This window comes from Euleptes europaea, chromosome 3, assembly GCF_029931775.1.
Source record: "Euleptes europaea isolate rEulEur1 chromosome 3, rEulEur1.hap1, whole genome shotgun sequence".
Classification (NCBI taxonomy): domain Eukaryota; kingdom Metazoa; phylum Chordata; class Lepidosauria; order Squamata; family Sphaerodactylidae; genus Euleptes; species Euleptes europaea.
Window position 1 is genome coordinate 117,312,646 of NC_079314.1, and position 143,053 is coordinate 117,455,698.

At 46.4% G+C, this 143,053-nt stretch overlaps 5 protein-coding genes and 1 non-coding gene across 6 annotated transcripts in view; 1 reads left to right on the forward strand and 5 right to left on the reverse strand.

The window, feature by feature from the left end:
* Positions 1 to 11,075: 11,075 nt before the first annotated feature.
* Positions 11,076 to 23,166, reverse strand: MTPN (myotrophin). Its single transcript, XM_056847272.1, has 4 exons — positions 23,019 to 23,166; positions 16,077 to 16,190; positions 15,134 to 15,217; positions 11,076 to 11,250 (listed from the first exon to the last, which is right to left on the reverse strand). The coding sequence occupies exons 1-4, from the start codon at positions 23,088 to 23,090 to the stop codon at positions 11,164 to 11,166; spliced, it is 357 nt and encodes a 118-aa protein (XP_056703250.1). The 5' UTR covers positions 23,091 to 23,166; the 3' UTR covers positions 11,076 to 11,163.
* A 13,155-nt stretch (positions 23,167 to 36,321) lies between these two features.
* LOC130474928 (transcription intermediary factor 1-alpha-like) lies at positions 36,322 to 72,823 on the reverse strand. Its single transcript, XM_056846620.1, has 19 exons — positions 72,517 to 72,823; positions 67,873 to 67,991; positions 63,876 to 64,023; positions 63,066 to 63,198; positions 59,942 to 60,058; positions 59,091 to 59,205; positions 58,009 to 58,155; positions 56,148 to 56,265; positions 55,145 to 55,419; positions 54,620 to 54,787; positions 53,596 to 53,769; positions 51,103 to 51,238; positions 49,240 to 49,300; positions 47,232 to 47,400; positions 46,586 to 46,878; positions 45,945 to 46,080; positions 45,011 to 45,085; positions 36,951 to 37,100; positions 36,322 to 36,531 (listed from the first exon to the last, which is right to left on the reverse strand). Exons 1-19 carry the CDS (start codon positions 72,821 to 72,823, stop codon positions 36,322 to 36,324), a joined length of 3,051 nt encoding a protein of 1,016 aa, XP_056702598.1.
* Positions 72,824 to 76,427: 3,604 nt separating this feature from the next.
* Positions 76,428 to 76,521, reverse strand: TRNAI-UAU (transfer RNA isoleucine (anticodon UAU)). Its single transcript has 2 exons — positions 76,484 to 76,521; positions 76,428 to 76,463 (listed from the first exon to the last, which is right to left on the reverse strand). It is a non-coding gene; the product is annotated as a tRNA-Ile (tRNA).
* A 13,930-nt stretch (positions 76,522 to 90,451) lies between these two features.
* On the reverse strand, positions 90,452 to 92,223 carry GALNT4 (polypeptide N-acetylgalactosaminyltransferase 4). Its single transcript, XM_056846257.1, has one exon. It carries the CDS (start codon positions 92,221 to 92,223, stop codon positions 90,472 to 90,474), a length of 1,752 nt encoding a protein of 583 aa, XP_056702235.1. The 3' UTR covers positions 90,452 to 90,471.
* A 5,398-nt stretch (positions 92,224 to 97,621) lies between these two features.
* LOC130474929 (uncharacterized) lies at positions 97,622 to 136,560 on the forward strand. The gene is made up of 3 exons (XM_056846621.1): positions 97,622 to 98,164; positions 133,731 to 134,030; positions 136,015 to 136,560. The coding sequence occupies exons 1-3, from the start codon at positions 97,622 to 97,624 to the stop codon at positions 136,558 to 136,560; spliced, it is 1,389 nt and encodes a 462-aa protein (XP_056702599.1).
* A 4,145-nt stretch (positions 136,561 to 140,705) lies between these two features.
* Positions 140,706 to 143,053, reverse strand: part of LOC130474930 (endonuclease domain-containing 1 protein-like) — a 3,678-nt gene continuing 1,330 nt past the window's right edge. Inside the window, exon 2 of the mRNA XM_056846622.1 lies at positions 140,706 to 141,251. Within this exon, the coding sequence (XP_056702600.1) occupies positions 140,706 to 141,251 (546 nt within the window). The remainder of the gene's footprint in view (positions 141,252 to 143,053) is intronic.

Below are 143,053 nucleotides of genomic sequence, written 5' to 3' on the forward strand. Positions count from 1 at the left end.
AGGTTTGGCTTGTTTGGAGTTGGCAGTAGAAACAGCACTTTTGGATACTCCAAACAGTGGATCAAGTTTGGGCCATGGAAGCCTTCCCAGTAAGAGTTGTCCTGGCTTCTCATCAAGATCTGTGGTAGCCTCCAAAGTACATGCTGTCAGGTATTACATATGCATTTATAGAACTGAGTGTTCCTTTTCCCATGTTTAAAACATTGGCTTTCAATGAAAAACCAAGCAATTGATTCACTGTTCCAAAAAGGAGTGAGAATATTATTTGAAGAGAGTCTGTGTGTAATCCATGTGGGACTGGAACCAGTGCCACAACTCAAATTGTCCTTCATTTCTCCCTTATAGCCGCTGAGAACCACTCATAACATTCGCGCAAAGGTGCATCTATGAGGGGGACAAACAATTCTCTAAAAAAAAGTCTTAGACAGAGCCCTCTAATCTCTCTGCCACTGGTGCAGGACTTCAGTGGAGCAAGCTGATATGAACAGTCCACGTACACTTGTCTTCATCTTGATCTTTCTGTGTTACAGGAAAGGTGTCGATGAAGATGCTGGGCAGTAAACAGAATTGTCAGATGGGTTGATGCAACTCTACAATTCTGGATTGTCAGATTCTGTAGCCTGTTTGAAAGGCCTCCTGACCTGGAATGAAAGGAAGCCATTCTGCTTGATCTAGCAGGTGGGAAATTATCCGAATGCTTCACAGCCCTGCTGGTTCCATCAGTGGTCCTCCTGATGTAATCTTAGGCTGCTTGGATCTTTCTAGTATTCCTGGGTCCGACACGTTAGGCTCTGCGTCTTTTGTTGTTATGTAGACATCTCAGTTTCTCCTTCCACATCTGCATTTCAGAAATGGTTGATGAGTTTCCACCACTTTCATCTGCCCAGCACATGACCAGACTAATCACAATAGACTTCCTCTTTAGGAAAGAAATATTATTGGTTTTGCCACTGTGAAAGATCCAGCCATTGAATTCTGTCCTAAACATTGCAAAGTCTAGTTCATTTTAGAGCCTGCTGCTTAGGGTGTGAGAAGCATGTGATCTCCACTTATGGGAAGGTGAATGGGGGTGCTTTCCCCCCCCTATGGACTTTTAGCTAGTGCAGACTCTTGATATAAATACCTCTTCCGGGTAGGAGACTTTGCATTGGCTGGTGGAAGCTAAAGATCCAAAGACCAAGCCTCTGGCAACCTTAAATGGTCATTTCAGATTCCAGTTTGAACTAACGTCTTATTGTCTCAAAGCTCTCTGCACCCCTTTGTACAGGCGTTGCTTCCCCAACTTAGTTTTCATTCTTAACTGCAAGTCCTAAATGAGTGGACAGATGGATAGAAGACGTTAGTCCTCAGTCCAGCAGTTGCCACATCACATGCAAAACCCCACACGAAAGAAACTTGTTTGAGAAATGGAAAGACGGTCATATCTTCTACCCAGCGCTGGAAGCAAAACAGGGCTTTGTGCATTTTGATATTTGATCTTTTTCCAAGATGGTAACTATTTTTTCCACAGTTGGTCTTATCATTATCATGGTTCATACACATCTGACTGCTAAACGATGCCGTGTTTCAGTTTGTGTTGCAAGAATGAATGGAATAAACTTGAACTGTGTTCTAGAGAGAAGTGAAGCTTTGGTTGTTGTTTTTCCTGATCATTCCTGCGACTGTCAACATTGGGCCCTTAAAGCTTTGCATCTGCCAATTGTGCAGCAACCCAAAACGTTGGTAGAATGGCAGCTGGTCAGCTGCTATTTTAACTGCCTTAAGATCGCATCGTGATCATCATAGAGGGGAATCCCCAGACGACACAGTTTGTGACCAGGTGACCACTGAACCTAATAGAAACTTGACTCAGTTCTGCAGGGCCTGTAAGATTGAGATGTTCCACCAGGCCTATGGTTGAGGGCAGCAACAGTTTTACAACATAGTTGGCCTCCTTTCCTGTTCCACTTGCTGCTGCTTTTATCAGAATTTCAGTAGGGGACCCTGACTGCTTCCCCGGCCGGCCTTTGCCCCTGTGTGCTGGTAAATAAGCACCATCTGCTTTTAGTTTAGAGATAGTTCAGTTTTAAGTGGGGTAATTTTATATGTGTTTGCTATGTTTTCTGCTGTTTTTACCTGATGTTAGCAACCCTGAGGCCAGCTTTGGCCAGGAGAAGGGCGGGATGATAGACTAAAAATAAAATAAATGAAACACCTTCAGCTTCTGAAGGGAACGGGTACTGTCTTCGATGAATATAGTGTCTAGGGTGTTCTGCTTCCCTCTGCCTTCTGCAGACCAGCCCTGTCAAGGTTTCTCATAAGAACAAAGATTTCTAGGGCAAGAGGGGGATCTTGCAGCATCCTGCGCTATGTCCCATGCTGCCCCAGAGGCTCCTTTGCTCATGTGGAGTGAGGTAAAAGGGAAATAAAGATAACCTCTGTTTCTTTGGGTCATGCATGCATTAAGTCTTAGTCTTTCCAAAGAACTAACATTCCGAAAATATTTTAGATGTTGGAGAGGGTATTCCTACTGTTCCTCTGAACACTACACATGTTCAATGAGAGGGATCTCCGTATAGCTCCATCCCTTCCGTTACTATATTTAATCCTGCCATTGTACACTTAATTTTAATGCCCTTAGCATCCCTCCTCCTGGTCTGATCAAGCTGATTCTGTGTTGTACCTCTGCATCCTGACTCCCTTCTTGGCAAACCCACCTTCCGTCTGGGATGTAAGGGCTTAAGGATCTATGAGGTAAGGTTGAGGGAGCTGGGTATGTTAGCCTGAAGAGGAGAAGTCAGAGAGAGAATATGATAACCATCTTCAAGTTCTTGAAGGGCTGTCATATGGAGGAGGGTGCCGAGTTGTTTTCTGTTGCCTCAGAAGGTCGGACCAGAACCAATGGGCTGAAATTAAAAGAGTTTCCATCTTGACATTAGGAAGAACTTTCTAACAGAGTGGTTCCTCAGTGGAACAGACTTCCTCGAGAGGTGGTAAGTGCTCCTTCCCTGGAGGTTTTTAAGCAGAGGCTAGATGGCCATCTGTCAGCAATGCTGATTCTATGACCTTGGGCAATTCATGGGAGGGAGGGCATCTTGGCCATCTGGGCATGGAGTAGGGGTCAATGGGGTGTGTGGGGGAGGTAGTTGTGAGTTTCCTGCATTGTCCAGGGGGTGGAACTAGATGACCCTGGGGGTCCCTTCCGATTCTATGATTCTATGATCTCTGTTCCTATTTATGTCTGACAAAGGGACCTTGGACTCGAAATCTCATACCCCGGAAATCTTGTTGATCTCTAAGGTGCTACTGGACTCGAATGTAGCACTTAAAATTTTAAGCATCTCTGAACAGGAGGTTGGATTGTGACAAGCAGCAGTTTTTGGCTTGCGTTGGAGTTGATGTGATGGATATTTTACTGGTCATGGACTGTTCCAATAAACTGTACTGACTTGCGTTGAAGAAGATGGCAAGTTTATTCCATTGAAACAACGTGGGGGGGAGGGGGGTTGAGCTGCCTCTGATTTAAATTTCTTGATGCGGACACCAGAAAGCTGTCATGCATGTAGGTTCCCTTCGAAATGTTTTTAGTGGAACGTAGCCGTTTTCATCAAACGAGCATCGGAGTTGTGTGGCCACCATCTGGTTGAAATGAGCACTGCATCCCAGGGATTTTAGTGGCAGACAGATGTTGAACTATTCCATTAATGGCTGCTTCCACATTAAGATGATTCTGTGTGTAGCAGTTGAAACTGAGCATCCACATGGAAGTTTTCCGTGCACTTTCCTTCCGCAGTTAGTATTTCTCCTCTCCCCCCCTCCAAAAAAACACTAGAAGGGTTTTTCAGGCTTTTAAAGGATTGGTAATTGCAACTGATTGCTATAGCAACATAACCGTCTATCTAGTGATATTGCTATAGCACTGCAATCTATTGTAACCAGTTCCTGGCTTTCATTTTTAAAAGCCTCTAGCCTTGTGGTGGTGGTAGAAGAAGAAATGTGCAGCTAGTACATTTCCCCTTATAACGCCACCAGAAAAAGGTCTATAAACCTTTTTAAAATTAAAAAAGAATGAGTACATTATTGCAATAGACAGATGATAACTATGTTAGCGATTCACTTGGGTCGTGCAAAAAAAAAAATCCAGTAAATTTCAGGTTTATTGGGCCCAATTTTTTCTGGTAAACCTGGAATAAGCTGAATACCTATACCGGTAAAGGGGTATTTGGGCATTATTTCTAGGTTTACTGGGAAAAAAATTGGTCCATTATAGTCTATGGGGATTTTTTCGAAGCTCCTGTGGGGGCATTTGTGGAGGTAGAGTCACAAAATTTGCAGCGTAGCTGCAAGGGACTCTCTTTAGACTGTTACTGAAGTTTGGTGAACTTTAGGACACGGGGTCCAGTTTTATGGGCCAGCAAAGGGGTTGCCCCGTCCAGGCGTTTGTGAGCCGAGCTGTCCATCGGTTTTCAGGTTCAGAAGTTCAGCGCTGCCAAGGACTAACGGAAAGAGCCAATTGGCAGGTGGGGCTCCCTTCGTATCTGAGACGCATAGCATGATGCCCATGCAAATTAGCTTCCAAACCGAGGGCAAAGGCTTAAATGCAAGAAAAATAAAGCACGGAAAACATTTATTTTGGTGGCAAATGACATCCTGTGAACAGTCCTTTTATCACAGTCATCAAAAATCTGATTTCAAGAGATGTGAGGTAGGTGAGGCTGAGAGAGTTTGGAGAGAACTGTGACTAGCCCAAGGTCACCCAGCAGGCTTCCTGTGGAGGAGTGGGGAAACCAACCTGGCGCACCAGGTTAGACTCTGCTGCTCTTAACCACTACACCATACTGGCTAGCAGGATGCATGTCTCCAGAAGACACAAGCCTCTCTTTATCTTTGAATCACCCCAATCCTGAGAACGAGTGATGTGAATTTATGATGGAGGGTTGGTAATGTGTAACCCATGTGCCCCCACAGGTCTCTTATTCAGACACAGTTGTAACACTATTGGCTGTACATATGATGTTCATTTGGTCCCCCTTTTAGTAAATATTCAGCTGGACAGATAAGACACCAGTGAAGGCAAAACATGTTTTAGTCAACAGGGAAAATAAAGTTTTTAAAAGACTAAATGTTGTGTGTGGAATGTTTCGGCTACAATGGTTAAATGACTCTCAACATCAACCCAACGGTTGCAACCTTTTCCCCAAGGGATTGAATACTTTATAACTGGGCCAAATGACAGTAAATAAACACTGACGTGAGATTCTTACTTCCTTTCTGCAGAACATTTACTTCAGGGTAGGAGGTTTTCTGGACCTGGTTACCAAAATGTAGGTTCCCTGAAAGGTATAGGTTTAACCTTTCACCTCAGGTTTTCAGGAACTTCCTTGGTAGATTTGGTGCTGCTGGAAATTAGATGCTTATTTATCACCTAAAAAACTTTGGGCAAAGACGCACGGTCGCTTTAGCCGCCTTTATTCCCTGTTTCAGCCAGGATTGAATGCACGTTTGGTGAAACGCATGTGTTGGATCCTGGCTGAAACGGAATAAAGGAGGCAAGAGCGACCATGCGTTTTCGCCCTTTATCTCCTCTAAGCCCACCCTACCTAAAAAAATTTTTTAAAAGCCAAATAAAAATCCTGGCTAATCTGACGCTCTTAACCAGAGTGGTCAAGTTAGAGCTGATTTATGGCGACCCTTTAGGGCAGTGGTTCCCAACCTTTTTTTGACCAGGGACCACTAGGACTTTTTTGTTCGGTGCAGGGACCCCAAGGCTCAAAATAAAAATTCCGAGAATTTGAAAATAAACTTTAATCATAACTGTTAGTTAAACATTACTTAGAATAATGTTTGAATATATATATATTTATAATAGAGAACTTTTAATTGAAGATATTAATTTATTACGGGTTTATAACTTTGTTTCGCAGACCTTAATTTAGTTCTCGTGGACCCCTGGGGGTCCGTGGACCCCCGGTTGGGAACCAGTGCTTTAGGGTTTTCATGGCAAGAGATGTTTGGAGGTGGTTTGCAATTGCCTGTCCCCGCATCACACTCCTGGCATTCCTTGGAGGTCTCCCATCCAAATACTTGCCAGGGTCAGTCAGGGCTGAGAGTGTGGGACTGGCTCAAGGTCACCCAACACATTTCCATGGTGCGTGTGGGGATTCAAACCTGGGTTTCCCAGATCCTAGTCTGACACCTTAACCACTACACCACACTGCCTCTTGCCTATCAGTTACTAGGTTCAATTCAAGGTCCTTGACTGGCACATACAAAGCCATTCATGGTAAGGTTGCCAGGTGCTCTAGCCACTGGGGAGGGGGGATAGGTTTGCCAGATCCAGGCTGGGAAACTCCTGGAGATTTGGGGATGGAGCCTGGGGAGGACAGGGACCTCAGTGGGGTACAACGCCTTAAGGTCCACCCTCCAAAGCATCCATTTTCTCCAGGGCAACTGATCTCTGCAGTCTGTGGATAAGCTATAATTTTGGGTGATCTCCAGATCCCACCTGGAGGTTGGCATCCTTAGCACCTCTCCCCCTATGCTCCACGATGACAACTCACAAACAGGCGCTTTATAAAGGAAAAGAGACAACGCACTTTGGGATGTATTATCCTGCAATCTCTGCATTATATTCTATGGCTAAAATACTATTTTTCTGCATTGTATTCTGTAGTGTGTCTAATATTGTTTCATATTTCCATAATTCCACTGCGTTGCTTATTGGATGTCTTATTCTACTGAACGCATTGACTTACTGTGTAATTCCCCTTTGAGTCTCAGTGACCGACTATCACAGACTCTTTTGCATATCACACTTAATCCAATCAAGCCTGCTATTCACATTTACATACTGTTCCTCTACTTAAAGACCGATGGATTCACATTCTAGCTGTATCTGAAGAAGTGAGCTGTGGCTCACGAAAGCTCATACCCTACCAGAAAATATTTTTGTTAGTCTTTAAGGTGCTACTGGACTCTTGCCCTTTTTGACTACTGCAAACAGACTAACACGGCTACCCACTGTGAACAAGACAGACTATAAATACAGAAATAAAATGGGGGGGGGGGAGAAAGGGATTGAACGGTGTCCTCTTGTAATACCCAGTTCTTCACTTGAAATCAACCTAACAGTGCATTCCTAAGGAGAGTTTCCCCAGTCTAAGAGCATTCATTTCAATGGGGTTAGACTGGAGTAATTCTCCTTAGGAATGCACTGTAACTCACCCGCCAGTATACAATGACACGGATCTCTTCTCCCATAATGGCCCTTAATACTATGTGGCAGAAAGCTCATCTTTAACCCACTGAGGTCCATATTGCCCTCCCCTGTAAAATAAAGGGGGGGGGGGAGAATGAAATATAGATCTGTAGTTAGCATGCTAGGCTGAAATGTGTTGCTGTGCTCTCCTGGGTGCCACTGTCTTCCAATCATGGAGCAGCACACTGAAGATGCTCCCTTTCATCATATAGGAAATATGGTGGTGCCCGGAGACTGAACTCAGTGCAAAATAAGCAGTGCAATTCCAAAAGGTTCCTGACACATTTGGGGAAAATATTCTTCTTTATTTCAGCAGAGCCTTAGATTTTGTTCCACTTGCAGCTGGAATTCGGCGCCTCCCCAATGTCTTTTTATTGCCACCTGGCTACAGAGCTTGTGGTAACATAGGTGAATGTGTTTGTGAAACAGACTTCAATCCCTGCCTACATTTCCCAGGTGGAAAAGTTTCCATTTTTATCCTTCAAGCCAGCAAAAAGACTAGGGCTTTTTAGCTTGGAAAGAAGGCGGTTAAGGGGAGACACGATAGAGGTCTATAAAATTATGCATGGTATGGAGTGGACTTTTCATCCTCTCTTGTAATACCAGAATGTGGGGTCATTTGCTGAAGCTGGAAGGTGAGAGATTACAAACAGATAAAAGGAAGTATTTATTCACTGAACACATAGTTAAATTGTGGAACTCCCTGCCCCAGGATATGGTAATGGCTGCAACTTGAAAAGAGGGGAGTGGACATGTTCATGGATGAGACGGCTATCCATGGCTATGGAGAGGGACTGTCGCTCAGTGGTAGAGCATCTGCTTGGCATGCAGAAGGTCCCAGGTTCAATCCCCAGCATCTCCAGTTAAAGGGACCAGGCAAGTAGGTGATGGGAAAGACCCTTGCCTGAGACCCCGGAGAGCTGCTGCAGGTCTGAGTAGACAATACTGACTTTCATGGGCCAAGGGTCTGATTCAGTATAAGGCAGCTTCATGTGGTCATGTGCTACTATACATAATGCATTCCTATTCTCTCCAGGGTAAGAGAATAGTACCCTAACCCTGAATTTGGACTATCAATGGGCAATCTTAGTAAGACAGCAGTTGACTATCTGCAGTTTTACCAAAGCTCTGAGTTACTGCACACTAGGCAGATGCAAAGCTGTAAGGGGATTAACGCGGATGTTTGCAAGAACAAAAAGAGAAATCAACAAAAGCTTCACTTCTCTCTAGAACACAGTTCAAGTTTATTCCATTCATTCTTGTGACACAAACTGAAACACAGCATCATTTAGCAGTCAGAGGAGTATGAACCATGATAATGATAAGCCCAACTGTGGAAAAATAGTTACCATCCTGGAAAAAAGATCAAATATCAAAATGCACAATGCGCTATTTTGCTTCCAGTGTTGGGTAGAAAGATATGACGGTTTCTCCATTTATCAAACAGAAAATTTTCCCATTTGGGGTTTTGCATGCAACGTAGCAACTGCTGGACTGAGGACATTCCACTCTTACCAGCTTCTTCTATCCATCTGTCCACTCATTTAGGATTTGCAGTTAAGAATGAAAACTAAGGAAAGCAATGCCTGTACAAAGGGGTGCAGAGAGCTTTGAGACAATAAGACGTTAGTTCAAACTGGAATCTGAAAGGAAATGACCCTTTATGGTTGCCAGAGGGTTTGTCTTTGGATCGTTAGCTTCAACCACCCACTGCAAAGTCTCCTACCTGGAAGAGCTATTTACATCAAACGTTTCCACCAGCTAAAAGTCCGTACAGAAAAGAGCACCCCCATTCACCTTCCCATAGGTGGAGATAAAGTGGACTTTGCGATATTTAGACCGGAAATCAAGGGCTGGATCTTTCACACAGTAGCAAAACCAAAAGTATTTTGCTTTACTAAAGAGGAAGTCTACTGTGATTAGTCTGGCCATGTGCTGGGCAGATGAAAGTAGTGGGAACTCATCAGAATGCATCAACTGTTTCTGAAATGCAGATGTGGAAGGAGAAATTGAGATGTCTACATAACAACGAAAGATGCAGAGCCCAAAGTGTTGGACCCAGGAATGCTAGAAAGATCCAAGCAGCCTAAGATTACATCAGGAGGACCACTGATGAAAACAGCCGGCTGTGAAGCCTTCTGAGAATTTCCCACCTGCTAGATCAAGCAGATTGGCTTCCTTTCATGCCAGGTCAGGAGACATTTCAAACGGGCTACAGAATCTGACGATCCAAACCAGAATTGTAGAGTTGCATCAACCCATCTGACAATTCTGTTTACTGTCCAGCATCTTCATCGACACCTTTCCTGTAGCACAGAAAGATCAAAATGAAGATAGGTCTACGTAGACAGTTCATATCAGTTTGCTCAACTGAAGTCCTGCCCCAGTGGCAGAGAGAGGTTAGAGGGCTCTCTTTTTAAGACTTTTATTTTAGATAATTGTTTGTTCCCCTCATAGATGCACCTTTGCTTGAATGTTATGAGTGGTTCTCAGCGGCTATAAGGGAGAAATGAAGGACAATTTGAGTTGTGGCACTGGTTCCAGTCCCACATGGATTACAAATAGGCTCTCTTCAGATAATAGTTTCACTCCGTTTTGGAACAGTGAATCAATTGCTTGGTTTTTCATTGAAAGTCAATGTTTTAAACATGGGAAAAGGAACACTCAGTACTATAAATGCATATGTAATACCTGACAGCGCATACTTTGGAGGCTACCACAGATCTTGATGAGAAGCCAGGACAACTCTTACTGGGAAGGCTTCCATGGCCCAAACTTGATCCACTGTTTGGAGTATCCAAAAGTGCTGTTTCTACTGCCAACTCCAAACAAGCCAAACCTTAGCCTAACGCAAAGGTAAGTGACAGTCCCTAAGAAAGCTGCCGTGCAAAGTGTTGGGGGAAGGAGCCTGTATGAGCCAGCGTCCTTTCTGGGACAGGAACTGCAGCCCCCCCTATGAGCGCTGAGTCTGTGGTATGGAGCTTTTTGGTTTTTAAAGACAACACTAAAATCGTGGCTCTAATCTCATTCCAAAGGGGCATGCAGCAGTGGCAAGATCGATGTGGAGAGGAGGTAGCGAGAGCAAAGAACGCTCTGGCTTTCTCTACAAGAATGGGTAGGAACCCCGAAGATCAAGAGGCATTTCTGCTTTCTAATTAAGACGTTTCAGTCTCAATCACAAAGGGCCAAGCAAGCATCTTCTAGCACCAAGGAGCCTGGAGCCGTCTCTCCGTTCCTGCACATTTTATGATGCGCAGGCGAGGCATTCCCAATCAGAGGCCTGAACAGAGCACTGTTTTCCCCAGGAGGAGGCACCACGTGCCAATCTGGCTGGTTCTCGACTAGAAAGTCTTGGGCAGTGGAGCACGCACATGATTCTCTTTGTGGAAACAGTCCAGGACTAATGTGGCATCCGATTACTAAAGACTGGGGTATTAGGAACAAATTTCAGAAGCCCTGGTTGTTGCAAGGTCTGCCTGAGGCTCGAGGATGAAGCTCTAGGGAAACCACCCCATTCCCTTGCTTTGAAATGAAGCGCAGGGGTTCCACTGCCTTAACAAAATGAGAATAGTGCTACCTTTAAAAAAAAAAATTCCGCAAGTCTTAGAAGAATTAGAAAAGTGTAGAGGCCGCATTTCAGACCACGTTCTTCTCCCTTTTACTAGCAGATGTCCAGTTTCGCTGGAACAGGGAAAAGACTGTGCCTTGAAAAGGCAGTCCTAAGGAGAAACCAGCTGGAGGGAGTTCTACTCTCTCCAGGTGGGCGTTCTCTCTCTTTTAGAGGAACTCTAACAAATCGGGGTTACTGCGATGGCTTTCCCTCCCTCCCCACCCAATCTGTAGCGGAAGAAGCTGGAAGATACAAAGAGTGACAGACAGGCAGCAGTGTGAGGCCACTAGAGAAACGTGACATCTCAGTCCATCCGTCACTGGAGGAGCGCCTTGATCGCCTGATTGTCGGTGGCTTCCACAGCCGTTAGCCCGTCCGGTCCTCTCACTGTCTTATCGGCACCCTGAAAAGAGAGGACAAAAGTGGCTGTCACTCTGCGGACAAGGCCCAGTTGCACACACCATCAGCACTTTCTCACAAGGAGAACTACATTCACGGTTACTTCGCTTATATAAGTCCCATAATTCATAAGGATATCATCATCCTTTACACCCAAACAATCTTTTAGCTTTCTAGTATATGTTTCACTATAAGATCAGTTTGAAAGTACTGATTTTTGAGAAACCAATTTTGAGGAAGTCCACAATCCAATGCGCGTACTGAGCTGCAGGTGAAGCGATGACAAAGTTTCATTTTGTCTTTACAGCCAAGATGGAAATACTGGTTCATCTCAAACATGCTTGAATTCATAGTATTTTGCAATTGCCTCTAGATCAGGGGTGTCGAACTCCATCGTTAACGAGGGCTGGATACGACAATAATGTCACTTGGTTGGGCCGGACCACACCTCGCCAGCCCAAATCGAGAGGTGTGTGTGTGTGTGTGTGTGTGTGTGTGTGTGTGTGTGTGGCTGCCTCAGCTGGCTCACGGTCCAGATAAGAATTCTCAAGGAACCAGATCCGGCCCGCAGGCCTTATGTTTGACACCCCTGCTCTAGATAAAATGCCCATTCAAACCAAGCCTATCCCCCAGCCACTGAAACCCAGTGCACAGTTTTAAAGCTTCTGACCCCTTGACTCTTTTCCCGAGGCGCACAGCCTGTAGCCTACAATGGCCAGCGAACGAAGACTTGCCCAGATATGTTTGCTTGGCTTGCTTAAAAGCATTGTCTTCATTTTGGAAATTTCTGTAAGCTGCTTTGGTTCCCTTAGGGGAGAAGAGCAGCATAGAAACTCTGTAATAAGTAAATACATTTTACTCCAAGGATCTTGGGTCTGTTTCGGCAAGGATCTCTCTCAAAATCCACATGGTATCTGAAGGCCAACAGTGGAATTCAAACAACACTGGCCCCTCCACCTACACATGACCTTCTGAAGCACACTATAAAATCAGACTTGCATATAATTTTCTTCACTCCCACTTGCAGCTACATAAAATACTTAAAATGCTAAGCTACTTAGCAGTGAATAACTGCCACTTGCAGTCTCTGAAAAGGCAGTCAACTATGAGTAGCCACTCATCTTCGTAATGTGTTGAAATACACGCTAAGCACAAACAGAAGGTCAGAAAGTTATTTCAGGGATTTGTACCTCAAACCTGTATGAAATAATTCTTGCGATGACAAAACTGAACAACTGAAGCACAGTAAAACAGCAATAACCAAAACATGTGATCAACAAAACAAAAAGTTAGCAGCAGCATGAAAAGAACAAGACTACGCAATATTAAAAATGGGCAAACGTAACTTAAAACAAAGCAGATTGCTTATGAGCAGAGATATATACATACACAGGCAAACAAACCCCACCCCCAGCCAGAAGATCAATGCGATAACGTGTCCCAGTCCAGTTTCAAACAGAGGGAGTGGGAAACAGAATTGGGGATTGTAAGAGAGCCAACGTGTTGTGGTGGTTAAGAGCGGTGGTCTCTGATCTGGAGAGCCAGGTTTGATTCCCCACTCCTCCACATGAGCAGCGGAGGCTAATCTGGTAAACTGGATTTGTTTCTCCACTCCTCCACATGAAGCCAGCTGGGTGACCTTGGGCTAGTCACAGCTCTCTTAGAGCTCTCTCAGCCCCACCTACCTCACAGGGTGTCTGTTGTGGGGAGGGGAAGGGAAGGTGATTGTAAGCCAGTTTGATTCTTCCTTCAGTGGTAGAGAAAGTTGGCATATAAAAACCAACTCTTCTTCTTCTAAGATGGAGGTGTTCCGCCAGGCGTATGATTGAGGGCAGTGACTGCTTATACAACCTCTGGCCTTCCTCTCCCCCACCCCCGCTGATCTTGTTGGACCCTCCCTCAAACTCCCCCTACCCCTCTCCCTTTGGTCTTCACTTTACTATTTTTCCCCCATCAGTATCACTGCTTATTAGGATCTGCTCATCCCCCCCCCCTTATGGTAATACTGAAAATATTGGTTTCAAATCCACATTCGAGGAGAAACTTGGTTAGGGCACCACCTGTTTTAGTCTGGATTTTTCTAGGGTTTTAATGACGAGGAGAAAAATAGATTTTATTCTTTTATCAGTTGATGCTGTATATGATTTTGTCATTGTATTGAAGTATTGTAAGCCGCCCAGAGCCTGGCTCTGGCTGGGAAAGGGCAAGGTATAAACATAATAAAATAGATAAATAAATAAATTAGTAAAAAGGTATGTTCACCTGGTGCTGAAATATCCATGCAAGGCAGATGCCTGAGAGAAGGATGTTTCACACCTGGGCCAGCACTACTCAGAGGGCCCTGCCCTGAATCATGAGGGAAAGTAAGCAGGACCTCCAAGGATGACCTGAATGGCTAATGGGGAGGGGCTGTGGCTCAGTGGTTGCACACAGAAGGTCCCAGGTTCAATCCCCGGCATCTCTAGTTAGTGACTAGGCAAGTTTGTGATGTGAAAGACCTCAGCCTGAGACCCTGGAGAGCCGCTGCCGGTCTGAGTAGACAATACTGACTTTGAAGGACCAAAGGTCTGATTCAGTAGAAGGCAGCTTCATGTGTTCGAGTATGGGGGCAGGTGGTTCTCCAGGTATCTTGGTAGCAAGAGGTTTAGGGCTTGAAGGAAGCAAGTGTTTGAACTGGTCCTGGACTTAGCCAGGGAAATATATCAGGAAAATAAGCTTTGTAAAGTGTTCAGAAGAGACTGGAACCTTCCAGAATTCAGCAATTTTAAAAGTTAGAAGAATTCAGCAAGCAGTGGATTCAACATTTCACTTTCAATCACTAACCTTAAGCAAAACTAGAATCCTCCCTGTACCAGCAGGTTCAAAAGGGCAACGGGCAAAGGGGCAAGAAGTGAAGTGGCTGCGTGTGCAATGCTTTCCAAAGACCACACAACATACAGAGAACTGCCAGATTTACTGGAGCCCCTCCAAATTCATTGGGAGGCTCACACAAAAGTTTTCAGAAGGGAAAAGTATGGCATCTCTCATGCAGGCACCCAAGTATGTGGGCGAAACATTTAATACTAAGCCGAAATGGCATCTCGCTTGATACCTTTTGAAGAAAAGCAGCAGTAGGTGAAAGAAAGATATTTAGGCTTCAGCACAGAAAGCCGCATGGCCCAATCCTAGTCAGAGGTTTCTTTTGACACACTGACACGGGCTATAGAGATGTACGAAGAACTCCCTTTTAGCAGCTCCATCATCCTGGTATTTATGGGTACGGGCTGTTCCATCAACGACAATGGAGAGGTTTACTCTAGAACGGACAGCCTTTCCGCTGAAACTGCTGCTTGGGCCCCTGGGGAGCCCTGTCCGGCACAGTCTGACACTGGAAGTTAGAGCAGATGGACTGAGGGGGCCTGATCCAGCACAGCTGTCCTATGATGTGCCAGAGATTGGGTATGGGAAGTTCTACGTGCCAAGCACTCATTCAATCGCTGAGCTCCTCCCCATAACATTTCAGGGGGAGGGTGCTAGCCAGTTAGTACAGAGACAAACCCCACACAATTGAAAACAGCTACACCTAATGTAACGGGCTTTGGATGAGGCCACTCAGCACTGACTATAATGAAATGACTTTTCACTGTATAAAGCTATTGATTCCCACTTATCTAAAATGCAGCTGGTCATTCAAACTGGGCATGCTGGCTCATTATTGTTTTCCCTCGTCTGCTGTCACCAACAACCTGGTTGTTGCAACGGGTAAGGGGGTTCAAGTTCCGTCATTTCTGAGAGGGTCCCTTATTCCAGCCCTCCAAAACAATCACCAGGACGTCCTCATTGCGGGATGGAGGTCTTAAAGTGGTCATGCCAAAACCCTATTATTAGGCAGCCCCCCTGGTTCTCACCTTGGACAGGAGTAGCTTCACACAAGATAAGTGGTCTTCGTAGACTGCTGAAAGGAGTGGAGTGATACTGTGCTTGTCTGGAGCCTGGAAAGAGAAAGACCAGGCTGGATGTAAAACACTCAGATCGCTACCTGGAGTAGACTGCTTTTATAATACGCTAATAACGTCATAGGGGTTATTCTGAAAGGGCATATAAGAACTTAATCCAAATAAAACAGTGGCCTGTATCTAAGACACAACCTGAAGTTTTAAGGTTTGGGGAGAGGGGGAGGAAGTTTCCATTAATTTCCCCCTCCTGCTACTGTAGCTCACTGAATCTCTGTTTTTGGGGGTCAGAGGACCCACCCGCACAAACAGCCATGGGGACAAAGTGAGGGTTTGCAGCGGAAGGGGAATTGGTGGAAATCATCCTCTCCCCACACATTGAAAAATTAAGTGCCCTCAAGGCTCAGAATGTATGGCTGCATGCAGGCCACTGGTATCCTACAAACAAGATGGGCACACTGATATCCTAATGACGAAGCAGATCGGCTTATTCTGTACTTGGTCCGACATGAGCCATTCTCGCAAGGCATTCGTTATGTAAAACCACAGGAGAGGGGAATGAGCATTCATGGAGCTGGTTTGATACGCAGCTGAATCAAACTAATCGCAGTCACCCAGATTAACCCGATCAGTTCTTTTCAATTACCAGGAGGACTAGCCAGGCTGGAGAATGAGTAGCTCTTAAAAGCAACAAATGTCTTAAGAGACCGTTGTTGCTCATTGCATATATACTCATTCCACCATCTCTTTTAGTACACAAAGTTTTGAAACCACACAAAACTCAGGATAAAACGGAAGAAATGGGGCTATGAAGCCCGTACGATCTCTAAAAAACCTGCCTCCAGTTAGTAATTCACACTGAGTGTTAAGCAGGGGCAAGTGACTGCAATCAACATACGTTAACATCAGCTCCTTTCAGCAGAAGGAACTCCAGAATCTCCAGCTGCCCACAGTCCGCCGCATAGTGAAGAGGTTTCCGCCCACCTTCCAGTGTCCGATTCACATCTTCACCCTTTGACAGGAAGAAACATCCGTGAGAACTCAAAGCTACATTTGAAAACAAGGATCAGCTGGGTAAGTCATCCCTCAAGCCAGACTTCAGCAGTCCCTACTCTCGTGTCCCACACTCATTTCAGAGATCTTCCAGCAATAGAACCACATCTGAGTTCAAGAATCAGGATGAATGGAGAAATATTTTTACCAAAGAAATAGTCTTCGAAGTGTTAGCCACAATACAGTTTTGTGTTTTCCTTCCTCTCTTTCAACCACCCACCTCTTTCCTGGCTGCTAGTCAGATCATGTCACCTAGTTCTTCTTTGGCATTACCAGGTCCACTGAATACGTTTGACATGGCTACCGGCCTAGCAAAGAATGTTTCTCTCTTCCCACTAGAATAGTTATTTATGAACTAAATATTCCAGAACCAGCCTTTCAATGGTTACTGAAATGCGTAAGTGCATAGGGTTCTTTTTTAGTTACATCCTTCTCGTCTCCAAGCCATGGTGCTTAGCTTCAAGTTAAGGACACAGTAGAATAATGTCTTGCAATAATTCCTTCCCAAGGGCAAAGAAGTGATCTCCACAATCAGCTCAAAGCATTCTAAACAAAGGCCAAGAGCAAAAATGAAATAAGCACATGCACCTAAGCAAAATGTCATCTGCTAGCATCGTACTGAGGCCCCTGCAAAGTCACATGTCAAACAGCCCAGAAGCAGGACAACTCTAGGGCAGGGGGGCCACAAGCCATTATTTAACAAAGAAGGGGGGAACTGCAGAACAGCGTTTTGGCACCAAAATCATAGCGTGTCATATAAACACCCTGGTCTGACAAGAGGATGTACTGCAGAAGGAGTTAATGTAAGACATTATTCTACTATATTCTTGAGTTGAATCACAAGTTAGTAAGACTAGATTTTCATGATGTAAATCACTAGTCAGTAAGACTAGATTTAAATCATGGTTTTCTACTTAAACATCACTTCTCATGAAGTTGTTTCATTTGGGCCACCAGGCCTAGCATTTCTTTGTAACAGTGTTTGCATTTTGCACACATGCCTGCCTTACCAATAGGTAGAGGAACGTCATTAAAATATTCCCAAAGTGGGTCTCTTTTAACAGCCTGCTGCCAATATAGGTTTTCTCCTCCAGGGAGAGAATCATATGATAAACCTCATGCCGTACACACAAAGATCCCAAGATGTGTGGAGAATTCTGCTCAAAAGGTTTCACTATCATTTTTACTGCTTGCCCCTTCCTCCTCACACTTAGCTCCTTGTGCAGATCTATTCCACTCTAAACAATCTTCTATTCATTGAACTTAGCACTAAGAGGTATGGGGCTGATTCTATGTACATAGATTTGCAAATGATCAATGGGATTAAGGTACTTTTCTCAACTGTATGTTTTATAACATTTTTGCCATGAAGAAGAAGCATATTATCTCTGCACAAACATTCAGTTTTGAAAACTGAAAAAACCACACATCTGTGATAATTTCTTTTAGATAGAAAAAATGCCCAAAATAATCTTACAGAAAGCTCTGGAAGAGCATGTCGTCAAGAATGGACTAATGCAATTCATTTATCAAAAAAATGTAAACATTGCATCAATATACAGCCTCATGCTACATAATTAAAAACTAATCCTTATTTCATCATGAATAACCTTTGGACTATAATGTATCTTAAACGGAAAACTATCTTTAGATAGGTTTTGCCTCAAGAAGCATTTTATTTTTAAAAATCCAATTTAAATTTTAAATTTTTTTATCTACCCAGGTACATCATAATTCACTTATCCCGAGTAATAGCGTATTTGTTACAATTAATAAGGAAATGCCAAAATAATAGAAGTAGTGCCACAGAATCAATCCTGCTGTGTCTACACCTTTTTTTTCCACAATTCCCAAGAGGAATAGCAGTTGCCGATCTTCCCCCCACCGGCATTTCCCCAGGGTTCACTGATACACAGCCAACAAGAAGTGGCGAGACTGTTCTTCTGGGTGGAGAGCCACCTGTAGTCCTTAAGAACAGAATATATCAAGGTTCACTGAATGTACAAGCACATGGGTTCAGCCAGAGCACAGTGAATCAAGCAGAGTGGCTTCTGAATCCATGAGTGTTCTGGGGAGTGTCAATGCACTTCAGACATCCCCAGGTGGATCTATTCATCTGCTAGGAGAACAATGAGCTGCGGGAGATTCTTCACTCACTTTTAATGCCATCAGGCAGAGGAGATAAATGCCCTGTTCAATTCCTTGGCCTTCTGTTCTTCTTCATGCCTTCTTTCCAGTCCTATTACTTAGTCCAAGGTGACACACAAGAAGTGATGTGTATGGTGCTGGTGCCCCAGAAAAACTTGGTTTTACAGCCTCATGGATCTGACAACTGTCCTTGAAAGCTTCACGTCTTCCCCAGCATTCTCAAGGTCCAATCTCCTACCCAGATCCAGACCCACAACAGACACCCTGTGAGGTAGGTGGGACTGAGAGAGCTGTGGCTAGCCCAAGGTCACCCAGCTGGCTTTGTGTGTAGGAATGGGGAAACAAATCCAGTTCACCAGATTAGCCTCCGCCACCCATGTGGAGGAGTGGGGAATCAAACCCCGTTCTCCAGATCAGAGTCCACCACTCCAAACCACCGCTCTTAACCACTGCACCATGTTGGCTCTCATTTAATTTTTCCTTATTGTTGAAAGTATTACCGTTAGTAGTGTCAGCTCTTCCAGAGATCTCAAACAAATGAGACACAGATTATGGACTATCACCAGCTGCAGAAGTCTCTGAATTTAGGAAGAGGAGTACTCCCTCCCCTCAGAGACAGATAGTTCAACCACATTCCTGGGAGGAAGTATCCAGATGTGTTAGAATGCCCTTCTCACTCTCATGCAGAAGGAACCTTCACAGTAGGTTCAATAGTTGGTTCTCAAAAAGACACGGAGGTTCTGAGTTGGTCATATTTAGAGGAGAGATGTTGTGGGTCAAAGCAGCTAGTTTCCTGAAGTCAGCAACACAGAATACTGTGGCACCAAAGAAGAACCACACATCACTACAAGTATATGTGGTATGCTGAATTTTAGAGCCCTGTTATGGAACCAGAAGAGGTTTCCATGGTAATGGGAACCATAACTTTTCTTCCAGAGAAAGGCATAAACATTTGTGGGATCTGGGCTCTTGAAGCCTTGCAGGGGGAGGGAGTTATGTTTAAAGCCCAATAGGATGAGAGGAAATAGAAAGATGATCCCTCAGCATGTGAATGCCGGCTACCTGAACAAACCTGACAAGCAGATTTGGAAACATATTTCTGTCATGTGCAGTTATGCAGGGCAGAGGCTAAGAAGGGTCACTTTTCTGAGGGAAAGAAGAAGAAGAGCTGGCTTTTACATGCTGACTTTCTCTACCACTTAAGGAAGAATCAAACCGTCTTACAATCACCTTCCCTTCCTCTCCCCACAACAGACACCCTGTGAGGTAGGTGGGGCTGAGAGAACTGTGACTAGCCCAAGGTCACCCAGCTGGCTTCATGTGGAGGAGTGGGGAAAACCAAACCCACCCACCCCCGCCCAGTTCACTAGATTAGCATCTGCCACTCATGTGGAGGAGTAGGGAATTAAACCCGCTTCTCCAGAGCAGAGTCCACCACTCTTAACCACAGATCTTAACCACTACACCACACTGGGAAAGGAAACACGACTGAAGGTGCACATGCCACCTTCTGTAGGCTTTCAAGGAGTGGTGACAGTTAGTGTGGCTCTGGGAACAGCAGGCAGGGCCATTTGCCTTCCTCTAGCGGCTAGCCAGTGTCCCCATTCATACAGAGACTGAGGAACACATGAGTGGTCAGGCGAGTCCTGAGGCTCATCTGAGCCCCACTCAGGAAATTCAGGGCTGAAGCGATCATAGCGACCAAACCAATCCTCCCCTTAATCCAAAATGAGCTGTAAAACCAACAGAGGCACCTCTCAAGTTATGCAGGCTGAAGAAAAGTTACGGTCACGTTATCCTAACTGGAATTTGGCCTTCCAAAAGGGCATTTCGGTTCTTGGAGCCTCTACACTCCCACTTGTAACCCACGCAGTCAAAGATGCCAGAAGAGTAGCCAATATATGTGCCTTGCAAGCACAAAGCCTGTGAACAATGGTTTTTGGGAGCCAGAAAGGAAGGGGGGGAGAGGACAGAGCTTGGAAAACTACTGGGGGAGGCAAAGGATTACAAGGAGGGAAGGATCAGGAAGCACAGCAACAGTTGCTATCCATGGAAAGTTGATCGGCAGACAGAGATATTATGAGGCCTTACTGAGACCTTGAAATTGATCGGGTCTCTTGTGATGCAGCTTCAGCGCCAGAGTGCATAGGTCACAAAGAACAGCAGACATGATACGCGAGAACATTGGGAACGCGTGGACACAGCAACTCAGGAGGGGGGGGGGTGACTTTAAAAAATCCGGCTGGTCGAACGCTGTTTTCCATACAATGGAATTAGACCTACAGTCTACCTAACTCAGCCACCTGCTTTGACAGTGTCAAAATCTTCATGACGCTGTTACGACAGATGGTCAGCACACGACTGGAGGGAGAGAGAGACACACAAGAGTCTGATTCTGAAGCTCAAAACGATGCACCAGTGGAGGGGTTGTGGCTCAGTGGTAGAGCTTGGCATGCAGAAGATCCCAGGTTCAACCCCCGGCATCTCCAGTTAAGGGGACTAGGCAAGGAAGTGATGTGTAAGACCCCGCCTGAGACCCTGGAGAGCCACTGCCAGTCTGAGTAGACAATACTGACTCTGATGGACCAAGGCTCTGATTCAGTATAAGGCAGCTTCATGTGTTCATGTGTGTGATTCGCCCAGAGCTTTGCCACTCGCTGCTTGCCTTCTGCAGCTTCTCTTCACAAACCACTTTTCATCTTAGGAGAGATACTGGAAATTACCTTCTGGCAAAAAGGATTTGGGGAGAGAAGCTAAAAGGAGGCAGGTGGCCAATGTGGGGAAAGGTCAGTTCTCCCCCGTGGGCAGATTTTGCTGTTTTGAAAAACATAATCAGACACTCATTTTAATGGGTGGAACAAGGGCTCTCCTTCCTTATAAGCATATGCATAATGCCTTTCCCATAACAATACTTAACTGCAGCATTCTCTCATATCAAACACGTGTTTAAATTCAGGAGCATATGTAAAAGATGGAGAAAAGGCAGTAGGATCACTGAACTATATTTTAAAAACCTTTGGTAAAAATGAAGACAAGATATGAGGATGCAAACAGGACAGGACATTTTTCTCCAGGTTTAACGTGTGGAAATTGTCAGCTGAATCATCTCATGACATGGAGCTAAAAAAGATCACCTGGTAAACAACAACTCCATTACGGCTCTGTTAAAAGGCCTTTCCCCCCCTTCAGGCAGTTGGCGACCTGGCAACCAGATGTATACCAACCTCTAAACATGAAATATTCTATTTAAACAACATAGCTAACCCTTGCCACCTGCGCAAATCTCATCCCTTTAAAAAATCTTCTAACCTAGAAGCGGTCACAGCTTATAGCAGCGGCACATGATAAAGAACTTCCTTTTGGCAGGCCTGAACCTTCTGCTAATTAAGTTTATTATGGGTGACCTACATTTATAGCCCTGAGGCAGAAAACAATTCTCTCTCTTCATCTACTGCATGCATTAGTCTATAAACCTCTACAAATTATAATTGTGTCGGAGACAAAGTGCAGTCTTCCAAGCTACTCAGAAGCCAAGATGCCCCTGCCAAAATGCCCACCCCTCCACACACCCTCTCATGTACCTCTGCAAATATAAGATACAGCTAATGAAGTGAGCGCTAGGTCACACACACAAAAATCAGATCACAATAAATCTTTCAGCCTTTTAAGGAGCCATTGAGACTCCAACCCAGCTTTACCAGAACAGGGTAAGAGAACACGCCTATGCACCTACCTGCGCGTAAGCGGAGCTGTGTAATTCTAACTCGGGACTTGCTTCTAAGTAACCCTGGGCAGAGTCGCAAGGGGACACAGCTACCACCCTGGAATTTCTCCGTCTCCAAGCCCAATCCTAAGGCTCGGTTACTCAGAGTAATCTCCACTGAGGGCAACGGGCTCAAGCAAGCCTGGCCTGTAATTACGAGGACAGCTGCAAAGGGCAGCTAGTAGAACTGCTAGATTCGAGTTGAGCAGCACCATAGTGACTAACAGGAGTAAACTTATTGGTCTCTTCAAGCCCTCCAAGTTGGCAGTCATCACCACATCCTGGGGCAGGGAGTTCCGCATAGTTAAATTGTGGAACTCCCTGCCCCAGGATGTGGGGATGGCTGCCAACTTGGAGGGCTTTAAGAGGGGAGTGGACATGTTCACGGAGGAGAGGGCTATTCATGGCTACTAGTCAAAATAGATACTAGTCATGACGCATCCCTATTCCCTCTTGGATTAGATGAGCATGCCTGTAATAGCAGGCGCTGGGGAACACAGGTAGGACAATGCTGCTGCAGTCGTCTACGAATGTGCGCCTAGGATCCAGGTTCGAATTCTCACTCGTGCCCTGGAAGCTCGCTGGGTGATCTTGGGCCAGTCCCACGCTCTCAGCCTGACCTACCTCACAGGGTTGTTGTTGGGAGGAGAAAATGGGGGGGGGAGAGGAGAATGAGGCAAGCCCCTTTGGGTCCCCACTGGGGAGAAAGGCGGGGTATGAGTGAAGGGAATAAACAGAAATGGTTCTGCTTCTGGGACGTTCTTGCTCTCGCCCCCCAGCCCGCTAAGCGGGGTGAGGGTGAGAGCCCCGCCCCTTCGCCTCCCCCTGCACGCCCGCCCCGCGAGGAGGGCCGCGCCGCCGCCGCCGCCGCCTCACCTTGGCCACGTAGTCCTTCACCTCGTCCAGGTCGCCGTTCTTGAGGGCCCACATGAACTCCTTGTCCGACATCGCGGCCGCCGCCCTGACAGCGGGCGCAACCAGGCGGAGAAGGGCCGGCGGCGCTCGGGCGGAAGGGGCGGGGACCCACCGGAAGCGGCCGCGAGAGCGCCGCCCCCAACGGCTGCCGTAACCGTCGCCCGGCGGGCCCCGGAGGGTGCGCGCGCACCCTCCTCAGGAGGGCGAGGGGAAAAAAAAACCTTCCTCGATGACGTTCTAATTATTATTATTTTTAAGAGTGGTGGTTTTCACTCCACTTCTGCTTTTCCAGCCTCTTTTTCTGAGGCAAGCCGGCGGGAGTGCGCGTGCGCCAACGCCCGCTATCCGCCACGCTTCATTTCCCCCCTATGAAGGCGCTTGTTTGTGCGCACGCGCAGATTAGAGAGTCTCGTTGCCCATGGAGAAACGGCTGAATTACAGTTGATATTCAAACTAAAGTCAATGCATTTACCTGGGCTGAATAAAAACCTTGCATTCATGGCCCATGACCAATGCTGATTTCTCTACACCCATCTCTCTCCTGGACATCACAGACTCTTCTGCATACCACACCTAATCCCATCACGCCTGCTATTCACATTTACATACTGTTAACATTTACATGCTAATGCTTGTCTGAATTCACTCTCCTCTACTTAAAGACAGATGGATTCACATTCTAGCTGTATCTGAAGAAGTGAGCTGTGGCTCACGAAAGCTCATACCCTGCCAGAAAATATTTTTGTTAGTCTTTAAGGTGCTACTGGACACTTGCCCTTTTCTAGTTGCCCATGGAAACGAGAAAGATGGGAAGAAGTTTGCGTATATTAATCCTGGCTGGAGAAGAGTAAAAGCTGGATCTACCCAAGATCCCCAGAGATCCTTTTTTCTAAAAAACAAGTCTCCCCCTCTCTGCACACTAGCAGTAGAAAAGAGTAGGAGTCCAGTAGCGCCTTAAAGACTTAACAAAATTTCTGGCAGGGGTATGAGCTTTCGTCAGCCACAGCTCACTTCTTCAGATACCTGAAGAAGCAGCTATCTGAAGAAGTGAGCTGTGGCTCACGAAAGCTCATACCCCTGCCAGAAATTTTGTTAAGCCTTTAAGGTGCTTCTGGACTCCTACTCTTTTCTACTGCTGTGTGTGTGTGTTAAGTGCCGTCAAGTCGCTTCCGACTCATGGCGACCCTATGAATGAAAGTCCTCCAAAATGTCCTATCTTTGACAGCCTTGCTAAGATCTTGCAAATTGAAGGCTGTGGCTTCCTTTATTGAGTCCATCCATCTCTTGTTGGGTCTTCCTCTTTTCCTGCTGCCCTCAACTTTTCCTATCATGATGGTCTTTTCCAGTGACTCTTGTCGTCTCATGACGTGACCAAAATACGACAGCCTCAGTTTAGTTATTTTAGCTTCTAGGGTCAGTTCAGGCTTGATTTGATCTATAACCCACTGATTTGTTTTTCTACTGCTAGTGACAGACTAACGCGGCTACCCATTGTGATCTCTCTGCAGTGAGCCTCTTCGTGGCTTATAGTCCACCTAAGTTTTGAAGTGCCCACAATAAAGGTATTTTACCTGTGGCACTATTAACTGTCCCTGCGTACATAAGCAGGTGCAGGAATCCTCCTTGTAGACGTGACACCATGTAGATAAATGCGTGTCAAGAATCAACTCCCCTTCCTCTCTGTCTTCTCTTCTGGGCACAACACTTTCAATACACTCAGTCTGCATAAGCATAAACATTCCTGAGTTAGCAACATTGGCAAAACGCTGCCGACCTTCGCGAAAGAACTGCTTTGCACAGAGACTGTTTTAAGAATGACGGCTTGTGGGGTGACGGCTTGTGGGGTGATTCAAAAGAAAAGTATATTGTTAGAAGTGTATATAACTGAGCAATTTCAAAACAGCAAGGTGATTCTTTTCTGCAGTCTGACTCTGTGTTTCGGCTGGAGAGATTTTGATCCCGGCTTGTACTGTTTAAACTTGGTACCATTAAATAGTAAGCTGTTAAAATAATTTCTGATCTCCAGTGCGCTATCTTTGATCTGACCTATTTGGATAGCGTTTTCTAGGCACAACAGTTTTAATTCCTGTTTTTACTAGCCAGGAAGTTTCTTAGAGGAGGTGGTGCGGTTGCGCCGTTCCTGACCGTCACCTGTCTACACACCCCCTTTGGATTGGGCTGCCCGTGAGCAAGTTCATATGGGAATTGGAGGTCCTTTAATTAATGCTGCCTCGAATCCTTTGTAGAAAGGTGGTAAAGAAATACGATAAATAAATAATGTTCATAAGTAATGGTTATTTTTCAACAATCCAGTTCTAAAGGGCAAACAGCACAACTGGAAAAGGCACACATCTCTTGGGCCATTTATGTAGGGTCTATTCTGCTCCTCGCTCAATGCTAATTTTTAAAAATCCGACCTTTAAAATGACTATTCACAGTCCCGATGCAAGAGGAGAAAGTCAAACAAATTTCACCCCCCACTCACCTGCTCCTTCGTTCCTTCATTTGCATAGTCATTAGCAATAGTCATTTGCATAGCTAAGCCTAGGCTGGGATTCTGTATGCTTCCTTCATTGAATGCTTCGATGTGGGGGTGGAGCAAATACAAAAGGTCGCATTAAAAGGGCTCTTAAGAAATGCGAAGCAGGTATGCACTGGCTTCGCAGTGACTTCTGGAATGACGGTTCAGCGTGAAGAAATAAAAAAAATATGCAGGGCACGTCAGCCTGGAAAGCGCTTAGAGTTGCCAACCTCCAGGTATTAGCTGGAGATCTCCTGCTATTACAACTAATCTCCTGCCAATAGAGATCTGATCACCTGGAGAAAATGGCTGCTTTGGCAGTTGGATTCTATGGCACTGAAGCCCCTCCCCTCCCCAAACCCCACCCTCCTTAGGCTCCGCCCATAAAACCTCCCGGCAGTAGCAAAGAGGGACCTGGCAACCCTAAACTTGCTGCTAATTACCAAGCATCAACGGCCTTAGTTTTAAGTTTGATTTAGGATACCCCTCGATCGCTACCTGATCTGGCTATTGGGTGGAGTTGACAGAATACCCCCAAAGTAGCACAATAAGAGAAGCCAGCCATGAATTGTTCTGCTCTAGACTTCCCAGAGTTATTCAGCGAGTGCTGAACGTGTTAAGTTTCCAATGCCAGTTTAAGGCCTTATGATTTGTCCTGTTGTGCTGTTGTTACGTTTTACAGAATTCATCTTTGGCTAAGCTTCTTGGCACTGCCTCTAAATGTTTTGGCTTTCAAATATCTTATATTGTTGATGCTCACATCCTGGCCTCATATTTTTAATGCTTTTATGCTCTTGTTTACATATTGCTCGGTGTTTCATATCTGTTTCCAGTTGTCTTTTGTAGTTTTTGGCATCTTTTATCCTATTGTTATTGATGTTGTTCTTTTAAGAAGATTATATTATTATGCAAATATGCTATTTTTTTAAAAAAAGTCTCCATTAATAATATAATTAAAACCACAGTGCTGTTTCTTTCCTAAGGACAGTCACCAAACAAACAGGGCCCAGTCCAGAGACTTCTGCGGCCAGGTGTCCTGTCCTATCAGCAGTAGAAAACTGCATTTACAAAACAACTCTGACCTGCTAGCACATTTGAAACAAAGGCTTCCTGATTCATCATTCTGAGCCGCTCCGCTCTGCCTACTCTCTGAATATAACTGGACAGGAAAAGAGACTATACCAGTGGTTCCCAAACTTTTCAGGCCTTCAAAGTCTGGGGAAAAAATTCTGATAGTTTCCACCAAATTTGCTGGCATGGTGACATAGCTTGATCCATCGTAAATTAGTGAACAATATAGTTGAAGGGGCCCACCTCTGGCGCCCCCTGCTGCCCCCTTGCCTCTTAGTGCCCCTCCAGGTAATCCCACTGCCCCCCAGAGGATGGTACCGCCCACTTTGGGAACCACTGGACTATACCACCCTGCTTCCCATGTACGAAAAGGCCTTTACATATCTACCCTGAAAGGAGAAATGGTTAGAGTGTCAGACTAGGACCTGGAAGAACCAGCTAAGAATCCACACACTACCATGAAACTTCGGGCCAGTCACCTCTACTTCACAGTAGGATTGCCAGCCTCCATGTGGTGGCTGGAAATCTCCTGGGATTACAACTGAAGGGCTGTGGCTCAATGGTAGAGTGTCTGCTTGGCATGCAGAAGGTCCCAGGTTCAATTCCCGGCATCTCCAGTGAAAGGGACTAGGCAAGTAGGTGATGTGAAAGACCTCTGCCTGAGACCCTGGAGAGCTGCTGCCTGTCTTGAGTAGACAATACTGACTTGGATGGACCAAGGGTATGATTCAGTAGAAGGCAGTTTCATGTGTTCAATCCTTCCCCCCCTGGCTATTTTAAGTGATTTTTTTCTCCCCAGATGGACTGGAAGTAAAGGGAAAGTCAACTGGTATGGGAGGGATCAACCCTTGTTCCTCTGTCTCCTACTGTCAGTGTCTTTCACCTTTGTAATGGCTTTATCTACAGGCTTGGAAAGGTGTGTTTGCCAAGATAACATCTAGTTCTGCTCTGTAACGTGAGCTACAGCTTTCCTACCTGGAAGGCACCTTCATGTTTCATAACCATACGCACTGTTTTTCCCCTGCTGTAAACTTGCCGTGAACCCACACAGCCGATCACCTAGTATGATTAAAGTTTCTTTTGTTTTCCTGCCCTGGAGGGACTTGGGAGTAGGAAATCCATCATGGGTAGAGCAACCCTGAGAGTGAGAGGAAGCAGTGGGCCGATACAACGGGGCAACTTACATATGAAAAGACAGTGAGGTAGATGTTGAGTAACTGGTAACACTTCAAACAAGATTATTTCAACATGCAGCTCTCCGAAACTAAAGGGGGATTGTGCCAGCAGAGAATGTCCGCGGATGCCAATCTGAACAAAGAGTGCCTTTTTGATGGGAAATCCTTAATCCTGTTTGATGACCTGACCAGTTGTATAATCTTGCAAGCTTGTTATTATGAAAAGACTGAAATGTTGCTGTTCTCGCATGAATAGAGGCCCCAGTGCTTGCAAATTGCCCTCTTCACGTTTGCAGCGCTTGGGTGTTCGGGGGTGTTTTCTGGTATTCCTGTAAATGCAGAAAAAGCAGCACACAGTTCAGGCTGGATGTATATGAAGAATTCTGTGAATGGAAAAGCTGAATGCTGTGATTTGAGTAAATTATGCAAATGAGGCAAGTGTACAACTCTGGTTAATTTACATAATAACCCTACTAGTTGAGGGAAGATGACTGGGGAAGGCACTGGCAAACCACCCCGTAAACAAAGTCTGTCTAGTAAACGTCGGGATGTGACGTCACCCCATGGGTCAGAACATAACATAAGAACGGCCCTGCTGGATCAGACCCAAGGCCCATCAAGTCCAGCAGTCTGTTCACACAATGGCCAACCAGGTGCCTCTAGGAAGCCACAAACAAGACGACTGCAGCAGCACCATCCTGCCTGTGTTCCACAGCACCTAATATAATAGGCATGCTCCTCTGATACTAGAGAGAATAGGTATGCAGCATGACTGGTATCCATTTTAACTAATAGCCATGAATACCCCTTTCCTCCAGGAATGACCTGGTGCTTTCACAGGGGACCTTTACCTTTACTAGTTGAGGGAGCCAGCATGGTGGAGTAAGTGGCGGACTCTAATGCAGGGGTGTCTGGCCCCTTGAGAGCTCTTATCCAGCCCACGAGCCAGCAGAGGCAGCCCTCTCCCTCAATCTGGGCTGGCGAGGCATGGCCTGGGCCAACCAAGTGACATTTATATCATATCCAGCCCTCATAACAAATGAGTTCAACACCCCTGATCTAGATCAATGTTTCCATGAGCGCAGACACCTGATGGTGTAATGGTTAAAGCAGGGGTGTCAAATATAAGGTCCAGGGGTCGTATCTGGCCCCTCGAGAGCTCTTATCCAGCCCACAAGGCAGCCCCTCCTCACTCTCGATCTGGGCTGGCGAGGCATGGCCCAGCCCAATCAAGTGACATTTATGTCATATCCGGCCCTCGGAATAATTGAGTTCGACGCCCCTGTTCTAATGGGTTCGATTCCCCACTCCTGCACATGAAGCCTGCTGGGTGACCTTGGGCCAACCAGTTCTCTCAGGACTCTCAGCCCATGCGGAGGCAGGCAACGGCAAACCACCTCCGAATGTCTCTTGCCTTGGAAACCCTACGGGGTCGCCGTAAATCAGCTGTGACTTGATGCTTTCCCCCACCACCACTACTTGAGGGGAGGGCAAGTACCTAGGCAGAGCAGAGCATCCAAGCATTTTCTTCTGGGAAATGCCTTTTCGCCACCTTTGCTGGCTTCTTTCATCTCCTCAGGAGTGGCACACACACTTGAATGGAGCCTTGGCTTACCTGTGAGGGCTCCTTCTTCTCTGAGGGAAGAGGACATCTTATGAGCGGGTGTTTCCGTTCCTAGTCTCAGGGATAGGCAGGTTCTTATGATTTTTTCAACTTCCTGTCCCTCACCGGAAATGCCCTCCCAGTTCGAGGACTTCCAAAGTAAAGCTGACAGGACAGAAAAACATATAACAAATAACATGTAGCATGCAATACAAGGAATAACCAGGGAACAAGGCGTTAAACCTAATGCCAATATTAAATTGCTTAACTATTGCATAACCAGTATCAACATAAAACATTTAAGACTTGGGATAGGAACATCAGGAAGTAGAAAATGGCTGCAGAGGTGAGTATTTCCGGCAATTTGTTTATCTTGGTGCTTGACTGGCGCTCTGTCTTCGCCCTGGGTGGGCAAGATGTCCTCTTTCCTCAGAGAAGAAGGAGCCCTCACAGGTAAGCCAAGGCTCCGTTCTCTTCTCTGAGGATCAGAGGACATCTTATGAGCAGGATGTTTAATAGTTGTCACTCCTGGGTGGGGTCAAGCATCATTCGCCACCTGCTGCAGAACTCTTCTTCCGAAGTATGCATCTGCAGACGCATAAGTGTCGATCCTGTAATGACGTACGAAGGTGGATGGGCTCGTCCATGTGGCAGCTTTGCATATCTCCTCTACGGAAGCTTGCATGTCAAACGCTGCTGAGGTGGCCGCACTATGCGTCGAGTGTGCAGTTATCCCCTGCGGACAGGGAACGCGGGCATGTTGATAACAGTTGTATACATTGCTTGATACATCTGCTTATTGAAGTAGTTGACATCGTAAGACCTTTATTTGGAGGAGATATAGAAATGAAGAGAGACTCCGATCATCTGAATGCTTTGGTGCGTTTTAAATAAACCCGAAGTGCTCTACGCACATCCAAATTGTGCCAGTCTTTCTCTTTGGGGTGATTTGGTTTCGGACAGAAAGAAGGCAACACCAACTCTTGCTGCTTGTGGTAGCTAGTGTTTACCTTCGGAATAAAGGTTGGATCTGGCCGAAGAACAACTTTGTCTGCGTGGAATATACAGAGGCTGTCTCTAGAAGATAGCGCCCTTAATTCTGAGACTCTTCTGGCTGAAGTAATTGCAACCAGAAACAGAACCTTCATGCGCAGAAAAGATAATGGCACCTCCTTTAACAGCTCAAATGGAGGCTTAGTCAGGGCCTTCAGTACCACATTTAGGTGCCATGTAGGGAATCTGTGCAGGGTTGGGGGAGACAGGTAAGTAACTCCTTTTAGGAATGTAACAATATGCGGATGTCGAGAAGTGACATATCCATCAAGATGGGTAATTACTGTGGCGATAGCTGCCACCTGTCTACATAGGGTGGAAGCCTTTAGGTGTAAGTTTACACCGTCCTGTAGAAAGTTCAGTAGATCAGGTGTGGAGATACTGAGAGGGTCCAGATGTTTCCTACAACACCAACGGACAAAGGCTTTCCACGTAAAATTATATATGCGCTTAGTTGATAATTTTCTGGCCTCCAACATGGTGGACACCACTTCTGTGGAACAACCCAGATTCAGCATCCGTTGCCTCTCAAGTCCCAAGCGGTCAGTTTTAACCACACCGGGTCCGGATGTAGAATGGGTCCTTGGTAGAGGAGATCCTGTTACTGGTAGTTCCCACGGTGGTTGGATGGACAGTTCTCTTAATGCAGGGAACCATGGGCGCCTGGGCCAATGTGGGGCGATCAACACGACATGAGCCCTTTCCTTCCTGATTTTCCTGAGGACCTTGGGCAATATCGGCAGAGGAGGAAAGGCGTAGAGCTTTTCCTTCAGCCAAGGGGTTTCCAGGGCATCTACCCCTTCTGCCTCGTGGTCCTTGAACTTCGAGAAAAACCTTCTCAGTTGACGATTTTGTGATGTGGCGAAAAGGTCCACTGTTGGGCTGCCGAACCTCATGAGGACGAGAAGAAAGACATCCCTGTTTAGAGACCACTCTCCTTCATCCACCTGCTGCCTGCTCAGCCAATCTGCTTGCGAGTTTAGAACGCCTTGGATGTGTTCTGCTTTTATGGAGGCGAGGTGAGCTTCGGCCCAGTTGAGAATGCGTAAGGATTCCGTGTGGAGGGAGAAGGAACGAGACCCTCCTTGCCTGTTTAGGTGAGCCTTGGCGGAGACGTTGTCTGTTCTCACCAAAATATGTTGTCCCTCGACTAGTGGTTGGAATTTGAGAAGGGCTTTGTGGATTGCCCTCAGTTCAAACCTGTTGATGTGCATGTGGGTCTCTGCCTGATTCCACCGACCCTGTTGATGTAGGGTAGCCCCCATCCCAGCAGACTCGCGTCGGTGAATAACTGAACTGATGAGCCCCTGATGTACGGGAGACCTTGGGACAGATTGGACCCCTTGGTCCACCACAACAGACTGTTCTTGACTTGAGCCGTGAGCATGAGGCGTGGATTCTTTTTCTGTACTATTTGCATCTGAAAGGGTTTCAAAAACCATTGAAGTGCTCTCATGTGTAGTCGAGTCCATGGGACCAGGTCTATGCAGGCAACCATGAGACCCTGGAGTCTGACTAGGGTCGAAAGTCTCGTCGATTTTGAGGATCTGATGGTCTTGGCCAGGGTACATAAGGTGTTGATTTTGTCTTTGGGGAGGAACATCTTGTTCTGTGTCGTGTCGATGATTGCACCCAGATGATGTATCAACTGGGTAGGCGATGTGAGGCTCTTGTCCATGTTCACAACAAAACCGTGTTGGGTCAGGGTTTGAATGACCTTCTTTGTGTGGTGTCTCACTAACGACTCCGAGGGAGCGCTCACCAGGATGTCGTCCAGGTAGGGGAAAATGTGAATCCCCTGTTCTCTCAGAATCGCCACGAGGTTGACCAGGACTTTGGAGAAGACCCTCGGAGCTGACGTCAGACCAAAGGGAAGTGCCCTGAACTGTAGATGGAACTGGCCATGAGTGAATTGAAGGTACTTGCGGTGAGGTGGATGAATCATGATGTGCAGGTAAGCTTCTTTAAAATCTATGGATGTTAGAAAGGCTTGAGGACAAAGAGCTTCCACGATGGATCTGAGTGTTTCCATTCTGAACTGTTTCTTGTAAACAAATCGGTTGAGGAATTTCAGATCCAAATTGGCTCTCCAGTCTCCATTTCTTTTTGGCACAGTAAAAAAGGAGTAGACCCCGGTGCATCTCTCTGAGTCTGGAACGTGTTCTATGGCTTGTATGTCCAATAGGTGTTGAACTGCCGCTTGAGTCCGCCGGGCTTTTTCTTGGTTGCGGGAGACTGGAGAAACCAGGTAACGATTTGGGGGGAAAATTTGAAATTCTATTTTGTACCCTTGACAGATCAGCTGACGTGTCCAGTTGTCTGTTGTGGAGGAGTTCCATGCTGTTGCGAAGAGATGTAGTCGCCCCCCCAACTGGAGCCAAGCTGGAGTCATTGTTTTCCTTGCTTGTCTCCGAATCTCGATGATTTGTCAGATCCCTGCCCACTGAATGAAGCACCTTTTCCAAACCTCGATCCCTTTCTGAAGGATCCCCGTCCGGAAGTCCAAGAGGTTCCTCTGCCATCTGGTCTGGGTCGTGCCATGAAATGTGATGTTCTGAAGGATCGAAAGGAATGTGAGAAGGATGGCTTCCCCTCCTTTTTGATGTACTTGGGCAGGGCTTTCTTCTTGTCCTTGGTTTCCACAAGGATGTCGTCAAGTTTTGGGCCAAACAGTTTGCCACCTTCAAAGGGGTACCCCAGAAGTATGGCTTTTGAGCCACAATCGGCCGACCAGGATCTGATCCAAGCAGCCCTCCATACCGCAGAGGATGCCGCCAAGGACCTAGCTGAGAAGGACAAGGAGTCCAGAGTAGCGTCTGCCATGAAGTTAGAGGCCTTTAAAAGACGTTTAAGACCGTCCAAGATCCTTTTATTGTCTGGAGGTAGCAAGTCAATAATTTTTCTGATCCACATGATGCTGGCTCTAGCTACCAACGCAGATGTGGCCGATGCCTGGATGGACAGGGCGGCTGCTTCGTGCGCCTTTTTGGCAGCATAATCTATCTTTCTATCCAGAGGATCCTTAATACTGCCCGCCCCATCCTCTGAGATTAAACCTGAGGACTGGAGGTCTGTCACAGGGGCTTCCACTAAGGGAACCTGCAGGAGTGTCATGGCTCTGGGCTCCAAGGTATATAACTTTTTAATGGAGGCTGGTACCTGCTTGCTAGACATAGGCTTCTGCCATTCTGATTTGACCAAATCCTCAAAATATTCAGGAAAAGGGACTGAATATGACTTAGTTTGCAAACGAGTAAAGAACTCTTTTGAGCCCCTAAATTTAGCCTTGCTCTTAATAGCCTCAGTGTCTTCGTCTTCGTGAAGATCAAGGGCTGACATAACTTTACATAGAAAATGTTGATAATCCTCCCCAGCAAACAAGAGTGCATGAGATTCCTGGGTTGTCTCCCCCCCTTCTTTCTCCTCTTCGGGGGGAAAATTCCCCTTCCTCTCTTTCCTCCTCTTCCCTGGAGGAAAAATGCTGAGCAGTAGCCTTTTCCAGATGGGGTGGTTGGGACCTCCTAGCTGCCCTAGATTGCCAGGCAGAGCTGGGACCCTGGGCTGCAGGCTCTAGGTGAACTGAGCTTCTGGAGGAGGAGGAGGCTCTAGAACTGGAGGGGCCCCTGGAAGACATTTCACCCAGAAGAGCAAATTCCTCCCTCAGCGCCCTGCGCATTAACTCTAACATTCCTTGTTCACTTCCCCCCCTCACCGATAAATTGGTAAGGGAAGGGTGCACTGTACCGGTTCCGACGTCCGTAGTAGAGCTGCCTGAGGAGCCGACATTACGGAGCGGTTGATCCCCCTCACCCTCGTCACCTTCCAGGGACGAACGGGGAGGTTCGGCGGCCATCTTGTCTGCGTGCGACTGTTTTGCGCCATTTTTCTCTGCGGCCTTTGCAAGTTTTCTTTTTGGCCGAGTCACCGCGGTCGCCTCCGGTGCGGTCCCCCGCCACACTTTCCCGTCGCTCGCCCCGGCCACTTTGTTTCGGCGGGAAGGCAAGAGCTCCGTGGACACCTCCTCGTCTCCCGACAGGAGCTCCTCTCCGGAGAACTCCTCGCTTGCCGCCATTTTCCGGGTGAGGGGAACAAATGGAAAGGCACGGGAGGGAAGGCAAACGAGGCGGAGACGATGAGGAACAGATGGGACAAACTGACCAAGATGGAGGAGGGAGGAAGGGGGGGGGAAGACTGCACAAGTAATTAGTAGGAAAAGGTTTTGGATCGAAGATAGCGGAGCGCGCTTCGAAGCTGCTCTTCCCTCTGAGGCAGGAATAGAACTGGGAGGGCATTTCTGGTGCTGGACAGGAAGTTGAAAAAATCATAAGCACCTGCCTATCCCTGAGAATAGGAACGGAAACACCCGCTCATAAGATGCCCTCTGATCCTCAGAGAAGAGAAAACCTGAGTTCTTAGTTTTATGGGCAAGACATTAAGCATCGTCCATTCCTTTCTCTGAATCAATTTCCTTATTTCCATATTTTGTCCTGTCCCCTCCACACTGACTCTCAGTTGCTCTGAAGAACCGTGGCTCAGTGGCAGAGCATCTTCTTAGCATGCAGAAGGTCCCAAGTTCAATCCCCGGCATCTCGTTAAAGGGACTAGGCAAGTAGGTGATGTGAAAGACCTCTGCCTGAGACCCTGGAAAGCCGCTGCTGGTCTGAGTAGACAATACTGACTTTGATGGACCAAGGGTCTGATTCAGTATAAGGCAGCCTCATGTGTTCATTGGAAAAATGTTTTGTCTGCACTAACCAAAAACAATGGGTTGGATCCAACCAACTTTTCCATTGGTGAAAAAGGGAGGATGACTACCAAAAACAACTGTGCTGGGGATTGTGGTGCCTTCATGGGCAAAAACCCTAAGCAGAATTGGGTGAGAATGAATGATAAAGCCGACTAGATCCGACCCATTAGCAGTATTAAAGGGTAGCTATACAACGATGACACCACAGAAACCTTTTCTGTGCAGTTGTGAGTTGCTACCTTTTTAAAAAAAATTCAATTTTAGCAAATGAAATGGAGACACGGGAACTGGAAAAAAGAAGCGTCACCAAGAATAGTAATGTTGTTTCCTGCATAAGGTAAACCACCACGTTCCTAATGAAAGAATTCTCAAACGAGTTTAATACAAAAAGTTTAATCTGTTAGTTCAAGAAAAGTAACAGGTTGTACTTCTAGTTTACCAAACAGGCACAACATAGAGACCATGAGGTAGAAATATCTCTTTGTAGAAGACACTATGAAGCTCAATTAAGGTTTCTCAATGTTAGGCAGTTGGAAACTAATCACTGGTATTTGATTTTGTTTCATGTGTCCACAATAAGATACATTTAAATACTTTTCATAGTATTTTAATTCATTTCCTTCCACTTTAGTGTACAAGTAACTCTCAAGGGGCAACTACAATTACACAGTACCAGTCAATATCGTAGGACAATATCAAATCATGTTCTTTCTCCCCCCACCCCCCAATGGTTAATGGTTATGCACAAGTACACACAACTGAAGTTATGGCCAGTCACGTGCCTTTGGTAGATTAATATCTGGTGGGTCCACATTTTCTTGAAACAGCAAAAGCCATTAAAATCAACTCAAACTTGTAACAAATCTTTTAAAGATTTTAATAACAGTCATTCTGGAGAGGTGTGATATGACCTTCCAAGGAGGATACATTTTATAAACATTTTCTAATTTTCAGTTCTTAGTAGATCTATACTAAGAAGGGAAGCATGAATCTCTGGTAGATATAAAAGTCGCCTCAAAAGTTTGTCCAGAAAACGGATGCTGATAAATATAAAGTTGAAAAAAAAAAAAACCTTAGCAGTACAAATAAGCAATTCATTTGAAAAACTGTCGCTCTTCTCCTTTGTGACGTTTCTTTCGGGGCCGTACAAAGTCCTCATCTGAATCGTCCGTTAGGTCTGGACTACCTCTATCGGCATGGCAATAGAGCTCAGCAGGGAATATTTTGTCAGCATAAATGTTCTTCAGAAGTTCCTCAAAGTAGGCTTCCAGTTTCATGCCAGCATCTGCCACTTCTGAATCAGGCTGTTGGGGAAATTCAACACAACCAAGGTGTCAAGTTTTTACATCTGCAGTACCAGGATATTACAAACAGGCTCTACAAATTAACAGTCAGAACCACTGACAATAATTTACCAACATGCTCATTAAGCATTTCCAGACATTTAGTAGAACAAGGTATTCCCTGAGCTCTACCTGTTTCAGCCTCATTCATAAGGCCACTAACCATTTTCAGCATTTGGTTGCCAATGGCCTTGGCAAACATCCCTGACACGATGCTGGCCAAACATTATGAAAGAGGGAGCCCAGTAATTATAATCTACATATAACAAATTCTGTCTCTCTGAACATACCGCAACACCCAAAATAAGGTTTCCTGACAAAAAAACCCCAGTTCTTTCCTACAAGAATAGATACATGAACACACAACAGTATTTCCTAACCTCATTAAACTCAGCACAGTTTTGGAAGATCAGTTGGAAATCAGCTATAACATCTGCTGGTTTTGTGTACGATGGGTGACGAACTTGCAATCTATTCTTGATTGTTGACAAGTCCATTGGCTTTTTAATTATTTTGTAGTAGTCAGGCACCTAAAGAGAAATAATGAATATTCTCAGAAATAACTCCCAAATGTGATTTTACTGTTTCTGGGAAACAGGACACCTACAGTTCAGAATTTCAACACCGGACTTTTGTTAATGCAGAATTTCTATTATTAATTAAATAAACGGGATCTATGTTAGATACCGACTAGCTCCCAATTATTTAGCTAAATGGAGTGTTCTGCAATTCCCACTGGCATTGTACTCAGCTGAATTCTGTAATCTACCTCAATACAAGCTAGTTTCAGGAGGGGAGTTATGTTGGTCTGCAGAAGAAGAGCTAGATTCAAGTTCTGTAGGACCTTCAAGACCAACAAGATTTTCGGGGCATGAACTCAATCAGTAAAAGCTACCAAGTCCCCAATGAGCCCGTATCTTATACCTGCCCTTGAAGGCAATGTAAGCCAAGCTACCATGTATACTTTTTTTTAAAGTCATTTGTTCAAACATCTGAAGGGTTCCTATAGCTCAATGACCTGCTCCAGACAAAGCTCATGAACTATAACAAATAGAGCATGTTAGAGACACAGAAAAGCAAGAGGCAATAAAGAGTTTAGCAGGGCCTGCAAAACACAAGCTATTCTGCCAGGCCTACAGTTGAGGGCAGCCCCGGGTATCATCTTTGTTGGCCTTCCTAACCCTAACCTTACCCCCCCTTCCGTTCATGCTAAACTTTGTATGGATCTGTTTGTCTCTTTTGATTTTATTATTGCGGCAATAGCCAGATAAACTACAAACTTTATCAATTAAAATCGATTACGAATTTAAATAATTAAATTAAATTAAAACCTCTCTATACCAAATACAGATAAAGTTATAACAGTTAATAATCACGATATTCACAAGGCATAAAGCGATTAAAAGCGATTAAAATCAATTAAAATCAATTAAAATCAATTAAAATCACTAATACCCTTCTCCGACCGAATTTTAATAGCTACAGAGCAATACTTGGCTACTTGCAAAGATCGCTGAGAGTCTCCCTCCCATAAGAGGAATTTAATTTTCTCTTCCTCTGAACTGGACTCCATCATGTGAATAAGAGGTGAAATTAGATTCTTACGAATTCCCTCATAAAAGGTACATCTAAATAGAACATGACTAGTGCTTTCCATTTCGCCGGATCCACAAGGACATGCCCACTTGGAACTTGGTAATTTCTTGTACTTCCCCTCCAGAATTGCTGAGGGCAAAGCCGACCCTCTAGCCAGAGTAAATGCTCTCCTTTGGTTATTTAGCACAATAGCAGATAAATATTTGGCTGGCGCTAAACAAAAGCGTGTTTTAATAGGGGCCAGGTACGCTGGGGAACTCATAAGCTCTGTTTGTCTCTCAATATCAAAGATCCTTTGTCTAATCAGGAGCTTTGCTTGATCTTTTTTTTGCTCTAGGAGGAATTGTGGTGCAAACCCTAGACTCTCCATTTTTTTTTCAGACTGCATCCACCATCTAGATCTATAATTGTCCAAACTAAGCAGTGGTAAGAATCCCTCTGATGCCTCATGGGCTTTTAACCAAAGGGAGATTGAGGCTAGAGTAATTTTTGCCTCGATTTTTAACATGCCTGTTTCCAAGCGGACCCAGGAATTCGAAACAAGGCGGGGGACTTGTAGGATCGCCCGAAGGAATTTGGATTGTACCTTCTCCAGAGGAGTATAACTGGATTTAGCTGAGCCTAAGATTGTGCCATATAGCATTTGGCTAATTGACTTAGCCTGAAAGAGTTTTAAAGCTGCCGGAATGCAAAAAGCTCCTTTCGTCCTGAAAAATTTTAATATATTATAGGCGGATCTCTCAGCGGTTAACGCCACCTGTCTATGATGTTCTGCTCGGAGGCCATTTGCCTGGAATGTTACACCTAGATATTTAAACGACATGACCTGCTCTAAGCTATTTCCATCTATCGACCAATTGTACTTTCTTCTGTGGCTCCCAAAGGCGAGCACTTTGGTTTTCTTATAATTTATATGAAGAGCTTCAGATTTACAAAAATTGGCTAGTCTCCTCAACGCTCTTCTCATGCCAACCTGGGTTCTAGAGAGGATCACAATGTCATCTGCATAGAGAAGTAGAGGGATACTATGCTGTGCTATTTTAGGGGGATGCAAATCCTCGGAACTTAAAAAGTCTACTATGTTGTTTATATAAAATGAGAACAGCGACGGGGCAAGCAAACAGCCTTGTCTAACACCTTTAACTGAAGGAATAGGATCTGTTAGACACCCGCTCCTATTACATCTTATTTTAATAAATGTCTGCCTGTGCAAGGCCTGAATAAGGAACAGAAGTCTCCTGTCTATGGAGGATTCTCCTAATTTGGTCCAGAGGCGGGTCCTGGAAACTGAGTCAAAGGCTGCTTTAAAATCCACGAAGGTGGCATAAAGGGATGTTGCTTTTTTAGAGCTGTATTTCTCTATAAGATGTTGTAGTATTATACAATGCTCCATCGTACCTCTCCCTTCTCTAAACCCTGCCTGGGCCTGTGTTATTATCATTTCCTGGGTAAGCCACGCTGTAAACTTTTCCAGGAGGTGACTGGCATAGACCTTCCCAATGATGTTTAATAAACTAATCGGTCTATAATTGCTGGGATCCTTCCTATTCCCTTTCTTATAAAAAGGAATCACCACCGCATTGTCCCAGCCCTTTGGAATATGACCTGTAGAATCTATGTAAGTAAACATAGACGCCAAAAGCGGAGCCCACCAGTCTTCATGTTTTTTAAGAAGCTCAGGTGGGATTCCATCTTCACCAGGGGCCTTCCCATTTTTAAGTCGTCTTATATGAGCTCTAACTTCAGCCTGTGTGACAGGGGGCCACTCTGGAGTCCCTGTTGGCAATTCCATAGTGAAGGTCTCATGGGGAGAGTCATTAAACAAACTATGAAAATAAGATATCCATGTTCTAGGAGAGATAACAGAATCTAGTGGGGTATAATCTGACCTAGAACGGTTCGAGGTCATGTGCCAGAAAAGTGTGGAGTTCTTATCTTTAGCTGCCTTAATCAATATTGACCATTGCTCTCTGACGAAGCCCTTCTTTTTTTGAGTAACTAAGAGCTTGTATTTCTTCTTATATAGCCTCACAGAATTTAATGCATCTTCTTTTAAGGGCTCCGGAGCTTCCAGGAAAACCCTATATATCGCCTCCAATGCTTTCTTAGCTCCTAGGCACTCCTTATCAAACCACGGTTTGGATATTATTGGTTTTTTGTCACTATTTTTAGGTTGACAAAATAAGATAGACCTTAAATTGTAAACCAAATTTTCATATAAAGGCATTGGAGGGTGCTCTAGTGAGGGGTTGACAAAAGCTTCACAGATTGATTGGTGGTCCTGCCTCTCTAAAAATTCTTTAAGCCTCTCAAAAAGTTGGGTTGACCATTTGGCCCTGCACTCGGTATGATTGCCAGGAGTTAAATTTACTGGGTTCCCTGGCTTAAGATGTATATGTTTTGCTGGGATACATAAATGCAAGAAAAGGGGAAGATGATCTCCCTCTAAGTAAGGAAGGATTTTAAATTCTTTTACCCCCCCTAGTAGACGGGTACAGACAAGAATATAATCGATGGTGCTGGCTTTTGAACCTGCCACAAAAGTAAATTCTCCTGGATGGTCATCGGGCCAGGAACCATTTAGAATATGAAGACTAAATTTCAGGGCAAGTTTGGCCAGACAGAGACCCGCTATATTGGATGTTTGATCTTTAAAAATTCTTGATTTAGGATAGAAACATAATTCGACTTCAGGGTCATGTATTTGAATTTTAAATTTCTTTTCTAAACTGGCATCGTCTGGCCCCAACCGGGCATTAAAATCGCCCATTAATAAGACTCTAGCCTCCGGATGTTCTAAGGACAGGAATAGTATATACCTTTCTAATTCTTGCCAATTGCCCTCTACTTTTGCTTTACACTTCTCTGGAGGGAGATAGACATTTATAACCAATATCTCGCAGGTTTTCCATTCTATAAGTACAGCCATAGCTAACTTTTTAAGCGGACTCAATTCTTGGCATTTAACATCCATGGCAGTAGAGATCATAATACCCAACCCTCCCTTCAATCTCCCTGGCCCTTTCCCCCGGGAGGCAGCTAAGTTAAATATATGGTATCCATTCAGAAAGAGTGGAGTGTCCGTCCATGTCTCCTGCAATGCGATAATATCATATTTTTTACGATAGAAAGGGATGTCTGAGCTGTCAGAGAGGCATCGAAACCAACCAGCTACATTCCAGGAGAGTACATTTAAAATTCCATCTGGCAGACCCTCTCCGGAAGAAAACTGTTTTAGTCACATTGCTGGATTGGAGGCCTGAGAACATCTGAAGGTCTCCTCTTTTCTCTCCTTCACAAATCCTCTTGGTGAAATAGTTGGTGCCGCAGTCTCTCCCGACTCAGAAATCTCAGAGATGGTATTGGGAATTACTGAGGGCATCTCCTTCAGGAGGGAGGGAGTCTCCACTTGCCAGCCAGCTTCATCGCTAGAGGGAACCTTGACAGGACTTGGGCCTATAGTTGTTACGTAACTTTCCTCTTGGAGTTCTTGCGCCCATGATTTCTGAACTGGATTCTCAAGTAGGTCTTTTTTAGAGTAAATATCAAATAAAATGATGGAATCAAGGTCACTATCAATTCTTGCAACCATCTGGGCTAAGGTTGACTCCATAATGCCTGACATACTTTTCTCCTGTAAATCGTCAATCCTTGAAGCGATGCCACCATCCCGGGCTCTGTCTGAATTCTCATAGCTTCCTTCAGTGGACATAGTCAAAGATTCAGGTAAAGGTGATGGTAATGCTGGTTGTGACCTGAATGAGGATTCAAGTGAGGGCATGGAGGTGGAGGGGGATCTGAGACATTCCTGGGAGTCCTTTACTAAATCAATTTGGTCTCTTCTCACACCCAAAGAGTCCCTTCTTTGTGGAGTGAGTATTGGTGGGGAGACCAAAATACTCTTTCTCTCTTTTAATTCCACTGATACAGCTCTTGCCACCCTTGACCTCTTACAAGATTCTGGGGATAATTCGTTTCCATGTTTAAAATTCCCTTTTGCTTTTACACTTGCTTTTTCTCTCAGCTGTGTTGTTTTCCTGTGGGGATCACCGGCATCATTTGCTGTGCAGTTTGGTTTGTTAAATTGAGGAGAGTAGTTCCACAATGGATGACATGTCGGGTCTTCAAACACTCTGGTTGGATAAATAGAGTATCTCTTTAAAAAGTCCTTCTTATTCAGCAGTAGGGAGGGAATTCTACTTTGTCGGAACGTTAGAACCAGTCTTTTGTGATAATTCTTAGAAGGAAGCCAAAATAAACTTTCTAAATCCACCTTTGCCTTTTCCCATTGTAATAATCGGGATAGAGACTTCACTACATCTCTCTGATGATCCCATCTGTGGTAGTTAATTCTAGAATCCCCAATGAACAGGGCCACCTTTTTCCCCTGTAAAAAGCGATTTTTCTTAATGTTGTTCAGGTGAGGAAAGATTTTCACTGCAGAGCTGTCGCTACACCTACTCCGTGCTTCTTCTGTGAAGTTATCAGTCGCTGATATACCAGAGGTCGTTTTAAGTTGTTTGTTGATGCTTTTGTTTATGAGACTTCTGGGACTTAAACTTCCGGCCCACACTCTGCTTTGCTTCTCGTGTTGTTTCTCAGCCGAAGGGTTCACTACATTCACTACATTCTTCAGTTCATCTAATTTGATGTTTATTTGGTCAAGCTTCTCATATAAGTTCATCAGGGTTTCCCTTATGAGGAGAGTATGCTTTGCTAGCAGCTCCAATTCATTTGTCTCTCTCCCTGGGCTTTGAAGCTCATTAAGTGGGGGGGAATTCCTCCCTAATTCTTTACTAGGCGTAGGAAGGGAGCTTTCCTCTCCTTCAGTTTCCAAAGCTAGGAATCTGTTAGATAACAACACTGGGTCTCCAACCGGCTCTATTTCTCCAGCTTGCAAAAAGTTATCTATTTTAAGTTGATTACCTTCTTTGAAGGACATCTGCTCTTCTAATGCCGAGCGTCTCCGTTTCTTATTCCCCATTAGCAGAGTTTATTGCTGCAAGCTCAGTTCTTTAATTTCCAAACTTTCCAAACTTTAGTCTTTGAACTTCCGCAGTTCAAAACAGCCAAAAGTTGCTCCCGCAGCTTTACCAAAGAAATTAGAATAAATTTAAAAAGATAAAAGCATAGTGGTGGGAGAGACTCAGAGCTTTGCTGCTGCTCCGTCCGCCATCTTGGTTCCACCGATCTGTTTGTCTCAGTCTACATAATGGAAATTGGGCACCATCTCTGGATTATAATGATTTTAAACTATAGGATTTTACTGTTAAATGTTCATTGATTTTAATGTTATTTGATGTATAGTATAGATGATATTACCCGCCCTGAGCCTGGCCGGGGAGGGCGGGTTAGAAACCGAAAAAACAACAACAGGTGGAATCTAACAGTAAAATGGAAAGATTTCATTCATAGCTGTGATGCTATTTAAAAAAAATAAGGGAGGGAAAACTGAGAGGCAAACAAAATGCTTATAGAAGTGCAACCGACTCTAAAGTATAGCAAATAATAGATTTAATGGAACACAAGCATGATTATATAACAATGCTTGTATAAAAACTCGCTACTATTCACGTTCTGGAGGGAGAGGGGTCCCCCCACCCCCGGGAGCAGGATTTCAGGCTGCTGCAGGCGGGGTAAGGGGGAACTGCAAAAGTCACAGTCCCCCGTATGGAAGTCCTTGAGCCTGTGGAAATGCTGCATTGTATCTTCCCCTACTATACAGTTAAATAAGATAATCCAAAAGGAATTCAAAAAGGAAGAGAAATTGCCTATGGTTGGCAATCATTGCTTGTGTCACAACGGTTTTCTAATTGTGCCACTATATGGATGTAGTTTGTTATAGTTAATCTTTTTGTAGGATGCGGATGTTGCCTGGCTCAACATCTTTCAAACGTTAAAAACAAGGTTTCAGATGTTTCCTCAGTAATTATGTAGAGAAGGGACATAATTTCACATTTGTAAAGTTCTTTGTAATTAAGATCTTGCATCACGATCCATACAATTAGGATGATTTTTAAATCTTGCTGTTAGAAAAGGAAACCAAGTAAGTTTATAAATGGCTCTTTGTTTCCAGCGGGCTGAAATTCGAGTTCAAGTGTGGTCAGTAGGTTCAAGTTACAGGTATCCTTTATCACTTTTTTTAATGTACAGTAGTGAACAAGTCTTTGGAAGCATACCAGACGTCCTATAATTCTTGAGTTGATCATTAACATTAGTGTCAATTTACTGAAAAAATGACTTACTGAATGTGCCTTTTTATTATTATTTTATTTGTGCACTGATTCTCTAGCACAAAGCCATTCAAGGTAACAAAATGCAGAGTAGATCGTCCCTCTAGAATCTACCTGAGTGACATTCAGTAAAGATATAAAGATAGTAATTCAGTTCTGAGTGTCTACCTCAATGAATGACTTTGGAAAAACACATATCCAGTTCAGGGAATTATTGCCTCAACAAATGACTGTAAAAAACAACACCACCCAGCCCTGAAACAATGGTGAAGCAAAGCATAAGTAACAATGCTCATACCCTGCCAGAAAATATTTTTGTTAGTCTTTAAGGTGCTACTGGACTCTTGCTCTTTTCTACATAAGTAACAATGGTGAAGCAAAGCATAAATATTAACAGGAAACATTAAACGATGCAAAAATTACATAGTAGGAACCTACTTCCAACAACAGATAGTATGAACTATATCCAGTGGTATAGTTTACAGTTCATAAACCTTTACTCTAAGCTTCTTGAAATTATTTGTGGCACTGATAACAGCTGTTTTGACTAATGATGGGTGCCAATTTATCTGAAAAAACTCAAATGGCAAATAATAAAGTGACAACCATACCGTAGGGGGGACAGGCTCTTGAAAAGCAAGGCTCGTTTCATGGCAGTAAAGGTACAGCAGCAATCTTTCACACTTCTGTACAACAGAAGAGATCAGTTACTCAGAACGCCAATATGAAGAGCTAAAATTGCTCGGTGTGTGTGTGATAAGCAGCACACCTTCTGAAATGTCCACATTTTGTGGTTCTTCTCCCTCTTCCCCCAACGGAAAATATTTGATATCAACACATTTTCAATAAATATCGAGAAAATGGACTCAGAATAGACTATATGCGTCTTAAACAGGAAGATGTTCCAATGGTTAAGGAGTGCATTTCCTAAAACTATGAAGAAAATGTTTGCAGCACATCTATATAGTCCACACTTAAAACACAATAATAGCTCATCATGCAAGCTGTTTCATTGAAATGAAACTGAGAAGAAAAGTGCTGAAATGGGTGGCCAGAGTATGGTACAACTTTAACTCAAGAGTTATGTGACAGAGTTCATTTTAAATCATGTCATTGTTTATCAAAGGGTGACCAAAGTACCCTATACAATTAGTCAAGTATTTATTTTTTAAAAAAATTTATTAGCAGCTTTTCTTCCTATGGAGCTCACGGCAGCTCACAATATTAATAAAAGACATAAAAACATAAAACCAACATTTAAAATTTAACCAAAACGATGATCACAAAATTAGAATCAAAATGTGATATATAATTACATTTTTGCGATCATGAAATTGTAATGTGCGTTCAATAATACTGCAAAAGGATGTACACAGGCAGAGCAAACGCATAGCGGCAAGATGTCTTTTGGGCACATTCTCACATTCTTGATGTCTATTTTTTTTTTAAAACGCACAACTGAGATATCATTGTTTGTTGTTCCTGACTTTGTTTCCAAAAAACATTCACACAACGAACATAATGCAACTGACTTGGTGTTCTCACCCTCCGATCTGTAGGAGACAGCCCCATCCTGCCTTCCAGTCTTCTTTTTTCTTCCGACATATTCCTTGGGCCATCACAATCATATTCTATTTGTGGGTTGTACAAATCACGGCAGAAGGAGCAAATCCACTCTCCGCTAAGTGAATGGACAGAAGACAGACAAGCCTCAGTATATGTCCCTGAGTCCTGAAAGCTCCTATCTGTGTTCCTATCCATCTGACCCATGTTCCCTCTGCCATTGGATGGCTGGTCACCTATGTTACTGTCTGGTTGGTGCCTATTTCACAAAAGAAAATACTTTAATCTATGAAGATATGTTATGATAAGTAGTCATGTTAGTCGGTCTGCAGCAGTAGAAAAGAGACCAGTAGCACCTTAAACACTAACAAAATTTCTGGCAGGGTATGAGCTTTGGTGAGCCACAGTTTACTTCTTCAGAAACCACTCCTTCACAGCTCACTTCTGCAGACCTGAAGAAGTGAGCTGTGACTCATGAACGCTCATACTCTGCCAAAATTTTTGTTAGACTTTAAGGTGCTACTGGACTCTTGCTCTTTTTTTTAATCTATGAAGGGTTTTAAAAGAAGACACCCAAAGAATGAGATGTCTGAGCTCACCCCACAGTTTCTTGTGCTTTGTACCTTGGAAAATTCCTGAGTGTAGGGACATGGCAAGAAAGGTGGAACACTTTAGGACATCTGTCACAACACAATAGCTCTCCTCCATTCTGACACACCGCACACCAGTCCTCATTAGGGTCATCATCTTTTCTACCATCTCCAATATGAGAAGTCCCTGTCCACGTTCCCCTGCCACTGGAAGGGTGGTTGCCTGTACTGTCTGGTGCTACAGTCCCCGAGACTGTTTCTTCAGAGGGGTGATTATGATTGTGATTCAACAGCGGTGAGGTAGCTAAGTTTCTAGAAAAACTGGTCTGCAGGGAAGAGGGAAAGCCAGAGCATAGTTTGAGAAAAATGTTACCCTACTTTTTTTAGCTACATGCATTTTTAAAAAAACCAGTACATCTTTACACTAAGAGGAGTTAAAATATACCCAATGGAATCAACTGGTTTACTTAATTTGACATATAACTTTAGAAATTGCCTAGAATATAAAAGTTAGATCTTGAGTGAAGAAGAATAGATGTTTCTTCTAAATGAACAAACTGAATGAATAAATAGGACAAGTCCTATATAATTGTTCTGAGATCTATATAAATAATTTAGCTTTGAAGCAGAATGTTAGCAATTTAGCTAGTTTCCCAGTAAATTAAAATTACCCTCCTACGTTTTGATTCCGGGATCCTTCATCTGTGTCTTGCTTCACTGTTACAACTGGGAAATCATAGTTCCCACTTGGCATACCAGACTCTTGCTTTATTCTGATGGGCCCCAACATGACTACTGGGACTTTCTGGGTAGAATCAGCACCTGATGGTCTGTTAGAGGAGCCAGAGCTATACAAGAAAGATGAAGTGGAGAAAAAGACAAAAAGAACAATAATGATGCTTTCAACACGACCTTGATCTTCTCAAGTACAGACAATTTTCAGATATGAGCGTGACATTTATTAGAATGAAACACTGGAAACATGAGGGTTTCTTCTTATCAGCGGATCGGAAGGTATCCTTGTATGGGTCATGCTTCGTGGGCAGGGCATATGCACATTTTTCGCAAAGGCTTCCGTTACCCTGGTAAATCCCCCCCAGCCGTTCATGTCTTACCAAGCTTCTGAGGAAGACTGATTCACCTCTACTGTAGAAATCATACACGAAGACTGACTTCTCCCTGGAGATACCGTAAAGTTGAATACAGGACAGAGAAACCCCAGATATCCCCCGGCCCCCCGACTGATAGCCTGGCACACCCACTTGTCCTGGGTGGAATGGAGCCAAGTGGGGGCAAAAGCTTGGACTTCACCGCTTACTGTGGCGTCAAGAACCGAAGGGCTTCTCTCTGGTCTTGTTGGCCAAGGGGCCTTGACATGTAGAGGTGGGCTTGGAGATGAACTGGGATCTGCTCCAGGGCTAGTTGTGGAATCTGGAATCTCTATGCTGGATGGGATCCCCTGGAGACATGAAAAAAACTTTGGCCTGACCCACTGGATCTGTTGTCACCTTTTTGGGAAAAAGAAGACATTGCTTTGTTCTTTTCCTTGGTCTCCACCAAGACTTCATCCAGTGCTGCGCCCCAAAGAGCTTCTTTCCCTGGTAAGGGACAATGGAGAAGCTGTTCTTGGAGAGGTGATCCAAGGGGATCATCTTCTTGACACTGGCACTTGCCAGAACCTCCTGGCCTTGTGCAGTCAACAAGGTGACAAGCCCCAACTTCCATGAGCTGCAGGTGGCTCTGCCAGCAGGCCTGTCGGCCACCAGTGCTTTAGAGCAGGAGAGGGCCTGCTGTCTGCTCCCCATCCCTGGCAGTGCTTCAGCAGGGGAGAGGAGGGTGGCAGCTGAAGAAGCACTAACTGCCCACAGTGTTGTCATGGGGTGGCTCGGCACCAGTTGCTGCTGTGGAGAGATTTCCACCTGAGACTGGTTCTTCTTCCTTGTCCCTTTCACCACTGCCAATGAGTGGGAGGTGGCGAAGGCTTGCTGCTGGTTTCTTCAGGTCCTTTCGGTATTATCTCCTGCTTTTCCCCAAACAAAGCAAGAGAGCTGTTAAAGCTCATCTGTCCATGGAGCAGGGCATGAACTGCGAGACCGGGGCTGCTTCTTCAGGCTAGTGGAAGTCTTCGCAAAATTTTTTACATATGCCCTGCCACAGAGCGACAAGGAGGAGCAGCCCATGCAAGGATACCTTCCTCCAGTGATTGAGAATTCAGTCCTTTATCCTACAGTTTTTCTAACTTCCAGTGATTTGCCATTGTCTGCCTTTGCATCACGACCTTGGTCTCCCATCTAAATACTTGCCAAGGTTGACCCTGCTTAGCTTATATGATTTGATGAGATGAGGATAGCCTGGGTTACCCAGGTCAAGGCTTCAGCACCATGCACTCAGTTTATTGTGCTGATAGTGTACAGATGCAATTGCACAGAGTCACTGTGTATTAAGAACTCAAGAAAAATGCAGTTCCATGTGGAAAGCACATGAGGATTAATCTATCGATAACATTTCAGTCAGACTAAACAAAAGCAGCATGAAGTGGTCTGTTTTAACTGCTGATGATTTTTACAGCATCCCAGTTTTTTTCTTCTTCCTTAAAATTAAAGTCAGAGCTCCATATCGTGTATGGAAAACTCATTCACGGGATAATATGTTATTTCTGGAGTACCTTTCCTACATGGTCCACTTACCTGCTTCTGCTTCCAGCACTGGGTGAACGATCTGGAGGATGGGTGCCAGAAATAACTGTCCCTAAGTGATCAATGAAAAAGAAATTAGAAACTAGTCTTGCAATATACTTTCTGTTATACTTTAAAGCGTCTAACACAGGGATGTCAAACATAAGACCCGGATCTCGCTTCTTGAGAGCTCTTATCCAGCCTGTGAGCCAGCTGAGGCAACCTCCCCACATCCCGCTCTGGGCTAGCAAGGTATGGCCCAGCCCAACCAAGTGACATTTATGTTATATCCGGCCCTCGTAACACTGTTTTTATTTCATCTTAATAGTGGGAGAATGGGGAAGGAAGTCACATGAGATGAGATAAAACCGAGGCTCTGCCCCTCACTTTCCAAATAGAATAGGAAGAGTTGGTGTTTATACGTCGCCTTTAAGGAGTCTCAAAGTGTTTTACAATCACCTTCCCCTCCCCACAACAGGCACCTTGTAAGGTAGGTGGGGCTGAAAGTTCTGTGAGAACCTGGACTAGCCCAAGGTCACCCAGCAGACTTCACCCGGTTGGTCAGATTAGAGTCCGCCACTCATGTGGAAGAGTGGGAAAGCAAACCAGCTTAGGATCCACCACTCTTAACCACTACACCACACTGGCTTTAAAAGCCAGTGCTTGCTTAAGATGTGAGGCTTGGCCTCTGGCTTACAAACTCATAAAGAGCAACACCAGACTGATATTCCTCTGCAGGTACACAGGACAGAACAGGGGCCACAGCAGCAATTTGTGGCAATGGAACAGCTGCAACTTCTCAGCGTCTAAGCTCTCTAAGGTACAAGCCTTGATTTTATGTTTCTGTGTTTGGCTGAGAGCCAAAAAACACGTTACAGAAACACACAAGACAACCTGTGGCCACCAGCGCCATTTTCGAGGAGCAGATTGGGCACAGAGTGTGGTGGCACCAGACAATCTTGTCCCCCCAACCCAGGGAGCTGTTTTGGTGCTTTAAAAGGCATTGGGGGGGGGGGACAAGAAGGCATTGGGCCGCTGCAATGAATGCTCAATCTGGATCTGGGCCTTGCAGCATTTAGATGCTAAATTCTCCTCTAAAATGGCATTGGTGGCCAAAGGTTGTCCTGTGCCCGCCCATGACGTGTGGTTTGGCTCTGAAAGTCTTTTAATGCTGGTTTAGTTCTTAAGGGGAAAATATTTTAGAAATGGGCAAATCATATCAAATCATATGAGTAGACCTGGATAATGCAATCTGGGGCTAACATCCAAGCAGATTTCCGGCCCCCTAAGTGTTGTGGAGATGACCCTGAACAGCTAACTACCTTTGCTCTGATGCTCCACCACCTTGTTCACAAAATATCAATGACTGTTTTGACACTGTCTCCTCCTCTAACCCACACAATTTCCTGGGTGTCCAAAGGACAGAGTAAGAAGCAATTGTATTAACTGTCAAAGCAACCCCTTGAAAGGCAAATCAAGGGAAATTAAAGATTCTCTGTGTGTGGCAGTCCTCCTGCCCTACAGAAGACAGAGGGAAGGTCCATGAGGGACCACTCTGGATAGAAGTGAGAAGTGCTCTCTTGCTTGTCCAAATTCATATTACAAATTAGGGGACTGGAAATCAAGTTGCACACCTAAAACAATAGTGCTCGCTGATGTGTTTCCTGGCATCCACTTGCGTTTGTAGTGGTTGGATTTTATTTCCAAAGGGTCTTCAATGGAACAGAAAAAAAGAGAGCTTCAAGTCACTCAAAGCCAGCTAACCAATAAAAGCACTGAACTCAACCAGGACAGACCCATCACACCCCTGCACCACAGACTTTCTTAGGCTCTGGGCCTAGCAACTTCTCCCTGAAGCTTCACAGGAAGCCTTACCTGGAAGGCCTGGAAGTGGTACTTTTGAATTTGGGGACAGGACGGTTTTGTGTGAAGGAGGTTTGGATTGGCTGTGCTCCAAAATGCCATTTCTCCTGGCAATGCCATCCAGCGAAATAGTTCCCAAACAATCAATCTTTAAAAAGGACGGAAACATTTCAGGTAGGTAGATTTATGCCCTCCCTTAAAATTAATCAAATTAGCTCAGACACAGGTCGGCTTTCAAGAAATCCATTCACTCTAGGACCACAAAAGTACACTACTGAATGCAATTTGCTAATGCGGTTTACTGCATTAACAAATTAATTAGCATACCATCGATATCATCCTAGCAGTATGCATGCTTATTCACTAGTCATGCATATCGTACATGTTTAAAATGCAGTGCCAGCTAAACAATAACGTATCTACTTGTCACAATTAATGTTACTGTTACTTTGGTCTAGGATAGTGATGGCAAACCTTTTAGAGACCGAGTGCCCAAACTGCAACCCAAAACCCACTTATTTATTGCAAAGTACCAACAGGGCACAGCTTGGCGGCAGGGGCTTTGAACCGAGCGGTTCAAAGCCCCCGCCCCCTTCCCTGCACAGCCCCCGCCCAGGGCAGCAGGGAGTGAAGGGGGCGGGGGCTTTGAACCACTCTACGCTGTCTGCTGGTCTGTAACACACAGGTCTGTAACCCATTCAGACAAGCCGAGAGCCAAGGCTGGCGAGGGAGGGGGAAGGAGGAGGATGGTTCGGGTGGGGGGAAGAGGGAGAAAGATATGGATTTAACCTAGGGTTGCCAGGTCCCTCTTCACTACTGGCGGGAGGTTTTTGGGGTGGAGCCTGAGGAGGGAAGGCTTTGGGGAGTGGAGGGACTTCAATGCCATAGAGTCCAATGGCCCAAGTGGCCATTTTCTCCAGGTGAACTGATCTCTATGGGCTGGAGATCACCTGTAATAGTAGCAGGAGATCTCCAGCTAGTACCTGGTGGTTGGCAACCCTAATTTAACCCACCTCCGTAGATGGAAATCACATTGCCACGATAGGGAGGTTCCCCTTTGTTGCAAAGGGGGGCGAGTAGAAAGAGTATTCCACCCCCCACATGCCGCTGTTGGGACCTCTCCTCTTTCCCCCCAGTCAGTCATTCCAAAATATTTGCAACGGGGGGGGGGGGGGCTTGATCTTCCTGTCTTGCTGCGCATGGGTCTGTAACCCATTCAGACGAGCAAGAGCCGTGCGCAGCTCGGAGAGCTGAGGCTGGCGAGGGAGGGGGGGAGGGGGAGGAGGATGGTTGGTTGGAGAGTGGGGGGAGAGAGAAAGAGAAGCCAAGCCGGCAGCTCGGGGCCTGCGCCGGGGACTGACGCGCAGCTAGCCGCCCTGCTCATACATGGCCGGCCGGCTGGTGCTACAAGCCCGAGCAGCGAGTCCCGGCTCGGGAAGGAGGGGGGAGAGAATGGGGCAGAATCTGGGCGGAGCGGCGGCAGCGCAGCCTGAGCCGCCCAGATCATCAGGGCTGCTGCCGGTGGCTGGAGGGGGGGATGGCCGGGTTGGGGAGGCGGGGAGGGGCGCGAGCCGAGCGGCCGGCTGCGGAAAGTTGGGGGCCGGGGGGGAAGAGCCGCCGGGCCCGGCGAGAGGAGGAGGAGACGAGCCGAAGGGGGGCGCAGGCAGCGGCAGAAGAGGAGAAGGAGGCGGGGAGAAAGAGAAGCCAAGCCGGTTCAAAGCAGGGAAGTGCAGGGAAGGGGGTGGGGGCAGGGCCGGCGGGGAGTGCAGGGAAAGGGGCGGGGGCTTTGAACCATTCAAAGCCCCCACCACCCAGCTGAGCCGTGCGTGTCAGCAGAGAGGGCTACGCGTGCCAGAGTTGGCAAGCGTGCCATAGGTTCACCAACATGGGTCTAGGACCAGAGAGACACATCTTTGCATAACACTAGGCAAGAATAAATTTTGTGGAACACGGAAAGAGCACCTTTGGAGAGGCTCTTCTGGAATGTACAAGTTAGTACATTGCCCAAAGAATTCTATCATGTCAGAATATGCTGCAAGGCTAGAAAACAGCCATAAAAAATAGGCACTTTTCTTTCCCCAAAAGGAGAAAATAAGGATCAACTGGTTGTTATAATAAAAGAAGTTTGTTTTTATACCCCGCTTTTCTCCACCATTAAGGAGTCTCAAAACAGCTTACAATCGTCTTCCGTTGGGAGGTAGGTGGGACTGAGAGAGTTCTGAAACAGCTGTGACTGGCCCAAGGTCACCCAGCTGGCTTCACCGAGGAGTGAGAAACCAACCTGGTTCACCAGATTAGAATCCACCGCTCTTAACCACTACACCATGCTGGCTAACACTAACATAAGCCCTAAAACCTCCCCAGAAGTAACTGATAGAACATGACCAATTAAGAAAATTATATACTTTCTGGACTGGCCTGTTTTGCAACCAAGCTGTCAGGTTCCAGATATACCTATTCACCAAAGCTAATGCATCTTCTAAGAAGGCAAAATATAAATCTTACATCAGGAAGAGAAGGTAGAGTACAGGAATCACTCGTTGATGAGGTCAGATCTATCATGGGGGTAGCAAGTGTCTTTTCATCATATCCCACAGTGCTAGCAGAACTGGACGTGGTTGATGAAGTACTGCTGGCATTTGAGGGAGCAGCCGAAAGTTGTCCACTGTGGATTTGCCACTACAAAAGTACAGCAAACATGTTAACCAGAAACCATTTCTTGCTAGAAGTCTGATATGCATACATACACATACGTATATTATACCTATATAAAAAGAATGAGCTACATATTGATGGGTTTTATGATATTAATGGGATGCATCAATTAGAAGATTCGGCATTGTGGAGACAATATTTTAACAAATATTCTTGTTCACTGAGAAAAATTACATGTCTTTCTTGTATGTAATTACATACATACAAAAATTACATAGGTCTTTCTTGTATGTAAACTGATTGATGGGATGGAATGGCCATGAAGGAAGGCATTTTTGCTGAAATGCATTTGGTCAAGTTTCAGTCTGACTTATTAATTCACAATGTTGTCTACTCAAGGAGGTTATTACTTCTCAGACATACTGAGATTTTATTAAAACTGTTCATTTCCTAACCAATTTTAAAAATCTCAAGCCTTTGGTTACTCAGTCTGTTGTTTTGGGTTCAGTTTTCTTCCTTTTTGGCTTCAGAGACATATGGCTTTTTGGCTTCAGAGACAGAAATGGCTGACGTTTGACACTTGTTAATTTGGTCAAAAGATCTTTTCTCCACTTTCTTAAAATAAACACTATAAACGATAAACTTAAAATGATAAACAGTATTCCTAATTTTATCATCCTCTCTAGAAACCCCTCTTCCAAAGGCAGACAATGGCAAACCGCCTCTGAATATCTTTTACCTTAAAAACCCTATGGGGGTCACCATGTCAGCTGAAACTTGACGACACTTTTCACCACCAATCCTTCTTCAACAATTAAGAGTCCAAGCTCGCATAGTTATGGAGAAGGGCGTGCAAATTATATGAACAGCCTACCTGCTTAATAGCTTGTTGTGCCAAGAACGCCATCTGTAGTGGACTGGACCTTACAGCTGGATGCGGTGTACCCTGGTTTGGAGGAACTCGTGCTGGCTGGCCAAGAGGAACTGAGCCATTTGATTTAGGATTGTGATTCTGAAAGTTAACCAAATGTGGATGGGGCTGCTGGAAAGATAAAACAATCTGATCAGCTAGTTGTTAAATATTTTACAAGATTGTCATTGAATCCTCATTTACAGAACTGTGTGTCTCGCCCTTAACATATCGCAATGTAGCCCAATAACACAGTTTCATAATCTGCTACACAACAGTATGGACAAAAGATATCCTTACAGAATCTATGAGCATCAAGGAATTCTAAAGAGGGCACTGAGCTTTAAACGCTGGCGATTATATAATACGGTCTCTGCACAATTCTGCTAAAAGCACGATTCAGATAATGCCTCGACGCACCACTCAGCTGGCTTCAGCTTTCCCTCTAAACCAAGCACAGGTGTCCTCTGTGGTCTCGCCCTAATTTACCTGAGGTGGTGGTGGAGGAGCCTGGTGCAAGGGCCCTGCAACTCTAGGGTTTGGGAGACCCACAGGACCTGGCCTCCGTTGAGCCTGCTGCTGCCTCTGAGCCAAGGCCTGCTGCTGCATGTGCTGAAGTCTCAGTTGAGCTAAACTGATCTGTGTTGGGAACTTGGACAGTTGATTTGAAGGTTTGAAGCCACTTTGTGGCTGTGTGTTTGATTCCATCACAGGGCTTTTAGGCACGTGTGGTGGGGTTTCATTATCTTCAATTACCAGAGAACCTGGATAAAAATAATTTCTTCATTATTTACAAGTTAAGGTTTACACTATTTATCTCTCTCTCTTTGCCATTAGGCAATGCTCTTTGACAAACTGGCGTTGATATAATTGCCAGATTTCAAGTCCAAAAACTTATTTGCTGCTATAAAGCTGGGTTGTCTAAATATGCCTCTATACAGTTGCTGAGACCAGCATTGCTAATAGTCAGGGACTGAACAGACATTAAAAAATACATTGTATCTGAAAAACATTCTCTTATTCTGCTACTCTTAGTTGCTTTCAGATGGCATATTTCCTACACGCCACCACTTCCATACAAGGTGTGTGTACTCTGTATGCACGTAATCATTTGAACCCGCTCTAGGAAACTGCAACCAATTGGGACATCTTGCCTCAGGGGTACACGGCAATTTGTGCATTCTGTGTACGTACAATGAACACACCATTTCCTACACATAAATTATACTGCAGTGTAAGAAATCACCTTGACCAGTGGGCCTTCTAAGAACAAATCAACACTACTGGTAAGGAGGATAACACAAAAACTGAAAGCAGGCACCATTATTCTAAGGAGGATATCAACACCACAAACAAGGAGCTAATGCTTGTCAGAGTTCTCCAAGCATTCCCAGGACACTTAAAAGAAATCAACGACAGACTATTCAGATGACAGATGTGGTAACATCAAATTTCACCAGTAACAAAGCAGGAAATAGGAAGTTTGTCATACCTAAGTTGAAAATATTCTGGGCCCAGAAGCTAGGATCACAGTGAAACTGAATGATGGTATTAGTCACTGGTAAGCCATCACACCTTGCTCTAAGAAGGCATTGTAGCCGATATGTAATCTAGAAGAAAGTGAAGAATACTGCATTAATGCTGAAATTTCAGTATTTTTCCACAGGCCAATAGAGTTGGAAAAATCTATAAACAAAGAACCTAATGTTTCCCATCAAGGTATCTTGATTTTTTTTTACTAAGAAAAAAATTACCGTATATACTCGGGTATAAGCCAACCCGAGTATAAGCCGATCCCCCCAAATTTGAGGCCAGAAAAGGGAATTTCTTATTGACCCGCGTATAAGCCGAGGGTCAATAAGAAATTCCCTTTACCGGCAATGCTGCGCTCTAAAATGGCGGCCGCCATTTTAGAGCGCAGGGATGATCTCGCCCCTGCCCCAGGTCACCCTCCCGCCGGCCTCCCGGGCCCTCCCAACCCACCCCACCCCACCCCGACCCCAGTGCCATCCAAGGGGGGGAGGGGGAAGAGCCCCTGAACCCCCTACTCACCGGGAGAGGCGGCGAATCGGCGGCGGCGGCGCAGCCTTCCTGCTCCTGCAGGAGGCCCCTCCAGGCCGCTGCTGGCCGGAGGAAGCCCCGCGGGGGCGGAGGCGGCCCGGCCTGCAGGGGCCTCCTGCTGGCCCAGGAAGGCCGCTGCCGGCCAGAGGAAGCCCCGCGGGCGCGGCGGTGGCGCGGCCTGCAGGGGCCTCCTGCTGGCCCAGGAAGGTGGCTGCTGGCCAGAGGAAGCCCCGCGGGCGCGGTGGCGATGACGGAGGTAAGTTCCCCCCTCCCTCCTCTACCGTATTGACCCACGTATAAGCCGAGTTCGGCTTTTTCAGCCCTTTTTTTGGGCTGAAAAACTCGGCTTATACGCGAGTATATATGGTAGTTTCTCACCAAATTACCCTTTTTAAAACGTATCACTTGCCTACTGCCAGAATCCCTATGATAGAATACATCATGTACTTTTAAAATGCCCATTCTGTTTGAAATACGAAGAGGCAACAGCATCCCCCGTGACCCAGTAACAATACTTTTAAACTTGTATGCTAGCAGAAAAAGGTAGTAAGTAAAAGAACTGCCAAAATGCACTGAAGAATAAGGAGTGAACAACCACCACACACACACAAGCCTAGTACAGACAGCATCCTTCTCCCATGTATGTTCTCCCTTCATGGGAAGGGAGAGAAGGCACAAGTGCATTGACCCCGCCAGCTACCCCCGTGTGATTGCCTGGTCATCTGAATGTATTCCCCTTTCCTGATCGGGGGGCGGGAGGGAATGTGGCCTCTTCCACTGAATGGTCACACGCTACAGATGATCAGGCAATCGCACAGAGGCAGGATCAGCTTGCTCTCCCTCGCGCATGGGGAGTCAACGCAGGTGGGTGGGGGAAGGACATCTGTACCAGGATATGACCCAGGTAGCATACATCCCTAGTAAAGAAAGCTCCAGAACATTATATCATGAATGAGTGACTCCGACATGACTACACACCTCACATTATGAGGCAGCAAGCCCATGTTCTTTCGAGAAACCACTGCCAAGCTTAAGAGCAAGTGTACTTAAGCGTGCGTTTGCAGACATGACTGTTACTTATAATGTTGTATCAACAACTTTTGGTAGCTTTTGATCTACTCCTAATGGCCCAGATATCAGCAGTTTCAGAAATTAGCTTTTCTACAGCCCTGCTTTTCGGCATCCTGCTAATTGCATTGTTTTCTTGTAGTACTGACAAGGTCTCAAAAAGTAACCCACTTGCCATAACTATGGCCATCCCAGACAAAAGGGCAACAGTGTCCGATATTTACCAGCCGTTTGCTGTATAACAAAGCTGTGCTACTACCACTAGAAACAGCCCACTTGGCAACGTTCATGACGTGGTCCAGCTGCTTAGAAAGCCCAGCTACTTCCTCTTGTTGCTGCAGGAGCTTCATCCGGTGTTCCTTCGAGAGACACTGGAAGGAAGGAAAACGTCGTGAGCTCCCTTTGCTAAACCCTTCTTGTGGATTGAATAGTTGCACTCCATTTTTTCAAGAAAGACACAGGAAGCGATTAATCTCTCTGTCAATAGCCACTAACTCGAGACACCATGCTTGGGTGAAACCCCATTTCAAATTGTCAAATTCAAAAGAGCCATTCAATTATTATTACTTGTTAGGAGTCAAACCCTCTGCTTTCTAATACCTTATGGCTACCTAGGTACTCTGAGGCTCAGACAATTTCTCTGTTTTATAAGAATAAAATTCACCTGACTGATTTTCCGATGATACATTTACAAAGATAACTACATCCTGATAATTATCAAGTGTAATGGGATTTTGATATTTCCTGTTCTTCCACAAGTTACTATTTCTATTGTAACACAACTACCTTTGAATCTTGTTGAAATCTAAAACTTCAATTAAATCTAGCAATCTTTAATATCTTGATACCCTGGGAAGCTGTGCAACACACATATTATCTCTGGAAAGCATACGTCAGACAGAACATCCCACTGAAAGTAGTCTAGCTGCCAAACTCCAAGTGGGGCCTGGAGATTTCCCAGCTGATTTCCAGACTACAGAGATCAATTTCCTTGGAGCAAATGGATGCATCGGAGGGTCAACTCTATGACATTATGCCCTGATGAGGCCCCTCCCCAAATTCCACCGTCCCCAGGCTCCACCCCCCACATTTCTAGGAATTTCCCAACCCATAGCTGGCAATCCTAAACCAAGGAGAAAGTAGAAATACTCTTGAAAGAATGAAATAGTCATAAGCTGTGCCAGTTTCTAGATACTGACACCTATGCCTTGAAGTATTTCAGAACTCTTCACTGTTTATTAGGAAACTCATCTACAGTGTGTCAGAGCAAGGCCTTATTATTGCCCCCGAGTAGAGAGGAATTTACCTCTAGCTGATGCAACAGAGCTTTCCCCTTCTTATTTATTTCTACCATCAATGTGAAAATAGCAACTTTCACGTCCTGTTCCACCAGCTTTTGATTCCGATTCACTTCAAGAATCCTGTAAAATGTTAACAAGGTAGAAATGCTATTCAATAGTCAGCAAAAGAAAAATGCCTGAACTTATTTTAAAGACCATCCAAGAAAATTTAGTCATAACAAAGTTGTTCCGTTACAACTAAAGTCCCATTAATGGCAATAAGCAATAATCTTAGAAAACAAAATCTGTTTGAATATGCAAGCATAAACATAAAACCTTATATTGTATAGCTAAAAGTAAAATACCAGAAATAGTTTCCCTTGCCATCAGAACGCAATCTTGTTCTACATTTTTTTTACTCTTCCATATGAGAAAATTTTCAGAACACATCTATTACCTTTTTTAGAAAAAGCACATCAAATCATATTTTCCCTCTCAGTTTTATTTTACCGATTTTACAAAATTACAAAACAATGTGTTAACATTCCAAATGTGCATACTCCTGCTATAGCTCTCATTTAGTCTTTCTTCCAGTTTTAGACTGTAAGCTATTTTAAGATAAAGGAGTTATCCTAATTTTTGCCCTAGAATAATTTTTTAAGGATTTTATAAATAGTATAAATATAATAGCAGGCTCCAGGCATTAGCAACAAGCTATGGTTAATCACTAAGTGATAAAACCTAGCAGATTCTTTGCACATGTTTTAATGTTTGCCACCTTGCTTATTTCCATGGAAAGGCAGCATAGAATAAAAATCCAATCAACTGCCCATCATTCAACAAGTGCAATTTTATTACTATAAAACAAGATAAATACCTATTTTGAATCTGCTCACTTGTATATTTCATGTATGTACTTTTCTCCATCAGCTTTGTAACAAGCATATCAGTCGCCACCTTTTGATTCTGAAAGGCTTCTTCTATAAACTGGTACCTGCAATAAGATAAAACAATACACACCAAGCACATAACAGAAGTACCACATATAGTCTTGTTAAAAAAATGAAGCGATCTTAGGGCACCAGTGAGAAAATCTGCTTAAAATAAAGCAAGACATGTACCAGTAAGTGTTTTTAATTCTGATTATAGTTACTGTTTACTGATGTATTTTGTATGATTTACTCAGCAATATAGTCATTGGTATGCATAGTTTCCTTTGGGAAACGTGTTAGCAATCTGCATTATGAATCACCTCATTTTAGTGGAGCTTGGGGAGATAACCAAATAGTTAAAGTTGATCTAGAAATATAATAATGAGTAATGAGGCACAACTCCTAAAATTGAATGGCGTGCTATCACAAACCCTAGGTCAAGGTTTGCTTGTACAATTTGTACAGGCTTTCCAAATATTGAAAAATAGCCCACTTGAATTGTTGTAAAAGGTAAAAATCAAAATGATGCACATAACTTTTATCCACATTATGTTGAATATTTAAAACATTACGGAACTAAAAATGAGCTCTTCTGAAAAAAGTACACTAAGTTTACTTATAAATTCTTGAAAGCTAGTTTGTGACATGTTGGGATTTTAAGAAATTTAACTCAATTAGTTGACAGCAGTAAGAAATATCAAATGCACAAGACAGGACCCACAACTATGTGCTATACAGTCCATTCCTGACTTCTGAGGACAAAAGTCCTCAGGAGGCCAGGAAGGGGCTGCGCTGGCATTGCCCCCCCCCCCCACCGGAGCTGGACTACTTACGCTGTCATGAGTAGCCCCAATGCCGGCGGGGAGGCCCAGACACTGGTCTCCTGGTGCTGCTGCAGCAGTGCTGCCAGCTGGGCCTTCCGTGCTGTAAAGGCCTGCGACGGCGTCCCAGTGGTGTTCCCAGGGGGCAGAGCTGCCTGTAGGCAGCTTCCTGTCCCCGTTCAGCCCGGAACGCTGGCGGTGAGAATGGAGTTGCTGCAACTGCTTTTTAGCAGGCGCAGCATCGCTATTCTCTATGGGGCGAAACTCCCAATTTTTACACAAAAAGCCTCTAAAAGGCTTTTTTGGGGTCTTTTGGCAGCCATGAAATAGCTTTTGAGGTGCCACGGCAGCGCGGCTGCAGGAAGGGGCGCGGCGGCGGCCCGGCCTGCAGGGGCCTCCTGCCGGCCCAGAAAGGCCGCTGCCGGCCGGGGGAAAGTGCGCGGAATGTCCCATTCTGTTGTGTATTGACTCACTCTGTGTTATACGCAGTGAGAAAGGTGGACTATAGATAAATTATACACACTGAAGAAGGCCCAAGTGATTTTTCTACCTCAGCAAGACTTAGGTGCTCTCTTTTTTCGTTTGTTGGTCCCTATAACTGAATGCCAAACTAAGGAAGGGCAGTAGGGAGTGAACAAAAGTGGTAGATTTTGTCTTGATAATGACACTATGTGTGTATAGCCAGAAGCCTGAAGAAGCTAAATTCAAGCAGTAAGACTCTAAATAGGAAGTGCGGAGGACCACATTTGGGTCTGTGGCTTGTGGAAAAAGCTAGCCAGAGTATTGAAGGACTTCATCTTGGTGATAAATTTAAAAACTGGATTGCACTCATATATGACCACCCTTCAACAAGAATGGTTGTTAATAGTACATCTCTGACAAGTTTTTTAAAATGAGGTATGCAGCGATAGAACCCTTTGTGACTGCTATTCAGAACAACCAAAAGCACATGAAGTTACTTTTGCAAAGCAAATATCACAAATATGATTATACATGATCATCTTGTTTGTTTCTAAAGCAGTGGAATTAGTAATTGAATTACCGTATATACTTGCGTATAAGCCGAGTTTTTCAGCCCAAAAAAAGGGCCGAAAAAGCCGGCCTCAGCTTATACGCGGGTCAATATGGTAGAGGGGGGAAGGAGGAGGGAGGGGGGAACTTACCACCGCCATCTTTTCCAGGCCGGGAGAGGCCTCCAGAGCCCCCCTGCGGCCGCAGGGAGGGCGCTCCGCCGCCCCCACCGCCTTCTCCCGGCCGGGAGCGGCCTTCAGAGGCCCGCTGCGGCCGCGGGGAGGGCGCTCCGCTGCCCCCGCCGCCTTCTCCCGGCCCGGAGAGGCCTCTAGAGGCCCTCTGCGGCCGCGGGGAGGGCGCTCCGCTGCCTTCTCCCGGCAGGGAGAGGCCTCTAGAGGCCCTCTGCGGCCGCGGGGAGGGCGCTCCGCCGCCCCCGCCGCCTTCTCCCGGCCGGGAGCAGCCTTCAGAGGCCCTCTGCGGCCGCGGGGAGGGCGCTCCGCCGCCCCCGTCGCCTTCTCCCGGCCGGGAGCGGCCTTCAGAGGCCTGCTGCGGCCGCGGGGAGGGCGCTCCGCCGCCCCTGCCGGATCCGCCACTTCCCGCCGCCAGGAGCCCAGAAGGTAAGTCTTGGGGGGGGGGAGGGGTTATAAGCCGACCCTCGGCTTATACGCAGGTGCCTAATTTTTCCCCATTTTTGGGGAGAAATTAGGCACCTCGGCTTATACGCGGGTCGGCTTATACACGGGTATATACGGTAGTAATTGAAATTAGAAATTTGATTAATCTGTTGCTGATTAAAAGGCGTCTCTAACTCAGTCCAAATGGTTAGATTTTAATACGTTCAAATCATGCAAGAATACTGTAAGTAAACTCTGTTACAACTCCTGGAAATGTCAACTGAATGGAGTATCTCCAGAGACGTTTAAGGGACAGATAAAGAATTTAAAACAGCGCTTTTTACGGCTACCCTTTTTACAGCTGAGCTTTTCTGTCTACTAACATTTATTTTAGAGAAGTTTCAAATTGGCTGATACATGCCTAAAGCAAAGGGTTTGTGGTTATTTCTTTCCCATTTTACCAGAAGAGTTAGCAGTGATAGAGAATTGTACGATGGAACCCTAGATCTATTTGATAAATCTGCTTGTCGAAAACGATGACCAGAGTAACATCCAGAGTAACATACAATAAGGGAATAAAAAAATTAACTTATTTGTCACGTAGATGCAGCTTAGTTCTGTACCTGTGTTCTTTGTGTTCCAGCAACTGACAATCCCGACACGTTAGTTGGTCACAAGTCTCACAATACAGCTTCAGCTGCTCCTTTTTGTGGTAAGGGCAGAACACAGGTCGCTGACTAGTTACACCAACAGCCTCTGGGAACGGAGAAAACAATTTTATTGGCTTTTTGTTATAATTGAGAAATGATTTATTTATTACAATATCGGCTTTTATAGTGCAGGACTCTTATATTCTCAACTTTTCAAAATCTGAAAACAACAAAACACACACATAAGGAGATACAACGCTTTGCCAATTGATCCCACAAATGCCAAACTGTTGGGTCTTTCTCCAATTTTGGCATGCTTCTTTAACACAGACGACAGCAGTTCTTTGGAGTGCAAGGTGGCAGAAGGAAGGTTTCTTTCTTATGCTCAGGCGACCCTAACATGAAGTCTGGAACAACTAAAAAGCGGACCCATCGTACAGAGACGTCTAAAGCACTGCTTATACCGTTTGTTGATCCACTGGGGCAACTGGCTGGCCACTGTGTGAAACAGGATGCGGGACTAGGTAGACCACTGGTTTGAACAAACAGGGCTCATCTTATGCTCACATGTATGCTGTTTGTGTGGTTAGTTTGGGGTCCTGTTTTCTTGGTCAAAAAGCAAAATAAACAAACAGAAGTGAATAATGATCCAGTATCATTCATTCCAGTTGTTACTTCTGGGGTGAATGTAGATAACAAGAAGACGCATATATATCTACATAGAGAGGTGAACCTGCTCAGAAATGCCCCAAGTAGATTTGAGTAGTAAATGAAAACATTTACCTGAAGACACGTCTTTTTTCTGTCTGACTGTATGGTCCTTTGTGAATTTCACTCTCCGATGAGCTTGCATGCAAGCCTTGCATAACCATTCTACACACTCCACACAGAATCCATTTGCTTCTGCGTTGTCTTCACAGCTTGTACAAGCCTGGCAGAATATGGAAACATAGGAGTTAAGATCTGTCTCCCAAGCCCTGCTCAGTATGTGCCCCTGCCTTCAGACAGGGCTTTTTCAACAGTGGCAACTTGCTTCTGGAACGCCCTTCCCCTTGAGGCTTGCCTGGCTCCTATGTTCTCTTCTAGGCGTGAAGCCAAATGTGTTTCTGTTGCTCCAGCCAGGTTTTTCCACACCATCTTAGCACGTTTATAGTCTGATAACTTATTCTAAGCTATTTAACGCCCTGTGTTTTTATGCTCTGGCTGGGCTTTAAATGCGGGGATTTAATTAAGAACCTTGAATGCCTTATGCGGGCTTTGGCTCAGTGGAAGAGCATCTGCTTGGTGTGAGAAGGTCCCAGGTTCAATCCCCAGAATCCCCAGTTAAAAAGACCAGGCAGCAAGTGAAGCAAAAGACCTTTACCTGAGATCCCGGAGAGCAGCTGCCAGTCTTAGCTGAAACTGACGTTGATTAACTGAGGTTCTCTGTGTGTGTGTTTTTTAAATTATTCTTTAACCTGCCTCAGGCAGGTTCTCTAGAGAAGAGGCATTTTTAACATTTTTAAAAGCTACTATTGAAACTTTGTAGTTTGTTTTCAATGTACACTTTTTAAAAATCAGAATATTTTAAAACACTTATACTAAAGGATAATTGTTTTTGTACTTTAATAACATTATTGCAGGTAGCAATGGGCAATAGATGAGGAACAGCAACATGTATGCCAAACTATCAGATTTTTCACTCACACATAATTCTGCTAAATGCTTCTCAGTGAAACCAATACGAACTCTGTGCTATTACAAAACAGTTAAATAGGAAGATAAATCAAAGCATTTTAAACATGGGAAACATTTAAAAATGCAATCTAAAAGAACCAAGGATGTGATGCAGAGATTCAAATGCCATCTATGTGTATACCGAGGTTATTCAGTGTAACCATCAAACTATTAGGTTAAAACTACTTCTCTGCCTGAAAGGAAATTTAACTGGACAAAATCTAACTGTTAGCACATGTCTTGGTATTTATTGCTGAAGTCAAATCCACACATTACAAACTCATTTAGTCAAATGACGTACAAAACAGATGATCAAACTGAAGTGTAAAGCAGCACCACTCCCCTTGCCAAAAGATTCAAGGGAACTGCCAAGTGGGCTGCCTTGGGAAACGATAAGCTATAAAAACAATTCAAAGATAACATCTGAACAACTTTATGAGGAGGAAGAAGAGGAAGAAGAAGAGGAGGAGGAAGAAGCAGCAGCATGCCCAGGGGTCCCTCTAGTAATAAAATGGAAAATGCTCTAAATAAAGTAATTTGCTTCCATTTATAATTTCTGATACTTTAATAGTAATTTCATGCTGTCAAGTCACAGCCAACTCATAGTGACCCTAGGACTATGGGGTTTTCAACAGAAGAGACAAGCAGAGGCAGTTTGCCATTGCCTTCCTCTGCACAGCAACACCAGTCTTCCCTGGTGGTCTCCCATCCAAGTGCTAACCGTGGCTGACCATGCTTAGCTTCTGAGATCTGACAAGATCAAGATATTCAGGACTATTCAGGCTGCTTTCTGACACTTTATAATATCACATATATGTGGTATACAATCAACAAATGTAAGCACACACTCACCCCTGCTCCTCAATCGTTTACCTACAAGTTTAATACAAGCACTTATACAGTGAGAAGGGTGTTGGGTTTGAGCTGAGTCATTGTCCTGCAAAGGTATCAAAGGTAACGTGCTAATCATTGTCCTGTAAACACCAAGACTACGGTCACACAGCCCGGATAACCTACAAGAACTGATGAACTCTGACAGCCTTCGACAATATTTAGTACATTCATCATTTGTTAAACATGCAATATGAAGTGTATCCAAGCCAGACAACAGACCACAAAAAATTTTCATAGCACCCAAAATAAGAACATCCTATGATAAAATGCTGATACTCTCAGCTTAGTTAAAAGTCAAGTTGATTGTATTGATTCACTCTACGTAATCCACTTTAAGTCCAATTGAGAAAGGCGGACTGTAAATAAATAAATAAAAATAAATAGCTTAGTTGTCTTTGAGGTCCTTTTCTTAACTTGCTATGCTGATGTTGTTTACATTTCCATATTAGTTTAGCACAGAGGTCAGCAAACCACGGCTTGCGAGCCGCATGCGGCTCTTTGGCCCCTTGAGTGCGCCTCTGCCACTTGGTTCGGAGCCCCTACTCTTGCGCCTGCTCGCGCCGGCAGCTGGGCTGCGCTTGCTCCCTTTGCGCCGGAGAGCGAGCGGAGGCGTGTTTCCTGTCCGGAGTCAACGCGCCTGAGAGAGAGCGAGAGAGCAGGCGAGCGGGCGCGCTGTCTCCCCCGCACCCCGTGGAGAATGGCCGGGGGGAGCTCCAGGGCCCATCCATTGAAATGCGTGCCAGCACGGCTCTCCCCGAAACTGTTCCGGAAGCCCTTTAAACCTCCTCTCGCCGCCTGTCAGCTGTTGGGCGGCGAGGGAGGGGGGAAGAGGAAGAAGCCAGCCGTGGGCGTGCCTGCGTGAGGCGCGAAGCTTTCAGCGTGTGCTCATGTGGGAGGGGAGAAAGGTGCTTTGTTGGCGCGTGCTCATGTGGGAGGGGAGAAAGGTGCTGTGTTGGCGCTCTTCCCTGCCGCCCCCCTCGAAGGCCTGGGAGTCGCCTGAGGGGATCGAGGAGGAGGAAGGCAGCGAGGAAGAGCTGCTGCTGGAGCCTGGAGGCCCGGCTCGTTGCCGCTGGCCTCGCCGCACCCGCTGTCATCCCCCGGGCTGGGCTCGGTGCTGCTGCCACTGGCGGGGGCCTTCGAGGGGGGCGGCAGGAAAGAGCGCCAACACAACACCTTCCCCCCCCACCGTGCGCGCGTCAGCAGGGCTGAAGGCTTCCTGCCTCGCACACACACGGCTGGCTTCTTCCTCTTCCCTCCCTCTCGCCCCCCAACGGCTGACAGGCGGAGGCCAGCAGCAACGAGGCGGGGCCTCCTCCTCCAGGCTCCAGCAGCAGCTCCTCCTCGCCGCCTTCCTCCTCTTCATCCCCCTCAGGCGGCTCCCCAAAGTCCAGCTCCAGGCCGCCGCCGCCATCGTCCTCCTCCTCAGGCGCCTCTCCCCTGGCCATTTTCGCCTGCCTCCTCCTCCTCAGGGCGCTTGTGGAGGGCCAGGCTTCCATTCAACAGCCGCACGTCCGCCAGAGAAAGGCCTGCCGTCCCCCGCCGTCCTCCCCCTCTTTCTCCCCCTCTTCTTCCTTCCATCCTTCCTTCCCCAGTTCCTTCCTTCTCTTTCCTTTCCCAGTTCCTTCCTTCCTCTTTCTTTCTGTCCCACCCCCACTCTTTCTTCCTCCCTTTCATCCTTTCTTCCCCAGTTCCTTCCTTCCCCAGTTCTTTCTTTCTTCCTCCCTTTCATCCTTTCTTCCCCAGTTCCTTCTTTCTCTTTCCTTTCCCAGTTCCTTCCTTTTTTCTTCCTTTCTTTCTCCACCCCTCCCTCTTCCTTCCTTCCCCAGTTCCCTCATTCTCTTTCCTTTCCCAGTTCCTTCCTTCCTTTCTCCATCCCTCCCACCTCCCTTCCTCTACTAGGGTTGCCAACCTCCAGGTGGTGGCTGGAGACCTGGCAACCCTAGCATCTCCCCCCCAGTGTACCTATAGTTTAAGACTTAAAACTTTAAGTTTATTAAGTTAATAAACAGTGTACCTACCTATATAGTTTAAGTTGGCTCTCAAAAGAAATCTCAATCGTTGTACTGTTGATATTTGGCTCTGTTGACTAATGAGTTTGCCGACCACTGGTTTAGCAGATAGGGATTTTCTTTTAAGTTTACGCAGGTGAATACCAAATAGACACTCTCACCTGATATGACTTCTCCACTGTGCTACTGGGGACCTCAGTAGTATCCTTCACAAAGATGTTATCTATAATGTGCCTTTCTGCAAATTCCTGGCCACAAATTGGGCAACGGACAACACCAACTGGTAAAAAAGAAAGAACAGGGAAAATAAACAAATTAACAAATTTAAGATCATGAAGACATCGAGACACAATCCAAATACAGCTGAGTTTTCTCAGGCTGCGATTGGTGGATACCTGCTACCCTTCCGTCTGTTCCCTGTTGCTCCTCAGCCCATATATATGTAGCTCATAGCCTCCCCTCTACACACTTTATGCACCTGGTTTAATTTATAGCCAGGTTTTCTTGCTGAGATTTAAGGTGGATTACAGGTGCAATCAGACAGTGCAAGATATCCAATGCATAATGCAACAAACTAGGATTACAGAATTAAAGAGCAATACAGCAGCATATGACAGATCTCCTCTTGTTTTATTTTTTTCCTCACCAACCACCACTATCACTCCAGAGACTTATGACTTATCTCTTGTCATTTTCCTGACCCACACTTAAGATGGTTGGGGGAATTGCCAAAAAACCCCTCTTTATATATGTAAAAATATGGCTCGGGAGAGGCATAATGAAATAAAAACTCAAAACTGTTTTGTCTCTTTTGGGGAAATGGACAAGTCAGGTTTGTTTCAGAGAATAAACTCGGCTGGTCAAGCAATAACAACATGAATGAGGAAACATTGAATATCTGTAAACAACAGATTTTTAAAATAAGGATATATCTGATGTATTTCACAGACAATTGTTGATATTTTTGCTATAGACTGAGGTAGAGAACCCTTGGCAGCTTCTTGAAACAATATTTGAAAAGTTGGAAGGAACAAAACACACTATTCCCCCAGTTTTCTTCCTTAAAACTGGTTAGGGATAATTCCTTTACTTAGGAGCTATTTCCTTTAGGGAAGGGCACTCAAATCACTTCCCTCACAGGATCCTTCTTGAACCTAAACACCTACGCTGCTCTCTCACTCCACCTGTCAGCCTCCACTGTCAGCTATCAGCTGTCAGTTTCTAACAGTCTCTCAACTGCCAACTCTGGAATTCTCAAGGTTTTTACTTTTCTTTCCAAACCTCCTGTCACTCAAGGTTCCATGACCGGGACAACTCATCATTATGCAGCTGTCTGTCATACAGCACCTTGGAAATCAATAAGATCCCCCTCCCCTGCAGTCTTCAAGCAGTAGCTGGACGAAGACTTGTCAGGGTTGCTGGTCCTGCATTAAGCAGGGGTTGGACTAGATGGCCTCTATGGACTGGTCTGTCCTCACTATCCCAAAGCTCATGCCACACAGTGCTACTTACTGCCCAGCCATTCCTATGCTCTTTTACTCAAGAGTCAACCCCGCCAAGAGAGAAAAATGAGGATATTTCCTAGGAAAGCAAAAATTGCAGCCTGTAATATCTGTGCAGAAACAGATCTCCCTAATGACTTCTCCACCTCCCCCCCCCCAAGAATACCTTTTCATTCCCTGGGATTCTTTTTGAAGGGGGGGATGACCCCAGGTACCTTTCTTTTTCCCATCAACCCCCCACCCCCGGATTTTCTTTATTCATTGCACTCTACCAGTGCATTCCTAAGGAGAGTTACTCTGTCACGGTCTCTGACATAATTATGGTATTTTGTGTACATGTGCAGAATTAATTCCATGTAGAGCTTGAACACAACATATAAAACTGAACCACAAACTGTAGAGGTTTGTGTAATGAAAAGACTGGCAACAGCTTGCAAAATGCAAATATCCTTAGAACAGGCTGACTGAATTCTCTCAAGGTCTGAATTCTTTCAAGAGCTAACTAACTTACCCTGGTCTTGTCCTTGAAGGGAGAAGAACAAAGTTATTCTTCACTATCTGCCAGAAAGGTGTATCTGAAATTACCCTTTCTGATTCAGCTGCCAGCTGCTCATATCTCAAGGCTATAGGTGCAGTAAGCTTCTTGCTTTCTATAACCTTGCTGAAGCTTTCCTACTGACCAGATGGTTACATGTTACAATGTAAGCAATAATTATTTTATAATTTATATAGTTATATATTGTAATGTAGATTTCTAAATAGTCTCACTTAATGTGTATTGTACTGAAGATGAAAATGGTATGAAAATTGAGTATATGGCGTGATCATGGAGCTCAGAAATGATTGTTTATACTTTAAGCAAAATAGACTGAAAGGAAAGGAAGCCCATATTTGGTCATGGGGAGAAGCTAATAACCTGAACAGCTGCAACTAAGACATTATTGCACTGCTCATGTTATCTGAAAGTGGGGAGGAAGATATCCCTCCTGATGGTAAAATTAACACTCTTAATGAGCCTGAAACAGTATAAATATAGCTACAGTAAGCCCAGAGAATCAGAACCTTCCAAAGGCTCTCAAGAAAAGGCTGACTGGTATGTATGGCTTAAATACATTACTCTAGAATTAGATATTTTGAACTGAATCAGAATAATTTGACTGTTATATATTAGGAGTTGGATTTTGAAACTGAATAGTATGTAAGACTTGCTTGCTTTTACTTCATACATTGTAAATACATACATTGTACTTTGACAGGAGTTTTTATAGAAGTGTTAAAGACTTGATAATCTGCATTTACACATATTTTATTAGAAGTATATCAATAAAAAGACTTGCTTTTTAAAAGTAGGTAAAGTTGTTGAGTCCTGCTTACTCGATGACTGGCTGAATAAGATCACTTCTCAGTAAGTGATACATTCTAAGAGCCTGTCATCTGAACAGCACGACCCGCTTCAACTCCAGTCTAAGCCCATTCATTTCAATACTGTAATACCCTTGCAGTAACAGACCTCCCTAATGACTTCTTCACCCACCCCAATGCCTTTTAATTCCCTGGTATTTGGGGGAGGGGGTCCCCATTACAAAGCGAGACTTTTATGGAAGCTCTAGCACTGGGGTACCTTTCTTTTTCCCGTCAACCCCCCGATTTTCAATTCATTTCAATACCATTCATTTCAACACTTTTGCAGACAGACCTCCCTAATGACTTCTTCACACACCCCCAGCATGCTTTTCAGTTCCCTGGGATTTGGGGGGGGGGGCTCCCATGACAAAGTGAGACTGCTTTGAAAGCTCTGGCCCCAGCACCTTTCTTTCCCCAATCAATCCCCTCCCGGGGATTTTCTCTATTCATCTCACCCTACCAGTGCATTCCTATGAAAGTCACTCCAGCCTAAACCCATTTATTTCAATATTGTAATGCTTTTACAGAAACAGACCTCCCCAACAACTTTTCCACACACCCCTCCCAGAATGCGTTTTCATTCCCTGGGATTTTTTTTGGGGGGGCGGGTCCCCATAAGAAAGCAAGACTCCTAGGGAAGCTCTGGCCCCTGTACCTTTCTTTCCCCCATCAATCCCGTCTCGGAGATTTCATCTATTCATTGCACTAGTCTCTCTTGAACATCTGGTACCTTTCCTCCAAGCACCCTCCTCCTGTGTTGCTTGCACCTCCATTTGTTCAGATTCCTTACTCTCATCGCACCCTACCTGTGTATTACCTAAGGAGAGTCAGTCCAGTCTAAGCCCATTCATTCCAATACTAAAACACTTTTGCAGACAGACCTCCCCAATGACTTCTCCACCGCCTCCGCTGAATACTTTTTCGTTCCCTGGGATTTTTGCTGGTGGTGGTGTCCCATGACAAAGCAAGACTTCTATAGACGCTCTGGCCCCGGTACCTTTCCTTCCCCCCATCAATCCCCTCCCAGGGGTTTTCTCTATTCATCTCACCCTACTAGTGCATGCCTAAGGAGTGTCGCTCCAGTGTAAGCCCATTCATTTCAATACTGTCGAGCTTTTGCAGAAACAGACCTCCCCCAATCACTTCTCCCCCCCCACCCCAGAATTCCTTTTTGTTCCCTGGAATTTTTCTTTTGGGGGGGGCATAACAAAACTCTGGCCCTGGTACCTTTCTTTTCCCCATCAATCCCCTCCCGGAGACTTTCCTTATTCATCACACTCTACCAGTGCACTCTAAAGGGAAAGTTACTCCAGTCTAAGTCCATTCATTTCAACGTGTGTGTGTGTAAAGGTGCCTTCAAGTCGCAGCCGACTTATGGCGACCCCTTTTGGGGTTTTCATGGCAAGAGACGAACAGAGGTGGTTTGCCAGTGCCTTCCTCTGCACAGCAAACCTGGTCTTCCTTGGTGGTCTCCCATCCAAATACTAACCAGGGCCGACCCTGCTTAGCTTCTGAGATCTGACGAGATCAGGCTAGCCTGGGGCATTCATTTCGATACTGTTAACACTTTTGCAGAGACCAACCTCCCCAATGACTTCTCCACACACACATATATATTCCAGCATGCTTTTTCGTTTCCTGGGATTATTTTTTGGAGGGGGGGGGCTCCCATGACAAAGCGAGGGGGAAGCTCTGACCTCGGGACCTTTCCTTCCCGCCACCAATCCCCTCCCGGGGGTTTAATTTATCAACCGTCCTACACGTTCCCCTTGGCCTCCCCGCAGCATCGCGAGCCTCCTCGGCCCCGCCACCCGCGGCACTGCGAAGGGGCCTGCGGGCGGACGGACGGCGGGATCCCCCACACCCCCCACCCCACCCCGGCGGCGACAATGGACTTACCCGGCTTGCAGGGCGGCGCCGAGGCCGGCTGGGGGAGCGGCTGCGGAGGCAACGGCGCCTCCTTGGCGGGGCCGGGCGAGGCCAGCACGAGGTAGCGGTGCGGCGGCGGCAGGCAACGGCCGCACAGCGTGTGGAGGCACGGCAGGAGCCGGGGCTGGCGGCTCTGGAGGCGCCGCCCGCAGGCCCCGCAGGCGTCCAGCGGGTCGCCGCCGCCGCGGCCCTCCGCGGGGCCGGGCCGGCTCTCGGCCTCGTTCTCCCCCGTCGCGGCCGGCGGGAAGGGCCCCGCTCCGGCCAGGGAGGCGCTCATGGCCGGGAGGCGGCGAGTACCTCAGGCCCAGACCGCCGCCAACGGTCGCGCGGCCCCTCTTCGCGCAGGCGCAGTGACGCCGGCTCCCCTCAACGGCCGCCGCTGCCGTCTCCGCGGGAGCGGCCGTTGCGACCAACCGCCGCCCAAGCCCCGCCCCCTTCGCTCTCCCGTCTATTGTGGCATGGCACGTAGCCAATCATCCTCCCACTTCGATCAGGGGTACCTTTTCCTGTGAAAAAAGGTGGAAGGCGTCTGGTCTCATGGCAGAGGGGAGTACCACGGTGGTATACAACGTGTGTGTAAAGTGCCGTCAAGTAGCAGCCGACTTATGGCGACCCCTTTTGGGGTTTTCATGGCAAGAGACTAACAGGTGGTTTTGCCAGTGCCTTCCTCTGCACAGCAACTCTGGTCTTCCTCGGTGGTCTCCCATCCAAATACTAACCAGGGCCGAGCCTGCTTAGCTTCTGAGATCTGACGAGATCAGGCTAGCCTGGGCCATCCAGGTCAGGGCATACAATACTGGAACAGAAATAAAATAAGGGGACACCTTCAAGATTAACAACTTTTATTGCAGTATGAGCTCCGGGAAGTCAGAGTTTTCACTTCCTCAGGTGTCCTGAAATAACACATGGTTAAACTGTGGAACTCCCTGCCCCAGGATGTGGAGATGGCTGCCATCTTGGAGGGCTTGAAGAGGGGAGTGGACGTGTTCATGGAGGTCTGTTCGTGGCTACTAGTCATGGTGCATACCTAGTCTCTCCAGGATCAGAGGAGCATGCCTGTTATCTTAGGTGCTATGGAACACAGGCAGGATGGTGCTGCTGCAGTTGTCTTGCTTGTGGGCTTCCTAGAGGCATCTGGTTCTCCACTGTGTGAACAGACTGCTGGACTTGATGGCCCTTGGTCTCATCCAGCAGGGCTTTCCTTATCCTTATTATATGAAGTGCTTTTGAACACAGGCAGGATGGTGCTGCTGCATTCGTCTTGCTTGTGGGCTTCCTAGAGGCACCTGGTTGGCCACTGTCTGAACAGACTGTTGGACTTGATGTTCTTATTGGCCGCAGCTCGTTTCTTCAGACCCTGTGAGGATAGGTGAAAGAGGTCTGGTCTCATTGTAGGTTTTTTTTGCTATTAGTCTACACTATTGGGACAAAAAACAGAAATAGAATAAGGGGACACCTTCATGATTAACAGCATTTATTCCAGGATGAAATCTGAAGAGTCATGTAGAAAAGAGTAAGAGTCCAGTAGCGCTTTAAAGACTAAACGTTTCTGGCAGGGGATGAGCTTTCACGAGTCACAGCTCACTTCTTCAGCTGTGACTCACAAAAGCTCATACCCCTGCCAGAAACTTCGTTAGTCTTTAAGGTGCTACTGGACTCTTGCTCTTTTCTACTGCTTCAGACAGACTAACAGGGTTACCCATCGTGATCTATCTGTGGAGTCACTGTTTCTTCGTTTCCCATGATACAGTGATTGGCCACAAGCATATATATACAGCTTCAAAAGGGTTTAAGGTTAACAGACTCATGGAGGAGTTCATCAGTGGCTACTACCCACAGTGGCCAAAGGGAAACCTCCATATTCAGAGACAGAGGCAGTCTATCTCTGAATACCAGTGCTAGGAGACAACATCGGGAAGGCCTTGGTCTCTATGCTCTGTTTGTTTGGCCCTCCATGACAACTGGTAAGCCACTGTGAAACAGGATGCTGCAGTAGATGAACCACTGGTCTGATCGAGCAGGGCTCTACTGGAGGGGAGGGGCTGTGGCTCTGTTGTAGAGCATCTGCTTGGCATGCAGAAGGTCGCAGGTTCAATCTCTGGCATCTCCAGTTAAAGGGACCAGGCAAATAGGTGATGTGAAAGACCTCTGCCTGAGACCCTGGAGAGTACTGACTTTGATGGGCCAAGCGTCTGATTCAGTATAAGGCAGCTTCATGTGTTCTACTCATGTTCTTCAATCATGTTTCCTTTCTCCTCAAGGCTCTGGTCTTTGTGGCCTCTGAATTACACTGAACAGTATAGTATGCAAGCTTCCAAGTTCTTCGGAACTCTTCTTCAGGCTGGATGCTATCAAAAAACAAAACAGAACAAAATCCATGGAAGGAGCTTCAAGACAGAATGTAAAATCCCAGTGTATTTTGAGTAGTGTTTTAGATGTAAGATGCCAAGCTGAAACTGGTATCCAGTGATACCCAGCTTTTTTACCAGTAAGAGGTCACAAAATGGTTACATTCCACAGAATACACAAATAACAACAAATTGCCTTTATGCCTCTGCTTAGTGAAAAGTGAAATCTCCTTTCATGGTACCTGGTAAAAATCTACATGCAGAGGCCCAAGATAGCTAAATTGTGCATGAAAATGTTAGCATTAGTTCACCTTAATTTAATAAATTGCTTTGCTTTTCATAGTTCTACCAGTGAGATCCTATGTATGCTTACTCAGAAGACTTACTTTACTTAATGAGGCTTCTAACAAATATTTATTTTATTTATAGTCCGCTTTTCTCACTGAGAGTCAAGATGGATTGCACAGTGTAAATCAATGCAGTCAACTACATGAGACATCTAATAAGCAAACATTATAATAGGATTAAGATGATAGAACTCTGAAACAAAATATACAGTGTATTGCCAAGTCCCCTGGGACATATATACTATTTAGGATACACGAATGTCACCGTTGCTCATGCTTATCCGTAACTGATCTTGGGGGAAGTAATATTTCCAACTAATATGGGGTCAAGGTCCAATTATAAATAGAGATGCTATCCTCCTGTAATAGGATTTTGATGATATCACAAGTTTTCTTGTTGATCGCACATGCTTTCATACAGTTGTGCACTCAGATCAGGTTCATCTACAGTTCATTCTGATTGCATAAGGTTTTTCTCTTATTGCATAAGGTTGTTCTTTTATCTTCGACACAATTAAAAATTACCAAAATATTATGCTTGAAAAAGATAATGAGCACATTTCAGGTGTATTTTTAGATGCAAGTGTTCGATTGTCCCATCAATAGTTAAGAACAAACTTCTGCTAATAGATCCTGGAGATATCTGGGGCGAAATAGTTAAAAAAATAATTCTTAGAGAACTAATTCATTCAGATTCTCTAACTGGATGCGAGAGCATATTCTCTTGTTACAATCCCTCCACTCCCATACCAGGTGCTCAGGTTTAACATATAAATAACCCACTCCCAGGTGCAACAAGGACATAGTGATAAGATATATTTAAGATTGAGAGGAAAACATATTCAAGGCTGTGAGGGATATTCCGCTGGGACTAAATTGGAAAACCAACAGAAATCTACAGCAGAGTTGAAACAAACCTCAGAACAAACATGACACGTTAAACAGTGCGGGAATGGGGATGCATTTCTGTAATATTCTTCAGTAGTTTCCAATAGGATAAACATGTTTCAAGGGACTCACTGCATGTGTATCTTCCCTTTATCGGCTGCTTTCACAGACATCCAAGCATCCTTCACGTATGTGCCAGCTGGGCAATTCTTCCTTCCAGATGTGCAATCACAAGAGCAAGTGAACAGCTGGCATCCACACTGCAGCAGCCCAAAAGCCAGCGGTCCCAAAAGACATGTGCTCCAGGTGAGGCTCGAACTCACAACCTCGGCATTGCTCTGCTGTGTACTGCTGTATAAGTACCGCGCGCTAACCGATTGCGCCACTGGAGCCCTGACACCAACTCCTCCCCGAACGCTTTATCAAGGGCTCAGCCAGAGAGGATGCCATTTCAGCGCTCTTTGGCCCCGCTTTTGTTCCAAATTTCATTTTCAGGGGCTATGAGAAAGAAACGGAGGAGGAGGATGCCAGGAAATGCTCTGTGCCGCCGATGCTGGGCTGTTTCCCTGCCTCGCCTTGTATACACATTGTCAGGCAGCCCTGGAGGGAGGGACGGAGCCTAACCCGGGCCAATGGCATCTCATTTCCACTCTGAGGGAAAGGGAGGGGGAGAAGGGAGAAGCCGGAAAAGCAGGTCTGTGCAAATGTGAGAATCCCAGGAAGAGAGGAACGAGAGAGGTGGCTACTCCAGGGGTCTGGGGAGGGGGAGCAGAGGCTGCCCGTGTACAAATCTATGGTGAGACCACACCTGGAATACTCTGTACAGTTCTGGTCACCACACCTAAAAAAGGATATTGCAGAACTTGAGAAGGTGCAGAAAAGAGCAGCCAAAATGATCAGGGGACTAGAGCAACGGCCCTATGAGGAGCGGTTAAAATGCTTGGAAAGAAGGCGGTTAAGGGGAGACATGATAGAGGTCTATAAAATTATGCATGGCATGGAGAGAGTGGGCAGGGAGAACCCTCATCATACCAGAACACAAGGGCATCTGCTGAAGCTAGAGGGTGAGAGATTCCATATCGACAAAAGGAAGCATTTCTTCACACAAGGCATAGTTAAATTGTGGATCTGCCTGCCCCAGGATGTGGTGATGGCTTGGAAGGCTTTAAGAGGGGAGAGGACATGTTCATGGAGGAGAGGGCTATCCATGGCTACTAGTCATGATGTATACCTATTTTCTCCAGGATCAGAGGAGCATGCCTACTGTATTAGGTAAGCAGCCCCAAGCAAGATACTTGGGCTGTTCCATTTGGATTTTTCAAATGTTTAATGTACCCCCCCCCCCAAAAAAAACCAAGAGCAACCAATGTGGTAGGGAAGCACCCCCCCTCATCAAGGTGCACCCCCCCTCATCAAGGTGAGGCGTTCTGCAGAAACACAGTCCAGTTGGCTTCTCTGCCTCTTAAAAGCTCCCACCCTCCAGAGTGCCATGGACTGCAATTTGTTTAGACAGGCAATTTTTACCTTTACAAACAAAAAAGCTGGGGGTTAGGCAGGAGGGGAAGGAAGACAGCAAATTTGGCCCCTCTCAGCTCCAAAGGCTTGAGTGGTCTACCTATAACCTTGTCCACTGTTTCCGGCAAACTTTGCAAACAGTTCCCTGCTCCCGCTTCTGCCAAGAAACAGGATGGAAGCTCAGGAAAAGACCCTGAGGCTACCACGTCCCACCACACTGCATGGAATACCTCAAGAACTCGCAAAGGCCTGGCAGGCAAGCTCAGAGGTCCAAGCATTTAAAAGGTTTCTCCCCTGTATGGAATGTCTCCTCTTAAGGTTCCCACTGCAAAACCTTAAGAACAAACAACTTGTTTCCCCCCAAATCTTATGCCCAGCCATCAACATTTTGTGCTCCCCCCCCCACTGGGTACGCATGGTTTGTCTGATCCTGGAAACAATAACACCATCTGACAGCCATGATCAGGGCACCAATATTGTTTGTTACTATTTGTGGTTTTTGTTATTCACATAGTATTTTTTGACTTTAATTGTAATAATTGTATGCTGTTAGCCGCCCTGAGGCCAGCTTTAGTTGGGGTGGGATAAAGATATAATAATAAATAATAAAACATATCTAGATCTGGGAAGAGTACCACACATTGAAAGCATTTCTGAAGCCCTGAGTAGAGGGTCTCCTGTAACTTGAGGATTTCCCTCCACTGTCTGAACATCAATATGGTTTCTCTCCTGAACAGAATCGTCAGTGCTGAAAGAGATCCCTGCTTTTACCAGGAACACAAAGGTACATGAGATTTCAGGGGGATCCTCTGCTGCCCCTAAAAGCCAGTTCTGGGGATGGGGTGGGAATGATGGCCCTACTGTTTTGGGACCATTACCAAAGCAACCCTGTTTAATAAGGAGGTTTTTCACATGCAGACTAATCACATGGGTGTAGGCAATCCTTGAATATTCTTGGGCCCAAGACCACCTTTGTCTGTAAAACACACCAAAGTCTTCATTGCAGACAAAAATTACCTAAAGCCCCATGTAAGAGCACCTCTGGACCTTTAGTTCTGTCTGAATTAGCAACAAAATGAAACAGAACATGATTAACAAAGCTCTGTCTATGCAATGTTCAGGATAGCAGACCTAATGAACCAAAATCTGAAAACCACGAGCAATGAAATCAACGTAGCATTGTAATTTTCTTTTCCATTTTACTGAGCTCATAATGGAAAGTGGGATTTGTTTTTTAATAGGCCCGTTTATTTCAAACGGCATAACACGCACACAATAAGATGGGGTGTTGGAAGAAATAAAAACCTTTTGGAGGCGAGTGCGCAGTTGGAAGAACAGAGGAGAGCTTTGCCCACCAAAGGTGAAGGAAAGAGAAAAAGCAAACCAAAAATTAACAATGGCTGCCATTGTGGGTGGAGTTTCAGGGGCTGCAGCTGGCTTGGCGATCATAGCTGCAGTGGTCGAAGTTGTGGGTTTTGTTGGTGCTGGGATTGCCGCTGGATCCACAGCTGCAAGCTGGATGTTGGCATCTGCCATCGCCAAACGGTGGAGGAGTGGCTGCTGGGAGCTTGTTGCCATTCTACAATTGGTGCTGCAGGTATGTTAGCAGTTACACCTATGTTGCCAGGAAACTGAATGACCGATGGAGCCCTCATGGGTTCCCTGTGTCGCTTTTGAAAGAAGGAAAAGTCGCTCTAGGCAGAAGTAGAAGGGCAATCTTCATGCTTCCAAGATGAGCCTTGGCAGTTACCTGAGCAAAACAATCTCCATGAAGAGAATCTACCTTGAAGAGATGCATACTACTTGTCTTCACTGACAGAAATGGGGAAATCCAATGTTTTTTTTTTTTTTTTTTAAAGGAACCAGTATTTCCTTTGCAGGGTTTTCACTTCAAAGTTCTTCAAGTTGAATTAAAGGGAAGTTATACAAGCTCCAAGAAAGCTCAGAGGCCCAAGCATTTAAAAGGTTTCTCCCCTGTATGGAATGTCTCCTCTTACGATTCCCATCCCCAAACTTCAACAACATGCTAGATAGATCTGGGGAGAGAACCCCACATTGGAAGCATTTTGAAAGCCCTGAGTATAGGGTTTTCTGTAACGGAATATCCCCCCCCCCCCCAGTGCAAGCATCTATATGGTTTCTCTCCTGTACAGAATCTCCAATGCTGAAAAAGATCCCTGTTCTTCCCAGGGACACTGGGAACTATGAAGTGAAATATGGGAATTCGTGGATGAGAAAGGGAAGGTTGACCTTGAATTACAAGGTAATGAATGGCCTCAAGATCTTGCTTTTATGGTGGATATTACACAACACCTGAACTGTCTCAGCACAAAGATGCAGGGTCGAAACAAAGTTGTGACACACTTTTATGACAGCATTTGTGCGTTTGAGTTGAAGAGCTTCAGCTTTGGGAAAAGCAACTTCAAGAAAAATAATTTGGTGCACTTTCTAACCATGAAATCTCTGTCTAGTGATCGCATATCCACAGAGAAGTTCTAGGAAAAAAATTATGAATTACCAGAAAGGTTTTCTACCTTCAGAAACCTACGGGTTTTGGAATTTTCCCATAATCGATTTTCTGTGGGTGTCCATGAGGTTCCAGAGGAGGTCCAGATGGAAATAATCGATCCATAGTGTGATGCTGTGCTCAAGAATGAATTTTCTGATGTTGGGATTAGCAAAATTTTATCAGTTTTGAGGTCTGAATTACTGCAAATTTAAGGCTTTTGCTGCTAAAATTTTGTCAGTGTTTGGGACAACATATGTGTGTAAACACAGCTCTTCGTTTTCATGGTTTCTGTGCAGTCCCACATGGGACCGCGCTTGTGCAGGGCAGCCACAGAGAAGATTTACAAGCTTCTTAGCTCCCTTGGAGCACTCCCCTCCCCCCGTACGCAACCAAGCCTTAACGGCTTTTCCCGCCTAATGGTCACGTGATGGGGGGGCGAGGAGCACTCTTCCCTCAGTTCTTTTTCTGCCGCCGCAGAGAGAACACCAACTTCGATTAGTCTGTATACTTACCGTGAGGTGATTCGGAGAGAGTCGTGTCGGCCTTCATTTTCACGGTCGGTATACTCAGTGTACAAAAACGAAAGAGAAAGAGAGTTAGTTAAAAAAATGGCTCTCTTTAAGAAATGCACATTCGGCACTAAGATGGCAAGGGTCGACAAACACCTCGATTGCCTCATCTGACTGGGAGAGGGGCATATTTATCGGCCTGCAAGGCGTGTGCCCAGTTCACGCACAAGTGCCGCTTAGATAGAGCGAAAAAGCTTAAAGCAGCGCTCTATGAGCAATCCATATTCCCACAAGGGAGGAGAGAGAGGGCGGCTTCGTTGGGATCACCGGCCTCAATGGCGTCCCACCCCAAGAGAAGCCTGCAGGATCCTCAGAAGGAGCAGAGCTGCCTCTGAGCCCCCTTCCAAGAAGCATAAGCACAAAAAGAAAAGGTCAGCTTTTTCCCCTAAATTGAGAGCAACAACCGTTGCGAGAGTGGCGGAGAGCCGCAAGCCACTCCTCGACGCCAACACAATCGAGGTCGAGCCCTACTCGACGCGGTTCCCCATTGCCGAAGGCCTCGACGTCTATGGGGGGGCGACCCTCTATTGGAGGCGAAGAAGGTTCCGTCACCTCGCCATCGCTCGCCATCGAGGCGGAGTGCGCAGTCCTCGAGGAAGAGGTCTGTGTCCCCGCACCCGAAGCAGACCACAGAAGCGGCTGCAACTTGGGAGAGGTCGAGAGGGGCCATGCCCGCAGAGTATGGCAGTACCTGCTTTTGGGCGACCTTGTACCCCATCTCCATCAGGAGTTGAGCTACAATTGTCTTCCTCGGATGGGGAAGCCACTGACATTCCAGAGATAATCTTGTCAACCCGAACAAAGGGAAAGCAGTGTCCGCACAGTTCTTATCCAGGTGGATTGTCTCGGCAATCAGGTTGGGGTACCTTGCAGCTGGGCTGGAATGTCCATTGCACCTTCATGCCCATTCCACTAGAGCAATGACTGCATCGGCAGCATTCTCCTCCATTGTCAATATTGAGGAGATCTGCAAAGCAGCGACATGGTCCACAGCTGTCATGTTCATTCGCCATTATGCGATTGATGTTGACTCCAGGTCCAAAGCAGCTGTGGGAAGAGCTGTGTTGAACAGGTTATTTCAATGACCAGCTCACGCCACCGCCTTACAATGGTAAGCTTGCTATTCTCCCATGTGGGACTGTGACCATTCAACGAACAACAGTTACAGGTAAGTGCAACACTGTTTTTCTCTGTAATCGTTACAGACCAAAGTACATTTTCAGCTTACAGAAACACGCCTGAATAAAATGAACAAAGCTGCTACACGTGGCCCAGCAAGTGACATTTATGTCACTATCCTGCTCTTCTAACATATGAACTTGACACCCCTAGTGTAAACATTGATATAGTTTCTCTCCTATACAGAATCTCCAGTGCTGAAAGAGGTCTCTGCCCTTCCCAGGGACACGAAGGTATATGGGATTTTAGAGGTATCCTCATGCTGCCCCTAAAAGCCAATTCCGGGCATGGGGTGGGAGTGATTTCCCTACTGATTGGGGACTATTACCAAGGCAACCCTGTTAAAATACAGTCAACCAAGCTGTGGAACAGGATCTCTAAGGAGGATCTTCATGTGTAGACTAGTCACACGGGTGTAGGCAATCCTTCTGGATTCTTGGGCCCAAGACCACCATTGTCCGTAAAACACAACAAATTCATCATTACAGGCAAAATAATAATAATAATAATTACATCCAGCCCCACGTAAGAACACTTCTGGACACTTAACAGAGCTCTGTCTATGCTGAGTTCAGCTAATGTAGCTAAAGAGCCAATTCTAGGAATCACGAACAAGGCTTCATTGTAGCAATGGAATTTTATTTTTCCTATTACTACTAAGCTCATAATGGAAACCTGGATTTGTTTTTTAATTGACCTAGTTATTCTGAACTGAATACATCCTTTCTGAGTAGTAAATCTAACTGTCCCAGCGGACACATTTCTACAAATAAGCCCACGTCCTGTTAAAAATGAGTAAAACTTCAAGGTGATTCCAAGAAAATTCTTCAACTCAGTACAAAAATAATTACTTAAGCAAGTTGAGCCCTTTTTCAATCTTTGATGGACTTCAAATTTCATCTTTTGTTTCCAAAGCACTCTTCCGCTGAGCTAATGCTTCGTGGGTTATTTATCTGCCACAAAACTTAAAGAAAAAAGTGAAGAGTTTGTGCGTCATGGGTGGGGCAGCCATGTCTGTTCTACTCCTGAACAAACCACACCTGACATACAAAGCTTCAGTTTTAGGGTGTTGAAGTGCGGAGTCAGAAAAGGAAGTGACAAAATTGCTTTTACCCCAGCTCCCCCATTTGACAAGCGTAACAAAAAATGTCACTTTGAACTCATGATGTACATGAAGATTGTGGGGTGCTGACTCAGAAAGCCCTGCCCCTTTCACCTCTGGAGCCTGGAGAGGATGTGCCAGCAGAGCCTCCTTGGCCTCAGACCACTTTGAGGGGGAGTCTGAGCTGGCTTCTCCCTCAGAAGAAGCCAGGGTAGTAGCTTTCTGTCACCCAGCCAGACCCATGGCCTCTCTCCTTCCTGGCCTCCGCTCACAATGGCTCTTAAGTAGGGCAGGGATTGAGAGCTCCTTCTGTCTCCGCCCCCCGAGTCCAAATAAGGGCAAGGGGCAGGGCTCACCTCAGCCCATGCTGGTCCTGATGAGGCTCCGAAAGCCTCAGTCCTGCCCCGGACTGGCCCACCCGCCTCTCAGCAGGTCCCAGGAGGCACCGCAGAGGAGGCATGTCAGCATTCCGGCTGCGGGCCGGCTCCTATCCTGCCCCCTCATCGGTGGGCTCTGAGCATTCTTGCCGCTGGCGTTGCTTTCCTTCACCTGTCGCTTGCCCAAGGGGAAGCGTTGGAGGAGGCCGGCAGCCCATCATGGAGCCCTTAGGGGCTTTCCCTGCTCGGTCCGGCGCGGAGGTGAAACACTGCAGGTGGAGGAAAGGGCCCAAGACGCACCAGCTGGAACCAGTCTCAGGACAAAGGTACTTTCTTCAATTTCGCATGCATAAAGGGCCAAGATTTCGTGCACATCACATCTGAGAAGTCTTTCAATGCAGCAGCTGAAAAAACATTTAAATTTGTCTTATGTACATAAAAGACCAACAGTACACACAAACCTTTCAATTCCTTGCATATGGACAGTGAAAAGAGACGTTGCGATGGCAAAATCGTCGGCTGTCCAAAGATACAGATGCATGAAATTCAGACATAAAAAATACAAACCAGTTTGGCCATGATGCAAGTGAGCTTGGCCTGGGGAATCCACAGGCTTGTTAACTCCTCCCCGCCCCCCTTCTCCCCATTCATTACACAGGCAGATAAAGGAGAATAATGGGTGTATGCCCTCCCAACGAACCAGACTTTTGGTTTGGAATCATGGTGGCAGGAAGAAACACCGTTTCGATTTAGCAAAAAATGGGACACCCCCCCTGAGAAATTTGTAAACACCGCTTCCACTCCTGCTTACTTCCTCTGGCTTTTTATCTTCCCACACCCAGCAGAACTACAAAGTGAAGCGACCAATCAAATCCAAGTCTGAGGTAGCTCCACACCTTCTGACATGCTACAGGTATCAGTCACCATCATGTTCCCCACATGGCAATTTGGGGTGTTGGATACCGCCAAGGCTGTCATAGGGAACCAGTCATGCAAGGAATCCTCTGATGCCATAGGCTGATGTGGGTCACGCAGCAATCCCTTGCAAAATGCATAATCGCTGGTCATCTTGCTCTGAGGCTTACAAAAGCTGAAAACACTATGAATGAAGGAAAGCATGCTCAGCTTAAAAGTGAACATGTTTATTTCTCTTTTTGTACAAGAAATTGATCATACATACACATTATGAAGTTATTTCTGTAAAGACGTGCACAGTGGAAATCAGTCTTTTAAACCCCTCGGTAAATTTCCCCAACTCACGTCTTAAATCATTGATGAATTAAGATTAAAATTAACGCACATCTGTTTCCAAAACCTGTAAACGCTATTATTTTTGCTTTTAGACCTGAAGTACTTTTAAGAACGCAATGCTACAGCTAAGAAGATTACCCTTCGACTTACTGATATAAAAATATTTATGTATTTTCGACCAAACATTATTTTAATAAAGTTTTTTTTAAAAAAACCAAAAAATATGGTCACTATAAAATTAGTTGAACACTTCCCGACTGGAAACTGAGCTTTTCAATACTGCCCACTGTCTTTTTGTTTTTTTAAAAAGGAATATTCACAAAGTTTCACACACAGGTTTCTGCTTAAATAAGAGGGTTTTTAAAGAAAAACCTTAAAACATGTCATGTAAATAGTTCCCTATAGGAAGGACAACTCTGCTTTCTGACTTCCACAAGAAACAAGGCATATTGGCAGATAAGCACTGCATAGACTTCACTGTTTGCAAGAGAAACAGCGCTTTGCACAGAGCGGAGCACAAATCCAGCTACAGACTATATTTTCACAGTATCTTTAGCAAGGTCACTTGTGGCTATCCAAGTACTTTTCCTCAGCCCAACCTAACCACATCATAATACCAAACACCAAAAAATAGTACAGCAAAATTCCCAGGCACGTCACTCTGGTTAAAGGTGCATAAGAAAAGTCCACCACTGAAATGCTTCAAGACAATTCTATTCCCAGGACTGTCAGTTCTGATTTGTGCACACCTCATCACCAAACTGCATTCAAGTGATTATTTCATGACATAGATTGACAGAGGTCAAACCAATAGATTCACTGTGGAACTAGGGGAATCTGAAGATGTCTAGTAACTTTGGACCTTCTTTGGATGATCCCACATAGTTCCAGCCTGGGCAGTAACTACACATCATATGTGGTCACCTGAACTGGTGAATGGTCACTAATGTAAAAGCTCCCTGTGCTCCCTGGTTTAAACCCCTAGCATAGCACTTGTTAAGGCAAGATTAAGAAAATCATTTTTACTCTACAAGACAGATTTGGGGGAGGGGGGAAATAGGAAAGTGAGAGAAAGAAGGGGAGAAAGGTAAGGAGTTTTCACGTAACGTCTGAATCTAACATCTAACCATGGATTTATTTTTTCTCTCCTATCTAGTGAGACGTGGCCGGAGACCTTTTACAAAAAACAAGAAAAGAATTACTGGAGTGCTCCTTGCTTTAATTCTGAAGCTGCTCCATGATCAGAACATCCGTATGGTTGCCAAAATACTTTGGACCTAGTTCAGCAGAGAGCGTTTTCCTGAACACCTTTAGCTGAAAAATCACATGTCAAATAAAGTGGTTTCTTTCATGACTTGACTGCAATTGTGAGTAATTATTCTAATAAAGGATACCTCGCTAACACATACACCAGTCCCTTGTCACAAGTTCTTGAGAACACCAGTTCCCAAAGAAGACTGAGCCAGCACTTAAATTGGGCAGCAGAGCCTCAGCCTGCTCTGGGGAGGGCTGTACCACTCCTGAAGGATCATATTTGCCAATTGGGCATTTTCCCCCCCCCCAGCCCTTTGTGGGTGTGCAAGAAGCATTGGTAGCCCTGGGCATGTTTCCCTGACTGGTTGGTGCCCCAGATGTCCCGTAAAGCTGGTTTGTTTATTATTTATGGACAAAAATCATATATCCCACCTTTCTACCCAATCAGGGCTACCAAGGCAGCTACAATAAAAATACAGCCAGTTAAAAGGCGGGGAGCTCCCCCTCACTGGTGGTCTTGAAGCAGAGGCTGGACAAGCACTTGTCCAGGATGCTGTAGGCTGATCCTGCATTAAGCAGGGGGCTGGACTAGATGGCCTGTGTGACCCCTTCCAACCCTATGATTCTAGGGCCAGGATGGATGAAAAGGGCTTTTGGGCTGATCTTGTGGGGCTCTTAGGTTCTGAGCATACGGAGTTTCTTCAGTATAGGTCGGTCTCCTTGTGGTGACTCCCTGGCTACCCATCTGGCATGATTTTCTCCTGCTGTTTCCCCAAGGAGCTTGGGACATAGTTCCTGTGATTTTAAGCAGTCCATCTGTATTAGCCCAACTTCCTCCCTCTACATCACAGATTCGGTTCTATTTCACGACCACCACCCAGGCATCGTATACAATCCCAATTCTCCCTCACAGAAACCTGTGCTCAGATTATATAACTAGATCAGATAAATCTACCCTTCTGCTCCCATTTATTCTTCCCTGTTGATGTGACCACTGGAGTTCTAGCTTCCAAAATCTGTTGTAAAGGCAATTGGGAGGGGGGCGGTTAGAATGGGGTTTACTCAAGATGCACGTGGGGGTTTGTTGGCAAAGAAATTACGAGGAATGAAAATTAGAAACCAGAATCCAGAGAATAATTGCCAGAGAGAAAGAAGCGAGAAACAAGCAGAACTGTTTAAGGCATTCCCCCCCCCCCGTCCTTGAAGAAATTGAAACTCCACCCCCCACTTGTGGTTTTCCAAGCCCAGAGACACCCAATTGCTTTTATTGAAGTTGGTAACTCACAGCAAACATATAGGACGGGGGGGGGGGGGCAAGACAAGAGAAAATAGGATGAAAGTTTATGCAGCTATGTGAGGCGCCGAAAGACACTCCCCCAATACTAGCCCTTGCATGGACCCACAAGATTTTTCACCCTATGATACATGCTGGCTTTAAAAGGGGATTAATATAAAGTCAGGACCAATCAATGGTGATCAGACATGATGATTGGATGAAACCTCCATGTTCAGAGGCAGTATACCTCTGCCGAACAGCTGCTATGCAACTGCCAAATCAAACTGGAGGATGGACCCACTGTGGGAAACAAAATGCTGGACTAGACGGAGCATTGATCAGATCCTACCTCTTTCTAATGTCCTCAGGACATTACCATGAAATGAGCATCCCAAGGGGTGGGTAATAATTCTCCCCACTGTACCTTCGAACGCGTGAAAAAGATTCTGTCTCCTACCAGCCCTAGACTACATTTTCTAGTAACATTCCATGCAAGCACCAAGACGAGAAACGCCAACTTTTCTATTTCTTAAGATAGATGGGGGGTGGGGGGGAGATGACATTTGATTGGAAAATGTTATATACGTAGCTTCTATGTACTCACAGTGTACTGAACCACCAGGCCATGTTCTTGCAGCAGGGTTTACAATGTTTAGCATAGTTGCCCCCTTATGCGCTCAGAACGGGGGGGGGGGGGCTCTGCCAGATACTAACACTCCTGCCCCCTCTGGATCCCTATACATTGAAACACACTAACTAAGACTCTTTCTGGCTTGCCACACACTCAGCAAGCGTATGCCTACCTTAGTAACTGTCAAAAGCCCATAGTTAGCTGAAAGTAAGACAGCCTCCCAAGGCCAAGATCCCCTTTTGAGAAATTACAATGGTCTTCCATTTCAAGGCTTAGTGCAAAACAGGAATGTAACAACCTGAGGAACACAGAGCAAGAGTGGAAAACCTGGACTCTACTCGGTACACGCAGCCCAGGAGTTAAATCTTTAAGCCTTAGAAAACATGTTTTTGCCCATAATCCTTTTCTAGGTACCCTCCAAAGAGGGTAGGTACCCAAAAGAGGACTAGGTACCCAAAGAGGACTAGGTACCCTCCAAAGAGGCAGGATCCTCTGGAAAGAGGGCCCTCACCACACCCTGAATCGCCCAAGATACAAATCTAGAGTCGAGACAATGGATTCAACTTAGAAACACAACAAAACCAATTTGGGGGGGGGATGGCTGAACATTTCAGCCCTTACTCCCCCCCCCCCGCATTACAGCCACAAGTAATTTACAGATTGGCTGTCACTACAATTTACATAGACAAATCCCTGCCCCAAGTATGTTATCTTTCCCCCTGCCAAAAGACAAGCTCAAACAGGAGCTTCAGAAGAGTTTATTCATGAATTGTCTAGACCAGTGATGTGCCCCCCCCTCCTGGAGGCCATTTACAAGCCTTTGGGGGCATTCAGAACTTTGGGGGAGAGCTTTGTGGGACTTTAGGCATCGTCTCCCCACTTGCAATGGCTTCTGAAAGCCAGCAGAGAATAGGTGCTTTATAAACCATCCGCCCCATCCTTGAGGATAAAATTTCATACCCTAGATTTCTCCCAGCCAGAACGAATCAAATCTAACAAGAAGTGGCCTGATGAACATCAGAGGGAAGCTGCAAATGAATGCTCAAGGTATTTGCCAGAATCATCAATACACCTATCGAACCAATACTGCCTGTCCAGACTGCTGTTTTTATATCCTAACCTTTTTACTGGAAGGGGGAGCAGTCGATGATTCTTTGGTGGGCAGTCATGAACACCCGAAGCTGCCTTCTACTGAATCAGACCCTTGGTCCATCAAACTCAGTATTGTCTACTCAGACCGGCAGCAGCTCTCCAGGGTCTCAGGAGGAGGTCTTTCACATCACCTCCTTGCCTAGTGCCTTTAACTGGAGATGCCGGGGATTGAACCTGGGGCCTTCTGCATGCCAAGCAGATGCTCTACAAACTGAGCCACAGCTCCTCCCACAAAACCCTAAACAGGTCAACATCTCCCAATGCTGCCTCCCTCTCATTCAAGTCCCTCAATCTCTGCAAGTCTAACCATGCTTCTTTGCATGGAACTGGGTTATCTAAAGCACTCAAAATTCAGAGACTCGCAGACCTGGACTGCACAGGTTTGCAGCAGCAGCTTTATCCCTTTTGGGAGAGTACTTCCTGCCACTGCGTAACCGCAGCCAAGCTATCCACCAGGCCAAAGTCCACATTTGGAACATCACCGTTAATTGCCACGTACAAGAAAACCTGTGTTTGACATGTGCTTGGCTGATTTGAGGAAATACGGCAACACCTTCGCTAAGGACACATCACAGTTTCCAAATAGTTTGTTTTAGACTTCTGGAGGGGAAAAAAAATCTGAATGCTATCCAAGTAAGGCACACCTTAAGGATCACCATCAAACCACTTCCCTTATCCCACCCCCCAGACAGGTTTTTAAAAGGACAGCTTTACCAGAGATTATATAAACAGCGTATAGCAGACATCACAAATAGAAATATGACCAGTTGCCAACACTTTAAAAAAACAACCCAGAATATCTGAATTGATCTCAGGTCAGATTTTTTGGTATAAGAAACAGACATTTTCAAGATCTCTTTCCAACATCCCTGCTTGCGATTAGTACATCTTTCCTACAACTGGTTTACTCAACTTACTCACCCAGGTTAACCTACAAATGCTCGTTCCATTAAGGCACATCAACAGCAGGTAAAATAAACCTAGGATGCACCAAATGCAGTGTCACAAAAACCAGAAAAGCGAGCTAAGTAAGGCCAACTTAACCTGATTTTTAAGCTAGTTTTTTTTAAACCACCCTCTCCCCAAAGAGTCATCAGTCTCTTTAGTTCAACATTGAACAAACAGCATTTCAAAGTCAAATACTATGAATATTTGCTTATTAGAACAGAAAGATTTGCCGTGGCTCTGTTAACACCTCCGCGACAGGATTTGAAATTGTTCCCCTTGTTGCACCTAACATTAATAAATGTGAATTTTCACCAAGACCTTGCAGCTTCCAAATCCACTGAAAGGCAAAATTTCAGTGATTTTTTTTAAAGTGAACACCTTAGTTTAGAATAAAAGGCACTTAAAACTGGCATGTCCCAAAATATTTTTCTTAACAAAAGGGGGGGAGGGAATCCCAGTTCATCGCAGTTCTCAAATTAACAACCTATAAAGTTATTTCAGACCAGATCAGGCCTAAAAGTTACGCCTGTGGGGAATGTATATTCTTCATGAGGGAGGATTCCTGGATTACAGGCCTTTCTATTTCTCAAACCTCCACACTTGATTTTTATCTGCCGAATTACAGGTCCTCATTTGTACATCCGGTTTTCCCTCTGGAGTACGATAAGCACTTAAGCATTTTCCTGAGTGAGGATGATAAATTGTCCCATCCTCTTTAAAATGCCATATAACGCTTTCTGGGATTGCAGAGCCATCTTTGGGGCAATTTCTCATGCCCACAAACTCCTTCGGCTCAGGAACTTCGGCACAGAGTTCTGTCACAGAGTTAAAACGGATTTCTTTGTTGGAAGTGTATTCGAAGAACTGGTTGCCTCCTTGGCCGTGACATCCAAAGAGAGAAAGGTGGGCCCCAGTAGGATTGTGTTCAGGTGAGTTGTAGTCTAGGCATTCCGAGGAAATGCCCATGCTGTGGATGGCGCCGTGCCAGCCAGGCCGATCCTCCGGCACGTGCAGGTTAGGAAATATCGTTTTCAAATACCAACTGAAGTTTTTGCACTTCAGGCGCTCCCGCAGGAGTTTCCTTTCGGAAAGATCCCCGTAATTTTCTTTCCGTGCTGGAGGGTTTCTGTTGTAGAAATGCTCCTTGTAGTCATCCATCCATACCTCCGCAGCACGGGCAGTGTTCTGGAGGAAGTTTGGCCTGGCGTACGGCGCCCGTTTAGGAAACACGTGCCCCACGTGGGAACAAGGATGGATCTCCAAGATGCCTCCGCACTGCCACACCCGAAAGGACAGTTCCAGATTCTCCCCTCCCCAGACATCCATCCCCATGTCATATGTTCCAAGGTACTCAAAATACTTTTTGCTCACAGCAAACAACCCCCCGGCCATCGTTGGGGACCTGATTGGATCGATTCTGGATTTCCGCCTTTGCCGCTCATAATCTGGCACGGAGTGCCACTGGAACGTCAACCGCCAATCAAATCCCCCAATCATCGGCTCGGCAGACTGCATGTAGAACTCAAATGTATTCCAATCGATAGTATCAATAACTGGACAAATGATCACACTCTCGTTCTCGTAAATCCGTTGCAAAAGCGGCTCCAACCATCCAGGAACACATTCACAATGGCAGTCAAGGAAGGTGAGAACGTCCCCGGTGGCGTAGGTGGCCCCAATCAAGCGGGCCCGAACCAGCCCTTCCCGTTTGTTGGTTCTGATCAAACGGACCCTTTCCAGATCGCTGATGTACCGCTCCAACTCTCCCTTGAGGTACGCCTTGTCGCTCAAATCGTCTACCAGTATGATCTCTTTCAGCAGAATGGCAGGCGAAGTCTCCAAAACACTGTGGATGGTCCGCAGCAGGGTCGACCAGGCCTCGTTGTAGAACGCGATGATGACCGACGTGGTGGGCAGCTTCCGATAGTTGTACGCCTTGGACTTGCACTCCGACATCCGTCCGTCTTGGATGTGGCGGTGCAGAGAGACTTTGTCGCTCAAGTAGATGTTGATGGCATACTTTTCAATCAGCTCTTCTTCAAGCTTCTTCTCCTCGGGACTCAGCTGCAGGTGGGCAGGCTTCCCCCACTCCCCTAGACCGTAGGAATCTGGGGGAGATTTCTCATAGAGGGGCCGGGCCAGTTCCTCAGGGTTTTCAGCCCTGTCTGAGAAGCGTCTCTCCCATCGCCTGCCGGTGACACTGCTCCCAGAGGAAGCCTCCTGGAAACCGGAGATGGACAGCTCCAATACGAAGAAAGCAGCCGTCAAGAGCCCGAGGAAAAGGCACGCTCTGCCAAGCCAGGACCAGCGTCTGGCCAGCCGCACCCTCATGGCTGGCTTGGCCAAGGCGGTTCAAGATCGCCGTGGCTGAGCTGTTGCTTCTTGGCAGGGAGCGGTTTCTGAGACTCTCCTTCCCAGACGCAGAGGGGCAAGCAGCCCAAACCAAGGAAGCGTACACCCTCTTTTCCCCTCCCCTTCTGCCTCCGTTCCTTCCTCCTCCTCTCTTCCCCAGGACAAAGCCCTCCCCCAGCCGCTTCCTCGTCTGCAGCGGTTTGCTCAAAAAGTTGTCGCTTAAGGAAGGAGGCTGCAACTCCTGGCAGAGCAGAGCGCACTTCCTTGCCGTCCTGCGTGGGGCAGTCCCACCCCCGGGCTGCCTGCACAAACACACCAAGCCGGGGCTGGCTTTCCCACGCCTCGGGGAGCCAGCGTGACTCTCCACACTAGAATCTTGAATTAGGATCGGCTGCTAAACAGGAGACTGTGAATGTTCAGCCACTGCTGCACGAGGAACTTGCATTAAAGCTGCCAGAGCAGAGCAGAAAAATGAAGATGTTGACAGATTTGGGGGGGGGGGAGAGGCTGCGATCCCAAGCACACTTTCCTAGGCATACGCCCTGTCGACTTCGGTAGGACTTTCCTGCATCATGCGGCAATTTCAGGACATGTCAAAGAATGCCCTTGTAAAGAGAGAACTAACCCTGCAGGCAAAGGTTAGCTGCTAGCATTCTCTCCAATAAGGGGATTGCCATTTTTAGTACAAAGTAAGGCGCTTAAAACCAGAACTGCCCTCCTCTCTCAAACCCCCCCTTTCTGACTAAAGCAAGCAGAAATAATCGCACAGGAAACATATTAAAGGAAGGATGCAATCCTCCCCTAAAGGGTAGGAAACGGTAAGACAGCCAAGTTATTAAATGGTTGCAGTTTGGTTCTGTTTGCAGACCTGCATTTTAGGATCAGCGGTTGCCTCTAACAAATGGTTGTTTTAAGGATAAACAGGAGGAGACGAGAATGATTTAAGCTGCTTTGGGTCCCGTTGTGGAGAAAGGTGGGGTATAAAATAAATAAAGCGGGGACAGGGTAAAAGCTGGAATGGCCCGGAACGGGCATTAAACAAATAATAGTTCTGCAAAAAAACAGCAGCATGCATTGCAGATACTCCAGAACAATATTTTAGAAATCAAAATGTGGAGAGAGTGCGCATTTATTAATCCTTTCCAGGCAAAATGCCTCCGGAACGGGCATTAAACAAATAATAAAATGTCTTGTCCCTTTAATAAAGGAAATAGGCAGTTGAAGCTTTTCATGGCATGGAGTTAAATTACATACCCAGCAGATATGTTTTTACAAATTTTAGGAATACCCATTTGCAGAAAAATCTGAAAAGTGGGACTTAAAACGGGGATTGTGCATGTGAGTGTAAAGTGCTGTCAAGTCACAGCCAACTTATGGGGATCCAAGCAAGGAGCTCAAAGCAAGTGAGAAGCAGAGATGGCTTGCCATGCCTTCCTCTGCAAACTTTCTTGGTGGTCTCTCATCCAAATACCAACCCTCCTTAGCTTCTGAGATCTGATGAGATCAAATGTCATCTTCCCTCCTGAAAATGGGGGTTACAATCCATCCAAATTAGCCACCAACGTTTCCACTTACTCAAAAATCACAGGAAAACTGTCTGAAATGTTGGGTTGCTTGCACCTGAAGATCCCCATTGAAAGATAGAGGTGACTGTGGAAAGGGCAGTTGGGCAGATTACAGGAGGGGAGAACAATACAGGATTGGGTGGGAGTGGCAGGCAAAAGAGTCTTCTGTGGTGGGTCAGGGCTGAAAGTGCCTCTGGACATGCTTTCAGTGCCAAGCCCCCCCCCCCTGCAACTGTCCAGTGGTAGCTTGGGGCTTAAGGCATGGTCTCAACCTAACGGAGGTCAACTGACTGGAGGCTACACAGCGCAGAGCCAGGGGTCCTGTGGAAGAGGCGAATGGGAATTCCCACTCCCCAAGGGTTTTTGCAGGTCCCCCACTTGCACATCAGTCAATTTGTTAAAGTTTCACAAGACCAGGTGCAGTATTTAACCAGCTAACAATAAAAAAGAGATGTCATATTTATGTATATAAACAACTGAACAATTGAAACTACTTTAAGCATTGCTCTCGGTAGCCAGTCATGAACACATGAAGCCGCCTTCTACTGAATGAGACCCCGGGTCCATCAAAGCCAGTATCGTCTACTCAGACCGGCAGCGGCTCTCCAGGGTCTCAGGCAGAGGTCTTTCACATCACTTCCTTGCCTAGTCCCTTTAACTGGAGATGCTGGGGATTGAACCTGGGACCTTCTGCATGCCAGGAAGATGCTCTACCACTGAGCTATGGCCCTTCCTCTACTCAGACTGGCAGTGGTTGTCCCAGGTTTTCTAACACAGATATTCTTTAATCCGGCTTGCAGCAATTCTTCTTTAACTGGACATGCCAAAGGTTGAACTTTCTGTAGTATCTTGAACCTGGGGATTGTAGCCCCTTCTGTAGGGCCACCTTGAATATACCATCTTAATTGAGGCAGTGGGTGAGAATGAAAGTGAGTGCAATAATAAAGGGAACGGGGGGGGGGGGGAACGTGCCTTGTATACAGAGGATGGAAGTGAATGAAAACAGTAATGCAACTACTGGCTTTGAGTTGGTTAGAAAGCTGCACGAAGCTTCAGTATTTGAAGAGGGATTTGACAAAAGGAACTGTAGGTGCCCAGAGAGAGGATCCAAGCATGCATGAAGATAAGAAGAGGAGTTGGTTTTTTATACCCACCTTTTCTTTATCTGGAGGAGTCTCAAAGCAGCTTACAATCACAATCCCTTCCCCTCCCTACAACAGACACCTTGTGAAGTGGGTGGGACTGAGAGAGTTCTGAGAGAACTGTGACTAGTTCAAGGACATCCAGCAGGCTTCATGTGGAGGAGTGTGGAATTAAACCTGGCTCTCCAGATTAGAGTCTGCTACTCTTAACCACTACACCATGCCGGCTCAAGAACTTCAATGATGTCGGAGTACTTCAGTGATGCAGGAGGTCACGAATCTGAGAACACATTCCTGGGAGTAAGCCTTACTGAATAAAATGGGACTTCTGAGTAGATCTGTTTAGCATTTCTCCCAGACATGTCCACACACAGTATTTGGCCCATGCTTGGTGCTGTTGGGAAGTGGTTTTTTCCTGCTTTCCCATTGCATTATTGTGCATTTGTGCATCTCCTGGGATTTCCCCTGCTTGTCTCTAATTTTTCCCAAATCTGCTTGGCTGCAAATTTGTGAGAAAAGTCTCAGCAAATCCTGGATGGCTGTAATGTTAGTAGGATTTTGCCAGGCTAACCCACACTACAGCCGTCTTACCTTCCCCTGTCCCCCGAAGCAGTAATTCACTTCCTCTGGCACCATGACTCTTTTTTTTTCAGCACATGAACATCATTATATCAGTCTTATGTTATAACAATGTATCTTGCAGATTCTCTGAATTTCCAGCTTTCATTTTAAACAAGTAAGTCTACAGCCCTTTTCATTGCAGAGATATAAGGGGAAACATACTTGCACAAAGGTAGCTAGACACTTTAAAAAAAAGAAAGCTGGGAATTTGGAGAGCCAGAAAGACACAGTTATGTCATAATGATATACTCAACTGTTATTTAAAAATGAAAGATGAACGTTCAGGGGGCATTTTGGCTCGGAAAGGGTTAATAAATGGACACTGTTTCTGCTTATTAGTTTTCCAAGTATTGTTCTGGAGGGCATTTAACACATCCCACAGTTTTTTGTGGTCCTGTTATTTGTTTAATGCCTGTTCTGGGCTGTTCCGGAGGCATTTTGGCCTGGAAAGAGTTAATAAATGCTCACTTTCTCCACATTTTGATTTCTAAAATATTGTTCTGAGGTATCTGCAATGCATGCCACTGTTTTTTGCAGAACTATTATTTGTTTAATGCCTGTTCCTGGCCGTTCTGGAGGCATTTTGGCCTGGAAAAGGTTAATAAATGCTCACTTTCTCCACATTTTAATTTCTAAAATATTGTTCTGAGGTATCTGCAATGCATGCCACTGTTTTTTGCAGAACTATTATTTGTTTAATGCCCGTTCCAGACCGTTCCGGAGACATTTTGGCCTGGAAAAGGTTAATAAATGCACACTCCATGTTTTGATTTCTAAAATATTGTTCTGGATTATCTGCAATGCATGCCACTGTTTTTTGCAGAACTATTATTTGTTTAATGCCTGTTCCTGGCCATTCTGGAGGCATTTTGGCCTAGAAAGGGTTAATAAATGCTCACTTTCCTCACGTCCTGATTTCTAAAATATTGTTCTGATTTCTAAAATATCTGCAATGCATGCCACTGTGTTTTGCAGAGCTATTATTTATTTAATGCCCGTTCATTTTCAGTCTTCGGTGTAGTCCCACATTTGGGACTGCACCTGCGTGCAGGCCTGCCACCGGAAACTTTTCATAGCCTCATGCCTAGGTGGGGATGCCCCCATCCTTAGAGAAGGCAGGCCGGCTTCCAGCCGAAACCAACGCGTGCTCCTGGGTGGGGCACCCCCTCCCCTCCTCAAGTTCCTTCTTTGCCCCTGCCAAGAGTGGAACTTTCACTCAAACCTCCGGCTGCCTACTTCATTTGTTCTTCCTCAAAGGAGAGTGAGTCTTTCAACTGCGCTTCTTCCCTCCCCGGGCTGTAGTTCAAGGCTCTCTGACCAGCCCCCGTCCCCAGCGCGCTCCAGCTCCCCGCGACTCAAGCCGCTACAACCGGTTGTCTTCCCTTGAGCACAGCGATGGCCTCAAAATCGCTGTTCAAAAGCTGCAAAAAGAGCTCCACTAAAATCCCGCTAACCGACGAACATGAGCTATGCCTCATATGTCTGGGCGAGAGCCATAAAACGCCCAATTGCAGAATCTGCCAAAGGTTCTCCACGAGAGCTTGCAATGCTTGTGCTACAAGCCTAGCTGTAGAAAAAAAGCCCTCTTTGCTCAGAGCATGTCTGCCGGATCAGAGACTTCTCAGAGGGCCCAGTCCGTTCGCTCAGCTCCAGCAGCTCCAACACATGGTTCCAGCTCGGATCCAAACCCCTCGGTTCCAGCCACCCCCACTTCGGAACCAAGACAGTCCTCAAAGAACATGCGCAAGAACGCACAAGTTCTGAACTGGCGAGTAAAAAGCACAAGCAGAAGGAGAAACACCGAAAGAAGTCTTGCAACCCGATTCATCGCAAGTCAACGCCTAAACCTCCTCCAGCCCCGATCCAGGCGATCTCGGATCCCGACCTCGTCCTGGTCCCGCCAAGGACCCCGTCTCTACGATCTGAGTTCCCTCTACATTCCTTCTCTGACGTAGAGCTCGAGCTACCACTGGACCACCTTTTGATCCAGGACACGGTCCCCTCGGATCCGAGGACTGGATCCAACCCACTGGATCCAAGAGCTTCGACATGGGCTTTGTGGATCCTAGGGCGACCGCGCCCAACGTGGAACCGTTGCAACAGCCCAACCTACCTCCAAGTCTCATCCAGGATTGGATTGACTTCTGCAGGCTTCGCCAACTTTCCCTGCAAGGAAGGCCACTCACCCAAGCTCCAGCACAGCCTGACTATTTTGCTCCATCCTACACTCAATCTGCCTCCCCAGTAGATTCGGATGCAGAAGAATTCGAGGCCCTAGCCTCTGTAGCTATCTCTGAAGGGGTATCAGAACCCTCCCCAGATGAGCTTGTGGGAGACACTGAAGCCATCTCCCCCTCGGAAGACCTTCACCTTAGAAGCAAGCAGATGATTCATATGGCTGAGGCTCTTGAGCTCAATATTACAACCTCCGACAATAGGCCCAAGGACAGGATTTTAAGCCGCCTCTACTTAGATGCCCCTGGCATCGTAGCTTTTCCTGTGCTCGAGGGCCTTACTGAAATAAGCCAGTCGGTATGGAAGAAACCTGCCTCTACCCCAGCCTCCTCCAAAAAGATCGAAAACCTGTACACAGTAAAACAAGATTCTGCTGAATTTCTTACCATCCATCCCTCACACTGTCCATTGTGACAGGAGAGATGCAATCACGCCAAAGGCAAAGTCACACTCTACTCCTGCTGATAAAGCAGGAGGCTTGATTACCTGGGCAGAAAATTATACACATCAGCTGCCCTGAACTTCAGGATCTCCAATTATCAAACGATTATGGGAGGTTACCAGCTCTTCTTGTGGGAGAGAGCAGCCCCACGCCTGGAACACCTCCCAGAAGATGCAAAATTGGCCATTAACCTGATTTAGTCCGAGACCCTACATCTTTCAAAACAGGACATCAGTGCTGGAAAACACGCAGCGGAGACGGCCACCAGAGCCATAGCCGCTGCCATCACCCTACATCGCCTCTCATGACTCCGAAACACTGCCTTACCTCTTGACACCAGGTCCCAGGTGGAGGGCCTCCCATTTGAAGGGGACACCCTCTTTGCCTCTTCCACCACCGATTTTTTGACCAACATCAAAAAGGACCGCCAAGCAGCCAGGTACCTGGGTGTTCTGCCCTATAACGCCCCGTCACGGGAACGCTTCCAATCGAGGCAGCAAGGCTTTGCAACACCCTTTTTTAGGGGCCAACGTCAGCAGCACTTCCAACACTAGTATCCTCAGTAGAGGCAGTACCAGCAGCCTTTTCACCAGGGCCAGTCTGGAAAACACAGACAGGGCAACAGGCAGAGACCGCCGATCAATCCTCTGCCAAAAGACCAACAACAACATCAACCCCCTCAACGTTTCTTACTGGGCCTGCAGGCTGTCCAAGAGGGCCTCCCCTTTCTTGATCGGCTGGGTAGTTTTTTTGATAGTTGGTGGTCCATCTGTTCTGACAGCTGGGTCACAAGAATAGTTACGGAAGGTTACTGTTTGGAGTTTAAGTACAGCCCCAGCTGCTCACACCCCAGGTTTGCCAGGGACAACCCATTCCCCGAATTTGACCCTCAGCTGCAGGAGTTACTGCAAAAGGGAACTGCTCAGAGAGTCCCCATCTGCTCAGAGTTTGGCTTTTACTCTAGAATCTTTTTGGTTGAAAAGAAGGATGGTGGCTCTAGACCAATCATTGATTTAAGAGAGTTGAATAAATGTTTGAGGGTTTCCAAGTTCCGCATGGTTTCTGTGCCCTCTATTATGGAACTTCTTTCACTAGGCATCTGGTTTGCAGTCCTGGATCTTAAGGATGCGTATTTTCATATTTCCATTCATCAATCACACAGAAAATACCTCAGGTTCCATTACAGTGATGAGATATTCCAATACATGGTACTCCCCTTTGGTTTAGCCACTGCACCCAGGGTATTTACTAAGTGCATGGCCATGGCCATCTCTCACCTCAGAGGTAGGAGTTGCAGCACATTCCCCTACCTCAATGACTGGCTCCTAACAGCTGCCACTCCGGTGGTCCTCAATTTGTGGGAGCTATCTTAGACTCTACCCTGAACAAAGCCTTCCTTCCCCAAAAGAGAGTGGGGGCCATAAGACACCTAGCGGAAAAGTTCCAGAGATGCAGACTCCAGCCTGTGATTCTGATCCAGAGGTTCTGATCCAGAGGTTACTAGGATTGATGGCCTCTACCACTGCTGTCACCCCCCAGGCCAGGCTGTGTATGAGGTCCCTACAGACATGGTTCCTACGCACCTTTGACCAGTTCCGTCAATCACAGTCCCACAGATTATCTATTCCCAGGTTGGTCCTCTGATCTCTGAACTGGTGGCTATCAGAGGCTAACCTTCTGATAGGTACTCCGTATGGTTATTGGAACCTGGACTTTGTCCTCACTATAGATGCTTCCCTCCAAGGATGGGGTGGTAATTGTGAAGGATTCTTGGTACAAGGTCGCTGGGAGGACCATTTGAAAGATTTACTCAATGTGCTAGAACTGAGGGCAATTTGTTATTCACTTACCTCCTTTGCAGATCTCTTTGCCTCCCGCAACAACAGGAAGGCAGAGATGTTCTGCTCCCTAGCGGGCCACAACCCAGACTCCCTGGGAGATGCTTTCTAGATTTGGTGGTCAGGCACTCTCTTCTATGCATTCCCACCCTTCCCCCTCCTGTCAAGGGTCATAGGCAAGATCAAAGCCAACCTCACATATTGCATACTGATTGCCCCCTTCTAGCCACGCCAGATCTGGTTCGCAGAGTTGCTACACCTGGCGAACAACAATTTCAGAGTGCTCTCCTAGGTCCCAGATCTACTACAATGGGATGTCCTCATGCATCACGACATACTTCGCCTACACTTAACAGCATGGAGAATAGACCCCAGGACATGGGTTTGCCCCAGCAGGTAAGGGAGATTCTTTTACAGGCTAAGAAGCCATCTACTTGGTACTCATATGACCTGAAATGGGATAAGTTCGAACGCTGGGCTGCCTCCAACAATTCCTCTGTGTTCAATTGTTTATTGTCCCTAATCCTGGACTACCTCCTAGGACTAACAAAACAGGGCCTTGCAGTGTCCTCGGTGAAGGTACACCTTGCTGCCATCTCGGCATACCACAATAAGATTGAAGGTTACACAACATTTGCGCACCCTTTGGCAAAGGGTAATTCTATGATAAGATCGAAGGTTATACAACATTTGTGCACCCTTTGGCAAAGCATTTCATGAAGGGCCTCCTTAACACATTTCCTCCGGTACCCAAGATTACTCCCCAGTGGTCCCTGTCATTGGTTCTGGCAAGCAGGGCCATCTTAACACATGGGCCCGATGGGTGCTTGCTCGGGGCCCCCACGAACATAGCAACCCTATGCTAATCTGTGTATGTTAAGTGACTTGCCATAAATAAATACTACTACACAGTAGTCTAGACTATACTAAACTATAAAATAATATTTGTTGCAATGTTATTGTGTTACAAATGGACATTGTGATTTGTCTGATTTAGTAACCCTGGGTTAGTATTGCAGTCACCTCTGCTACAGTGCCACTTCACTTGCATGTAGGCCTATGTGTATGGATCTCATGCTGAATAACGTAATTTAGCGTATACGTTGCATCACTTAAACTCAGTTGACATTAGTAACATTAGACGTACTTTAGTACTATTAATAGCAATGACATGATTATTGGATATATTTATACATTGTATATGAACCCAGGTATATGGCTATGCATAGATTATTAGTGATTGAACCTGAGATTCAATCACAACATTGAACACTTGTACGGTAATCATGTAGTGGTTATTTAAGATTATGAATTTATGATGCAGTACTAATAACCAGGTATTGATAGTTTGTGAATATATGAATGGATAAGCTATTTAATTGTGCAAGTTGAGAAAATTGTTGAATGTAGTCTGGTAGACCTATACATAGATGAGGCTAGATACACAAGAAGCCTTGTGTATTGTTCAAATGTTTATCATGTTGATTAGTTGCTGCTGTACCGCATGTTTTTAATGTTTTAACACCAGTTTTGTTGAAGTGCCAATAAAATAAATATGTTTAATACTATTGACCATTTACTTTTGATTCCTGTGAGTGGTTGTTGTAGAGGCCCCAGCACACTGGTTTGCCCAGGGGCCCATAATGCTGTTAAGATGGCCCTGCTGGCAAGGCTAATGCTTGCCCCCTTTGAACCCATGGTTACCGCCCCATTCAACCTGCTGTCTGCCAAGGTAGCTTTTCTAATGGCAGTAACATCTACCAGGCGAATGGGGGAGATAGCTGCCCTCCGAGTAGACAAGCTGTTCCCCAAGGTCTTTAATGAACGGGTAGTCTTACACCCTAACCCACTCTTCAAGCCCAAGTCGATATCTAGTTTTTACTTAGCTCAGGAAATAGTGCTGCCTGTTTTCTTTCCTAACTCTTCATCAGATGCAGAAAGGACTCTACACACCTTAGATGTGAGGAGAGCTATCCTTTATTACATAGACAGGATGAAACACTTTAGGAGATCCAAGAGTCTGTTTATTTGTTACCATGGCCCCAAGAAAGTAAGGGCAGCTTCGGCCCATATGATGGTTCATAGAGCTGCAGTTGGTTGATTTTGTGTGTGTATGTGTTGGGGGGGGTTATTGTTGCAGTACAAAAATAAACAAAAATACCTTTTATATTTCCCTTCCTCCTTTCATCTTATATTTATTTTTCTGCACAGCACACACCTTGAAAACCTTTCCATCTTCTGAAAAGTGTCAGTATCTCTTGAGGGCAGGGGCTACATCAGATCGACAGAGCAAAGCCGATAACAATTCTAGAGATGTAAAGCTGCCTTTTTTTGATTCTTTGGAGAAATGGGAGGGGCTTCCCTCTCACCCATTCATGGCCATCCTTTTTTAACATCCTGAGGCTTCTCCGGGAGCAGGGTGGTCGCCCAAGCGTGTCTCTCTGGTATAGAGTGATTGTGCCAAACTGTACTATCTGTATGGCCTGTATTATTAATATCCTCCAAAACTAGGAGGTTACTCTTTAAAGACTTAAAATTGCCTTCTTTAAGGCTAAAAATATCAACAGGTCCTCGTTGCTGACACCTAAAAATAAGGAAGAGAACATAAAGAGGATGGTTATTCCTTTGACTTGTAACACCAGACACCCTTACATAAGAAATATTATAATGAAGCATTGGCATCTCCTTTCTAATATTCCCATATGTGAAGAAAATCCTCTCTTCACTCAGAAAAGATCTAGAAATTTGAGGCATTAGAAGAATGAAACAGAAATCTCCATTAGTTGACCACCTCAAGGAGCTGAAACATACTGATAGAAAGCTTCAGTTCTGGGTTTTGGAAAAGGTTACTTCTTCAAATACATTCTTTGGAAATTGAAATACAGAGAAACATTTTGGATTTTCACCCTTAACTCACTGGTACCATATGGATTGAATGACCATGCTCGAATTCATCAAAATCTACATTTATACCACAGGTGCATAATCATTTGATCGCATCATTTCAACATCTAGTTTTGAGGGATATAGAACGATTGGAAAGGAGAAAACCTATGCCTAATAATTTTGATACACATGACTGGGAGTTAGTGAATAACTTAATTAACGACACTTCTGTCACCATTAAACAAGCCGACAAGGGGGGGAACAGTTATTTTAAATACTGAGGATTATTTAGAAGAGAATCTACACCAACTCGGTGATACCACTTTTTACCGTAAGTGGTAAAAACCCCTGTGGTCTTACTTACCATTCCAACAGTAGTTTAGGAGGCACTGGCTTTAAATTACATCACTAAACATTCAGCAGATTTTCTGGTTAACCCATATCCTCGAATACCAGTGTTTCCTACTGGGCTCTATTCAGAGGGATGGATCCAACCAGCATTTCCATTGGTGAGAAAGGGAGGAGGTCCCTTTGATCATGAAAAAGTCTGTGGCAGGAGACATTAGACCAGCATGCTCAAAAGCCATGTGAGATGGGAACTGTAGCAAGAATGACAAAAGTGGCTGGATGCGACTCAAAGCTGCCCACTCCCAGGAAAGTAGTCTTAGGACAGATGAGTAGAGGGGGGATAGGGGGGTAGGCAGGGAGGAGGGACCTGCTCTTGCTACCGTCTGTCCCTCCCTCGACTGCCAAGGCAGGAACGCAGAAAGCTGAGGGGCAAGAAGGAGGACGGACCTTATGGCTATCTCGGCAGCAGCACCGTCCCTATCAGCCATTTCAAGGCCATAATAAACACAGGTCTTCAAAGCCCTCTGCTTCTTCCAACAGGCCTCAATCTGCTAGACAGCAGGGCAACAAGTCCTCTTTCTGGCTGGGGGAAGGCGCCCTGGACCAAACTGTGCATTTTGGTGAGAGGATGGCCCCTTATTGTGCAGCCTGGGAGGCTATTACTTCAGATTCCTGGGTACTCTCTATTGTTAAAGAGGGTTATTGGTTAGAGTTTCAGGTTCTCCAAGTTTGGTTACTGCACTTGCAGATCTTGTTAAAAAAGGAGCTGTTCAATCACTTCCGTTGCATTCGTTGGACACTGGCTTTTATTCCAGGATGTTTGCAGTTAATTGACTCATTACGGTCTTTCTTTAACTCTTCTGTCTGCCTATGAAAAGCAAGAAATGTATACACTGTATGTCTTAAGCAAAAAAAAATCTCAGTTAAATGCTTTGAATGACGTGTCAATGGTATTTCATTCCACCAAAATGCAAGCTTATTTATAATTTAATTATGTTGTAACACAACCATTTTTAGGGCCTGAAGCTAACACAGAATCACGTTTTAACTTTATTAAAGGTCTGAATCACATGTGTCTGCAGTTGACACAGACCAGTCAGGATCACCAATCAGTAGAGTGGGCAAGAGAAACTGTGTGTACATTTGGCAAACAAGTGCAAAAACAAGGCCTGAAAAGTCCATTGCAAGGTTAGAACCATCTAGACTAGAGACTGATCCGTAGTATTACCACTGATTGGGAAGAGCCCCGTGGCGCAGTGTTAAGCTGCAGTACTGCAGTCAAAAGCTCTGCTCACGACCTGAGTTCGATGGCGAAGGAAGTCGGTTTCAGTTAGCCGGCTCAAGGTTGACTTAGCCTTCCATCCTTCCGAGGTCGGTGAAATGAGTACCCAGCTTGTAATTCTTCTATTACAGTGAGACCCGCAGATAAGGGCGGGGCTATAGTTATTTTGGACTCGACCGCACATGAGCAAGAGAATTTAAGGCAACTTAGCAACACCAGACACTATAGAAAAATTCCTTCTGATCCCACAAATCGAATTTCCAATATTATCAAAACTGTTCTTTATGAAGGTGTCGGGCTAATTATATTGATAAACACACTTATGACTTTCTACTGGAAAAATTCCCTCGTGTTCTTATTTTCTATATCCTCCCGAAGATTCACAAAACCTTAATCAACCCCCCCCCCCGGCAGACCCATCATTTCAGCTCTAGGCAGCTTATTAGAACCTATTTCTAAATATATTGAACATTTTCTACACCCTTTCAGCACAATCACCCCATCATACATTAAAGACATAGGTGATTTCATAAAAAAAATTGAAAACTTGGATATTGCATCTGAAACAGTTCTTGCTTGTCTGGATGTTTCAGCCCTGTATACAAATATCCCATTGGAAATGGCAAGAAACATAATTGAAGAGAACTTGGATTCCAGACATGACAACCTCCTACACACTTCTTACTCAATTTGGTTGATATTTTTTTTGAAAACAATTTTTTCAGATACCGAGATTAATTTTTTATTCAGATACAGGGAGTCGCCATGGCCGCGTCTTGCGTCCCGTCCGTGGCTAACTTATACATGATTTCTTTTGGGGGAAAAAATCCTCTTTCAGAATCCTTTCTTTCAATCTCATGTTTTATCATATTTCAGGTTTATAGATTATCTTTTTATGTTGATAGATTCCATTGCCTCCTTTTCAGAACTATTAACCTGGATTAATAGTCTTGATGACCACTGGAAATTTACAGGGAATTGCGATTTGCAGGAAATTCCATTTCTTGATGTAATGGTCTTTAAGACCCAGAGGAACACCATAGCGGTGAAATCATATTCAAAGCCTACGGACGTAGGGGCGGGGCTACATTTCAGCTCACACCATCCATTACATTTAAAACTTAATCTTTTCTTCAGCCAACTCTTAAGAATCAAAAGGAATTCAACTTTGGAACAAGATTACCATTTAGCCTCTCATCGGATAGAATCGAAACTAAGATCGAGAGGCTTTAGTAGCAGAGTGATTCAGAAAGCCAAACAGCAGGCTTCCGAAAGGGACAGAAAGAACTTATTAACACCAGCAACTGACTGCTCTGACTCTCAATCTAGGATTTTTTCGTCTTTGGAATTTAACCATCTGACTGAAGATATAAAAAAGATTATTAAACAACACTGGCACATTCTGCGGGATGTGCCAGGGTGCCAACAGCTTCCTCTTTTTGGTCTCAGACGAACCATGACGTTCTAGTTAAAACTGATCAGTCCCCAAAGAAACCTGCTAAAAAGATCTTAGGACACCACAAATGTGGAGCCTGCTCGGTCTGCCCATTGAGCCTCCCAGTAAAGGAATTAAGTTCCAAAGCCTTTAATTTTAAATATCAGTTGAATTTCTTTAGTAATTGTGCCACATCTAATATTGTATACGCTGTCACATGTCCATGTTCTTTGATTTACATTGGTTCAACATCAAGACAACTCAAAGTGAGGATCGGGGAACACGGTGAGCGTACGCGCGAAGAATTTAGACGCCCCCCTCACTGGACATTTTCTTGAAAAAGGTCATTCTGCCGATGACATTAGATATTTTGCCCTTTGGAAATACATACCACACCCACACAAGACATCCCACAAATTCTTCACAGACAGGAAATGAATTTTTTTTTATTTAAAACCTTGGCACCGGGAGGTCTGAATAATGAATTCGATCTGGCGTGTTTTCTGTAACTTTAAGATTCTCTCTAACCATGTGCACCTGGTATCTGCTCCACTAGCATTTAATTAGGAATCTACTTTCTAACTAACCTCACAGAGGTACGGAGAACCAGGACGGGTCTTGCCACCTCCAATTTTGGTAAGATGTAATATAGTCGTTATACTTTAAAATGATTTATTTTTTAAAAAAATGTTTCTATAAGATTGTATGTTGATATGTACATTGTTGCAGAGGCTTACGCCCTTAAGCAGGAGGATATTGACTGAAGAAGCTCCGCTCCGCGAAATGACCACGGATCTAGAGGGGTCGTCTCTTTATTTGACGTATTTGGAAATAAGGATTTTCCTCTGCACTACGGACATTTGACTTGCTTTGTGACGCAACACAACCTTTTTTGCTTTGGAATTAATTGGAACTTACCGCTGTGAGGTGATGCAACCTCCTCTCTTTGGATTTACGTCAAGGGTGACTCAATCCTCTCGTACTAGGAATCTTCCGTTCTGGACTTGGGTGACCAGTTGGGACTTTGTATTTATTTTTTATATCATTTAGGTTGCATGTTGTAAATGTGGAAACAGCTCTTCAGCTGTATGTAATGTTTAAATTAGCTAGTAAATCCAACAGATTTATCTTTATGAGCCCTGTGCTGTGTATCTTTACTAATCTCACTCATATCCAGCACTGTTCCCTTGTTTAGCTTGGGGCTCAGGAGAGGGCAGCAAGTTGTGAGAGTGGGGGGGGAATACAGGGGACAATTAAATGGCCCCAGCAAGCCCTTGGGGGGTCCCCCCACTTGTAATGTTATCATACTATAGTGATCTTTTGATGAACGCCCCCTAGTGGCACAAGGGAAGAAATGGTGTCTGTGGGGGAATGTGTCAGTAGGTGGCTCCTTTTGAAGTGCACACTACCTTCCACACAGGAGGCAAACTGTTGGGGATTCAGTGCGAGTTCCAATTCTGTCAAGATAGTTAAAGGGTTTGTTTTTTTGTATCAACAGTTAAGTTAGTCTCAAGGAGATGATGTAATGATAAATGTCAGTATTCCATTGGTTAGCAAAATCGCATTGGGTTACATGCCAAAAGTCACATACCTGCAATTGGGGATAATTGCTGTCTTTGTTTAGAAGAGGCAGCAGTTTCTCTCTCTTGTTTTGGATCTTACACCGACAAGATGCAAGCCCTCTCTGCTCTTAAGAGCTTTGTATAACAATAAAAAAACCTAGGTACTGCTAATGTAAGTCCAAAACTGGTCACAGCTACCGCTGCCATGGTCTAGCAAGAATATGGTCTAGCAGGAATATGACTAGCATCTGGAAGGTAGTATTCTGATAGCCTCAGATAGGCTGCTATAAATTAGAGAGGCAATAGTGTCAGCCACTAATTAAGCACCTAGAGAAAAACGGAAGAAAACCCAACCCTAAAATGGATTAGGTAATCAAGAGGTTGAGAAAAACCAAACCAAAAGGAACAAATAAAAAGATAAATCCCATAAGAACATAAAAAAGCCCTGCTGGATCAGACCAAGGCCCATCAAGTCCAGCAGTCTGTTCACAGTGGTCAACAGGGTGCCTCTAGGAAGCCACAAACAAGACGACTGAAGCAGCATTGTCCTGCCTGTGTTCCACAGCACCTAATATAAGAGGCATGCTCCTCTGAACCTGGAGAGAATAGGTATGACTCATGACTAGTAGCCATTTTTACTAGTAGCCATGGATAGCCCCTCTCTTCCATGAACATGTCCACTCCCCTCTTAAAGCCTTCCACGTTGGCAGCCATCACCACATTTTGGGGCAGGGAGTTCCACAATTCAACTATGTATTGTGTGAAAAAATACTTCCTTTTATCTGTTTTGAATCTCTCACCCTCCAGCTTCAGCAGATGACCCTGTGTTCCAGTATTACACAATCCCCCTCAAAGTATCGATTTTAATAGAACACAATAACATACAAGAATTAAAATAGTTTCTATCTGTACAGGCAGCTTTATGTAACATCTTCCCCTTATGTTAAAAATAAAGCAATAGATAAGGGCAAACATAAGGCTCAAGCAGCCCATTCCTGAGCTGGGAAGGTGAAAGTCCTCAGGAGGCAGGCAAGGGCCTGTGAGAGCATCTGTGCCACATAAGCTTCCAAGAGTGGAATGGACGCCCGCGGAGCTGCCTCTAGGCAGCCTCCTATTTCCCCCCTCAGGCCCTTTGCCCTTACCAGGAGTTATGCCACCTTTTTTAGGACAGAGCTCGCCGGGGCCAGGGGCGGGAGGGAGCGCAGGCGCCCCGTGGGGACTGAACCGGGGGCCTCCCCCCCCACTCGCCCCTGGCCCCGGCGAGCTCGGCGCTGCCCAGCCTCTGCCTTCCCCCCCCCCACTCGCTGCACGGAGACCAGGCGGGGCGGGCAAAGAGCGAGGCCGGGTCCCGCCGCCGGGACGATCCGCGGGCCCTCCCTCCTTCCTTTCCGCTCGCCCCGACCCCCCGGCCTTCCTTTCTTCCCTCTCCCACTTCCCCCTCGGCGATCCCCACTGCACGGAGGCCGGGCGAGCGGAAGGGAAGGGGGGAGGGGCCGCGGATCGTCCCGGCGGCGGGACCCGGCCTCGCTCTCCGCCTGGTCTCCGTGCAGTGAGTGGGGGTGGGGGGGGAGGCAGAGGCCGGGCAGAGCCGAGCTCGCCGGGGCGAGGGGCGGGTGGGAGCGGAGGCGCCCCGCGGGGACTGAATTGGGGGCCTCCTGCTATGCCAAGCACAGGCTCTGCCACTGAGCCACGGGCCCCTCCTTGTTAAGCTGCCTTATGCTCAATTAGACCCCCCCCCCTCAGTCTACTCAGGAACGGGAAGCGGGGGAGGTTAAACTACTCTGCGCTGCCTAGGCAGGCAGCGCAGAGCAGTTTAAATACCCCGCCTCCCAGCTGGCTGTCCCGGCGGAACGCCAGCTTGCATTCGGGTGCGCCCAGCGGCTGGGGGGAGGGGAGGGGGTCCGCACCTTCGCTTCATAAGACGCACCGACATTTCCCCTCACTTTTGAGGAGGAAAAAAGTGCGTCTTATGAAGCGAAAAATACGGTATCTGGGAGACCCAGGTTGCAACCCCCACTCTGCCACTGAAGCAGGCAACCTCTGCCTAACCTACCTCATAGGATTGCTGTGAAGATAAAATGGAGGGAAGGAGAACATTATAAGCTGCTTTGGGTCCTCACTGGGGAGAAAGGTGGGGTTAAAAATAAGTAAATCAATAAATACAGCAGCACTGCAAGGTCATTTTCATGCAAATGGAGACTTCAATGGCTGCTCAAAAACCTTTCAACTTCATATTAGAAGAGGAATTAATTCCTTCACTGCACATGACCTACATAAAAGAAAATTTGGACATTTTACTCTTGTGTCCGAAGGACAATTTAAACAGAAGATGTTCATACGGCTAGCCTGAATAACTCATACAGTACCTTTCTTCATCTGAAAGCAAAGAAAAGTTGCATAAAAACATAACTTCCGAAACTGAGAGCCAATCCATGCATTACCGAAATGTGTGTGCTGAAGTGCAGGAGGTAAGTTGCAATAATGACTCATTCTTTCTTGGAAATGGGACTCAAAGGCCCAATTCAGATACAAGGCAAAACCGTAGTTAATTAAACTAACTGTGATTAGAATGATTGTCTGAATGCGGTCCACATCACTATCTATGGTTAGTTAGGGGCCATGGAAGTCGAATTTGAATTCATGAATTGAAGTTGGGTATATGAACCACAACTAGTCTTATGATTTTCTGTGATTTTCCAACACAGATTTCCTAGTTTAATTTTGGCTTGTTTCCCAGTGATGTCCTCACACAGGCCACAACTACAGACACCTGGCCAGAGTGCACGTGATGAAAACAGCACTAATGGAGGCTAACAAGGATTTGAGTGACAATCTTGTGTATAGGTATGTGTATGTCACTTTAAGAGATTTTTTAAGCAAATTGTATGTAAGAATATGTAGAATGTGGGAGAGCGTGGGGCGGTTGGATGTGTTTTTATGTTGCTTAGCTGGCTGGAATAAAGAGATTTGGAACTTAAGTGTGGAAGTGTTATGTAAGATACAACAAATTGGCGACAAAGTGGGATGATCAATCATCAAGTGCATGCAGTTCAAGTGCCTGATGTAAATGTTTTAAATGTGGATGCGGGCAACAGGAGAAGGACAGTAAGGAATCTCAACGAATGGAGGTGCAGGAAACACTGGAGGAGGGTACATGGAAGAATGTGACCCACAGGAGCAGGAAAATCAGGACTCATTCTGATCCTCTGTAGTTCAGTAATCGGTTCCAGGATCTCCCCATAGATACTGATTCTGGACCACTGGAACAAGGGATACCCCCCGCCCCCAATGTGTGAAGAAATTTCTCAGGCTCCTGCACATGAGATGACTCGATCTTCCATTCCTCAGTTCAGGAAGAGGCGTGTTCTGGTAACTGGGGATTCCCTACTGAGAGGGGTAGAGTCTAAAGCATGGATGGGGAACATCTGGCCCACGGGCCATATAAAGCCGGCAAAATCATTTGGTCTGGCCCAGCCAAGGCAACTGCAGGCAGGATGTGAAATTCAATAAATCAATGTCTACAGTGTCAGCCCCCTTCCCCTAGTGTGCAGTTACCCACAATCCCAGCGGCCTTGAGCAAAGCCAGAAGAGTTGTCCCCAAAAGTCTAGATTTTAATTGTTCCAGCCTGTTGGTGACCTCCATTTGCTCTGCGGCAGGAAGAGCCTTAAAAGAACAAATCAGATCCTCCTCAATGCTGTCCTCAAGAAAGAGACACTCTGCAACTGCCTCTGTGGGACAGGAGAGTCAGCCCAGCTAATCAAATCGTGGTGAAGGGCATTGGCTCGATTTCCCTCTGAAGCTGCTCGACGTTTTCAACTTCAAAAGTGGAGTTCGTATTACGTTCTCACCTGTGATGGAAAAATTCCTTTAGAGCTTAGAAAGCGTTTCTGCCAAAGAAGTAGTGAGGGGACAGTTAGTTGGACAGTCAGTAACAGTTTGCGTGACTGGTGGGAGTTGTTAAGAGTCTCGACTGACTCCAAGTCCAGGTGTCTAATTCTGCTGCCATATACAGTTCTCAAGTGCTGTTCAACATGGGAGCTTTGTATTCCAAAGAGAAAAGCTTCCATTATATCTGAGGATATTCAGACAGATCTTATGAGGCCGTAAGACTTGCTGATAAGGACCACCCGTTCTGCTAGGTTGAGGTGAGCTGGAACTCCTACGACTCCATGGAGCATTTCCCTGAAATGACTCAGCACATCTTGGCTTTTGGAAACCCGGGTTTGTTAAGCTTCCTTACCAACTGAGTTTAGGTGGTCAAGCTTTGAAAGCTCTTAATTTAGTTGTTCAAAGATGCTTTCCACTGTTTTGGCAATCAATAAAGAGAGCTCTTTCAAGGTATTGCTAGAGCTTTCAACGTTTTCCTCATCTTCCTGTGCCAGGGGGTTTGAGTCTCTGCTTTGAACCACACACATAGCATTTCGCTGAAGAGCCTTGCAGGAGTTCGATAAGACTGCAAAACGGTTTGAAGTAGGTACGTTATACATGAGGTTATTAGCAGAAGCAAAGTAGTCTCCAGTCCTGCTTTGGTTAGACCAGGAGTGGGGAACCTTTTTCCTGCCAAGGACCATTTGCAAGTTTATAACATCATTCAGGGGCCATACCAGGTGTAGATCTCCTGGCGGGGGGGGAGGTTAGAGTTGCCAGGTCTCCAGCCACCACCTGGAGGTTGGCAACTCTAGGAGAGGCTATGCAGAGGAGGGAGGGAAGGAAGGAAGGCTAGGGTTGCCAGGTCTCCAGCCACCCTGGAGGGTGGTGGAGTCCCGGTCTTTGGAGGTCTTTAAGCAGAGGCTGGATGGCCATCTGCCGGGAGTGCTTTGATTGTGGGATCCTGCATGGCAGGGGGAGGGTTGGGGTCACTGGGGATGTGGGGGGAGGTAGTTGTTAATTTTCTGCATTGTGCAGGGGGTTGGACTAGATGACCCTGGTGATCCAACTCTATGATTCTAGGAACCCTAGGAGAGGCTATGAAGAGGAGGGAGAGAAGGAAGGAAGGAAAGGGAGGGAGGCTTCACACACACACACATGAACACACGCAATTGGGGGAAGCCTTCTTGGCTTCTCTCCCCTCCCCACTTTCACACACGCACTCACACACGCTTCCCCCCCTCCCCACTTTCACACACAAACACGCCATTGGGGGAAGCCTTCTCAGCTTCCCCCCTCTCCACTTTCACATATGTGCGGCCTGGTGGGGAAACCTTTTTGGCTCCCCCCCCCCACTCCACACACACGCGCGCAATTGGGGGAAGCTTTTCGGCTCCTCCCCCTTTCATACTTTCACGCATGCACTCACTGGGCCAGGCTAGTGGCCCGGCGATTGGGGGAATGCCCCACTTCTACACACACATATACAGGGGTGAGCGAGGGGAGGGAGAAGCCAACGGTAGCCGGGCGAGGGGGAGATGGTGGAACGAGCTCCTGGTGCTCAAGCAGCTTCAAGCTGCGGGGGATCACCCCACCGCATGGGTCACAGGCAAGCTGGGGGGGGGGGGGAAGGAAGGTTCAGGGCTGGAATGGCTGGACAGCCCGCTTTTCTTGTTGGCCTAGGCCTGGGGGAGAGCGAGGGGAGGGCCCACTGAGCCAGCGCAGGGTGCGGCCAGTGGCAGGCAGGCGAGGGGGAGATGGTGACACAAGCTCCAGGCGCCCAAGCAGTTTCAAGCTGGAGAGCGGAGGGCATTGCATGCCACCCACTCACCTGGAAACAGCTGGTGAGAGAAAGGGGAGGGGGGCTTCCGGCCAGGCGCACATTTTGGGTGGAAGTTGTGTGTCTCTCCAGGAGCAGGAAGTGGGGGGAGTTGGGAGAAATGGCCCAACAATTACCCAATCAGCATCAATTTTACACGTGTGCCTGCCTGCCAGCAATGCCCGAAGTGCCGAGGGGAGAGCCTAAATAGGGAGAGCTCGAGTGGCAGGGCCCTGGAGCTCCCGGAATTGGCTCGAGGGCCAGGGAAAATGATCTTGCGGGCCGGATCCGGCCCCCGGGCCTGAGGTTCCCCATCCCTGGGTTAGACACTGGAGGGGAGACTGGATCACCCGGCTCACACATATGTTTGCAGACTCCTATCTTTTTGCACACCTAAATACTCCTAAGAAGGTAGCAGAAGAAAACTATTTTAGTCTACAAGAATGCCTTTGTACCATAATGAACTATTTTGCTTATTTCCCCCCACAATTACTTTTGTATTAGGAGTTCATATTTGTGATTTAAGTATAATATTTCTCCTTACACTAGGGGTCCCCAGGAGTGCCCCTGGGAACCATGGCACTTGCCGACACCTTTCCTGGGCTTTCAGTCCCCTTGGGGGGCTGTCATCCCCTCCCTATAACACTTCTGGGGGTCCCAGGGGCTTTCAGTCCCCGTGGGGGGCTGTCATCCCCACCTCAGAACACTTCTGGGGGTCCCAGGGGCTGCCATCCCCACCCCAGAACACCTCTGGGAATAGGGGCTGCAATCCCCAACCCAGAACACCTCTGGGGGTCCCAGGGGCTTTCAATCCCCTTGGGGGTCTTTCATCCCCACCCCAGAACACCTCTGGGAATAGGGGCTGCCATCCCCACCCCAGAACACCTCTGGGGGTCCCAGGGGCTTTCAATCCCCTTGGGGGGCTGCCATCCCCACCCCAGAACACTTCCGGGGGTCCCAGGGGCTTTCAATCCCCTTGGGGGTCTTTCATCCCCACCCCAGAATACCTCTGGGAATAGGGGCTGCCATCCCCACCCCAGAACACCTCTGGGGGTCCCAGGGGCTTTCAATCCCCTTGGGGGTCTTTCATCCCCACCCCAGAACACCTCTGGGAATAGGGGCTGCCATCCCCACCCCAGAACACCTCTGGGGGTCCCAGGGGCTTTCAATCCCCTTGGGGGGCTGCCATCCCCACCCCAGAACACTTCCGGGGGTCCCAGGGGCTTTCAATCCCCTTGGGGGTCTTTCATCCCCACCCCAGAATACCTCTGGGAATAGGGGCTGCCATCCCCACCCCAGAACCTCTGGGGGTCCCAGGGGCTTTCAATCCCCTTGGGGGTCTTTCATCCCCACCCCAGAATACCTCTGGGAATAGGGGCTGCCATCCCCACCCCAGAACCTCTGGGGGTCCCAGGGGCTTTCAATCCCCTTGGGGGTCTTTCATCCCCACCCCAGAATTCCTCTGGGAATTGGGGCTGCCATCCCCACCCCAGAACACCTCTGGGAATAGGGGCTGCCATCCCCACCCCAGAATACCTCTGGGAATAGGGGCTGCCATCCCCACCCCAGAATACCTCTGGGAATTGGGGCTGCCATCCCCACCCCAGAATACCTCTGGGAATAGGGGCTGCCATCCCCACCCCAGAACACTTCCGGGGGTCCCAGGGGCTTTCAATCCCCTTGGGGGTCTTTCATCCCCACCCCAGAATACCTCTGGGAATAGGGGCTGCCATCCCCACCCCAGAACACCTCTGGGGGTCCCAGGGGCTTTCAATCCCCTTGGGGGTCTTTCATCCCCACCCCAGAACACCTCTGGGAATAGGGGCTGCCATCCCCACCCCAGAACACCTCTGGGGGTCCCAGGGGCTTTCAATCCCCTTGGGGGGCTGCCATCCCCACCCCAGAACACTTCCGGGGGTCCCAGGGGCTTTCAATCCCCTTGGGGGTCTTTCATCCCCACCCCAGAATACCTCTGGGAATAGGGGCTGCCATCCCCACCCCAGAACCTCTGGGGGTCCCAGGGGCTTTCAATCCCCTTGGGGGTCTTTCATCCCCACCCCAGAATACCTCTGGGAATAGGGGCTGCCATCCCCACCCCAGAACCTCTGGGGGTCCCAGGGGCTTTCAATCCCCTTGGGGGTCTTTCATCCCCACCCCAGAATTCCTCTGGGAATTGGGGCTGCCATCCCCACCCCAGAACACCTCTGGGAATAGGGGCTGCCATCCCCACCCCAGAATACCTCTGGGAATAGGGGCTGCCATCCCCACCCCAGAATACCTCTGGGAATTGGGGCTGCCATCCCCACCCCAGAATACCTCTGGGAATAGGGGCTGCCATCCCCACCCCAGAACACTTCCGGGGGTCCCAGGGGCTTTCAATCCCCTTGGGGGTCTTTCATCCCCACCCCAGAATACCTCTGGGAATAGGGGCTGCCATCCCCACCCCAGAACCTCTGGGGGTCCCAGGGGCTTTCAATCCCCTTGGGGGTCTTTCATCCCCACCCCAGAATACCTCTGGGAATTGGGGCTGCCATCCCCACCCCAGAACACCTCTGGGGGTCCCAGGGGCTTTCAATCCCCTTGGGGGACTGTCATCCCCACCTCAGAAGACTTCTGCAGTCCCAGGGGCTTTCAATCTGCTTGGGGGGGGGGGCTGTCATCCCCACCCCAGGACAGTTTAGAAACCTTCCTGGGAAATCCATTCCACATTTTCTTTGCAACTCTTTTTGCGCTGTAATGTCTTTCAGTGGAGTCAATGCAAGTCAACTGACACGGGCAGCCTCTCCCATTGCTTCCCATGGCCTGACTTGTCATTCGTTTTAGTGCATCCCCCTATTCGTTTATTCCTACTTTTAAAATAACTCCCTCTCTCCCTCTCCACTTCATGTAATGTTGGATGCAATCTGTATGCCTGCCTGTATTTTACCAATGTTTCCCCCTTTTCCTTTCCTCACTGAAACGAGCACAAATGTGCAGAAGCCCAAATGCCCTTCTCTTTTGAGTCCGAACTAGGAACAGCAAAAGCCTCACAAATACGAGAACTTCGTTTATTTTTTGCTAGGCTGCGCTGGGAAGCGTTCAGAAAGAATTCCCGCCTAAAAAGGATTTTGCAACCAGCAAAAGAGGGCAGGAGGTTATAACCTGCCCGCAACGCGCGCAGCTGATTTACAACAGAGCATGCAAAGCAAAGAAGAACAAAAGTTCCTTTTCCAAAGTCGTTTTTTAAAATCTCGGGCTTGCAAAAGAAAGGAAAAAACCCGGCCTAAATTTCATTAAGCAAATTAAGTTTTCGCAGCTGCGAAGCACGCAACTGCTTTGGCGGGGAAATACCCAGCCAGACCATCCCCGCGCCTTCCCCCAAAGCGCAAAACCCTCTGCAAAACGCAGGCTGCTTCCCGCACAGATATTGCCTAAGAACATACCAACCCCACGACGAAGAGGGGTGGCCCGGAAAGCGCCTCTCCATTCGTCTCAAGACACAACCCACCCCAAACCTCCTAATTTTACAGTTCACTGGAGTCTCCCCAAACACTAAATGTGATACAACCGTTCAGCTTTAGTACCTTCCATTCTCCCAGCTGTAGTTTTGATAAAATTCCTGCTCCCCCCCCCCTTATCTTTGTTTGGAACAACCCTCCACTCTAGCGAGGACTGGGTTTTTGCATAAAGGACGCGCGACTTGCAACAGGGTTTCTCCTACTTCCAGGGGCTAGAAGACCCATCAACCGTTTATTTGCTGACCGTGATGTCATGATTTTTTTTTTTTTGCATATGCATTGCAGCAACCTGAAAATTTTATTTAAAGGATTAGGCAGTGAGGTTGTAGTTCGATGCACAGGAAGGCAATTTATGAATGGGAGGTTTTGCCTTGGATTTGCTGCTCTCTAGAGGCACATTTTCCTCATCCGAATTCTCAGAACTCTGCACGGGGGGGGGGGGGCTTATTTTTAAGTTTTGAGAATTTGGATGGGGGGAAATGTGCCTCTAGAGAGCAGCAAATCCAAGGTAAAACCTCCCGTGCATAAATGGCCGAAGTCTCTTGAAACACAGCAGGCTGGCTCCTGAGTAATTAAAAAAAAAAGAAGAAGAATTCACGGTTGCCAACTCCAGGTTGGGAAACGTCTGGAGATTTGGGAGTGGGTTCTTGGGGGATGGGGTGGACAGGGTTTGAATCTCAGCAGTGCATAGCACCAATGGTGTCCACCCTCCGAAACAGCCACTTTCTCCAGGGGATCTGATCTCTGAAGTCTGGAGATCAGTGGTAGTTCCAGGTGAACTCCAGGCCCCACCACTTGCCAGCTCTGGGTTGGGAAATACCTGGAGAGTTTGGGGTTGGGGAGGAAGAGTATAATGCCACAGAGTCCACCCTCCAAAGCAGCCATTTTCTCCAGGGGAACTGATCTTGGTCGTCTGGCGATCCATTGTAATAGCGGAAGATCTCCAGGTGCCAGCTGGAGATTGGCAACCCTACATAGGGTTACCAGCTCTGGGTTGGGAAATACCTGGAGATTTTGGGAGTTTTTGGAGGAACCCCAGAAGCGTATAATGCCACAGAGTCCACCCTCCAAAGCAGCCATTTTCTCCAGGGGAACTGATCTTGGTTGTCTGGAGATCAGCTGTAATAGTGGAAGATCTCCAGGTGCCAACTGGAGATTGACAACCCTACATGGGGGTTGACAGCTCTGGGTTGGGAAATACCTGGAGATTTTGGTGGTGGGACCGGGGAAGGGAGGGATTTGGGGAGGGGCAAGACCTCAGTGGGGTATATTTCCATAGAGTCAAAGCAGCCATTTTCTCCAGGGGAGCCGATCTCTCGCCTGGAGATCAATTCTAATTCCAGGAGATCTCCAGGCCCCACCTGGAGGCTGGCAAGCCTAGGCGCCAGAGATCAAACCTGGGACCTTTTGCATGCTAAGCAGATGCTCTACTACTACATCACAGCCCCACCCTTCATGATCTTTGATATGTTGGATTGCTGCCCAGTCAGAGTAGTAGAGAAGTCTAGAGAGACCAATGCTCTGACTCTTCGGTAGCTTCATGTATTCATGTGCCAAGAACAGCTGTGACCTCTGTTTGCCCTTGTGCAGTATACTGGCTCAAGCACTTAAGCAAAGAGAAGCTGGTTCTGAGCTGTGCCAGGAGGCAAGCAGATCTGGAAGTTATGCATTGCAGGAAGGAGACACATGACAACAACTTCATCTAGTATGGCCTGAGTGAAATAATCTGTAAGAGTCTTTTCAACGTCTGGATTATCTGGAAAAGTCAGCAGAGGCACAATATCTTTTAATCTGAACCCATCCAAATATTATAAAATCCTGAACAATCTGCATGTTTTGCAGAATACTTCATCATACTGGGGGAGGGGAGGGTCATGAGAGCCAGCGTGGGGTAGTGGTTAAGAGCAGTGGACTCTGATCTGGAGAACCGGGTTTGATTCCCCACTCCTCCACATGAGCGGCGGAGGCTAATCTGGTGAACTGGATTTGTTTCCCCACTCCTCCACATGAAGCCAGCTGGGTGACCTTGGGCTAGTCACAGCTCTCTCAGCCCCACATACCTTACAGGGTGTCTGCTGTGGGGAGGGGGAGGGAAGGTGATTGTAAGCCGGTTTGACTTCCTTAAGTGGTAGAGAAAGTCGGCATATAAAAACCAACTTTTTCTTCTTCTTCATAGCATGATGGAAGAGTCTAAAGTCTGCAGTACGTGTAGTGCTCATAAAATGGGGCTTTCTTCCTATCTTCCTTTCACCCCCCCTTAATATCCACCCTGATGAAGAACTAGATTAGAGTCCCATAGCAGTATGTAGTGCTCATAAAATGGGTCTTTCTCTCTTCCTATCTTCCTTTCACCCCCCCCTTAATAGTCACCCTGATGAAGAGCTAGATTTGAGTCCCATAGCACCTTAGAGACCAACAAGATTTTGGGGGTATAAGCTTTTGAGAGTCAAAGGTCTCTTTGTCAGATACTCAGAGTTCTTAGGAGCTCAGAAGCTTGCAGCACAAACACTCATCAGGAATTCACAACCATTCTAAGACCAAGGGTGTCAAACATAAGGCCTGGTGGCCGGATCCGGCCCCTTGACAGCTCTTATCCGGCTCGCGAGCCAGCCAAGGCAGCCACCCACCCCCAGTCCCAAGGTGTCAATGATCAAAGACTGTTAAATAAAATAAAATACTGTAAGAGTGTTATTGTGTTAAGCATGTTTGTATTTTAAGTAAAAATAAAATAAAAATGATATTAATTTGCTTTGCCTGCATCTTCTGTAAAGTTTGTACCTTCGATAACTGGCATTAGATTTTATAGTAGACATGGCCCGGCCCGAGCTGACGAAGTGACATTTATGTCCTATCCGGCCCTCGTAACAAACGAGTTCGACACCCCTGCTCTAAGACAGCTTAAGCTTCCTGAAGGAACATTCCCTAACAATGCAATCCTGTACCTGTCCTGGAGACCAAGCCCTAAAAGAAAAGGCTGAGGGACTTGGGAATGTTTAGTCTGGGGAAGAGGAAGTTGAGAGGGGACATGATTGCTCTCTTGAAGTGCATGCTGAATATATTCGGTGCTGTGGAGCACAGGCCAGCAGGACAATGCTGCTGCAGTCGTCTTGCTTGTGGGCTTCCTAGAGGCACCCGGTTGGCCACTGTGTGAACAGACGGCTGGACTTGATGGGCCTTGGTCTGATCCAGCAGGGCCTTTCTTATGCTCTTATTGTAATTGTATCATATATAATTATATTAGGTGCCGTGGAACACAGGCAGGCTGATGCTGCTGCAGTCGTCTTCCTTGTGGGCTTCCTGGAGGCATCTGGTTGGCCACTGGGTGAACAGACTTTGGACTTGATGGGCCTTGGTCTGATCCAGCAGGGCCTTTCTTATGTTCTTATGTTCAGTATTTGTTCCTGTTGGCAGCAGAGGATAGGAGTCGCATCAGTGGGTTTAAACTACAGGCAGAAAGGCACCGGCTGGAAATTAGGAAAGGGAGGGAATTCCCCCTCACTGGATTCTATGATTCTGTGATACTCAAAAGTAAACACTGCTGACAATGGAAGGTGGGGCTTACTCTCAAGTAAGTGTGTTCATAGTATTGCATCTTCCGAGAGTGACCCTAAGCAGGTCTGTTCTGTACTCAAGGGGGCTGCCCACAGCTAGCGTGGGGGAGGAGATAGGAGTCATGGTGCACATTGTCACGAATGACATTGGGAAATGTAGTCATGTGGTCCTGGAGGAAAAAACTAGGTTACTAGGCTGAAGGCTAAAGGTAGGGTTGCCAGTTCTGGGTTGGAAATGCCTGGAGATTTTGGGGGTGTATCCTGGGGAGGGAGGAATCTGGGGAGAGGAGGGACCTCAGCAGGGTATAATGCAATAGAGTTAGGCTTGCCATGTCTCTCTTTGCCACCGGTGGGAGGTTTTTGGGGCAGAGCCTGAGGAGGGCGGGGTTTGGGGAGGGGAGGGGCTTCAATGCCATAGAGTCCAATGGCCAAAGCGGCCATTTTCTCCAGGTGATCGGAACTCTGTCAGCTGGAGATCTGTTGTAATAGCGGGAGAGCTCCAGCTAGTACCTGGGGGTTGGCAACCCTATATAGAGTCCATCCTCCATTTTGTCTAGGGCAGGGGTCTCAAAACTGCGGCTCCAGAGCCGCATGCGGCTCTTTGGCCCGTTGAGTGCAGCTCTCCAAACTTGGTTCAGAGCCCCTGCTCTTGTGCCCGCTTTTGCCGGCAGCTGGGCTGCGGAGCCGGCGCGCCTGAGAGAGAATCTCCCTTTCCCTTGCCCTCAATGGTTGGGAGGCTAAAGCCTCCCCTCCCCTCTAGCCGCGCGATTGCTGGGCGGGCGGCTCAGTGGTTCCTGCCCCCCCCGCCTATCAGCTGTTGGGTGGGGCGGGCTTCCTTTGGTAGACCTGGCCTCCGGCTGAGTCCCATTGGGAGGCCATGTCTACCCACTGGCTTTCTTGGCGGTAGACCTGGACTCCGAGGAGGGGGAAAAAGTCCCCCTTCAGAGGCCAGGTCTACCAATTGGCTTCTATGGGCCTCTGGAGGCCAGGTCTACTGCCAAGAAAGCCAATGGGTAGACCCAATGGGACTCAGCCGGAGGCCAGGTCTACCAATAGGCTTTTATGGCGGTAGACCAAGCCTCCAGATGAGGACTCCGGACAGGGAGGGGGAAATGGCAGGGACTTACAATTAAATTTTTATCAATAAATAAGATCACTATTAAGTATGATATCAAGTTTTATTCAGTGTACCTATAGTTTAATTAAGACTTAAAACTTTAATTAAAGTTTATTAAGTTAATAAACAGTGTACCTAGCTATATAGTTTAAGTTTAAGAAATGTGGCTCTCAAAAGAAATCTCAATCGTTGTACTGTTGATATTTGGCTCTTTTGATTAATGATTTTGCTGACCCCTGGTCTAGGGGAACTGATCTTGGTTGTGTGGAGATCAACTGTAATAGTGGGAGATCTCTAGGTGCCACCTGGAGGTTGGACATCCTGGCTAAAGAGCAGGATCTCCAAGACGGTGTTCTCAGAACGGCTACCGGTTCTATGTTGCAGGCCTAGCTAGACAGATACAGATTAAGGGTCTCAATGTGCGGACGAGAAAAAAATGCCAGGAGGAAGGGTTGTGATTTGTTTGGCACGGGGGAACTTTCTGGGACTGAATCTGTACAAAAGAGACGGGCGTCATTTGAACCGAAAAGCAAACAGATTGCTGGCACTTAATCTCAAAAAGGTGCCTGAGCAGTTTTGAAGCCAACTTCCGGGGGAAAGTCCAGAGGAGCCGAGGAGCTTCCAGCTTGGAATGACTCACCCCAAAGGGTTGAAGTGAACACATGAACACATGAAGCTGCCTCATACTGAATGAGTCCATCAAAGTCAGTATTGTCTGCTCAGACCGGCAGCGGCTCTCCAGGGTCTCAGGCAGAGGTCTTTCTCATCACCTACTTGCCTGGTCCCTGTAACTGGAGATGCCAGGGATTGAACCTGGGACCTTCCGCATGCCAAGCAGGTGCTCTACCACTGAGCCACAGCCCTCTCGTTCCTGGGGAAATATTGGTGGGAGAGGGCTAGAACTGAATAATGAGAGTAGGCCAGGAATGGAGGAACATGTGAGGAAACCTGAGGACTGAGGGAGGCAGGGATTCTTAGGGAGAGAAACAAGGTCCAGGTGCCCGTATGTGTAGTGCTAGAAGTCTTCAAGCCCAGGTTGGGCGGCTGAAATGCTTGGTGCCAAATGACAATGCACATATGGGCATTTCAGAAAGCTGGTAGAATGGGGGAAATCAATGGGGTGCTGTTATCCCTTGGATATAAATTCTTAGGGTGACCTGCCAGCAAATCACAACCCTGGACATTCTGTAGACATGGCAGGGAAGGGTGCATTAGGGGCAGAGGTGGTGTGTATATATCAAAGACATAGGGTTGCCAGGTTCCTCTTTGCCACCGGTGGAAGGTTTTTGGGGCAGAGCCTGAGAAGAGAGGGGTTTGGGGAGGGGAGGGACTTCAATGCCCTAGAGTCCAATTGCCAAAGCAGCCATTTTCTCCAGGTGAACGGATCTCTATCAGCTGGAGATCAGTTGTAATAGCAGGAGATCTTCAGCTAGTACAGTGGAGGTTGGCAACCCTACAAAGACAGCACAGAGTCGACAAAGCAAGAAAACAATAGGTGAAGAAAATCCCCCATGGGATCACTATGGGTGGAGATACCAGGTCCTAAGGGTTACTTAAAAGTGGGAGTGTACTGTCACACACACCCCACCCCGATCAAAAGCAGGAGGCAGATGTTGAGATGGAGAGGGACATAGGGGAGGGGACCAAAGGGGAGGATGTTGTAATACCAGGTGACTTCAGCCTCACACCAACAGGAAAAATAAGTGCTTGAGTTATGCCACGGAAACAGGCTTTTTAGACATCAGAAATGACTGTGCGTTGGAGCAGTTGGTCACAGAGCCAACCAGAGGGATCGCAACTCTGGGACCGGATTCTTAGTGGGGCTCAAGATCAAGGTTGCTGAGTCTCCACCAGCAGTGGGAGATACCTAGCTCCCATTTCCCACTGCTGCTCAGAGCAATAGTAGGAAAATGAAAAGAAAAAAAAAGCCACCAATTCTCTCTAGGATTGGAATCGGAAACTCTATGTTTTTACCATAGAGTTTCTGGCAGTTCCTAGAGAGGCATGACACCTCTTCCGGCTTTTCCTGGAAACAACGTCCTGTCGGCGTTGACAGATGCCCCCCACATCCTCCCTCAGTCTCCCTTATGCGAGACTGGGAACAGTGACTACCATGCTATCAAGTTCAGCATTCATGTTAATGGAAAGTTGTCCCCAAGGCCCAAAACAATCGCTTTTGATTTCAGAAGAGGGAACTTTGCTAAAATGAAGGAACTAGTCAGAAGGAAATTAAAAGGGAAAATGAAGAGAGCTAAATCGCTCCAGGATGCCTGGAAGCTATTTAAAACTACATTAACTGAGTCCCGGTTAGAATGCATGCCTCCAGTCAGGAAAGGTACTACCAAGTCTAAAAGGATGCCCTTGTGATTAATGACTAATGTCAAGGAATCCATAAAAAGCAAAAAAAGTTAAATGTTTCCCCAATCACGGTCAGCAGAACGGAGCACAGGTTGTGGAAAACAAACACAGGTTGCCAATAAGGCAAGCAAAAAGAGAATTTGAGGAACAGATGGGTAAAAATATTTAAGACTAACCTATTGGTCCTCCATAACAGCTGATCTAAAAAAAGGCTTTGATATAGATGTTCTCTTTTCTGCCAAGGTTATGCTCCTAAGCTACGTGGCCGTTTAATTGCACATCTATTGACAGCTGCTAGACTAGTATTTGCAAGATTTTGGGAAATCAGACCTAAATCCTACAGTTGACAAGTGGATTCTGAAATTTAAGAAAATCTTTCTCCTGACAAACTGACAAAAAGAAAGGATATGATGTGTCACAATTGCAAAGAATTTGAGAAATATTTCTTGTAAAAATATAGTGCCTGTGCCTATGTATATACTACAGAGTATTAATTAAAAAAAAATCTGGGGGGAAAAAGCACATGAAGACTACCAATAAGTACTTCTTCAAATATTGGGAGAGGGGAAATGGACTAGGAAGGTGGCTGGGCCTTTGGATGACAAAGGGATAAAAGGATTAGTTAAGGAAGATGGAGAGATGGCATGAATGGATGTGCAGCAGCAGTCAAAAAGGGGTCCAAAAATATTTATTTATTTAAAAGTGTATCCTGCATTTCCTCATGGTTCAAGGTTTCTTGCTGTAATAGTTTAAAACATTTGCAATTACAAACAAAAAATCCAAAGCAAATCCAAAATCTCTCCCCCCCCCACCTTTAAAAGATGCCTTTCTTTCAAAGTCCATCAAAAGCCCTGGAAAACAACCAATATTGTAATGTCCAGTGTGGTGTAGTGGTTGTGGTGGTTCGGAGCAGTGGATTCTAATATGGAGAACTGGGTTTGATTCTCCACTCCTCCACATGAAGTCTGCCGGGTGACCTTGGGCCAGTCACAGTTCTCTCCGAACTCTCTCAGCCCCACCTACCTCACAAGGTGTCTGTTGTGGAGAGAGGAAGGGAAGGCAACTGTGAGCCGCTTTGAGGCTCCTTAAAAGGTAGAGAAAAGCAGGGTATAAAAACCAACTCTTCTTCAGTGTAGTAGCCAAGTTTGCAGATGACACCAAATTATTTAGGGTGGTTAAAACAAAATCGGACTGTGAAGAGCTCCGAAAGGATCTCTACATAATGGAAGAATGGGCATTAAAATGGCAAATGAAATTCAGTGTGATTAAGTGTAAAGTGATGCATATTGGGGCAAAAAATCCCAACTTCACATATACACTGATGGGATCTGTGCTGGCAGCGACAGACCAGAAAGGGATCTTGGGGTGGTAGTGGATAGCTCAATGAAGATGTCAACCCAGTGTGCGGCTGCTGTAAAAAAGGCAAATTCCATGCTGGCCATAATTAGATGAGGAATACAGAATAAACTGCTGATATCATACTGCCCTTGTACAAATCTATGGTGAGACCACCCTTGGAATACTGTATACAGTTCTGGTCACCACACCTAAAAAAGGATATTACAGAGCTTGAGAAGGTGCAGAAAAGAGCAACCAAAATGATTAGGGGACTAGAGAAACTGTCCTATGGGGAACGGTTAGGACGCTTAGGGCTGTTTAGCTTGGAAAGAAGGCGGCTAAGGGGAGACATGATAGAGGTCTATAAAACTATGCATGGTTTGGAGAGAGTGGACAGGGAGATGTTTTTCTCCCTCTCCCATAATACTAGAACACGGGGTCATCTGCTAAAGCTGGAGGGCGAGAGATTCAAAACAGATAAAAGGAAGTATTTTTTCACACAAGGCATAGTTAAATTGTGGAACTCCCTGCCCCAGGATGTGGTGATGGCTCCCAACTTGGAGGGCTTTAAGAGGGGAGTGGTCATATTCATGGAGGAGAGGGGTATTCATGGCTGATAGTTAGAATGGATACTGGTCATGCTGCATACCTATTCTCTCTAGTATCAGAGGAACATGCCTATTATATTAGGTGCTGTGGAACACAGGCAGGATGGTGCTGCTGCAGTTGTCTTGTTTGTGGCTTCCTAGAGGCACCTGGTTGGCCACTGTGTGAACAGACTGCTGGACTTGATGGGCCTTGGTCTGATCCAGCAGGGCCTTTCTTATGTTCTTATGTTCTTCTATGACCAACTCTTTTTGGTCTCTAAGGTGCTTCTGGACTCCAATCTAACTGTTTTACTCAGCAATTAAACTGTGGAACTCACTGCCAGTGGAGGTAGCGATGGACGTGAGCTTTAAAAGGGGGTTAGACAGACTCACGGAGGAGGGGTGCATCAATGGCTTCTAGCCATGATGACATTCGGTAGCGAATGTCTGAATCCCTGTGCTTTGGGCAGAAGCAGGGGAAGGCCTTGTGTTCTGTGCCCTGCTTGTGTGGCCCTCCAGGGCAACTGTTTGGCCACTGTGTCTGATGCTGGACTAGATGGACCACTGGTCTGACCCAGCAGGGCTCTTCTGATGTTCTTAGGATGCTGGACTGGATGGACCACTGGTCTGACCCAGCAGGGCTCTTCTGATGTTCTTAGGATGCTGGACTAGATGGACCTCTGGCCTGATCCAGCAGGGCTCTTCTTATGTTCTTAGGATGCTGGACTAGATGGACCACTGGTCTGACCCAGCAGGGCTCTTCTGATGTTCTTAGGATGCTGGACTAGATGGACCACTGGTCTGATCCAGCAGGACTCTTCTTATGTTCTTAGGATGCTAGACTAGGTGGACCACTGGTCTGATCCAGCAGGGCTCTTCTTACGTTCTTAGGATACTGAACTAAATGGACCACTGGCCTGATTCAGCAGGGCTCTTCTTATGTCCCCAGGAAAGTGTTTTTAGGATTGCAGTGTTAGGTGGGGTTGACTTTATCCTACCAGCTTCCAAAGCTTTCCAAATGTACATTCTGCAGTGTGTGGAATGAGTCATACTTGAAGTTGTTACTCCCCCACCTTCCCGGTCGTTACCTGTGACCACTGTGATTGCGGACACCAAAAAAGAGGAAACAGTTATACACTCAGGCACGTGACACATGATGCTCTAAATCTGGGGAAGCCGGAAGTGGGCCAATTCTTTTTTACTCACCCAAGCAGAGTATGTGTGGGTAGCAATACACAAATTAGCTTGTGTTTAATGCTTCGTCCCCTGTACAGAGCCTTGGGGAATTCCTCAGTTCCTTGGACGTGGGAAAGGGAAACCAAGCCATCAGCTTCGTGTAAGCACATTTGACTGTGCCCAGCAAAGTCAGCAGTGATCCTTTCCCAGTGAGTTTACAGTTGACTCAGAAACATTATCGTTCCTTGTCTATAAGCAGGAATTGCTGGCTTTGCGTACGGCAAGCTGAACGAGAAAACCCTTGTGACTCAAACATGCTCGGTAGTGATCCTGGGAAGGGGCCATGGCTCAGTGGTAGAGCATTACTTGGCATGCAGAAGGTCCCAGCTTCAATCTCTCCACTTAAAAGGAGGAGGTAGCAGGTGACATGAGACCGCCTGAGACCACGGAGAGCTGCTGCCATACTGCCTCTGATGGACTATGAGTAGAAGGTAGTTCTGTGACAGAGTGGGGATTCGAACCTGGGTTTCCCAGATCCTAGTCCAGTATTCTAACCACTACACCCCAGTACCTTGCCTTACTGTTGATATGAATGCCCTAGCCAAGGCATGGTTGAAAGAAGAAGGAGGAGGAGGAGGAGGAGTAGTTTCTCTGTTTTTAAGGAGTCTCAAACTGGTTTACAATTGCCTTCTCTTCCTCTCCCTACAACAGATACCTTGTGAGGTAGGTGCGGCTGACAGAGTTCGGAGAGAACTGTGACTGGCCCAAGCAGGCTTCATGTGGAGGAGTGGGGAATCAAACCCAGTTCTCCAGATCCAAGTCCGCCACTCTTAACCATTTATGCCATTCTTAATATTTATGCTGGAAAATATGGTCTTCAGAAAATGTCCCTGTCCCCCCTCCCTTTTGCAATTTTGGGGGTCTTTTGCAATTAAAAAAAAAAAAGCTCCAGAATATCGGTTAGTACTGCGCAGAAGAAGGCAATGGTAAATCACTTCAGACAAAATCTTCCCTCAAAAACCCTATGATGAGACAATCCAAAATGAAAAAAGCCACGGTCCTTAGTCTGCAAGACCTGAGCAAGGCTGTTAACGATGGGATGTTTTGGAGGTCACTGATTCATAGGGTCACCATAGGTCAGAAGCGACTTGATGGCGCTTAACACACACGCACACACAGAATATCATTATATCGATATACAGTTGTAAAAATCGTGTCCCTGCCTACCGGTTCTCCCCTGAAAATGTCTTTACTTAAGACTGCCGTCTAAAAAAACCTACAGGTGATGGGGAGGGGCTGTGGCGCAGTGGAAGAGCATCTGCCTGGCATGCAGAAGGTCCCAGGTTCAATCCCCGGCATCTCCAGTTAAAGGGACTGGGCAAGTAGGTGATGGGAAAGACCCCTGCCTGAGACCCTGGAGAGCCGCTGCCGGTCTGAGTAGACAATACTGACTTTGATGGACCAAGGGTCGGATTCAATATATGGCAGCTTCATGTGTTCATATTGAGTTGGTGAGACTAGGTTCTCAGGGAGCGTGTGCAGTGACTTCAAGTCCCAGCCAATTTATGGCAACCTTGTGGAGGGTTTTGAAGGCAAGAGATTAACAGGTAAGTTTGTCATTGCCTTCCTCTGCACAACAACCCAGGCATTCCCATCCAATTAGTACCCAGGGCTGACCCTACTTAGTGTCTGAGATCAGACCATCCAGGTCTGAGGGAGACCCGGGTTCAAATCCCCACTGTGCCGCGAAGCTTGCTGGGCGACCTTGGGCCAGTCACATGCTCTCGGTCTAACTTACCTAACAGGGCTGTTGTGAGGATAAAACAGGTAACGGAGAACCCTAGCTCCTTGGAGGAAGGGTATGATAGAAAGTAACAGATACACAGAGAGACAGAGGCCATTTATGCAGAGTCAATTTTGATGCTCGCTCAAATCTGCTTTTTTAAATCCGCCCTTTAAAATGACTATTCATGGTCCCGATGCAAGAGGAGAAAGTCAAGCGAATTCCATCCCCCACTCGCCTGCTTCTTCGTTCCTTTGTTTGCATAGCCATTAGCAATGGTTGTTTGCATAGCTAAGCCGCGGCTGTGTTTTTTCATGGTTCCTTCAGTAAATGCTTCGAGGCGGGAGCGGAGTAAATACAAAAGGTTGCGTAAAGGGGCTCTTAAGAAGTGCGAAGCAGGTATGTGCCGGCTTTGCAGTGACTTCTGGAATGACGGTTCAGTGTTAAGATATCAAAAATATATGCGGGGCACTTCAGCCTGGAACGCACTGCTAATTACCAAGCATAAATGGCCAGAGTGTAGCTGTCTCTACCACATCCGCTGCAGCTATTCAGGATCACCGTGCTAGTTGAGAAAAGTTATGTTATAGCTGATTATTGATATACAATGTTTGTCATATTTGCAGTTCAGGGTTGAGATAAAACAGAAGGCTGAAAAGGATCGATCGCTACGATATAAATGTGTTTGGGTACCAGCTGCCAGCTCATCTGGGCAGTTTCTCACCAAAGACGGCAACAGACGTTAAATATACATCTTTATCCCATAAACCAGCCTGACGGGTCTTTTACAGGAAAAGGATCTGACCTTGAGAAGTCCCAGCTGAAGAGCCACATTCTAATTTGGATAGCAGTTCCTCCCACGTAAGCAGAGGAAGTTAATTGCATTCGATAACCTGCTACCCTTAGAAAACACTATTTAAGCAGCCCCAGAGTCAAAAGGTTATACTTTCGTGCTCTCCGTGAAGGCAAAAATCAACCAACCCGGCATAAACCTTCCAAAAGGTAAAACACTTTCCTTCTCTTTTAAAAACTCATTTGCGTCTGATCTAAAACTTAGAGGTGATGGGGGGGGGGGTCAAAGAAAAGAGTTTTTAGGAAGTGCAAGGTTGTGTGGAGGAAAGTGGGATTTGGTTTAGCAGAACCCACAACAGCTATTATTTAAGTCGATTCTGTCAACCGGATACTGTTTTCTTCTGATAAATCTGGCAAGTGGTTAAGATCTTCGGCCAGGATCACAACGTCAGAGAGGGCAGCTGCGTGAATTTGTTGCAGCAAAACAAAACAGAATCGTGTGGCATTTGAAAAGACTAACAAGATTTATTCCAGCTCATGAAAGTTCACACTGGAATAAATGTTATCCTTTAAGGTGCCACCGGACTTCTGTTTTGTTCTGGATCAGAACACCCTTTGTAATAAACTAGTTTGGTTGCATTAGCTCTATCAAATTTTGCAAAATGTATTACATTGCTAAGAAATTTCCATATTTACTTACACACTTCCTTACTTTTAGTTACTTCATTTATACTGCACCTTTCTCCCCAAATGGGATCCCAAGGTGGCTTACATCATTCTCCTCTCCTCTGTTGTATCCTCACAACAACCCTGTGAGGTAGGTTAAGCTGAGAATGTGTGACTGTCCGAAAGTCACTCAGCAAGCTTGCATGGCAGAGAGGGGATTCGAACCTGGGTGTCAGCTCTGGGCTCGCCATACAAATCCCACAAACGACTTCTAGGCAGGTTCTCCTTAGAAGGTTGATTTAATGGAAAATATAAAGCTAATTACAGAAACCAACTTGGAAATAGCAAGGATACTAATGAGGGCAAGAATGAGAGTGCAGTAGATATAAAGTTGAAATGAACTTTCTGGACGGCTCCTGGTTGCTACGGCAAACCATAGATAGCCCTTGTTCCCAGAGAAGAGCGAGACACAACATAACAGAGTTGAATAACAATTCGAACTTGGAGCACCACCTGGCCTAACCGCTGAGTACCAGGCCGGTGCCTGACGTTCTGCCCCCTCTAAAGCCCCCCTCCTCCCATGTCCGGCGGGGAGGAACTGTCCGGGTACAACGCATGGAATTGGCGAACTAACCGGGGGGCGGAGACGTGGTGATGGTTCACCCATTCATCGTAAGCAGGACCGAAATGTTTCCAACGATCAGATACTGCAGCACCCCCCCTGTGGACCCGGGATTCGAGGATCTTGGAAACTTCGAACTGTTCCTCCCCTCCCACCCTGCTAGGCACCTCCAGAGGAGCTTCCGGGTGCCATTCGGGCGAGGGTACATGTTGTTTTAAAAGACTAATATGGAACACTGGATGTATTTTTCTCAGAGCCTTAGGGAGGGAGAGCTCTACAGTCACTTTGTTGATGATTCTCGATATGGGAAAAGGTCCTACAAACTTTTCACTGAGTTTCCTGCACGGGCGCAGAGAGCGTAGGTTTTTGGTGGACAGGTACACTAGATCCCCCGCCTTGAAATCCCAACCAGGCGAACGATGTTTATCTGCTTGAGCCTTGTACTTTCGTTTAGCCCGTTCCAAATTCTTTTGCAACCATGGCCAAGTGGTCTGAATTGCGTGGACCCACTCGGTTATGTCGGCACCCCCCTCCTCCCCTGAGACGTCAACACTGCCTAGGGGGCCGAACTCCCTCCCATACACGGCGTAGAATCCTGTAGATTGATGCACAGCATTATTATAAATCCTGTAGATTGATGCACAGCATACTCTGCATAAGCATACTCCGCAAAAGGCAAGAGGTCGACCCAGTCATCTTGATGGTAATTGACATAACACCGTAAAAAACGCTCCAACACAGCATTTACCCGTTCGGTCTGCCCATCGGTCTAAGGGTGAAACGCACTTGACAGTCCCTGCTCCACCCCCACCAATTTGAGAAAAGCCCTCCAAAACTTGGCTACGTATTGAGCTCCGCGGTCGCTGATTATCTTGCGCGGGAACGAATGATATTTAAAAACATGTGACACAAACGAACAGGCTAATTTGGGGGCGGGCCACAGGGCTCCTCTCAAAAACTTACACCCCCAAAACCTTGTTGGTCTCTAAGGTGCTACTAGACTCCAATCTGGCTGGTCTACTGCAGCCCAACACAGCTAACCTCTGAAACTATCTGTCCAGAAGGACAGCTTAACCCCCGCAAGCAACCCACTCTACAGCATTCTAACAAATGTAGCCCTCGTAACAGCAACGATCAAAGACCTCCCAAGTAATTTACCTTTTCTCTTGCCCTGAAAACCCTATGGGGTTGCCATCAGACAGCTGTGACCTGATGGCACTTTCCACCACCACTATTGTTCCCTTTAGCTGGAGATGCCAGGGATTGTACCTGGGGCCTTCTGCATGCCAAGCAGATGCTCTACCGCTGAGCCACAGCCCCTCCCTCTTAACACACAGAGCAGCCACTGGCAAGAGATGTCTTTTTCCCCCAGAGACTGCCGGAAGAGAAGTTGAGCAGCTGGTGACTTTTCAGTTATTTATCAGCGCTTATCTTATCTCTGCTTTGCAGCTAATTATTCTACATCTGCCTCCTCCTCTCAACCCCCCCTTAGAAAAATTAAGCTCCTGAGGAGAGATAAGCATAGAGGAGAAACAACAAACAGAGAAAAGCCACCAGATGGTTACGATCTCCTCCACCTTTCTCGTCCAGGAGCATCAGAATCCACAGCAATCACAACCTAGACCTTTCAAGCAATGAGTTTTTAACATATCACCAGACTATTTTTTATTACCTTCATAGAATCATAGGGTTGGAAGGGACCACCAGGGTCATCTAGTCCAACCCCCTGCACAATGCAGGAAATTTACAACTACCTCCTCTCCACACACACACCCAGTGACCAGAAGATGGCCAAGTTGCCTTCCCTCTCATCATATGCCTAAGGTCACGGAATCAGTATTGCTGACAGATGGCCATCTAACCTCTTCTTAAAAACCTCCAGGGAAGGAGAGCTCACCACCTCCCAAGGAAGCCTCTTCCACTGAGGAATCGCTCTAACTGTTAGAAAATTCTTCCTAATGTCTAGACGGAAACTCTTTTGATTTAATTTCAACCCGTTGGTTTTGGTCTGACCTTCTCGGGCAACTGAAAACAACTTGGCACCCTCCTCTCTATGACAGCCCTTCATGTACTTGTACATGGTTATCATAATTGACACCAGGACGACGATGGCATTTAAAGATGGCATTGTGAGAACCAGTGTGGTATAGCGGTTAAGAGCGTTGAACTAGTATCTGGGAGATCCAGGTTTAGATCCCCATTCATGCTATGTAAACTTTCTGGATGACCCTGGGCCAGCCACTCTCTACCAGCCTAACCTACCTCACAATTGTTGTAAGGATAAAATAGAGGAGACGAGAACGATGTCAGCAGATTTGGGTCCCCATGGTGGAGAAAGGCGGGGTATAAATAACTTAAATAAATTAACAAATAAAACTGCTGTGAGGGCCCACAGTGTGTTTTAGGGTTGCCAACCTCCAGGCACTATCTGGAGATCTCCTGCTATTACGACTGATCTCCAGCCAATAGAGATCAGTTCACCTGGAGAAAATGGCTGCTTTGGCAATGGGACTCTATGGCATTGAAGTCCCTCCCCTCCCCAAAACCTACCCTCTTCAGGCTCTGCCCCAAAAACCTCCCACCAGTGGCAAAGAGGGATCTGGCAACCCTGTGTGGTTGAATGAGGTGCTGTCCCCCCCACACACCTTATCAAGTGCAAAAATGGCCGCACCCTAGGCTGTTTCAGCCCTTAAAAAGGGGCAGGCGATGACAATACAACAACAGTTCAGTTCTCCATGACGGGGGCCCTCACAGCATTTTAAAAATTACTTAAAAATGGCGGCACCTTCCTTGTGGCAGCCACAAGGATGCCGTCATGTCTAGTTTGGCCCTTGGGAAAAAGAAGGAGCAAAATAACCTCTCTTGGTCCACCTGTCTGCCCCAAATACATGCCCTCCCGTCTCCGGAAGCAATATGTTGTTGAATTTGTAGCCTCTTGCTTCTCTCTAAACTCTAGCCGTCAGCGTACACGATGCTTCTGGTTCTGCTCTTCGTCTGCGTGTGCTGGCACAACACGCCGGGCAACGCCGAGGTGGTGGCCTCTTTTGAGGAAACGTGCCCCCAGTTTTTCTTCAGGGAAACCCCTCCGAAGATCGGGCTCCAGCCCACGCAAACAGCACAGATCTGCCAACGTTACAAAAACCAGTACCGGTATGCCACGATGTATGACAGAGGACACCGCATCCCCGTCTACTCAGCCTACATCTACAACCCTGGGAAGGCAAAGAGGCCCAGTAATTGGATGGTGGAGCCCCAGGTAAGATGGGTGGAAGCAGCTTGAAGAGAGGGCAAACCTCTAGCCTTTCCCTTCCTTCTTGAGTGTTAAGTGCCATCAAGTTGCTTCCGACTCACAGCGACCCTATTAATCAGTGTCCTCCAAAACGTCCTATCCTTGACAGCCTTGCTCAGATCTTGCAAACTGAGGGCCGTGGCTTCCTTTATAGAGTCCATCCATCTCTTGTTGGGCCTTCCTCTTTTCCCGCTGCCTTCAACTTTTCCCAGCATGACTGTCTTTTCTAGTGACTCTTGTCTTCTCATAATGTGACCAAAGTATGACAGCCTCAGTTTTAGTCATTTTAGCTTCTGGGATCAGTTCAGGCTTGATTTGATCTAGAACCTACTGATTTGGCAGTCGAGGGTATCTGTAACTCTCCTCCAACACACATTTCAAAGGAGTCTACTTTCTTCCTATCAGCTTTCTTCACTGTCCAGCTTTCACACCCATACATAGTAATAGGAAATAAGATGGCATGAATTAACTTGATTTTGGTTGCCAATGACACATCCTTACATCGCTGCCCTTCCCAGTCTCAATCTCCTTCGGATTTCTTGGCTGCAGTCTCCCTTTGGGTTGATGATGGAGCCAAGCAATAGAAAGTCTTCAACAGTTTCAATTTCCTCATTGACAGCCTTAAAGTTGAGTAATTCTCCTGTAGTCATTACTTTTGTCTTCTTGATGTTCAGATGCCTTGCCTTCCTAGGAAGGAGAAAAAGCACTGGGCTATTTGTGTGAATGGCTTTGTAGAGTGGACACAATCCCTGCCCCAGGCAGCTTACACTTAGGGTTGCTAGTCTCCGAGTGGTGGCTGGAAATCTCCGAAATTCCAACTGATCTCCAGACTACAGAGATCAGTTCCCCTGGAGAAAATGGCTGCTTTGGAGGGTGGACTCTCTGGCATTGTACCCTACTGAGGTCCCTGTTCTCCCTTCCCCAAACCCTGCCCTCCTCAAACTCCACCCCCAAATTGCCTGGAATTTTGCAACCTGAAGTTGGCCATCCTAGCTCTCATGCAAGTAAGGTTGGGTTTGGGAACAAAATCTCTACTATTAAAATACCCAGTTCAGAAGTGTAATCGCCAGAAGAGGCATGGCGAAATCCTTGGCTTCAGTGCACTTAGAAGGACATAATTCTGTTTAGGATTGCACTGCCAGGGTAGTAAAGAGATTTGGATGAGTATTGGTGATAGCAAGGATCAACAAATTCTCCTTCAGCCTGAATGAACTGTTTGAGTGAATTTAGGCCAGTTATACTCTTTCTCTCTCTGTAGCCTACCTCACAGGTTGTTGTGAATACAAAGGGAAGGAGCAGCTTATGCAACTGTTTTATTTATTTACTTATTTGTTTACTTCATTTATACCCTGCCTTTCTCCCCCATGAGGACCCAAAGCAAGTTGCATCATTCTCCTCCATTCTGTCCTCACAGCAGCCCTGTGAGGTAGGTTAGGCTGACAGTGGCCGTTTTTGCATGGTAATTAGCGGCGCATTCCAGGCTGAATTGCCCCGCATATTATTTTGAATTTTGCACGCTGAACCGTCATTCCGGAAGTGACTGCGAAGCCAGCGCAGACCTGCTTCGCATTACAAAAGAGCCCACTTGACGAGACCTTTTGTCTTTACTCCGCTGCTGCGGAGAATAACCATGCAAAACACGTGCTAATGGCTATGCAAGCAAATGAAGGAGCAGGCGAGTGGGGGGTGGGTGGAATTTCTCCTTTTGCGTCAGGACTGGGAACAGGCATTTTTAAAGTTGCATTTTTAAAAAGAGCTTTGAGCGAGCTTCAAAATTGACCATGCATAAATGGCCAGTGCGTGACTGGCCCAAGATCACCCAGCAAGCTTCCACAGCAGGTCACGTTAATACCATTTAAGGCACTGCTTGCGAAGAAGCATCTCTGTTTTTAGCGGCTGTTTCCCTCCATTGTAATTTCTTCCTTTTTTGTGACTCTCCTGTTATCCAAAGCTTGTCAATTTATCGTTGCCACCCGAAATGACTTCGGAAGGGGCCCTCCTGCAAAAATCCCGCGCCACGGAAGCAGAGCTGTGGGAAAGTCAGGCCGTCCTGCAAGACTACAAGAACCTGGCCGATTACAACCGGGGCCACCTGAACCCGAACAGTCACCAGCCTGACCTGGACGCCAAGAAGTCCACCTTCACCTTGACCAACATCGTGCCGCAATACATCAAGCTCAACGGCGGCTCCTGGAACAACTACGAGCAACAGACGATGGCGAGCAACACCCAAGGGTGTAAGGAAACCTTCGCCGTGGTGGGCGCGGTGCCAGGGAACAACTACATAGCCGGCGGGCGGGTCAACAAACCCAGCCACGTCTGGTCCACAGCCTGCTGTTTCATAGACAACAACCACATGAGGTCCTGGGCGATCATTGCCCCCAACGATAAGGACGTGGTGGAACATCTCACCCTGGGGCAGCTGGAGGAGAAACTCGCCGAGCTGTATCATCTGAATGGCGTCTCCCTGTTTCACAGCGACTGTCCCCGAGAATAAGATGTTGGCTGCCTCCGTCATGGGGCAACATTATTGGTAGGGCTGCCGACCTCCCAGTGATGGCTGTAGATCTCCTGCTATTACAACCGATTGAGATCAGTTCCCCTGGAGAAAACGGCCGCTTTGGTAATTGGACTCTATTGCATTGAAGTCCCTCCCCTCTCCAACCCCTGCCTTCCTCAGGCTCCACCCCCAAAATCTCCAGGTATTTCTCAACCTGGAGCTGGCAACCCTAGTCCTCGGTGGCAAAGCATACGTTAAACTGATTCAGCAATCTCCTCTTTCCAAACATGTTTTCTTCAGACATTGCAAACTGCAGTCAGACAGACCTGGGAACTGGGGTGGTTCATATCCATACTCCAGGTCCATTTGCAATATTTTTCAGGCCAATGAAGCAACAGATTGGCTTTTTTCTTGGCACAAATGCTCTGATGCACATGAAAAGTTCCTTTGCTCTTCAAAGCTTCCTTGCTCACGCTGGCAAAAAGCCTGTTTGTATTGGAAAGGGTATTCCCGAATAAGGAAGCATCATGTGCAGGACCTTAGATGTAAGTAGGGTCGCCAACCTCCAGGCGGTGGCTGCTTTGGAGGGTGGACTCTATGGCATTGCATCCCTCCTGAGGTAACTCTGCTCCCCAAACCCCACTCTTCTCAGGCTCCACCACTAAATCTCCAGGAATTTCCCAACACAGAGTTGGCAACCCTATTTAGACATGTGAACTGGATAGGTTTGCCAGCTGGGTTGGGAAATTCCTGGAGATTGTGGGCGGGGTAGAGACTGGGGAAGGTGGGGTTTGGGAAGGGGAGGGACCTCAGGGGAGTATAATTAGGGTTGCCAGGTCCCTCTCCACCACCGGCGGGAGGTTTTTGGGGCGGAGCCTGAAGAGGGTGGAGTTTGGGGAGGGGAGGGACTTCAATGCCAGAGAGTCCAATTGCCAGAGTGGCCATTTTTCTCCAGGTGAACTGATCTTTATTGGCTGGAGATCAGTTGTAATAGCAGGAGATCTCCAGCTAGTACCTGGAGGTTGGCAACCCTAGGTATAATGCCATAGAGTCCACCTTCCAAAGCGGCCATTTTCTGCATGGGTACTGATCTCTGTAGTCTGGAGATCAGTTGTAATTCCAGGAGATCTTGAGGCCCCGCCTGGAGGTTGGCAACCCTAGCACAGGATCACTCATGAAACTCTCTGTATCACAGCATTGTGTGGGACTGGGTGCTCTGGCTGTCTCTCCACTTTTATTTTGTTGCTTGTAAAATGGGGATGCTTGCCAGCCTACCTCACAGGGTTGTTGTGAGTGCAAGCACAATAAAGACTGTAAAGCACCTTGCAGATCTGCATATGTCTCCTGTGGGCTGGCCCTCAAAATGCTGAACTGCAGGATGAATGCTGAACAGACGTAAGAGTAGGCCAGCCTAGAAACCAACCCCTGCCCATTAATATGGAGCCCCAGCACATGAACACATGAAGCTGCCTTATCAGACCCTGGGTCCATCGAAGTCAGTATTGTCTACTCAGACCGGCAGGGGCTCTCCAGGGTCTCAGGCAGAGGTCTTTCACATCACCTACTTGCCTGTTCCCTTTAACTGGAGATGCCAGGGATTGAACCTGGGACCTTCTGCATGCCAAGCAGATGCTCTGCCACTGAGCCACAGTCCCTCCTCTTGACCTTAGAAGACTAGAGAGTCACAGCCCTCATAACAACACTCAGTTTTTTCAAATATTTTATCAGAAGAAGTACATAACAAGAAAAAACATCAACTGTATTTACATAAATGAATCAGGATTATAAATTGTATAATAACAAAGAAACAACTATCCAGTATTATCTAAGAACTTGACAAAGAAGGAAAGTTCAACCAGACTTTGATACTAACAAAGGAAAATATTGACTTCACCATTTTAACCACCATTTCCGATTCTCAGTATCACACAGAATTGCAAATTCTCATAACCCTCTCTGAAACTTGCGATATTTGCAATAAAGTTAACTTTAATAACTTGCACATTTCTTTAGCCAGTCTTCCTTTAGCAGTCAAAACTTCCATTTCCAGATGTTGGCAAAAACCAACTTTGCTGTCATTGAGAAGTATAAAGCAACAGTCTGATATATTTTTGGAATAGACGCCGTATAGCTAAGCAAAGCCGAGTTCAACAGTTTTCATCCCATTCACAGACACTCTGTTCTGTTGGAAGGCTTACGTGAAGAGCAAGAATAAAATCAGCACTTTAAAAAATTCATTAAGAATAATAGAATCATAGAGTTGGAAGGGACCACCAGGGTCATCTAGTCCAACCCCCTGCACAGTGCAGGAAATCAACAACTACCTCCCCCCCACACCCCCAGTCACCCCAACCCTCCCCCCGCCATGCAGGATCCCACAATCAAAGCACTCCGGACAGATGGCCATCTAGCCTCTGCTTAAAGACCTCCAAAGACGGATTAACAACAGACAAGAAAATCAACATATCTTGCACTTTATTAAGTCAGCCTATAATGCAGGACTGATCAGGGAGGGGGGGAATCTGCACACATCACAATCCCTACATCCACAAACCAATGTAACAAAAATGATATTAACAACAATTTTACATGCCTGAAAGCATACAAGCATTTTCACCTGTGTTCAATAAATTTGCTAGGCATCAGGGGCCACCCTAGAAAAGGCCCTGTCCTTCATTAGCCTCCTTGCATCAGAAGATGGAAACATACACAGCAAGGGAGCTAGCAGCCATGTTCCTATGGGAACTGGAGACCCTTTTGATTTTCTAGTGTGATCTGCAAGTGTCCAGATGTCGCTGCACTCTGCTCTGGTTAGACCTCACCTAGAGTATTGTATTCAGTTTTGGGCACCACAATTTAAGAAGGATGTAGACAAGCTGGAACGTGTCCAGAGAAGGGCAACAAGGGGGTCTGGGGTCTGGAGACCAAGTCCTATGAGGAAAGGTTGAAGGAGCTGGTTATGTTTAGCCTGAAGAGGAGAAGACTGAGAGGGGATACCTTCAAGTACTTGAAGGGATGTCATATAGAGGATGGTGCTGAGTTGTTTTCTGTTGCCCCAGATGGTCGGACCAGAACCAATGGGTTGAAATTAAATCAAAAGAGTTTCTGGCTAAACATTAGGAAGAAGTTTCTAACAGTTAGAGCGGTTCCTCAGTGGAGGCTTCCTCGGGAGGGGGTAAGCTCTCCTTCCCTGGAGGTTTTGGAGCCGAGGCTAGATGGCCATCTGTCAGCAATGCTGATTCTATGACCTTAAGCAGATCATGAGATGGAAACTTCTTCCTAATGTTTAGCCAGAAACTCTTTTGATTTAATTTCAACCCATTGGTTCTGGTCCGACCATCTGGGGCAACAGAAAACAACTCAGCACCATCCTCTATATGACATCCCTAATTGATATTGAACAAAAAGAATTATTTTTAAAGACATAAAATAAAAGTTAGGATTAGAATTCTTAATACAAAAGAGCAAATGGTTTTATAACCAGATGGAGGAAGATGAAGGGGAAGTTTTTTTTCCCCTTGAATTTTACTTGGTATCCGAGAGATGGTCTCAACAATGTAATGTTTTTTAGCTTTTCTTATTGATGATTTCTGTTAGTTGTTGAAATGTCTATATAAGGTGTTATAGAAAATAATTTAAAAAATATTATAAATAAATAAAAATATTGCAAATGGACCCGGAGCAGGGATATGGACCTGCCCAGTTCCTCAATCTGGCTTTTTTGACTGCATTTTGCGAATTTTGAAGGAAGTGCTTTTGGAAAGAGGAGGAGAAGAAGAGATGGTTTTTATATGCCGTCTTTCTCTACCACTTAAGGAAGAATCAAACCGGCTTACAATCACCTTCCCTTCCCCTCCCCACAACAGACACCCTGTGACATAGGTGGGGCTAAGAGAGCTGTGACTAGTCCAAGGTCACCCAGCTGGCTTCATGCGTAGGAGTGGGGAAACAAATCCAGTTCACCAGATTAGCCTCTGCCGCTCATGTGGAGGAGTGGGGACTCAAACCCGGTTCTTCAGATCAGAGTCCACCGCTCTTAACCACTACACCATGCTGGCTCTCACATGAATGAGATTGCCGAATCAGTATAATGTACGCTTTGACAATGAGGACTTTACTGCTTAATGGATGCAGCCTGTGTCTTATTCTCGGGGACAGTCGCTGTGAAACAGGGAGACGCTGTTCTGATGATACAGCTTGGCGAGTTTCTCCTCCAGCTGCCCCAGGGTGAGATGTTCCATCACGTCCTTATTGTTCGGGGCAATGATCGCCCAGGACCTCATGTGGTTGTTGTCTATGAAACAGCAGGCCACGGACCAGAGGTGGCTGGGTTTGTTGACCCGCCCGCCCGCTATGTAGTTGTTCCCTGGCACCGCGCCCACCATGGCAAAGGTTTCCTTACACCCTTGGGTGTTGCTCGCCATCGTCTGTTGCTCGTAGTTGTTCCAGGAGCCGCCGTTGAGCTTGATGTATTGCGGCACGATGTTGGTCAAGGTGAAGGTGGACTTCTTGGCATCCAGGTCAGGCTGGTGACTGTTCGGGTTCAGGTGGCCCCGGCTGTAACCGGCCAGGTTCTTGTAGTCTTTCATGACAGCCTGACTTTTCCAAAGCTCTGCCTGCGTGGCACGGGATTTTTGTAGGAGGGCCATTTCCGAAGTCATTTCAGGTTGCAAAGATAAATTCACAAGCTTTGGAAATACAGAAGAATCACAACCAGAGTTAATTGACAATAGAGAGAAGGAGCAGCCAGAAACAAATAAATTCCATCACAGGCACCACCTCCAGCAGTATTAATGTGGGAAGGGCCATGGTTCAGTGGTAGAGCATTTGCTTCCCTGGTATCTCAAGGGACTAGGCAGGTAGGTGATGTGAAAGACCTCTGCCTGAGACCCTGGAGATCCGCTGCCAGTCTGAGTAGACGAAGAAGAAGAGTTGGTTTTTATATGCCATCTTTATCACTTAAGGAAGAATCAAACCGGCTTACAATCACCTTCCCCTCCCCACAACAGACACCCTGTGAGGTAGGTGGGGCTGAGAGAGCTCTAAGAGAACCGTGACTAGCCCAAGGTCACCCAGCTGGCTTCATGTGTAGGAGTGGGGAAACAAATCCAGTTCACCAGATTAGCCTCCACCGCTCATGTGGAGAATTAAACCCTGTTCTCCAGATCAGGTCCACTGCTCCAAACCACCGCTCTTAACCACTACACCATGCTGACTTTGATAGACAATACTGACTTTGATGGACCAAGGGTCTGATTCAGTGTAAGGCAGCTTCATGTGTTCATGTGACCTGCCATGGAAGCTTGCTAGGTGACCTTGTACCAGTCACGCACTCTCAGCCTAGCCTACCTCACAGGGTTGCTGTGATGATAAAACAAAGGAGAGGAGAATGACGTAAGCTGCTTTGGGTGTCCATGGGGGAGAATGGGTTTAAATGAAGTAAATAAATAAGTAAATAAGTAAAATAATTGTCACATACACAGTCCCACCTCTTGGTATTCACAACAACCTGTGAGGTAGGCTACACACACACAGAGAGAGTGACTCTCCTAAACTCACTCAATTGCCTTCCTGGCTGAGGCTGGAATTCGTTGATCTTTGGCATCTCCATTATTTGTCCACAGCTCAGACCGCTGTACTACACTGAGCCCACTCCTAAGCACAGTGGTCTTTCGGTAATGATATTTCTGAACGGGCTGTTTTAACAGCAGAAATGTTGCTTCCCAAACCCAACGGTACTCAAAATAACTTGCAAAAGAGCTGGGATGGCCAGGTTGTGGAATTCCAGGCAATTTGGAGGTGGAGCTTAGGGAAGGTGGGGTTTGGGAGGGGAGGGACCTCTGTGGGGTACAATTCCATGGGACCCTCCCTCCAAAGCCGCCATTTTCTCCAGGGGAACTGATCTCTGTCGCCTGGAGATCAGTTGTAATAGTGGAAGTTCTCCAGCTACTACCTGGAGGCTGGCAACCCTAGTTGGTTGGCCAACTAGTTGGTTGGCCAACACAGCCATTTTCTCCAGGGGAACTGATCTCTTTCACCTGGAGATCAGTTTGAATTCTAGGGGCTCTCCAGCCACCACCTGGAGATTGGCAGCCCTAACTGTAACCTGCCTGGGGCAGGGAACATGTCCACTGTACAAAGCCAAGCACACAAATAGCCTGGACCTTATTCTCCTTCCTAGGAGGGCAGGGTTTGGGAAGGGGAGAACAGGGACCTCAGTAGGGTACAATGTAGGGTTGCCACCTCCAGGTTAGGAAGTACCTGAGATTTTTTTTGGGGGGGGGGAGCCTGAGAAGGTGAGGGTTTGGAGAAGGGAGGAGAGGGACTTCAATGCCATAGTCCAATGGCCAAAGCAGCCATTTTCTCCAGGTGATCTGATCTCTGACGTCTGGAGATCAGTTGTAATAGTAGAAGATCTCCAGCCACCACCTGGAGGTTGGTAAAGAATATTGCAGCCACTATGGCTAAACTTCTATCTCCTAAAAATATT

What these genes read in the sequence shown, in the direction of transcription:
- MTPN (XM_056847272.1), bottom strand. Translation starts at nt 23,090, where the DNA reads ATGTCGGACAAGGAGTTCATGTGGGCCCTCAAGAACGGCGACCTGGAC. An exon ending in TGAAGGACTACGTGGCCAAG is followed by an intron (nt 16,191 to 23,018) that starts GTGAGGCGGCGG and finishes TTCCTGTCAAAG; the next exon opens with GGTGAAGATGTGAATCGGAC. An exon ending in TGAAAGGAGCTGATGTTAAC is followed by an intron (nt 15,218 to 16,076) that starts GTATGTTGATTG and finishes TTCTCTTTCCAG; the next exon opens with GCTCCAGACAAGCACAGTAT.
- LOC130474928 (XM_056846620.1), bottom strand. Translation starts at nt 72,823, where the DNA reads ATGAGCGCCTCCCTGGCCGGAGCGGGGCCCTTCCCGCCGGCCGCGACG. An exon ending in TGTTATACAGCAAACGGCTG is followed by an intron (nt 56,266 to 58,008) that starts GTAAATATCGGA and finishes ACTTTCTTCTAG; the next exon opens with ATTACATATCGGCTACAATG. An exon ending in CTCCTCCACCACCACCTCAG is followed by an intron (nt 54,788 to 55,144) that starts GTAAATTAGGGC and finishes TTATCTTTCCAG; the next exon opens with CAGCCCCATCCACATTTGGT.
- GALNT4 (XM_056846257.1), bottom strand. Translation starts at nt 92,223, where the DNA reads ATGAGGGTGCGGCTGGCCAGACGCTGGTCCTGGCTTGGCAGAGCGTGC.
- LOC130474929 (XM_056846621.1), top strand. Translation starts at nt 97,622, where the DNA reads ATGGGCTTTGTGGATCCTAGGGCGACCGCGCCCAACGTGGAACCGTTG. An exon ending in AGATCGAAAACCTGTACACA is followed by an intron (nt 98,165 to 133,730) that starts GTAAAACAAGAT and finishes TCTAAACTCTAG; the next exon opens with CCGTCAGCGTACACGATGCT. An exon ending in ATTGGATGGTGGAGCCCCAG is followed by an intron (nt 134,031 to 136,014) that starts GTAAGATGGGTG and finishes TGTTATCCAAAG; the next exon opens with CTTGTCAATTTATCGTTGCC.